The 111,729-nt window shown below is 42.7% G+C and overlaps 1 protein-coding gene across 1 annotated transcript; it reads left to right on the forward strand.

Annotated features, from left to right (window-relative positions):
- Positions 1-2,581: 2,581 nt before the first annotated feature.
- ntsr1 (neurotensin receptor 1 (high affinity)) lies at positions 2,582-45,225 on the forward strand. The gene is made up of 4 exons (XM_029664393.2): positions 2,582-3,427; positions 30,934-31,135; positions 42,912-42,993; positions 44,200-45,225. The coding sequence occupies exons 1-4, from the start codon at positions 2,735-2,737 to the stop codon at positions 44,447-44,449; spliced, it is 1,227 nt and encodes a 408-aa protein (XP_029520253.1). The 5' UTR covers positions 2,582-2,734; the 3' UTR covers positions 44,450-45,225.
- Positions 45,226-111,729: the final 66,504 nt, after the last annotated feature.

Genomic DNA, 111,729 nt, shown 5'->3' on the forward strand with positions numbered 1-111,729 from the left:
CTTTGTTTTCATCTTTTGTTACAGCTTTTGAGTTGTAATGTTTGGTAGGCCCAGTGTTAGTTGCCTTTGTTTGTTTGGTAAACTTGCCATTGTGGTGGATAGCTTGTTCTGTGCTGCATTGGAGAGAGTACATTGGTTAGTATCCAGGTCCCTGCCCAGGCTGGAAGCTCTTTCTCTACTCGCTGTTGGGACATTGGTCTGAGGTGAGTACAATCGTCTGTGTACCTCAGTGGGAGATTTGGGTAGGGTACTGACACTTGCTACCTGGAGCTATAGCCTTTCTTTTTCCCCTGTTAGGCTTAGCGACGTGTTTCATTTTGGAATACGTTGGACATGGTAATTTTGTTTGTTATTTTTGTGTGGTGTCCGTGGACTGAACAATTGTCTCGGGGGCACATCCATGGCTTTGGGGAATCTGCCAGCGTGCTGGGTGTTTTTTTCCTTGCCAGCGGGCTACAGTGCGTAATTACCCACCGCAAATCCGCACAAAGACTAGGGCTCCGCCCACTGACATCCTATTAAGGAAAACAAGAGCAAAGAGAAAGCTATATATATTTTGTTACCTTTATTTAACTGGGCAAGTCAGTTAAGAACAAATTCTTATTTTCAATGACGGCCTAGGAACAGTGGGTTAACTGCCTGTTCAGGGGTAGAACGACAGATTTGTACCTTGTCAGCTCAGGGATCATCGATGTACTTATTGTTGAATTCCAGTCTGTGCTAGCAAAACAGGCCTGTAGCTTAGCATCAGCTTCATCTGAACACTTTTTTATTGATCTAGTCACTGGTCCATCCTGCTTTAATTTTTGCTTGTAAGTAGGAATCAGGAGGATATAATTATGGTCAGATTTGCCAAAAGGAGTGAGAGGGAGAGCTTTGTACACATCTAGGTGTGGAGTAAATGTGGTCTAGAATTATTTTCCCTCTGGTTGCACATTTAACACACTGATAGAAATGAGGTAAAACTGATTTAAGTTCCCCTGCATTAAAGTCTCTGTCCACTAGGAGCATCGCCTCTGGATGAGCATTTTCCTGTTTGCTTATGGCGGAATACAGCTCATTCAATTCTGTCTTAGTGCCAGCCTCCGTCTGTGGTGGTATGTAAACAGCTACGAAAAATACAGAAACTCTCTAGGTAGATAGTGTGGTCTACAGCTTATCATGAGATACTCTACCTCAGGCGAGCAATAGCTTGAGACTTCCTTAGATATTGTGCACCAGCTGTTAGTTACAAAAATACATAGTCCGCCGCCCCTTGTCTTACCAGACGCCGCTGTTCTATCCTGCCGATACAGCGTAAAACCAGCCAGCTGTATGTTGATAGTGTCGTCGATCAGCCACGATGCTGTGAAGCATAAGATATTACAGTTTTGAATGTCCCATTGGTAGTTTAATCTTCCGCGAAGGTAATCTATTTTATTCTTGCACGTTTGATAGCAGAATGGAAGGGAGGTTTATTCGATCGCCTACGAATTCTCAGAAGGTAGCCCGCCCTCTGGCCCCTTTTTCTCCACCTCCTCTTCATGCAAATCACGGGGATCTGGGCCTGTTCCCGAGAAAGCAGTATATAAATCGCGTCGGGCTCGTTAAAGGAAAACAAGGATTCTGCCAGTCCGTGGGGAGTAATCGTAGTCCTGATGTCCAGAAGTTGTTTTCGGTCATAAGAGACAGTAGCGGCAACATTATGTACAAAATAAGTAAAGAAATATGTTGCAAATAAATGAACAGAAAACACAATCGGTTGGGGACACGTAAAACGTCAGCCTTCTTCTCCGGCGCCATTGTTACCATAGACACTAAATTGACATCTGTCCCCAGTGGAAAGCTTCTAAGGATGTGGTAGCTTAAATCTTCTCCATGGGGCCCTGTGTAGAAAGATGTAGGAGGAGAGGGAGTCGGCACCTTCTCCAACACAAAATCCATTCAAAAAGATTTAGGTGCTTCTATTATCCCATTAGCAATAAGGCTGTACAAAGAGCCCTCTATAAACTAATGCATGCAATCATTGTCTGCTTAGTTGATTACATTTTTGTTTACATTTTCTTTTTTTGCTGCTGTATATTTCACATTGATTAGGCATTATCCTCTGCTCTGCTGCTCTCCATACAGATGTGAGTTACAGTAACCATTCATCATGAATCTTTCTCTTGGGTGTGCAAACACACACACACACACACACACACACACACACACTCTGGCTGTCTCTGATACAAAGAGTGGTTATTAAGCACACCCAAGCACTCTAGTTTTCTAAAACTATTACATATCAAAATCCAGAGATCACTTGTCATTTTCATTCAGTCATTTCAATGTCAATTTTTCCCCCCAAATGTATTAGTCCAATAGCCAATGATATTTCAGTCAACATTTATAGACATAGATGAAGGCTATCTACTTTCTAAAGCCATTAATGGAAATAATCCGTTTATAATGATCAAGTCTACTTTAGGTATTCAAGGTGAAATATCAATGCATATATCAACAACAAAACATTTTTTTACTGAATGCCACTGCGTCATCGTACAAGGTTTCGAGTCAAAGCACGCCTCCTCCTGTGCCAGATATAAAATCATCACAACTTGCCTCCTGGGCTCTAATCCGTACTCTCGCTTTGCTGCTTTTACGCGCAAACTCACTTCCCTCACTAACGCTACATGTGTTTTCTCAACAGGATTTTTATATTTTGCAGTCTTTAACAAGTGATTCTAAGAGTCAATTATTTACATTACACAATATGGAGGGTAATTTTACACTGACAGGGCGCGACTTTATAGATTTACGCGCGTTGGCTCAGAAACTTCTGACTCGGGGAAACAACTACTCTCTGCGTCTGGTGAACTACTCTCTGTTTGACAACGGATCGGGGTTCTATGAGGAGGACTCATTGGACGTGAACACTAACATCTACTCGAAAGTCCTGGTCACTGTGATCTATATCGCGCTCTTTGCGGTCGGTTGCTTAGGAAACTCCGTTACGCTGTACACCCTGCTGACCAAGAAGTCACTACAAAATCTCCAAAGCACTGTCCACTACCACCTAGCGAGTCTCGCCGTCTCCGACCTGCTCATACTTGTCCTTAGTATGCCCGTTGAACTGTATAACTTCATATGGGTCCATCACCCTTGGGCGTTCGGAGGAGTCGTTTGTAAAGGTTACTATTTCATTCGGGATGCTTGCTCTTATGCCACAGCATTCAATATCGCCAGCCTCAGCGTGGAGCGTTATATGGCAATTTGCCACCCTTTCAAGGCGAAGAGCATCATGTCGCGCAGCCGCACCAAGAAGCTGATCAGCGGGATGTGGGTGGCTTCGTTCCTCCTGGCCTCTCCGATGCTCTTCACCATGGGCCAGAAGTACCATGGGCCCCAAAGGGAGAAGATATGCACCACAATCGTGTCACCTGTCTTATTGAAGATAGTGATTCAGGTGGGTTTGAAACGCCTCCTTATTTCACAACAATCAGTTGAGTAGTGCACAGGAGGTTGGCCCGTACCTTAATTGGGGAGGACAGGCTTGTGGTAATAGCTGGAGCAGAATGAGTGGAAAGGTATAAAATACATCAAAGACATGGAAACCATGTGTTTGATGCCATTCCATTTACTCCGTTCCAGCCATTATTATTATTATTATTATTATAATGAGCCATCCTCCCCTCAGCAGCCTCCACTGGAGTAGTGGTATTTCACGCACCTATTTAGTCACTGCACAGCACACACACACAGAGAGAGAGAGAGAGAGGGGGAGAAATGGTGCAGGAGAGTAGGATGAGAGAGATACAGAAACAGAGATGAAAACCCAATAATCAGAACATTTTCATTAATTTCCCCACTCATGAGAGACCTGGTGGTATATTTTGGAGATGCAATACGTAATACTGTTGAGGGGTCCTTGGGTGGAAGTATTCTGGTTGTCATGGTGATGGGCTGCTGCAGTTGTTTGTGGAAGTGTGTGACTGGTGATATTGTGGCATCAAGTAACCTAGTGACTAAAAAAAGCGGACCAGCAACTGGAGGGTTGCTGGTTAGAATCCTAGCTCAGAAGATTTATTGCAGAGGGTTGCTGGCATTATCCCAAATTCTATCGCCTGCTGTTGTGCATCTAAACTAGGCACTTAACCACCTATAATTGCTGCACTGTGATTGCTTCCCACCACTTGGCATATGTGTGTGTCTCAGGGGGTTGGGTTGTGCATAAAGATATGTTTCCGATCCCTGTACATTAATGCACTATAAAGTACATATAATCTTGTCCCTCCTTGCAATGTCCCCACACCCCCTACTTCCATCCTCACATATCATTGTCATATACAAAAACTGAGAGAACAGCAAGCAAATACAGGAAATTCTGTCTTCTAAGGGTGCTGTTGTTGCGCAACATATTTCTTCAGAATGAATGGTATAGCAAGGTCGAGCTCGGAGCTTGATGGAATGGCACCATAAATTGTATGAATTTTGCGCTTCCACAGAACTTACCATAATCTCCAAACTCATAAGAATTGCATTGCCAGAGCTGTCAGTTTTTTCTTTCCACTTCTCTTTTCCCTACATGACCATTTCTTACATCATGTAATTTCACTTCTTCTCCTCCTCCTACGCATAGGGATGTCATTACACATGCTGCAGGAACACACACTCTCCTCCGCAACAAACCATGTGTAGCCTAGGATACCTGGAGGGCAGCCACAAATGTCTTCGCTTATTTTATTTTGTTGGGCATAAATACTGACATCGTCAAGCATCAGGACACGGGAGGCAGTTTATCAACCTAAGGAATGGTGATAAAAGGGGGGTCTCCACTACTACACTAGTTGTGTGTGCATGTGTCAGAGATGGATTAGTGACTCCCATTTCAGAAGCAACTGAACTAATAAGTCTGTTGACCTTTCAGTTTAGCTTCCTGCTGTTTGGTAGTGCAGGGCCCTATACCACTTCATCCACCAGTTTGATCACTACAGAGAAAGAAAGAGAGTCAGATAGTTGCTCCACCAGCTGCCCACAGATGTTTTTGGGTGTGGAGGAAAAGTAGCCCTCTAAAATTGTTGATATTTGTTTGTCAGTGTATACGTGCATGTTTGTGTGTGTGTGTCAGTGTTTGTGTGTTTGTGTATGTGGGTGTGTGCAGTATTACTTAGTTTTTGGCATAGAGCACCACAGAATAATAGGGGAACTCCGGGATTAACATGAGTGGTGTCCCTCTGTGCAGGGAACTCTCTGGTTGTATTTCTGGAGAAGTCCATGCTGTGTGAAACACTTGGGATTGTGGCCTTTCTTATTCCAACCACCTCAGCCTGCTGTGACGCCACTGAGAAACAAACCAAACTCTAACACTCATGGCTGATGACAGAACCGTGGCACAGCTTTCTGTGCCTTCCAGGTAACACCTCACAAACTCAGCCAAGGCTCGACATGAGTCTTAAAGTGTCTTGCTGCTTTTAGGCAGCCCAATTCTGATCTTTTGCCCAAGTATTGGCCAAAGATCTGATCTGATTGCTCAAAAGTGCCTGCCTGTGCACTGCCTGTGCACTGTATAAAAGTTATTGAGATTCAGTCAAAATGTCTCATCTTATCAAGCCAAGTCAACAAAAATAGGAAAATGTTAAGTTGAATCACTGAGAAAAAATGTTTTATTTATTTGTTTATGAGTAAACAAAAACAATGTGTTTACTCAACTTAGAAGTACACAGCCATGAAGTCAAAGAAACTGAAGCAACATACATTTTGTTGACTAAAAATGTGACTGACTGGCTCAAATCGGTCTAATGTAGCAAAAATTGAAATTGTGTTTTTTACATTGGAAAAAAGTAGAGACTCAGAGGTACAAAATGGTATACCATACACTACAGTTAAGGAACAATGGGGAAGTAATTCTGCTTTGAAAATTGATAAACTTGTGAACTCACTTTTGAGGAAATGGATTTTAAAATATTTTGGTACTACTACTGGAGAGCTGTTCTTTATCTACACCAATTCAGCATCGTTCACACCCTCTTAAGCTTTAACCCCACCCATCTCTTTAAGGGTTGATCCCAGCATTCTGTACTAACAGCAGTCAAGCACCCAAGCTAACTTGCTAGCTACGTCCAAACACAAATGAGAGAACATCTCAATTGACATTACTCGCCCTAGCAGAGCTGGTTAGGTTGTCATATTATCTAGAGCGTTGGTGCCTGCAACTGTGCTGTCAGATTGTCCGTTTGTAAATTCAGAGCATTTCACTCTCGGAGCATTCAGAGCGCACACTGGACGCTCTGGTCGATGAGTAGGGTTGATCCGATCGGTCTGACCTCACAATCAATCAAATGTATTTCTGAAGCCCTTTTTACATCAGCCAATGTTACAAAGTGCTATACAGAAACCCAGCCTAAAACTCCAAACAGCAAGCAATGCAGATGAAGGAGCACGGTGGCTAGGAAAAACTCCCTAGAAAGTCAGAAATCTAGGAAGAAACCTAGAGATTGGCAGTCAAACAATGGCAGTCAAGCACCCAAGCTAACTGGTTAACATTGACTGACTAGCTTGCTAGCTACTTCCAGACACAAATGAGAAAACACCCCACTCTGACCATTTTACTCACCCTAGCAGAGCTGGTTAGGCTGTTTTCATGTTATCCAGAGTGTTGGTGACTAACTGTGCTGCTGGCAACAACTTCATGATGTTTTTTTGCCAATGTTTACTGACACCGGCCATATTAAACAGGTGTTGAGCGTTTGTAAATTCATCAGTTATTCTGGACTCTGGCACACTGACGAGTGCACTGAAATTGGAGTAGCGGGCCAGACTGAATTTATGAACACACCCGAAATGGTTACTTGCATAGTGGAGTCTTTTGTTAAGACATGTAGCTAGCCAGCTACATATTCCCAACTCATGACGTTACTACTGTGCATGAATCTGCAGGTAGCTAACCAACCAGGTTCAATGTTAGCTACCTAACAATAGGCTATAGCTAGCCAAGCATATGGCTCTGAGATACGAATAATAAGATCATACGCGAAACAAAATACACTAACTTGAAATGAAACCATTTTATTTCAAAATTAGTAATCTGTAATATCTGTAAATGTAGCTAGCTAGACTATCTTACCCATATACATCATTCATAGATTGATGTGTCTCCTGTCGGATGCCATGGTTGCCCTTAGTTTGAAGATGTAATCCCGAGACAGGATTTACTAGACATACTGACCAACTCAAATAGACATTTTGATATAAAAAAAGTTTTAAGTTCAAATGGCTCTCCTGTGAAGTAGTGACCCACGACATGTGCCTAGTTTCTTGAAAGGGGTCACAAATGTCAAGTTAAAGATGACTTAAACTTGTCTAATTGTCTAGACTTAGGAACTAATTTGAATCAATGAATACAACGTGTTTACTCAACTTAGAAATACACAACCAAAAATTTATTTGGGGGGGGTGTAGCTCATTAGAATAATGCCTAGCAATCTTTGAAACGGTTTAATTTGAACATTTACAAAATGGTCATTTAGCAGACGCTTTTATCCAGAATGACTACAGTTAGTGCATTAAAGTTAGAAAAATGTATTTAATGGTACTCCACAATGATGCAATAATACAATATATATATATTTTTTAAAGACCACATTGTGGACCACTCAAATTGAGTTGAGACACTAGCAACAATCAGTCAAACATCGTACAGGCATCATCTACAGTGCATTCAGAAAGTATTCAGACCCCTTGACTTTTTCCAAATCCTGTTACGTTACATGCTTATTCTAAAATTGATTAAATTGTTGTTTTCCCTCATCAATCTACACACAATATCCCATAATGAAAAAGAAAAAACAGGTTTTTAGAAATGTTTGCAAATGTGTGTATATATATATATATATATGAAATCACATTTACATACACTACCAGTCAAAAGTTTGGACAGACCTACTGATTCAAGGGTTTTTCTTTATTTTTACTATGTTCTATATTGTAGAATAATAGTGAAGTCATCACAACTATGAAATAACGCATCTGCACTTGAAGAAACTTTCAAAGTTCTTGACATTTTCCGGATTGAATAACCTCCATGTCTTACAGTAATGATGGACTGTCATTTCTCTTATTTGAGCTGTTCTTGCCACAATATGGACTTTGATTTGTTCGATAAAGTTAATAATTTATGTCCATATCCCTGCTTTTGTTGGGGCGTTTGGTAAACAAATCGAAACGCGGGTGCTTCCAGCGGAAAGGTCGGACGAAAATTCCAAACAGTTAGATTACTGGTTGTAGAAACATATCAAACGTTGTATGGAATCAATCTTTAGGATGTTTTTATCATGAATGTTCAATAATGTTCCAACCGGAGAATTCCATTGTCTGTAGAAAAGCCATGGAATGAGAGCTAACTCTGTGACACTCTGCCAGAGCACTGACTCAAAGAGCCCTCATTCCCCCCTCCTTTATAGTAGAAGACGGTTGACATCTATTGGAAGCCTTAGGAGGTGCAATTTGACCCCATAGACACTGTGTATTCGATAGGCCAAGCTTTGAAAAACTACAAACCTCAGATTTCCCACTTCCTGGTTGGATTTTTCTCTGGTTTTCGCCTGCCATTGTCACGTTCTTTCAAAATCGAACCCAGAAGCAGACCAGGACAAGGAGAGTAGGAAGAAGGTGAGTTTATTTACAAGTGAATGTGAATGGGTAGATATATCCAGGTGGCGTAGCGGGCAGCGGTGGTGAGTTGATGGGAGTAAATAGGTGGATCCAATGGGGTAGCGGAATCCTCCGACGACCAGGCGGGAATGGGGTAAATGATCCGGGTGAGTAACTGAAGACAGAACAAACGGAGGTAAGTTTAAGGCAAGCAATACGTAAAAAACAACAAAACAAATTCTATCCAACTTGAGGCTGATACTATGGCACAACATACTGTTCATGGCTAACGATCCGGCAGGGAATGGATGTCAGGTCAGAGTTTTTGAAGGGGAGAGGTGATAATCAGGACAGGTGTGCAGATTACTGATGGGATACAGGTGCGGGTGAACATCGATCTCCCAACAAGCTAATTCGCCCGGCAACCAGACAGGGTGCGTTCCAGGACACCGGAAACACACTCCAGGACAGAAACACAGGCAAACACAGACTCAGGAAGCGGGATTCGTGACAGCCATATGAGTTATGTTATACTCACCGACATCATTCAAACAGTTTCAGAAACTTTAGAGTGTTTTCTATCCAAATCTACTAATAATATGCATCTATTAGCATCTGGGACTGAGTAGGAGGCAGTTTATTCTGCAGTGGAAAGGGTCAAAAGCTTCAAGTTACTCGGCATGCACATCATTAACGACCTGAAATGGTCCCTTCACACGGACAGTGTGGTGAAGAAGGCGCAACAGCGCCTCTTCAACCTCAGGATTTGGCTTGGCCCCTAAGGCCCTCACAAACTTCTACAGATTGAGAGCAACCCGTCAGGTTGAGAGCAACCATTTAGAGCAACCTGTCAGGCTGTATCACCACCTGGTACAGCAATTGCACCGTCCGCAACCACAGGCCTCTTCAGAGGGTGGTGCCCTCCAGGTCATCTACAGCAGCTGGTGTCACAGGAAGGCCAAGAAGATCATCAAGGACCTAAGCCATGGCCTGTTGACCCCCACTACCATCTAGAAGATGGAGACAGTACAGGTGCATCAAAGCTGGGACAGAGTGACAAACAGCTTCTATCCCCAGGCCATCACACTGTTAAACAGCCACCACTAGACAGCCTCCGCCTATTACCCTGCCCTCTGCCCAGTACGCTGCTCCTCAGTCACTGTCACTAGCCGGCTACCATCGGGTACTCTACCCTGCACCTTAGGGACTGCTGTCCCACAGAATGTACATAGCCATTGAACACTAGTCATTTTAATATTGTTTACATACTATTGATATATCTGCTGCTGTACTAAACTTTTGATCATTTTTTTATTTTGTATTATTGTGTGCTTATTGACATTTACTTTTTCACTTTATTGATTGATAGGTACTAGGAGCATAAGCATTTCGCTGCAGCCACCACAACACCTGCTGTACTGTGTATGGGACCAATAAATACAATTATTTTATATTTTATTAGTACATTTTGTGTAAGCTAAGTTGATCGAGCTTGAAAGAGTCCATGCAACTTTACAACTGGAAATAACAAGTTGAAACAACAAATACTTTTTTAAAGTGGTCTAAACACAGCCTATTAGTGACTATTGCTGTGAATTGCAAACATACTCAATCTGCTTTATCACCAAAGCTTACATTCGGCAAACAAATCCCTTACAATTTGGGTAAGATTCAGGGGTAAATTACCACTTAATAACATTTTAAAGCTAGCTGTGTCTCTTCACCCACCGAACATATTAGACACAAAGGGACACACAAACATGTCCTGTCATTCCCACTACCATGCCAATCCATCTGCCATTCAGAACCTAGCATTAGGGTTGGCCAATGCCTCTGCGATATTGACATGTTGCACAGAAACACTCTCACAGAGAGAGTTGGGAGGATGGACACTAACACCCGTTTGGCTCTCTGGCCTGCTGGCATGTGCTCCTGGCACCACTCCCCTTGGAGAGAGAGCCTGTGCTGGGGTCTGGACACTGGTTTCCTGGCCCGTCTGGTCCACCTAGCTGCTGGCTAGCTGGTGATGTGATGACTCCTCTATCCCCACTCCTTCCCTCCTACATCCCCTCCCAACACTCAGGCTCAGAAAGAAGAAGAAATTTGGTTTGAGAATTTGAAAACCTACAATATGGCCAACAGGAACTAGTCCAAGCCTTGTGTAAAAAGTAGATCAACTTTCTCAATGCAACCTAATCAACTTTTATGTTTTGTGATTATTCAGACCAAAGCATATTTTCTCCCGTGTGTTTGTATTGTAGGCTTCTGGCCTCAAACTCAGATACAATAACACACGATAAAGAGTTAACAACACCTCAGGGAAGGCAGTACCCAGACTCCCGTTTCCACTGTTCCATCTCTGAGGCTGGAATTCAGCACAAACTTGGCTGACAGGCAAACATTGTTTTCAACCAAAGCAATTGAGAATAAACAAAATAAACTGAGAGTAGTTTGGGTCTCATGTTGGTGATGCCTGTGGTTTTGTTTTGTTCATGCCAGTTTGGCGGTGCCAACAAGTTTATTTGGGTGTCTTTTCCAAACTAGCCAAAGCAAAATATAAATGCCATTGTGGTGAGGTTGGCATGCTCATGTGTGAGGGGGAGGATATTTGGAAGGGTTGTGCTACCCGATGTATGGTCATCTCTGACTCTAGAATTACTTCGACAATGGATGATCAGTGAACTGCTGTTCCATGTGCCCTCATAGGAGAGGGAGAGGACACATTGTAAATGATAATATGGATTGAACCTTGGGGCTAATAGTTCATTTCTTTATTACAAAGGTATTAGATTTTTTGGAATCCCATACCCAGGGCATAGGTATCAAAAACATTAATCATTTGTAATTTTCTCTCCATCATCCAGAGAGCTTCTAGACACCAGGTGAATTGAATCTCATTTCAGCTCCAGACTAAAAGCTATATCAATAGCATGAGTTACACCATTCAGAGAACTGCTAAATCCTTGAATAAATATTCAATCTATCCTGGTGCCATTCTAGTGATTTAGTTTTAGATTCAAATAAGAAAATCTAACAGAATAGCAAATGACAGTTTTCTTGGCTCATCTATGTATATTGTTATGGCTCAGAGAGCTGTCCAGTTGATTCCCTTGCTCTGTCCATCCACCAGGAAGAGACAGAGATCGTGAGCAAAGTATGTGAGCGGAGCATGCCCAATTTGACTTGAGTGCGGAGCGAGTTTCCCAAAGGCTGGAGCGTCGCAATTTCACTCCAGTAGTGCTCACTTCACTTTATGAGTTCAGGGCATGCCCAGCATGTATTTGTAGGCTACTTGTGTGCTGCTATAACCCCTGTCATGGAGTTTGCTAAATATTTAAATAAATAAACTGATAAAAAACACAGGTGCAAAATCAAGGTGACTTACAAAGATGAAGTGGACCAAAAGCAAGAGAGGGAGTGCAGTGATGTAGTGCCCACAACTAAAGAATCATTGTGGAATCTAGACATGTATTCCTGAAAGCGTGATGCTATACTACATGTACATGCTAACCGAAAGGAACGAGATGGGTAGCCAACTAAGTGTGTCATTTGAGCAAAGTATTTTATAAGCAAACAATCAGATCTCTTAAAAGTTTTGTTAATTTTCGTTCTATTATCTATACAATAGGCTATCATTGATTTTGGCCCAATAGGCCTGACATATTACCTCTTTCAAGGAGCTTTCCGTTTCTATTGGGTTATTTTGCCTAAAAACCTTTAGGCCTACCTACAGAAAAAAACTCTGCATCCCTGCCCATTCTGGGAAGAGTGGCCTGAAGGGTGTTAAACATCTCCAGTGGCTCTGCAAGCGCAGAGAGGGTATTCTCTGCTGCTGGCCTGCTTTCCAGGCACCATCGCATGAGCCTGAAGCCACAGACTCTGGCCAAACTCCTCTTTCTAAAAGTTCATTCAAAGGAATGTTTTATTTAATTGAGCCTAATATGGCATTTCGTAAATGTTTTATTTAATTCTAAGTAAGTCACAGCCTATTTGCACGATTTATAGACTCTAATAATTTACTACAACTAAATGTTGTTTAAATGCTGTGCGCTTAATGTTCCTGCCAGCCTAGTGTGTTGCACTTTCAAATGCTTCACAATGTACAGTGCCTTGCGAAAGTATTCGGCCCCCTTGAACTTTGCGACCTTTTGCCACATTTCAGGCTTCAAACATAAAGATATAAAACTGTATTTTTTTGTGAAGAATCAACAACAAGTCGGACACAATCATGAAGTGGAACGACATTTATTGGATATTTCAAACTTTTTTAACAAATCAAAAACTGAAAAATTGGGCGTGCAAAATTATTCAGCCCCCTTAAGTTAATACTTTGTAGCGCCACCTTTTGCTGCGATTACAGCTGTAAGTCGCTTGGGGTATATCTCTATCAGTTTTGCACATCGAGAGACTGAAATGTTTTCCCATTCCTCCTTGCAAAACAGCTCGAGCTCAGTGAGGTTGGATGGAGAGCATTTGTGAACAGCAGTTTTAAGTTCTTTCCACAGATTCTCGATTGGATTCAGGTCTGGACTTTGACTTGGCCATTCTAACACCTGGATATGTTTATTTTTGAACCATTCCATTGTAGATTTTGCTTTATGTTTTGGATCATTGTCTTGTTGGAAGACAAATCTCCGTCCCAGTCTCAGGTCTTTTGCAGACTCCATCAGGTTTTCTTCCAGAATGGTCCTGTATTTGGCTCCATCCATCTTCCCATCAATTTTAACCATCTTCCCTGTCCCTGCTGAAGAAAAGCAGGCCCAAACCATGATGCTGCCACCACCATGTTTGACAGTGGGGATGGTGTGTTCAGGGTGATGAGCTGTGTTGCTTTTACGCCAAACATAACGTTTTGCATTGTTGCCAAAAAGTTCAATTTTGGTTTCATCTGACCAGAGCACCTTCTTCCACATGTTTGGTGTGTCTCCCAGGTGGCTTGTGGCAAACTTTAAACAACACTTTTTATGGATATCTTTAAGAAATGTCTTTCTTCTTGCCACTCTTCCATAAAGGCCAGATTTGTGCAATATACGACTGATTGTCTCCCACCTCAGCTGTAGATCTCTGCAGTTCATCCAGAGTGATCATGGGCCTCTTGGCTGCATCTCTGATCAGTCTTCTCCTTGTATGAGCTGAAAGTTTAGAGGGACGGCCAGGTCTTGGTAGATTTGCAGTGGTCTGATACTCCTTCCATTTCAATATTATCGCTTGCACAGTGCTCCTTGGGATGTTTAAAGCTTGGGAAATCTTTTTGTATCCAAATCCGGCTTTAAACTTCTTCACAACAGTATCTCGGACCTGCCTGGTGTGTTCCTTGTTCTTCATGATGCTCTCTGCGCTTTTAACGGACCTCTGAGACTATCACAGTGCAGGTGCATTTATACGGAGACTTGATTACACACAGGTGGATTGTATTTATCATCATTAGTCATTTAGGTCAACATTGGATCATTCAGAGATCCTCACTGAACTTCTGGAGAGAGTTTGCTGCACTGAAAGTAAAGGGGCTGAATAATTTTGCACGCCCAATTTTTCAGTTTTTGATTTGTTAAAAATGTTTGAAATATCCAATAAATGTCGTTCCACTTCATGATTGTGTCCCACTTGTTGTTGATTCTTCACAAAAAATACAGTTTTATATCTTTATGTTTGAAGCCTGAAATGTGGCAAAAGGTTGCAAAGGTTACTTTTGCAAGGCACTGTATTTGTCACGTTCTGACCTTAGTTCCTTTGTTTTGTCTTTGTTTTTAGTATGGTCAGGGCGTGAGTTGGGGTGGGCAGTCTGTTTTTCTATGTTGTATTTTGCGTTTGGCCTGGTATGGTTCTCAATCAGAGGCAGGTGTCGTTAGTTGTCTCTGATTGAGAATCATACTTAGGTAGCCTTTTCCCACCAGTGTTTCATGGGTGATTGTTTTCTGTGTCTGTGTGTTCCACACGGAACTGTTTCGGTTTTCGTTTCTGTCTTCCACTTTGTTATATTGTATTTGTATAGTGTTCAGTTTGTATTATTAAAATGGACATATACCACGCTGCAAATTGGTCCGACCTCTCTTACTCCTCATCAGCGGAAGATGAATCCTGTTACAGAATCACCCACCACCAAAGGACCAAGCAGCGTGGTAACGGGCAGCAGCAGCGACCTCAGGACTCCTGGACATGGGAGGAGATCCTGGACGGCAAAGGACCCTGGGCACAGGCTGGAGAATATCGCCGCCCCAAGGCAGAGCTGGAGGCAGCAAAAGCTGAGAGGTGGTGGTATGAGGAGGCAACACGGCAGCGCGGCTGGAAGCCCGAGAGGCAGCCCCAAAAATGTTGTGGGGGGGGTCACACGGGGAGTGTACACGGGGAGTGTGGCGAAGTCAGGTTGGAGACCTGCGCCAACTCCCCGTGCTCACCGTAGAGAGAGAGGGACCGTGTTATGCCGTGAGGCGCATAGTGTCCCCGGTGTGCAGGCATAGCCCGGTGCGGTACATAGCAGCGCCTCGTATCGGCCGGGCTAGGTTGGGCATCGAGCCAGGTGCCATGAAGCCGGCTCAGCGCATCTGGTCTCCAGTGCGTCTCCTCGGGCTGGGGTACATGGCACCAGCCCTACGCATGGTGTCCCCGGTTCCCCAACACAGCCCAGTGTGGGCTATTCCACCTCGGCGCACTGGCCTGGCTACGGGGAGCATTCAGCCAGGTAAGGTTGGGCAGGTTCGGTGCTCGAGACCTGCAGTGCGCCTCCACGGTCCGGTCTATCCGGTGCCGCCTCCACGCACCAGCCCTCCAGTGGCAGCCCCCCGCACTAGGCTGTCTCTCCATCTCCTTCCTTCAGGTGCTCCTGCCTGTCCAGTGCTGCCAGAGTCTTCGTCCTGCCCAGTGCTGCCAGAGTCTCCCGTCTGTCCTGAGCTGCCAGAGTCTCCCGTCTGTCCTGAGCTGCCAGAGTCTCCCGTCTGTCCTGAGCTGCCAGAGTCTCCCGTCTGTCCTGAGCTGCCAGAGTCTCCCGTCTGTCCTGAGCTGCCAGAGTCGCCCGTCTGTCCTGAGCTTTCAGAGTCGCCCGTCTGTCCTGAGCTTTCAGAGTCTCCCGTCTGTCCTGAGCTGCCAGAGTCTCCCGTCTGTCCTGAGCTTCCAGAGTCTCCCGTCTGTCCTGAGCTGCCAGAGTCGCCCGCCAGTCAGGAGCTGCCAGAGCCACCGGTCAGCCAGGAGATGCCAGAGACGTCAGTCAGGAGCTGCCAGAGACGTCAGTAAGGAGCTGCCAGAGTCGCAGGTCAGTCAGGAGCTGCCAGAGCCGCCGGTCAGTCAGGAGCTTCCAGAGCCGCCCGCCAGTCAGGAGCTGCCAGAGCCGCCGGTCAGCCAGGAGATGCCAGAGCCGTCGGTCAGCCAGGAGCTGCCAGAGCCGTCGGTCCGCCAGGAGCTGCCAGAGTCGCGGGTCAGCCAGGAGCTGCCAGGAGCTGCCAGAGCCGCCGGTCAGCCAGGAGCTGCCAGAGCAGTCGGTCAGCCAGGAGCTGCCAGAGCCGTCGGTCAGCCAGGAGCTGCCAGAGCCGTCGGTCAGCCAGAAGCTGCCAGAGCCTTCGGTCAGCCAGGAGCTGCCAGAGCTGTCGGTCAGCCAGGAGCTGCCAGAGCCGTCGGTCAGCCAGGAGCTGCCAGAGCCGTCGGTCAGCCAGGAGCTGCCAGAACCGTCGGTCAGCCAGGAGCTGCCAGAGCCGTCCATCACGCCGGCGCTGCCTGAATCGCCTTTCACTCCGGAGCTGTCGGAGTCCCGCGTCCGTCCGGTGCTGCCGGAATCTCCCGTCCATTCGGGACCCGGGGCTAGGGTCCCCAGTCAGAGGTCGGTGGTGAGGGTCACCGTTTTTAAGAGGCCACGGAGGCGGAGAAAAACTATGGTGAAGTGGGGTACGTGTCCCGCGCCATAGCCGCCACCGCGGACAGAAGCCCACCCAGACCCTCCCCTATAGGTTCAGGTTTTGCGGCCGGTGTCCGCACCTTTTTTTTGGGGGGTGCTGTCACGTTCTGACCTTAGTTCCTTTGTTTTGCCTTTGTTTTTAGTATGGTCAGGGCTTGAGTTGGGGTGGTATGGTTCTCAATCAGAGGCAGGTGTCGTTTGTTGTCTCTGATTGAGAATCGTACTTAGGTAGCCTTTTCCCACCAGTGTTTTGTGGGTGATTGTTTTCTGTGTCTGTGTGTTCCACACGGAACTGTTTCGGTTTTCGTTTCTGTCTTTCACTTTGTTATTTTGTATTTGTATAGTGTTCAGTTTGTATTATTAAAATGGACATATACCACGCTGCAAATTGATCCGACCTCTCTTACTCCTCATCAGAGGAAGACGAATCCCGTTACAGTATTTCTTTGTCGGCTATAGCCTTGAAATATTAATAATATAGCCTAAATAATATATTTTCGTTCCTTCTTCTGATCTATTTAGTGTTTATATACTGTTTTAATATATGACATGTAGCCTATGTAAGAAGCGCTCATAATTTCAGTCACCTTTTCATGTTGTTTATTGAAATGCTTTTTATTCAGATCATATGGTTTGGTTTCAGTACTTTAAAACCTAATGGTCGATCCAGGTAATCACAAAAATAGATAGGTGTTGGTTAAATTGTGATTTTAATGAATGAACGAATTTGGAGTAGCAATGATTTTTTCCTGTGAGCCAGGAGTGGTTGAAAAAGAAGTAGGGCGCTGGAACGGTGGAGGAGGTGTCACGATCGCTGTCTTGAAAATGACCGGACCAAAGTGCAGCGTGGTGAGCGTACATTTTATCTATATTTTTAAATGTCGCCAACAAAACAATAAAAAAACAAAAACGAACGTGAAGCTCCGTAAGGCTATACATGCATTAAATGAAGACAACTACCCACAAATAAAAAAAATAAAAAAGGCTGCCTAAGTATGATTCCCAATCAGAGACAGCGATAGACAGCTGTCCCTGATTGAGAACCATACCCAGCCAAAACATAGAAACAAAGAACATAGAGTTTCCCACCCGAGTCACACCCTGACCAACCAGACAGAGAATAAAAAGATCTCTACAGTCAGGGCGTGACAGTACCGGGTGGGCATCTAGTTCGGTGGCGGCTCCGGTGCGGGACGCAGACCCCGCTCCACCTCTGGCTCCCCCCACTTTAGTGGTGCCTCTGGTGCGGGAACCCTCTTTGCCGACCCCGGACTGGGGACCCTCGCTGCAGGCCCCGGACTGGGGACCCTCGCTGCAGGCCCCGGACAGGGAACCTCGCTACAGGCTCCGGACCGTGGATCAACGCTGGAGGCTTCATGCCATGGATCCTTACTGCAGGTTGCGGGCCATGGATCATCACTGGAGGCTTTGTGCCATGGATCATCACTGGAGGCTTCGTGCCATGGATCACCACTGGAGGCTTCAGGCCATGGATCATCACTGGAGGCTTCGAACTTGGAGCAGGAACAGGTCCCACCGGACTGGGGAGACGCACTGGATGCCTAACGTGTGGAGCTGCCACAGGGCTTACCAGGCTGGGGAGACATACTAGAGGCCTGGTACGTGGAGCAGGCACCGGATACACTGGGGCCGTGGAGGCGCAATGGAGTTCTCAAGTGTAGAGCCGGCACAACCTGTTCTGGCTGGATGGTTACATTCGCTACATTACATTCGCATTCGGTTTCGTTGGTTTTCTCTTTCTTGTTGTTCCTGGTTATCATTAAATTATGAGTAACCTACATCACGCTGCATCTTGGTCCACTTCTTCAGACGAGCGTTCCAGCGAGAGACAGCTTGGTGTACAAGTACGCCCCCTGGATAGAACGCTAGACAGGATGCTAGTATGTCACAGGGCTTTACCCCTAATTCATCTCCTTAATGCTGAGTGCCAATCAGAGAGGGATATGTCTTTGGTATGACTCGACCGAGGATCCAACTCCCAACCCGCCGATCGAACACCCAACCTTCCGATCACCTTACTTTCCACAACTTTTTTTTAACCTAAAAAGTCAGACCCCCACATACTGAGAACAGAATAATCACACATTTCATTAGGATCTTCAATAGACAAATCTGATTATTTAATGAGTCAATTTAATTTGTCAAGACATTGTCTAATGCAATGTACCTGGCTGTTATGGACACACATGTTTATAGAACACTGCTGAACTATAAATCAAATTTAATTTCACATACACATGGTTAGCAGATGTTAATGCGAGTGTAGCGAAATGCTATAGCTATATGGTTTAGTGGTATTCATATCATAATTACATTATAGTATAGAGTGAGGGTTTCAAGGGAATTCATAATTAATATTTTTTTATCATGAAGCCTTTATTCAGGTCTGTGGGCACAGAAACTCAAAATTGGCCTGGTCATAAAAGGGTGGTCAAAACAGCCAAACTAAGAAAGGTTCACACAACACCCACAATAAGGGAATGGATGGAGAACAAAAGGGTAAAGAACTGTGAAATTAATTGCTACAGAAATTACGAAAAGAGACTTACAAAAAACATCTGTTAATTAAAGAGAAACGTGGTTAACAGCGTTTGAGTTTGGATCAGGAGCAGGAGGGCTGACACAAAGGGACAGAATATGGCTACACCGTACCAGTCATCATCAGAGCAACAGCCAATACTGCTGTTGGTAATCATGCAATTTCCACACATTGTATTTCCAAACGGAGCCAAAGTGTGTTTGATTAGTCCTGCTGGGTCCCTGTATGCGTAACGCCACAGAGCCAATAGCCTGATGTCAGCTGTCCTCTGATCACAAACAAAATTATTTTTCATTGAACTTAATGAGAATGGAGAGGAAAGGAAACATGCCACTACACATCAAGACACTTTCATCTACTTCTAAAAAAACCAATATCCTCTCCCCATCTGTACCTGCATAATTTTATGTATATGAGAGAGAGAGAGCAAGAGAGAAAATTGAATGCATGGGCATTCCCGGGAGGAGTGTTTTCATGGTGCTGAGGTTTCTGGGCAGGTATTCTTTGTTTTGTGTGTGAGACTGGCCTTGAGCCCAGAGCAGACAGCTCTCCCTGGGACCCAGTCAGAGACAGCACCGGGGTTAAACCCAGGGGCAAACCCAGAGCCAGCCTGTCAGATGCTCAATGGACTCGCACATTCCACAGACTGCAAAACAAACAAAAAATGTGTGTGTGCGTATGAAAAGCTACAATCATCGCCCAGCATTGACAATGCAATCTAACTCAACTGTATACCCACAAATGACAACTGGACGGCCCACAGAGGAAGTTTCTGAAAGGTAGCGTTCATGACATTGCATTAAACAGTTAACATAGTACCAAAATAAAGCTGTTTTGGCTTTTCATCTTTTACTGGAGGCTAGGAGCTGCTGTGGCTGGAACATACTGTATTGATCTTGGGGACAGACAGACACAGTATGATTTAGAGATGTTTTATAGTCTAGACGGGTGTCCTCAGATTCATGATCCTTCCCTTAATCATGTCAGTTCCGCTGAACAAATGGGGAATGCTTAACGAGTGATACAGTATATGCTCTGAAGTTCAAAGGTCTGCTAAAGCTACAGAGTGCTAATAACATGGCATTCTCAAAGCATGCAACAGAGCATGCGAGCAAATTGTTTAAATCCTAATTTAGCCTATTTTTTTCTCACAAAGTACAAGTTCAGAGAAAAAAATATATAATTAGAAAGCTCTAATCATTGAAAGCTGTCATTGAAAGTGGCTCAGACTGGCTGCAGCTCGTTAGGGTCTTGTCTCCTCTAATTGCCTGCCCCAGCTTAGCCTCGTTAGGGCCATGCAATCAGACGGTTCATGTTTTCCCAAAGCATGTTCTGCCCTGCAGTTTCTGACCCTGTTCATTACGCACACTAAGTCCTCTCAGGTTTTCAGAAGGGGGAGCTTTTACACCAATTTCCCTGGCAGACAGACCAACCACCTAATTTCCAGTCATCTGTCTAAAAGCAGGAGGGCAGAACAGGGCAAAGGGAAACCCCAAACTCCTAGGGACCAGTGCCAAGACAACAGACTTAGGCCGTGTCTGAATACTTGCATTCTAAATAGTAGGCATTTTGGGTATGCGAAAAAATTGTTTTACGAGAAATGTAGAATTGTTTTTAGGTTTTAAATGCCAGGATATCATACTCATTTTGTCTTTTAATCTATCAGAATTCGCTGCACACTTGAGGAAGATAATCATCTTCAGAAACCCATGTGTGTCTGACAACATCTAATAATCAGCTGAGGAGACGCACTGTACCAAAATGAATGAATGTCGGGACACAACCTTTGGAGTGTAGGGGTATAAAAAAAACTATGTACTGGCTGATCCTACTTTCAGTCATGTTAAATAGAAGTCACAGGCTCTCTGATTTGAAAGGTCACAGGTGTTTTGAGGGTCCATACTGCTGTCGTGTCTTTGGCATCATTAAAACTGAAGACTTATTTATCAAATAAGTCTCTGTAATTATTATTACGCGATGTAACTGTAATTAACTAGGAAGTCGGGGCACCAAGGAAAATATTCAGATTAGAAAGTTATCTTCCTAATATCTGATCAATTAGTCTTCGAATAAATGAATGGGGAGTTGGACGTGAATGAATATGCAAAATTAAATTAATCGATAATGATTAATCATGCCTGGATAGGCTATCTGGGAAGTTGGTTCATCTAGGTTACTATTGCAAAGTTTAAGATGTCTCATTTAATTGGAAGAACCTAGAAAGGTATGTTCGACAATTTAAATAAATTCAATGAGATGATGATACCCAATGGAGATTGCTGGATTATCATAAAAGTAATGTTAGGTACATTCACCACTATGGTATAATTTCCCCTTAGGCCACAGCCATATGGGATTCCCGCTGGAGGCGGGACAGATTGATTGTGCTTTGCAAAAGCAGATTTTACTGATTGATCAAACCTGTATAGGATATCTGGGAATTAAACTTTAAATTAACCTGCGAGCTTCATCTAAGTTAAAACTTCTTAGGGCTACAATCCTGTTCACGGGATGATATGACAACAGCCAGTGAAAGTGCAGGGCGCCAAATTCAAAACAACAGAAATCTCATAATTAAAATTCCTCAAACATACATGTATCTTATACCGTTTTAAATGTAATCTTGTTGTTAATCCCACCACAGTGTCTGATTTCAAATACGCTTTACAGCGAAAGCACCACAAACGATTATGTTAGGTCACCACCAAGCCACAGAATAAACACAGCCATTTTCCAGCCAAAGATAGGAGTCACAAAAAGCACAAATAGAGATAAAATTAATCACTAACCTTTGATGATCTTCATCAGATGACACTCATAGGACTTCATGTTACACAATACATGTATGTTTTGTTTGTTAAAGTTCATATTTATATAAAAATAATCTGAGTTTACATTGGCGAGTTGTTCACTAGTTCCAAAAACATCCAGTGATTTTGCATAGCCACATCGATTCAACAGAAATACTAATAATGTAAATGATAATACAAGTTATACACATGGAATTATAGATATACCTCTCCTTAATGCAACCGCTGTGTCAGATTTTTTTTTTAAATACAATAATCTGAGACGGCGCTCAGAAATATAATACAATTAGCCGCCATGTTGGAGTCAACAAAAAACAGAAATTACATGATAAATATTCCTTTACCTTTGATGATCTTCATCAGAATGCACTCCCAGGAATCCCAGGTCCACAATAAATGCTTGATTTGTTCGATAATGTCCGTTATTTATGTCCAATTAGCTACTTTTGTTTGCGAGTTTGGTATACATATCCAAAACGCTCGTGCATTTCTTCGGACAAAAACTTCAAAAAGTTATATTACAGGTCGAAGAAGCATTTCAAACTAAGTACAGAATCAATCATTAGGATGTTTTAATCATAAATCTTCAATAAAGTTCCAACCGGAGAATTCCTTTGTGTCTTGAGGAGGAATGGAACGCAAGTCGATATCATGTGGAATACGCGTGACCAGGAAATGGCTCTCTGCCAGTAAGCTGACTCATTCAGCTCTAATTCAGTCCCACAACACAGTAGAATCCTCATTCAAGTTTCGAAAGACGGTTGACATCTAGTGGAATCCCTAGGAAGTGCAACTTCATTCATATCCCAATGTGAATTCAATTGGGCCTGGTTTGAAAATCCACCAACCTCAGATTTCTCACTTCCTGTTTGGATTTCTTCTCAGGTTTTTGCCTGCCATATGAGTTCTCTTATACTCACAGACATCATTCAAATAGTTTTAGAAACTTCAGAGTGTTTTCTATCCAATAATAATAATAATATGCATATATTAGCAACTGAGACTGAGGAGCAGGCCGTTTACTCTGGGCACCTTCCATCCAAGCTACTCAATAGTGCCCCTGCAGCCATAAGAAGTTAATGTGGAAAACGTTAATCTTGTCTCATTGTAGAAGCCCAATAAAATTTGATATTATTTAAAAGGTAAATCTGTCAATTTCACTTGTTAGTTAAATTGAATGAAACATCGATATCCAGTCAATTGCGATTGACGTGATGCACGTTTGGATTTACCCTACTTCTTTTAAGAGATGTACTTGCGATTCTTCACCACCAGTGATGCAGAATGCTGAAATCAAACGGAAGTACAAAGGGCTGGACTTCCGTCGCGCAAGGCGGAGGAATTTAAATGGACACAGGAAATAATGTTTCCATTTTGTTAGCTTAGCATCCCGTGCAAGCTAATCCTACGTTGTTCAGAAATATGACTTCCAAGCACAAAATAGGGTCCTCTCACCATGGAAAGGGTGGGTTTACTAGTGACGTCTCACATTAACCCATTCGGCATAGCGTTATGTTTATATGCCTGTGGTCTGCCCACACTTGCTTAGTGCGGTAGGAGGACAGAATACTTTGGCTCGGTCACGGAACAGATATCTTCTCATTTCTAACCTTACTGGCTCTATGTACTTGCTCTAGAAGTTAATATTGACCGACAGAAATAGTACCATTTGGCCTAACGGACTAAATCTGGAATGTTTCACTCATTGCTCTGACGCTAACGACACACGACCGGAGGCGCTCCGTAATAGCTTGTTCCAATGGGAATACACACAAAACCAATTTGTATAGAAAGCAGTCTGTTTGTACAATTCTGTTTGCACAATTGATATATAGAATTCCACAGCTGTCACGCCCTGACCTTAGAGATCCTTTTTAGGTCTCTATTTTGGTTTGGTCAGGCGTGAGTTGGGGTGGGCCTTCTATGTTTTGTGTTTCTATGATTTTCTATTTCTACGTTTTGGCCGGGTATGGTTCTCAATCAGGGACAGCTGTCTATCATTGTCTTTGATTGGGAACCATACTTAGGTACCCTTTTCCCACCTGTGTTTGTGGGAAGTTAACTTTGTTTGATGGCACATAGTCTGAAGCTTTATGGTTTGTTTTGTATTGTTTGTTTTGTCGGCGTCATTTCGAATAAAAGAGAAAATGTACGTTTACCACTCTGCACCTTGCTCCAGTTCCTTCAACAGCCGTGACAACAGCAAAGTCTAATTCTATCTTAGAATCCTCGCACGGGGGCATCAAATATGTTGTGTCTTTGGCATCATTAAAACTGAAGACTTATTTATCAAATAACTCTTTGTAATTATTATTATGCGATTAAACTGATTAATCATGTAACTGTAATTAACTAGGAAGTCATTACCTCATTCCAAACGTTGTAAATTGTTGGTTATCTGCACGAACCCAGTCTTCACTATGAGTCATCCATACATCAATTGTCTTAAAATTATTTATTTACTAACTAAGTACTCACAGAAATGCACAACAAACAGTAGATATGGTTACAAGGAAATTATAGGAGAATGTGCCCTAGTGGACTAAACCGGCATGGTGGCTTGTAAGACACAAAAGTGGAGTAGGGGGGGGGGGCAGCTGAGAAGGCACTACAGAGTTGATAATTATAACCATTGAAATGCTAATCCTTTGCACATGAACGCTCACTCATTCTGAAATAATTGCAATCAATATATACAGTGGGGCAAAAAAGTATTTAGTCAGCCACAAATTGTGCAAGTTCTTCCACTTAAAAATATGAGAGAGGCCTGTAATTTTCATCATAGGTACACTTCACTTCACTTCATTTTCCAACATAATTTGCAAATAAATTCATTTAAAATCCTACAATGTGATTTTTTTGAATTTTTTTTTCTCTCATTTTGTCTGTCATAGTTGAAGTGTACCTATGATGAAAATTACAGGCCTCATCTTTTTAAGTGGGAGAACTTGCACAATTGGTGGCTGACTAAATACTTTTTTGCCCCACTGTATGCTGAATGGGTGTGGACAAAGAAGAGCTATCCAGTAGGTTTACCAATTCATTCAAGGGCCATTTTCTCAAAAGTGGGGTTACAAGTTTATCAATTTTCAAAGCAGAATTACTTTCTCATTTCTTCTCAACTTTAGTGTATTACCATGTTCTAGCTCTGAGTCCCTACTTTTATCCAATGTAAAAAACATCATTTCAAACGTTGCTACTTAAATCCGAATTGAGCAGGTCGGTCACATCAGATTTTTTTTTTTTAAATGTGCAAACATTTATAAAATCCTGTTTTTTCTTTGTCATTATGGGGTATTGTGTGTAGCTTGATGAGGGGGAAAACAACGCTTTTAATACATTTTAGAATGAGGCAGTTGCATAACAAAATGTGGAAAAAGTGAAAGGGTCTAAATATATTATTATTTAACCTTTCTTTAACTAGGCAAGTCAGTTAAGAACAAATTCTTATTTACAATGATGGCCTAACCTGGCCAATCCCGGACGACGCAGGGCCAATTGTGCGCCGCCCAATCACAGCCTAATGTGACGCAGCCTGGATTCGAACCAGGTACTGCAGTGACGCGTCTTGCACTGAGATGCAGTGTCTTAGACCATTGCACCACTCAGGATTCCGAATGGCACAGTAGATACTTTCCGATGCACTGTAAATGAGAATATTTTGTATTTAATCTTCAAACAATTTGCAAAAATATCTGAAAACATGTTTTCCCTTTGTTATTATGTGTTATTGTGTGTAGATGGGTGAGCTGTTTTAATTATTTAATCAATTTGGAATTCAGGCTGTAACACAACAAACTGTAGAATTAGTCAAGGGGTATGAATACTTTCTGAAGGCACTGTAAGAGCGAGGAGTGTAATTCGAACAGATACAAATTTTCTCTGGGCCTGCTCTACCTAGCATTTTTCATTTCCTTTATAACTATTATTTTAATTGGCCTATTCGGCTGTAATTATTTAGCCTACCCCACCCTCATTAGCCAGTATCTAGTTTATATTCTACTTTATAACATTATGATATGTCGTTTCTATTTTAAAGGAATTCAAATCTATTAACGAATGTTTTAGGGTGGAAAGACATAGGCTACTGTAAAATGTAATTGAATTTCTCTTGGAATAGAAGCACCATAATATAAATTAAATCCTGTCTCGGTGCTCTGCAGACAATTGCTTCGACCTCATGGCTTGATTTTTGCTCTGACACGCACTGTAAACTGTGGGACCTTATATAGACAGGTGTGCGCCTTTCCAAATCATGTCCAATCATTTGAATTTACCACAGGTGGACTCCAAGTTGTTGAAACAACTCATGTATGATCAATGGAAACAGGATTCACCTGCGCTCAATTTTGAGTCTCATAGCAAAGGGTCTGAATACTTATCTAAATTATGTATTTCTGTAGTTATTTTTAAATTTTATAAATGTGGAAAATAAAACAATTTACAACCCTTTTCGCTTTGTCATTATGGGGAATTGTGTGTAGATTGATGCGGGGGATTAAAATAATTTAATACATTTTAGGATAAGGCTGTAATGTAACAAAATGTGGCAAAAGTCAAGGGGTCTGAATACACTTCGAATGTGTGGGCATGTGGACTCAGCAGACCAAAAACATAAAGCATTGCACGTCTTTGTACTTGAGCGGCTGTGCCTTTTTAGGTCTTCTTAGCTCAAACTCCTCTCCTAATGTGCATTATGTCATTATACATACATTGAAGAAAGACTGACAGTTAAGTACTGTGGTCAGTTTGTATTACCTTATAAATGAAAGTATAGTGGCTGTTGGGGTCTAATTTGGGAGAGAGGGTCCACCTAGAGACTGAAATGGGATCAGTGGAGGCACCACACACGCCTAAGAGAAATGTCTGATGCCCTCCCAGTCACCCCAACCCAATCCCCTGGCTAAAGCCCCTCTCTATTCTCACCAATAACCACCATTGAACCTTTGTTATTATGACAAGCAAGGTATAATAATGATTAAACATCCTTTCTTAACTGTCCAGAACTCTTATTCATTTTACAATGGGTTTGCAAGCTTGACCCTATCCCCTCCTCTCTTCTCCAGACCATTTCCGGAGACCTTCTCCCTTACCTCACCTCGCTCATCAACTCATCCCTGACCGCTGGCTACGTCCCTTCCGTCTTCAAGAGAGCGAGAGTTGCACCCCTTCTGAAAAAACCTACACTCGATCCCTCCGATGTCAACAACTACAGACCAGTATCCCTTCTTTCTTTTCTCTCCAAAACTCTTGAACGTGCCGTCCTTGGCCAGCTCTCCCGCTATCTCTCTCAGAATGACCTTCTTGATCCAAATAGGTCAGGTTTCAAGACTAGTCATTCAACTGAGACTGCTCTTCTCTGTATCACGGAGGCGCTCCGCACTGCTAAAGCTAACTCTCTCTCCTCTGCTCTCATCCTTCTAGACCTATCGGCTGCCTTCGATACTGTGAACCATCAGATCCTCCTCTCCACCCTCTCCGAGTTGGGCATCTCCGGCGCGGCCCACGCTTGGATTGCGTCCTACCTGACAGGTCGCTCCTACCAGGTGGCGTGGCGAGAATCCGTCTCCACACCACGTGCTCTCACCACTGGTGTCCCCCAGGACTCTGTTCTAGGCCCTCTCCTATTCTCGCTATACACCAAGTCACTTGGCTCTGTCATAACCTCACATGGTCTCTCCTATCATTGCTATGCAGACGACACACAATTAATCTTCTCCTTTCCCCCTTCTGATGACCAGGTGGCGAATCGCATCTCTGCATGTCTGGCAGACATATCAGTGTGGATGACGGATCACCACCTCAAGCTGAACCTCGGCAAGACGGAGCTGCTCTTCCTCCCGGGGAAGGACTGCCCGTTCCATGATCTCGCCATCACGGTTGACAACTCCACTGTGTCCTCCTCCCAGAGCGCTAAGAACCTTGGCGTGATCCTGGACAACACCCTGTCGTTCTCAACTAACATCAAGGCGGTGGCCCGTTCCTGTAGGTTCATGCTCTACAACATCCGCAGAGTACGACCCTGCCTCACACAGGAAGCGGCGCAGGTCCTAATCCAGGCACTTGTCATCTCCCGTCTGGATTACTGCAACTCGCTGTTGGCTGGGCTCCCTGCCTGTGCCATTAAACCCCTACAACTCATCCAGAACGCCGCAGCCCGTCTGGTGTTCAACCTTCCCAAGTTCTCTCACGTCACCCCGCTCCTCCGCTCTCTCCACTGGCTTCCAGTTGAAGCTCGCATCCGCTACAAGACCATGGTGCTTGCCTACGGAGCTGTGAGGGAACGGCACCTCAGTACCTCCAGGCTCTGATCAGGCCCTACACCCAAACAAGGGCACTGCGTTCATCCACCTCTGGCCTGCTCGCCTCCCTACCACTGAGGAAGTACAGTTCCCGCTCAGCCCAGTCAAAACTGTTCGCTGCTCTGGCCCCCCAATGGTGGAACAAACTCCCTCACGACGCCAGGACAGCGGAGTCAATCACCACCTTCCGGAGACACCTGAAACCCCACCTCTTTAAGGAATACCTAGGATAGGATAAAGTAATCCCTCTCACCCCTCCCCCTTAAAAGATTTAGATGCACTACTGTTCCACTGGATGTCATAAGGTGAATGCACCAATTTGTAAGTCGCTCTGGATAAGAGCGTCTGCTAAATGACTTAAATGTAAATGTAAATGCAAGTCACACAAAAAAAGCATTGTAGTATATAATGAAGTCCTTCCTTCTCACTTTCTCTCTCTATCCCAAACCAAATCCATCCCTCTCCACCACCCCTCCCAGTTCTCCTCCCCACCACCCCTCCCAGTTCTCCTCCCCACCCAAGTTTATTCCAACCTCACATTTGTACTTTTTACTCACCCTTTTTGCCAAACAAGCATAGCTTGTTCCACCCTCCCATCCATACCCATCCTTGCGCCCCCAAGCCAAGCTTATCACCACCTCCCATACATGGCCTCTCTTACCCACCTAGGGCAAGTTTATCCCAACATCCATCTTTTCCACCCTCCGTTCTTCTCAGACACGTCTACACCCCTCTCTACATCTACATACTCATCCATTCTCCTTCATTCACACACAACACACAGAGGGTGCAAACATTAAGGACACCTGCTCTTTGCATGACAGACTGACCAGGTGAAAGCTATTATCCCTTATTGATTTCACTTGTTAAATACACTTCAATCAGTGTAAATGAAGGGGTGAAGACAGGCTATAGAAGGATTTTTAAGCCTAGAGACAATTGAGACATGAATTGTGTCTTTGTGCCATCCAGAAGGTGAATGGGCAAGTTGAAATATTTAAGTTCCTTTGAACAGGGTTTGGTAGTAGGTGCCGGGTACACCGGTTTGTGTACAGAACTGCAACGCTGCTGGGTTTTTCATGTTCAACAGTTTCCCGTGTGTATCAAGAATGGTCCACCACCCAAATAACATCCAGCCAACTTGAAGCAACGGTGGAAGAATTGGAGTCAACATGGGAATGCTTTTGACACCTTGTAGAGTCCATGCCCTGATGAATTGAGGCTGTTCTGAGGGCAAAAGTGGGGGATGGGGGGAGACTCAATATTACTAATGTTTGGTATACTCAGTGTATACCTATTTGCACATACACCCACTCACACCCTCTCTCCCACACAAACAGGTCAATTATTGACAAATACTAACATACATGCTATATTTCCCATTTATATTGTGTTTCAGTGTCCATGTATCTCATTGGCATCAGCTAATTCCATCCCTACTTCCTAAAGAAGAACAGTTACTTGGGGACAATAGATTGAGTCTAGATTGTATTGGAGGAGGGGGAAAGAATATTGTCTGAACTGGTCTTGGGCATCACTGTATGTAGCCTAGTATGCTTATCACTTTTTTCAGCTGCTTCCTCTCCTTAGGGCATTGGGCTCTCAACTGGAAAGATTTCCTGCAACCTGTTCAGGGCTTCTGTTCAGGGCGAATGTGAACTCCATCCTCTGTGTTCCCTTCCATACCCACAGCACTGCCGGGAATCGGAATTGAGTCTTTATTCCTTTTTCCTCCAGTGACTGTTTGAACAGAAGGAATTGCTTACATTTTTCCCTCGGTTTAGCAGACAGATCCTAGATGAATCAAATGGACTGGCCATGGATTTTAATCTCCTTTCCCCCTTGTCTTCAGAATATTGACTTTGGTCGCATAGTTTCACAGCTTACAGATTACCATGCAAGGGTATTTAGCGTTCTTCTGTTTCATGCCGATCTGATGGCATCGCTCCAGATCCTCCGGTGATACATCCACGCCAAGCTCCTCCGATAGTTTGTGTTCCTTTTGGGTACTTTTGGGTTGTTCTGCGTATCTGTTTTGGGTTGTTTCGGGTGATTTAGTTGGACCCCCTATCTCCCCCCATGAGCACAACAAAGTGCATGACACAAATAATTATCCAAAGGTTTAGCTTGGGCACACATTACAGCACCAGCTTTGCAAAAGCACTTGCCCAAATTATTATTTTGACAGCATACCATGGCATTATCCGTTTTCTCCCATTTCAAGCCTAATCAGTATGTAATCTAGGCAAACTGAGAGCAGCAATCTGTTAAATAAGACGATTAACATCTTTCATCCTAAATTATCGTTGAGCTTGAAAAAGCAATGGAAGTGGTGCAAGGCAGGGACTGTGGGGGCACAGCAGGTAGGGCGGGGTGGGGATAGGGGTTCCCAGAATACTAATGATGAAACGCATATTGTTCAAGCACCACCACTGATATTAAAGGACAGCAGCTAATAAGAGAGGGGAACATGGCTGAAACTTCTGGTCTGTCTGGTGTAGCATTCAGATATCAGATAACATATAACTAATTATTTCCAGACACAGGTACAGGGCCATCTTCCACATTGTCCTCTCCTCTACTGTTTACTCTCTCCCTTTCAGACCAACTTTAAAACAGACTTAAAAGGAATCAATATGTCTTTTGATCGTTGATGATTGCATTTCCAAAACTGTTTGAGGCAAATACTATATTGGCTCATTGGCAGAATTCCAAAAAGTACACAGTCTTACTAACTTTATCTCACTGCCCCTCCCTTTCTCTGGACAGGTGAATGTGTTCCTGTCCTTTGTGGTTCCCATGGTAGCCATATCTGCTCTGAATGGGGTCATCGCCAGTCAGCTGCTGCGTATGTTCAGAGAGACGAAGCAGGACACCCGTATCTGCATCATTGAAGGCAACCCTACCATGCTGAGTATCGCTGTGGAGCCAAACCGCACACAGTCGCTGCGTCATGGAGTCATGGTTCTACGTAAGTATACAATGCTCACTTTTGTACACATACAAGCACGCACGCACACACACACACAGCTATGAAGAGTTAAACACAAGACTATGCCTTTTAACTGGCAGAAATGCTTAAACAGGTATGTGCAGTTGAAGTCGGAAGTTTACACACAGTTAGGTTGGAGTCATTAAAACTCGTTTTTCAACCACTCCACAAATTTATTGTTAAAGAACTACAGTTTTGGCAATTTCTAGAAAATGATGTCATGGCTTTAGAAGCTTCTGATAGGCTAATTGACATCATTTGAGTCAATTGGAGATGTACCTGTGGATATATTTCATGGCCTACCTTCAAACTCCGTGCCTCTTTGCTTGACATTGTGGGAAAATCAAAAGAAATCAGCCAAGATCTTAGAAAAAGAATATGTAGGCCTCCACAAGTCTGGTTCATCCTTGGGAGTAATTTCTAAACAGCTGAAGGTACCACGTTCATCTGTACAAACAATCATACGCAAGTATAAACACCATGGGACCATGCAGCCGTCATACCGCTCAGGAAGGAGACACGTTCTGTCTCCTAGAGATGAACGTACTTTGCTGCGAAAAGTGCAAATCAATCCACAGAACAACAGCAAAGGACCTTGTGAAGATGCTGGAGGAAACAGGTACAAAAGTATCGATATTCACAGTAAAATTAATCCTACATCAACATAACCTGAAAGGCCTCTCAGCAAGGAAGAAGCCACTGCTCCAAAACCCGCATAATAAAAACATACTACGGTTTGCATCTGCACATGGGGACCAAGATCGTACTTTTTGGAGAAATGTCCTCTAGTCTGATGAAACAAAAATAGAACTGTTTGGCAATAATGACCATCGTTATGTTTGGAGGGAAAAGGGGGATGCTTGCAAGTTGAAGAACACCATCCTAACTGTGAAGCACAGGGGTGGCAGCATCATGTTGTGTTGGTTCTTTGCTGCAGGAGGGACTGGTGCACTTCACATAATAGATGGCATCATGAGGGGGGAAAATTATGTGGATATATTGAAGCAACATCGCAAGACATCAGTCAGGAAGTTAAAGCTTGGTCGCAAATGGGTCTTCCAAATGGACAATGACCCCAAGCATACTTCTAAAGTTGTGGCAAAACGGCTTAAGGACAACAAAGTCAAGGTATTGGAGTGGCCATCACAAAGCCCTGACCTCAATCCTATAGAAAATCTGTGGGCAGAACTGAGGAAGTACAGTTCCCGCTCAGCCCAGTCAAAACTGTTCGCTGCTCTGGCCCCCCAATGGTGGAACAAACTCCCTCACGACGCCAGGACAGCGGAGTCAATCACCACCTTCCGGAGACACCTGAAACCCCACCTCTTTAAGGAATACCTAGGATAGGATAAAGTAATCCCTCTCACCCCCCCCCCCCCCCCCCCCCTTAAAATATTTAGATGCACTACTGTTCCACTGGATGTCATAAGGTGAATGCACCAATTTGTAAGTCGCTCTGGATAAGAGCGTCTGCTAAATGACTTAAATGTAAATGTAAATGTAAAACTGAAAAAGTGTGTGCGAGCAAGGAGGCCTACAAACCTGAATCGGTTACACCAGCTCTGTCAGGAGAAATGGGCCAAAATTCACCCAACTTGTTGTGGGAAGCTTGTGTAAGGCTTCCCAAAATGTTTGACCCAAGTTAAACAATTTAAAGGCAATGCTACCAAATACTAATTGAGTGTATGTAAACTTCTCACCCACTGGGAATGTGATGAAAGAAATAAAAGCTGAAATAAATCATTCTCTCTACTATTATTCTGACATTTCACATTCTTAAAATAAAGTGGTGATCCTAACTGAACTAAGACGGGCATTTTTACTAGGATTAAATGTCAGGAATTGTGATAAACTGAGTTTAAATGTATTTGGCTAAGGTGTATGTAAACTTCCGACTTCAACTGTATGTATGTATTATGTATGTATGTTTGTAAGAACTACTACATACCGAAGAATAGTCATAAACATTAGACGATGGGGTCTCAACTTTTGTGAGACCCCATCTCCAAGCCAATAAATAACATATTGGTAACAACTGAGATTAAGGTTGTTTATGTCCTGATAAAATTGTAAGTAGCCTTGCACGAGCAATAACAGCTCACAGGAACAGTAGTATGTCCTATTTCTGTAGTGTGAGCCGGCTTGATGTACAAGTAAAACCCCTGGACAGGACGCTATCCAAGGACGCCAAAGTAGTCCTCCCTCCCATGACAAATATGCGTAAAGATGTTTAAAAGAACAGACGCCGGCCCATCCAGCCTGAGCCTCACTCTTCATATCTCTAAGCACCACTGATTTCATTTGCAGTAAGGGACACACTATCTAAGAGAGAACCTGCAGCCAAATCTACTACCTGAATAAATCCTTTCCATTAGCTAGGTTTCCATCTAATTGGTGACAAATTTTCATGTGAATATCCCAAAATCTGCATACAGAAAATATGCAAATCTTCCCACAGTGGCGTTTCCAACAAATGGACTTGTTACAGAAAACAGTGTGTGAGGATGTAGTGCACACAAAATGTACTTTTTCGCTTAAATTTTCATGTACTAAATAAAAATCTGAAGTTCAATGTGTTTCCATCGCATTTTCAACTCTACTTAGAGATTTGTCACAAAAACTCTGGTCTTGGCACGTGCACTCTAGCCAACAGCTGGAGATACAGGTAGTCTACATAATTAAATTATTATAGATCAGAGCAAGAATATACAGTACCAATCAAATGTTTGGACACACCTACTCATTCAAGGGTTTTTCTTTATTTTTACAATTTTCTATATTGTAGAATAATAGTGAATACATAAAGTATAAAATAACACATGGAATCATGTATTAACAAAAAAAAAGTGTTAATTAAACAAATCAAAATATATGTTATAATTGAGATTCTTCAAAGTAGCCACCCTTTGCCTTGATGACAGCTTGGCATTCTCTCAACCATCTTCATGAGGAATGCTTTTCAAACAGTCTTTAAGGAGTTCCCACATATTGTTGGCTGCTTTTCCTTCACTCTGCGGTCCAACTCATCCCAAACCATCTCAATTGGGTTGAGGTTGGGTGATTGTAGAGGCCAGGTCATCTTCCTTTATTATTTTCCCCTAGCCCTACCACCCCTCCCCTAACAACAACACTTAGGCTTCTACTTCCAGCTTATACTGTACATACTATGTACATTTTATGGACAATGTATTTTACAATAGTTATATTTTGTTTGTTTTTAATTCCGTCCTTCAACTACGTACAGTGCCTTGCAAAAGTATTCATCCCCTATTGCCGTTTTTCCTATTTTGTTGCATTACTACCTGTATTTTAAATGGATTTTTATTTGGATTTCATATAATGAACATACACAAAATAGTCCAAATTTGTGAAGTGAAAATAAATAAATAACTTGTTTCAAAAAAAAAAAAAAAAAGTGGAAAGGTGGTGCGTGCATGTGTATTCACCCCCTTTGCTATGAAGACCCTAAATAAGATCTGGTGCAACCAATTACCTTTAGAAGTCACATAATTAGTTAAATAAAGTCCACTTGCATCCAATCTAAGTGTCACATGATCTGTCACATGATCTCAGTATATATACACCTGTTCTGAAAGACCCCAGTGTCTGCATCACCACTAAGCAAGAGGCACCACCTAGCAAGCGGCACCATAAAGACCACCATTAAATCTATTATTAAAAAATGGAAAGAATATGGCACCACAACAAACTGCTAAGAGAGGGCCACCCACCAAAACTCACAGACTAGGCAAGGACGGCATTAATCAGAGAGGCAGCAAAGAGACCAAAGATAACCCTGAGCTGCAAAGCTCCACAGCGGAGATTGGAGTATCTGTCCGTAGGAACACTTTAAGCCGTACACTGCACAGAGCTGGGCTTTACGAAAGAGTGGCAAGAATCTAGCCATTGCTTTAAAAAATAAATATGCAAACACGTTTGGTGTTTGCCAAAAGGCATGTGGGAGACTCCCCAAACATATGGAAGAAGTTACTCTGATCAGATGAGACTAAAATGTAGCTTTTTGGCCATCAAGGAAAATGTTATGTCTGGCGCAAACCCAACACCTCTCATCACCCCGAGAATCTCATCCCCACAGTGAAGCATTGTGGTGGCAGATGGGGATGTTTTTCATCAACAGGGACTGGGAAACTGGTTAGAATTGAAGGAGTGATGGATGGCGCTAAATATTTTTGTTAGTTGCATGTGTGACAACTCTACCAGTCTTATTTATGATATAATTGACAAAGATTATACCTTTTTATAAAAAAAATTATAGATATATATTTTTTTGTTGATCAATTAGTATATTTGAGTTTAACCATAATATTTGCTGTATTATTTGTTATGTCTTTTCTGGTGGATTAAACTGAAATTGCAACCAACTTTCTATCACTTGTTTTAAAAAATAGTGATATTTTGGAGATGATTTCAATAAAAAAAGAATGAAAGTGAGATATTGTAATCTGAATAAAGGGAAAAAGGCAATTCTTGAACATGGGGTGAGACATTCTTACTAATCTACCTGAGAACCAGTTTGGATTTAAGTATGACTGAAGCCTTTTGTGAGTGGTCTAATGCTTTAATATTTAATCATTTCTTCCCCCGGAATTCATATTCATTATATAAACAGGCCTGTTAAATTCTGTCTTGCTTGCCGTTCCAAATCAAATGTAATATTTTTAGCTCATATAATAAAATAACAGGTTGCTAGGTGTAGGCAAGGCCACAAGCAAATAGGTAAACTGGGATACGACTAAAGAGTGAATCAGGGTGATTCTTTTTCTTCACAAATAGACAGGTATTTTTCTTTCCATGGTAGCAAGATCTTATCTATTTTTTGTAACTTTCTATTAAAATGTATTGTAGTAATAATTTCTTTTGGGATATGAATACCGAGTATGTCCACATCACCGTCAGACCATTTTATTGGTAAACTACATGCTAATGCAAAAGTTGTCTTTTTTGTGATCCAATACGTAATATAGTACACTACAATACACTCTGAGGCTGTTCAGGGATCCAAATTGTGGATTTAAAATAAAACATGAACCATACGCGTACAATGACACCTTTGTTTTTAAGCCCTGGATTTCTAGCCCCTTGATATTATTGTAGGATCTGATTTTAATAGCTAAGATTTTGATGGCCATAATAAATAGATATGCCAATAGTGGACAACCTTGTTTTACTCCTCTTTGACAGTTTAATACTTTCGGAGAAAAAGCGATTATTTACTATTTTACAACTTGAGTTACTATAGATAACTTTAACCCATTGTATGTAGATTTTCTGCAAAATGTATATATTTCAGGCATTTATACTGTATAATAAATTCCAGTCGTACTTTATCAAAAGCCTTTTCCGCTAAGTTCGCTATGAACACCAGGCCTGGTTTCCCAAATTTCTCATTGTATTCTAATTGTTTCCAATACTTGTCTTATATTATCTCCAATGTAGAATAATATTTGGGCTGGAATTTTTTTGTTGTCAAACTGCAGTCAATTATGGATCATCATGTCACCAGAATCAGACCCTCGAGATTTATTGGAAAGGAGCATCAAGATCACCGTGCACTTTCACCGCAATGTGAAGTTCATAAGTTATTTAATCTGTAGCCTAATAAACTGCATGGTTTCCCTAGTCGTAGTGGGAGGACCACACAACATATCATTGCGTGACTCCAAGTTTGCTTCGATATGATGGTCATTATATCAATAGTTGCTCATAAATTACCAATCTATTACAAATCTCGCATAGTTAATTTTACCGACACAGAAAGATCCTACCATGTCGAACGAAGGAATTATCTTTCTGCATTTATAAAATTGTACCGAAGCGTCCTATTTCCATCCCAGCTGTCATTATTTATTTTTTCTAAGTTATGACTTTACTCACCTAAAAACTGTGGATGGAAATGTGGTTAATGAAGTACCAAAAAGGAGAATAGTATCTCACAGCTTTCTCCATCTGCTGTGGCTAGTTGGGTAGACACATGACCAAAGTCTTCAAAGGACAAGTTAACCTCCTTCAACTCCTGATTACCATAATAATAGGATGGAGTTGTTTCTTTATGCCTGGCGTCAGGCAGACAGCATTATTAGCTCAATGCCTCCTCCTCCTAGAGGGGAAGACGGACGGACGCCACTCAGTGATTACATGCACTTGAAACAGTAGTGGACCATAATCATCAGCCTCTGTCCTCTTAGTGAACTAGCTGCCCACTGATAAATACAGGCAAAGGGAATCTTTCTGAAAAACTCCCATATAGTAGTAGGACAAGGCCATTACTGTTGGCACTTAACCTCAGTGACAGCACTCAGAGTCCCACTCAAACTGATGCAACTGTCTTGTTTTGGTAACAGACATTAACCTCCCCTGAACAAACTAGCTCATGCCTGTCACTCCGGCCTCTGATCACAATCATGACAGGAAAAATGGAAAGGCCCCTTCTTAATTGATTGGCAATCACAAAGTGGAACTAAGTGGACTTAATGTGAGTTAATGTGTGTGTATGAGCACGTTCAGAAATGAACCAACCCTGGAGAAAATCAGAGGCTTTAATCACTGCGACAGTATTATCCAGTCTGTCCGAGCTGTGTCACTGAGAAATGACTGTTTTTACTCTTTCATGTTTATTTGCTCTGTGCTCATGTTTAAGTGTGTGTCTTTGCCCGCCTGCTGCTTCGTGTTGCTAACGGCTGGATGGTGGGGTTAAATAGACTTTGATCAGAGCCACAGTGGAGCTCCACATGGAGACAGACAGCGCTCTGACTCACAAAACTACAGCGAGATGCCCTTTCTTCCCGCTCTATCATCTCTTTCATGAGCTAATGAGCCAACATGATATCACATGCCATTTGTAAAGGTAAGACAATGAAACCTGCAGCTTTCATAGACTCAAAGCACTCTTAGCTGAACTCTGTATTGTAGACTTTCCAGGGAAATATGTGTCTCGCAAGGAATTCCACCACTGACCCAATGGATAAAATTCCATACAGTCCATCATAGTTCCTGTAGCAACTGATTGTCCATTGTGAAAGCATGTGTGCAGACATGCAAGTTTGCTAATTAGACACAGGTTTGTTACCTTGACCATAAGATAAAGACCCACATACACAGAAACAGACTGGGTTTACACATCCATATCTGTATACTACTGTATATTCTGTGAACTTGATAGCACTGCTAGCTGATAATCCTAACATTTATCACAATTTAATTCATCCTCTGAGATTCAAGTTTTGTAATTTTCCTCGCTATTAGATCATCAAGGACAATAAAACAAATATATGAATGAATTGGAAAGACATGTTAATTGTGATTTACAGATACAATAAGCTTGACCATAATAAGGCTCCAGCACCTCTAATCATCCTTTATGGTCCATGACTAAAGCCAGGGCTCTGATTCAACCAGGGTATGTCACTGACACTGCCTAATGGACACCCATCTGAGGTAACGTTTCAACCCTTGCAAATATCCAATTAAAATAGTTCCATTATTTTTTAATTTGGACCCCAGATCAGCGCTTGCTTAAACTAATCTTGGCACTGAGAACCAATTCTCATGTGTGACATCACATCTGTCACAAGAGACTAGTAAAAACAGCAAACTTGATTTTAAAATGTAAAGTAATTTCGTATAGGGACAAACTTTTCTGCTCTGTTTCACACAATTTTTTAACTGCTTCCACGGACCACAACAGGGTGGTCATTGTGTGGGTGTCCAGACTGAGGAAGAGAGATTGGCTTGGACTGAGAGCAGGAGTGAAACCGCCAGCCTGTAATGTACTCATCGTGACAAAATGTGACCGACAGAAACACAAATGTAAAGAAGAAACAAAGGATGTCTCCATGAAACGGATGTACTCCCACAGCGCAGAGACACATTGAAGACTATGGAAAAGGACAAATTCACACATCATGGTTGTCACGTCTACTCCCGCTCCTTCCCTCCGGCGTTTGATGTCGCCGGAATACTAACCCCCGGTCCTGGGATCCATCATTACGCACACCTGCACGTCCTCATCAGACACACCTGGACTCCATTACCTCACTTATTACCACCCCTATAGCTGGCACTCCTTCAGGTTCTTTCCACAGTCAGTATTGTTCCTGTGTTTATGCGTAGGCACTAGTGTTATGTTGTCTCGTTCCAAGTTTGTTGTTTTATTAAATGTTTCACCTGCTTCTCGACTCTTAGCATCTCCGTTACAACGGTGGTTGTCAATAAATATCATGGTTCACGGAATCTGTTCAATTTCGGAATTGACTGGCATCGATGTGGAATTGACTCAAATTCCAAGGGACAATGGTCTGATTATGAGAAAAAGTTGTGTTGAATTGCATTGAACATACTTGGTAATTTGTTACACCTTTGCTGGCTATCATCACATGATAAAGAATGTTCTGTTCAAAGAGACCATTACAAAGTACACAGACGCTCCCTTTTTAAAACCTCCCTCAATAAAATGTTGTCTTTGACCACACCACACACACCCACGTCAATGTCCCAGTTTAGGCCCATGTCCCACAGTACCTGGATAGGGAAGATGGGGCAGGTGATCCCTATATCCCTACAGTCCCTGACAAACTTGAGGAAGGGGTCGATACGGAAAAAGAGCTGGGTGATGATGAAGTCGGCCCCGGCGTCCACTTTCTCCTTCAGTCTCAGGTCCTCGTCGTAGCTCTCCGTGGCCAGTGGGGTAGCCTGCCCCAATGAAAGGGTTTTAATGCTCAATTCGTGTGTGTTTGAGTGTATATAGATCACATTTGTGACCCGTTTCAAGAAACTAGGCGTATGTCACACGTCACTACTTCACAGGAGAGGAATTCTAACGTTTTTATTTATTTTTTAATCTAGAAGATGCCTTCTTGAACATGTGAACTTTCATGTGCCTTAATAACAAACGTGTATGCCATTTGTAAATATGAATACAATTGTTAAATCATGGGCTGGACATGCCGAGAGATGAGTTCGGATTGGCCCATCATGTAGCTCGCTTCTTTCTATAACATGAGCTGCTCAGTATTTGTAGATAGTCCTTGCTACCGCAGCTTTTTGGAAAGATATAACATTAGCCATGGAAAACTGCAAAAGTGTTGCTACAGCTCTCAACATCGCTGCGCAGAATTTAGCTATCGACAAAGATCCGTGGGAAAATTTTACGATGGACCACTTTCTGCACACGGTCAGTGTGAACTGGAGCAACTTGACACAACAACGGGCAGGTAGCCTAGTGGAGCGGCAGGTAGCCTTGTGGAGTGGCAGGTAGCCTAGTGGAGCGGCAGGTAGCCTAGTGGAGCGGCAGGTAGCCTAGTGGAGCGGCAGGTAGCCTAGTGGAGCGGCAGGTAGCCTAGTGGAGCGGCAGGTAGCCTAGTGGTTAAAGCGTTGGGCCAGTAACCAAAAGGTTGCTGGATTGAATCCTCAAGCTGACAAGGTAAAAATCTGTCGTTCTTCCCCTGAACAAGGCAGTTGTTCCCTGGTAGGCCGTCATTGTAAATAAGAGTTTGTTCTTAACCGACTTGCCTAGAAAGTTTTTAAAAATTCAAACTAAAAAACAGGCTGTAGCTATCTACAAACCAAAACGGAAAAGACACGCTGCCGTGAAGCGTTCATCCATGTATACGGATAACAGTCTAGCTACATTTTCAGATATTGCACATTTCTAATTTTGTCAGAAAGTAATTTCATTCCAAGTTAAAGTGTACTGTTCGCTAGCTACATGTCTAAAGAAAAGACTTCACTTTTTCAGAGGATTACATGACCCATCAAGTTAGCCGGTGTGTCTAGGGGGGATTATGGCCATCTATTATATTTCATGAACATGTGTACAGTACCAATCTATTATATTTCATGAACATGTGTACAGTACCAATCTATTATATTTCATGAACGTGTACAGTACCAATCTATTATATTTCATGAACATGTGTACAGTACCAATCTATTATATTTCATGAACGTGTACAGTACCAATCTATTATATTTCATGAACATGTGTACAGTATCAGTCAATAGTTTGGACACACCTACTCATTCCAGGGTTTTTCTTTGTTTGTACTATTTTCTACATTGTAGAATAATAGTGAAGACCTCAAAACTATGAAATAACAGATGTGGAATCATATGGGGCGGTAGGCTCACGTCACTAGGCAGCTCACAGATGCGTTTCCCTTTTGTAATGCATTATCATTTTCAAGGCCTGCCACATACAACGAGCATCAGAGCCGGCGTACTAGCATTTGATCTTAGTCCTGTATTGACGCTTTGCCTGTTTGATTGGTCGTCGGAGATCCTAGCGTTATTTTACATAAGCGTCCAAATTAGTGTCCCGCTCCTTGAAAGCGGCAGCTCAAGCCTTTAGCTCAGTTGCCTGTAATCCAATGGCTCCTGTGTGGATATATATGTACGGTCACTGTGGGGACGACATCATAGATGCACTTATTAATGAAGCCGGTGACTGATGTGGTAAACTCCTCAATGTTTCCGGATGAATCCCGGAATATGTTCCTGTATTTTAGCATCTGCTTCATCGGACCACTTCCGTATTGAGCGCATCACTGGTACTTCCTGCTAGAGTTTTTGCTTGTAAGCAGGAATCAGGAGGATAGAGTTATGGTCGGATTTGCCAAAGGGAGGGCAAGGGAGAGCCTTGTATGTGTTTCAGTGCGTGAAGATCTAGCATGGTGTCATCTTTAGCAGCACAGGTGACATGCTGGTAAAAACAGAATATTTCAGGTCCCGTTGATGGAATAGTCTCGAACAGAGGTCATTCAGTTTATTCTCTAGTGACTGTATGATAGAACGGAGGGTAGAGGCAGTTTATTTGCTTGCCAACATAGTCCCGTCAGGATACCGTCTCCTCTGCCTCTCTTACGCCGTCGCTTCCTCTTTCAAGTCCTGGGATTAGGGCCTGGTCCGTAGTAAACACGTTGAAGTAGAAATTGTCATCCAAATCAAGGTTAGTGATCTCTTTTCGGATGTCCAGAAGCTGTTTTTGGTTGGCAGAGATATTGTGTACAAAAACAGTTAAGATCAGCGTCAGAAAATAGCAGAATTGGAGTCTGTAAAATGGCTGCTATCTACTGCAGCGCCATCTCACCCTGTAACAATTAAGCTAATTAGTCTTTGGTTTATTTAGTAGCATGTCAAATACCTACAGCGCGGTTCCCCAACTGGCGGTGCGCGGCCTGTGTGTGTCCCCCCCAAGTTTTTGAGCCTTTTTTAAATTATTTTTTATTTCAACCACTGGGAAATCTGCGATTTTTATTGAAGAAATCTGTATTCCCACGCATAATTTAAGAGAAGTGATCGTATACAAATGTGAGCAAGGTTCGAAATTATTTTGTTTTAGTTAAACATCTGTTTGGGCTTCTTGCAGTCAATTTGCAGTCTACAAACTATTTGTAATTATGTTGCGAGCTCCCGACCATCTGCTCAAGAGAAAATCGTCCCGCGGCTGAATCTATTTGATGATCCCTGACCTATAGTATACTGCTAATATGTACTGCTATTGTAACTGTGAAAGCAATGTTTGTCTTAGACCCACTGCACCTAATTCAACTGTGCAGGCTTTGATCATGTGTTACCCTGATTACAGAGATTCACACTCTGGTTTTCTCCCAAATGGCTTCATATCACTATAGTGCACTATATAAGGGATAGGGTACCATTTCAGATGGAGCGTCTGTCTCTGCCTGAATAGTATAACATGTCTTTACATCTCTCTCTCTCTCTCTCTCTCTCTCGGCAGGGGCTGTGGTTGTTGCCTTTGTGGTGTGCTATCTACCATATTATGTACGGCGCCTCATGTACTGTTACGCAGAGTTCACAGAGTGAGTAACATGCAGACATTTCAATGGGTACACATACCAGTAAATAAGTGTTTTGTATACTTTATTTCATACATAGTACACACACATTTGTTGACTGGTCAGAGAGTCATCCATCAGAGCAGGGTGACAGAGGGGAGCTCAGCCACCCATTCAGAGTAGATAGATCTCCCTGATTAAATTAGCTAAGTCTTTCTCTTGCCAATGTCCAAACGATCGCCTGACTACTATCAATATATGTTTTTTTAATTGAACCAAATGCACACCATTGAGTAAGTGATTGCAGAAGGGAGTTTAAAGCTAAGGAAGCACGTCCCATAAAGGATTCAAATAAAACTTCACAGATGGAGAAGGTGGTTGTGTATATATATATATATATATATACTGAGTGTACAAAACATTAGTCATGCCTTACTAATATTGAGTTGCACCCCCTTTTGCCCACAGAACAGCCTCAATTCGTCAGGCATGGACTCTGCAAGGTGTCGAAAACGTTCCACAGGGACGCTGGCCCATGTTGACTCCAATGCTTCCCACAGTTGTATCAAGTTGGCTGGATGTCCTTTGGGTAGTGGACCATTCTTGGTACACACGGGAAACTGTTGAGCGTGGAAAACCCAGCAGCATTGCAGTTCTTGACACACACAAACCAGTGCGCCTGGCACCTACTACCATGCCCAGTTCAAAGGCACTTAAATATTTTGTCTTGCCCGCTCACCCTCTGAACGGCACACATAAACAATCCATGTCTCAAGGCTTAAAAATCCTTCTTTAACCTGTCTTCTCTCCTTCACCTACACTGATTGGAGTGGATTTGACAGGTGACATCAATAAGGGATAATAGCTTTCACCTGGTCAGTTTGTCATGGGAAGAGCAGGTGTTCCTTATGTTTTGTACATTCGGCGTGTAATCCTTCTGTAAACAAGGTTTCCCATCTGACATTCTTCAATGGTTTACTTCACCCCTCTATCATCTGAGACCTAATGCTCAATTTAAACACATTTGTCTTGGAGAGAACAGTAGAAGTACATTTTGTTAACAGTTGTGGTTAATAAAGAGGAAAACTATGGGCAAACAATTTTTTAAATTTACGATGACACATGAATTGGCATACATGTTGGTGATATGAAGCTTTTCAGTATTGCATCAGTCAATGAAAACCACTGATTGTTCCTCCCTGTGCTCCCCTCCCTCCACCTCCCTGACAGGGAAGGGTATGATTACTACCACTACTTCTTCATGGTGACCAACGTCCTCTTCTATGTGAGCTCAGCCATCAACCCAGTCCTCTACAACCTGGTCTCAGCCAACTACCGGGAGATCTTCTTCAACACGCTCCGCTGCCTCTGCCTACCATGTCGTCGCAAGAAACAGAGACGCCCTCTGACCAGACACTCCATCAGCATCTGCAGTAACCACACCTTCTCCTCCAACATCATCAAGGAGACCGTCTACTGACCACGACAGAACCACACCCCTGATAACATTCCATTTCAGAACTGCAATGTATGTATTCTAGTACTCGGCAGGACTAAATATGGGCTTGATGGGGACTCTGGCACTTTGAATCACTGACACGTTGTGCTACATAGGCTACACACACAGAACATATCCAAAATGTGATATTGGTATGATTAATAGAAAGAAAGATTAAGTGTTGGATGTAATAGTCTTTAACGCTGTAAATAATGTAACATCTATGTACATTCAGATTTTTATAGAACTATCAATGCTACTCGGTTTTAACCACACAGTAGTTTATAAAATGATATGATGACGATCAGAACACGTATCTTTGAAGTAGGAGGCAAAAAACTTTACGCTGTGACAGTTACCAGGAAGTGACTTCCCCTCAGTTTTTGAACATTGTAAGCTTTTTAATTGGTCTTCAATGGGAAAAAACTAAGAGCAATGGTGTTTCAAGGGCAAAAACATAATAAAAGGCATCTGGCAGAAGTAAATTCATCCACATACACAAATATGTGTATGTATATTTATCTTTAATGCGTTTTCACGAATTTTATGTAATAATCGTAAAGCCAGTGCATAAGATTAGGGGACATGACGCGGCAGTAAAGTGGAAGGGGCGGTGTTTTCCAACTCTTTTTTTGGGATACAGACAATGGTGATCAAATGAACCACCATTTCTTATCTGCTGAGGAACTAATGCCTGGAAAGAGTATTGATAAAAACAAAATGTCTGGTCATTAAAAAATGTAAATGCTCTGCTTGAACTGTGAATGAAATGCTGAGAGAAGATGTGATATTGTGAAGAGGAGCAACAGATGGCAGTTACAGTTCATGGATGATCTGCTGTGGGGTTGAGCCCTATAGGCTGATCTAGTATGCCAACTCCTGACCAATTACAGCAACACAGTTGAAGTCAGAAGTTCCTTAGCCAAATACATTTCAACTCAGTTCTTCACAATTCCTGACATTTCATCCTAGTTAAAATTCCCCTTCTTAGGTCAGTTAGGATCACCACTTTATTATAAGAATGTGAAATGTCAGAATAATAGTAGAGAGATCTATTTAATCTTTTATTTCTTTTATCACATTCCCAATGGGTCAGAAGTTTACATACACTCAATTAGTATTTAGTAGCATTGCCTTTAAATTGTTTAACTTGGGTCAAATATTTCGGGTAGCCTTCCACAAGCTTCCCACAACAAGTTGGATGAATTTTGGCCCATTCCTACTGACAGAGCTGGTGTAACTGAGTTAGGTTTGTAGGCCTCCTTGCTCGCACATGCTTTTTCAGTTCTGCCCACACATTTTCTATAGGATTGAGGTCAGGGCTTTGTGATGGCCACTCCAATACCTTGACTTTGTTGTCCTTAAGCCGTTTTGCCACAACTTTGGAAGTATGCTTGGGGTCATTGTCTATTTGGAAGACCCATTTGCGACCAAGCTTAAACTTCCTGACTGATGTCTTGAGATGTTGCTTCAATATATCCACATAATTTCCCTCCTAATGATGACAATATTTTGTGAAGTGCACCAGTCCCTCCTGCAGCAAAGCGCCAACACAACATGATGCTGCCACCCCTGTGTTTCACGGTTGGGATGATGTTCTTCAGCTTGCAAGCGTCCCCCTTTTTCCTCCAAACATAACGATGGTCATTATGGCCAAATAGTTATATTTTTGTTAATTCAGACCAGAGGACATTTCTCCAAAAAGTACGATCTTTGTCCCCATGTGCAGTTGTAAACCGTAGTCTGGTTTTTTTATGGCAGTTTTGGAGCAGCGACTTCTTCCTTGCTGAGCGGCCTTTCAGCTCATGATGATATAGGACTCGTTTTACTGTGGATATAGATACTTTTGTACCCGTTTCCTCCAGCATCTTCACAAGGTCCTTTGCTGTTGTTCTGGGATTGATTTGCAATTTCGGCACCGAATTTCATTCATCTCTAGGAGACAGAACGCGTCTCCTTCCTGAGCGGTATGACGGCTGCGTGGTCCCATGGTGTTTGTACAGATGAACGTGAACGTGGTACCTTCAGGCTTTTGGACATTGCTCCCAAGTATGAACCAGACTTGTGGAGGTCTACAATTTGTTTTGGGCTGACTTGGCTGATTTCTTTTAAAAAGAGGCACTGAGTTTGGAAATAGGCCTTGAAATACATCCACAAGTATACCTCCAATTGACTCAAATCAGAAGCTTCTAAAGCCATGACATCCTTTTTGGGAACTTTCGAAGTTGTTTAAAGGCACAGTCAACTTAGGTTATGTAAACTTCTGACCCACTGGAATTGTGATACGGTGAATTATAAGTATGTCCTAACAAAGTAGATGTCCTAACCGACTTGCCAAAGTATAGTTTGTTAACAAGAAATTTGTGGAGTGGTTGAAAAACGAATTTTAATGACTCCAACCTAAGTGTATGTAAACTTCTGACTTCAACTGTATTTTGTAGGACTGGTTTTGGAATCATTTGGATGTATCACATCACTACACACATGGCGTCAATTGGTCAAGTAACCAATATCTTTCCTACTGAGGCTTTTATCTAACTGTGATTTAACTTACCTTTAACAGTGTTTTATTTGAAATAATAATGTTTAAGAGGCTTGTATGAAATGAATGCTGTATTACAAAACGGAGAACTATGGACACAATATGGACTCTGGTCTTTGAAGCATGGAGAGAGCACTGTAGCTAACCTGGGTGTAGTTTACACCACACTGTCATGACCACTGAGTGTCTTTACAATATGTTGTGTACCATGGAGAATGGCGAACATTTCAGAAATGGAGACAGTGAGTCAGAAACTGATCACGCGGTTCCAATTAATCAAACACATTGAAAGAAGAAAAGTCGATTTAAAGTGGATGCAGGAAATCGACCAGATTATTTTTTAGGACAAAGGAGGGGAAATAAGTGTATTCTCCTGGACAGAGGGAAGGTCCACTCAAATCAAAATCAAATGTATTTGTCAGAGACTTGTCCCGATCCACAACCTGCGTTGTCTTGGCTTTGTGCTTAGGGTCGTTGTAATTTTTGTCCTCATCAATCTACACCCAATAACACATAACGACAAAGTGAAAACAGATTTTGACATTTTTGCAAATGTATTAAAAATAAATAGAAAACATACCTTATTTACATAAGTATTCAGAACATTTGATATCAGACTCAAAATTAAACTTCCATTGATCATCCTTGATATGTTTCTACGACATGATTGGAGTCCACCTGTGGTAAATTCAATTGATTGCACATGATTTGGAAAGGCACACACCTGTCTATGTAAGGTCTCACAGTTGACAGTGCATGTCATAGCGAAAACCAAGCCATGATGTCGAAGGAACTGTCCGCAGAGCTCCGAGACAGGATTATGTCGAGGCACAGATTTGGAGAAGGATACCAAAACATTTCTGCACCATTGAAGGTCCCCCAAGAACACATCATTCTTAAATGGAAGAAGTTTGGAACCAGCAAGACTCTTCCTAGAGCTGGCGGCCTGGCCAAACTGAGCAATCGGAGGATGGTCACTTTGACAGAGCTCTAGAGTTCCTCTGTGGAGATGGGAGAACCTTCCAGTAAGACAACCATCTCTGGAGGAAGCCTGGCACCATCCCTACAGTGTATCACAGTGGTGGCAGCATCATGGTGTGGGATGTTTTTTAGCAGCATGGACTGGAAGACTAGCCAGGATCAAGGGAAAGGTGCTTAAACAAAGTACAGAGTAAAGGGTCTGAATACTTATGTAAATGTGATATTTCAGTTGTTTTTTGTATACATTTGCAAAAATGTCTGACAAACAGTTTTTAATTTGTCATTATGGAGTATTGTGTGTAGATTGAGGGGGGGAAAAAACAATTTAATCAATTTTAGAATAAGGCTGTAACCTAACAAAATGTGGAAAAAGTCAGGGGGTCTGAATACTTTCCAATGGCACTGTTTTAAGTGCATTAATGACAGAGTAACCGTTTGTTGTACAAGGCTATGCTCAGGATATCTAGGCACAAATCTATTACCACTTTCCCAGCCATTGCCATGGTGATGGTTTGAATGTGATCCTAATTAGAACACGAAAGTTGTGTTTTTCTCCCCAAAGATAGCTTGGATATGAGGTGAATGTAGTCAACAGTAGCACAGCGTAGCCTAAATGTTTAAGTCTGGAATCCTAAATCAAAATAATGAGTAATGCTTTAATTCTTTGAATAACGATAATCAAACTCCTGAACTGAAAGTGGGTGCAGTATGAACAAGCATGCCCCTCTTCAACGCTGCCGGTTAGTAACACTCAGGTGTGCAGGTTCCACAGCTTAGTATGCACCAACAAACGCCTTGTAGCCTTCAATATAGTTTGGAGTTTCAAAGTTTATTCCCCACATGCAACAGGTGTAAATAGTACAGTGAAATTCTTCGTGGCTAAGGAGGGTGTGTCACGCACCTCAATATGCCACAGTACATCGAAAGAGATCCAAACCCTGAACCATGGTACTTACCTACTGGGCAAAAACTGGTTAAATCAATTGTTTTCACGTCATTTCAACCCCAAAAAAATCAATGTGATGTTGTTAAATCAACGCGGAAAACTCATTGCATTTGCAAAAAGTCATCAACGTAAGGGCATTTAAAATATTTTTCATGTAGCTTTTAACCTAAATCTAATGACATGGTGACATGTTTTGTTCATGTCACATTGAATTCACAATAGTTGACATTTCAACCAAATGTATATCAAAACTAGATGTTGAAATGACATCTGTGTCCAGTGTGTAGCTTCTGACAGGTGCTGTTGTACGTATTCATACCGTTTATCTAAGTATTTGCTCATGATGTACCCCTGCAGCTTACTGTAACTACTGTGCTCTATGCCAATGGTGATGTCTGAGTTCTGTTATGGAAAATGGAGGCTTATTTCTGCTTTATCTAAGAGTTATATACTGTATAGATGGCTCTGCTTTATAAATGTTTTGAAAATAAATAGTTCCATCTCATTTTGCTATATATGAATAAAAGAGTGAATATAGTGATATCAGTTTTCTTGCTCTGTTGTTCATGATCTTCCACACACACAGGCACACCAAGTACACACACACACAGGCACACCGTGCATTCATACTGCCACACAGACAGGCACACACTCGCACACCAAGTACACACACTCCCAGATGGATACACCAAGCACACACACAGAGGCAGGCACATGCACAATTTAGCACAGATGTGTCTGACCTTCTCTAAAGTGTACCCTGGTGGCTTATCAGCTCTGCCTTTACAATGGAGCTGTCAATCACGGGGGTCATGGGACAAGCTGAGAGAGTGTGTTCTTCATCCACCTAGCCCATTGAGTGTTTTGTGGTGGTGAAAGTCCTCAGCCATAACTACAGTTGAAGTCGGAAGTTTACATACACCTTAGCCAAATACATTTAAACTCAGTTTTTCACAATTCCTCACATTTAATCTTAGCAAAAATTCCCTGGTCAGTTAGAACCACCACTTTATTTTAAGAATGTTAAATGTCAGAATAATAGTAGAGAGAATGATTTAGTTCAGGTTTATTTCTTTCATCACATTCCCAGTGGGTCAGAAGTTTACATACACTCAATTAGTATTGTGTAGCTCAATTAACATTGCCGTTCAATTGTTTAACTTGGATCAAATGTTTTGGGTAGCCTTCCACAAGCTTCCCACAATAAGTTGGGTGAATTTTGGCCCATTCCTCCTGACACAGCCAGATTTCTAGGCCTCCTTGCTCAAACACGCTTTTTCAGTTCTGTCCACAAATTTTCTATGTGATTGAGGTCAGGGCTTTGTGATTGTCAGCCCAATACCTTCACTTTGTTGTCCTTAAGCCTTTTTGCCATAACTTTGGAAGTATACTTGGGGTCATTGTCCATTTGGAAGACCCATTTGCGACAAAGCTTTTTAACTTCCTGACTGATGTCTTGAGATGTTGCTTCAATATATCCACATCCTTTTCAATACTCATGATGCCATCTATTTTGTGAAGTGCACCAGTCCCTCCTGCAGCAAAGCACCCCCACGACATGATGCTGCCACCCTCATGCTTCACAGTTGGGAGGTTGTTCTTCGGCTTGCAAGCCTCCCCCTTTTTCATCCAAACATAACAATGGTCATTATGGCCAAACAGTTCTACTTTTCTTTCATCAGACCAGAGGACATTTCTCTAAAAAGTACGATGTCGTCCCCATGTGCAGTTGCAAACCGTAGTCTGGCTTTTTTATGGCAGTTTTGGAGCACTGGCTTCTTCCTTGCTTAGCAGCCTTTCAAGTTATGTCGATATAGGACTCGTTTTACTGTGAATATAGATACTTTGTACCTGTTTCCTCCAGCATCTTCACAAGGTCCTTTGCCGTTGTTCTGGAATTGATTTGCACTTTTTGCACCAAAATACGTTAATCTCTAGGAGACAGAACGCATCTCCTTCCTGAGCGGTATAACGGCTGCATGGTCCCATGGTGTTTATACTTGCGTACAATTGTTTGTACAGATTAACGTGGTAACTTCAGGTGTTTGGAAAGTGCTCCCAAGGATGAACCAGACTGGTGGAAGTCTACAATTTTTTTCTGAGGTCTTGGCTGATTTCTTTGGATTTCCCCATGATGTCAAGCAAAGAGGCACTGAGTTTGAAAGTAGGCCTTGAAATACATCCACAAGTACACATCCAATTGACTCAAATGATGTCAATTATCCTATCAGAATTTTCTAAAGCCATGACATCATTTTCGGGAATTTTCCAAGTTGTTTAAAGGCACAGTCAACTTAGTGTATGTAAACTTCTGACCCACTGGAATTGTGATACACAAGAAACAAGAAATTTGTGGAGTGGTTGAAAAACGAGTTTTAATCACTCCAACCTAAGTGTATGTAAACTTCCGACTTCAAATGTACCTCTATGTGATGAACAAAGAAGGCAGTACATCACTTATGAAGATTTGTTTAGCAAGTGATAAAGCTGTTTTAAGGCATTGAACATGCAGGCAGCTGCCTTGAGTTTATTTTCAAGTGCTTTCCCTGTTTCACTAGTCTACACTATACCGTACTGTCTCAGAGATACAGATGCAGTACACTCTCACTCAAGATAACTTCCCCTTCATTTGAATACCAAATTAACAGTGCAGAAGTTTACAGTTTGTAAAGCCTTTTTCTGAGAGCAATAGCTTTCTGAAAGTCCAACCCTGATGCAGCTTAATGTTCATGCCATTTCACCCATCTGTGCTGTTCGTCCTCACCCAATTCCATATTCCCCTCTGCCTCTCTCTCTCACTCCATTTTCACTATATCTCTCTCTCTGCCTGTCCTGTCTCTGCTCTCTCCAGCAGGTCCTAGTTAGGGTTCAAGGAAACAGTTACCCTATTGGGCAAAAACTGGTTGAATCAACATTTTTCCACGTTATTTCAACCAAAAAATGTATGTGATGGTGTTGAATCACTGTGGAAAACTGATTTGATTGGCAAAAAGTAAAGGCATTTACTCTTTTCACCAAACTTATATCCTAAATCCAATGACATGGTGACATTTGTTGTTGATTTCACGTTGAATTCACGGTTAGTTTTGACAACTCAACTAAATGTAAATCAAATCCAGAAGTTGAACTGATGGCTGTGCCCAGTGGGATGGCTCTGCCTTTCTCTCTCTGTCCAGAGGGCTGAGTCACCCCCCTCATGATTGTGTCACGAAGGCAGGACTTGATTTACAGCAGGTGTTGGGGGATTGCACAAAATAGGAACATGTGGATTAAAACAACCGGCATGGCACACCGGGTAGAGTTCACCTCAGTGACCAGCCTTCTCTTCTCAGGAAATCATGCAACATAAATCATAATCTCCTCTCATTTCTGCTCTGTCACCCGCTTGGCTACTCCCGTTCAGGGAGGGAGAGGAGCTTACAAGATTCCTGCCTGGCAGAGTGGAGAGAGAATAACTTGCAGACTGAATCATTCACTACAGCCAGGTTATGTTCGTTTTGTTTTCAAGCTGGAACCCAAGGGATTGTCTATTCCTGTAAACTCAATCTCCTTACTCTCACTAACGATAAATGCAGTGATCAGATGACAGCCTGAGTTAAGGAATGCATATAAGATAGAAAATCATCTAAGACTTGCTTCATCTAAGACAGGTGCAGAAGATCTTCGATATTACCAGTGGCGTCATTCCCATAGGGAACACAAGGGCATGTGCCCCCTCAGATATTGTTTTGTTTTTTGTGTTCAACTAACTACTAAACTTAATTTTTAAGCCCACGGTTAATCAGAATTATTTATAAAAAGATCTCTCAACAGTATTTTAGGTAGGGGGCAAACTGACTGGAACCCCCCCTCTATTCTCCCTAGTATGTGGTTCCTTCCCAGGTGCACAAAGGAGCATAGGCTGGACGCTAGCATATCTGAGAGAGAGAGTATCGTCAGTGGAGGAGGAGAGAGAGTGTAGCGTTTGACTGTGTTTTAGCTGCCAGTGATGGGAAGGACTCGCAAGATGGATGTTTTTAAATGAATTTGATCAAGCTATGTAGCCTATTAATTCATTTTTGATTAATAAAAATAAAACAATGTTTTGTTATTTCTCTGTAATACTAGCCACCTACTGTAAATTTTTTATGAAGTTGGCTTTAGCTAGCCAGCTATATAAGTTCCCAATCTCCCAACTTCATATCTAGCAACCAATCCAATTCAGGCTATCAATCAAGTAGAGAACCTTGCCTAACTATCTTAGCCGGCATGCCTGTTGGCAAGGTTGCTACATTAGAAAGGTAATCCACTACTAAATGTACTGAATAAGACTCACATTCCTTTCAATCTATTACCCAGATTTTAGCAGAGATGCAGGGAAGCATATTTACAGTGCCTTGCAAAAGTATTCACCCATTCACATTTTTCTATTTTGTTGCATTACAAACTGTAACTTAAATGGATTTTTATTTGGATTTCATGTAATGAACATACACAAAATAGTCCAAATTGGTGAAGTGAAATGAAACAAATAACTTTTAAAAAATTCTACAATTTTTTTCTCTACAAACGGAAGTGGTGCATGCATATGTATTCACCCCCTTGCTATGAAGGCCCTAAATAAGATCTGGTGCAACCAATTACCTTCAGAAGTCACATAATTAGTTAAATAAAGTCCACCTGTGTGCAATCTAAGTGTCACATGATCTGTCACATGATCTCAGAATATATACACCTGTTCTGAAAGTCCCCAGAGTCTGCAACACCACTAAGCAAGGGGCACCACCAAGCAAGCGGCACCATGAAGACAAAGGAGCTCTCCAGGTCAGAGACAAAGTTGTGGAGAAGTATAGATCAGGTTTGGGTTGTAAAAAAATATCCAAAACTTTGAACATCCCACAGAGCACCATTAAATCCATTAGTAAAAAAATGGAAAGAATATGGCACTACAACAAACCTGCCAAGAGAGGGCCGCCCACTAAAACTCACGGACCAGGCAAGGAGTGCATTAATCAGAGAAGCAACAAATAGACCAAAGATAACCCTGAAGGAGCTGCAAAGCTCCACAGTGGAGATTGGAGTATCTGTCCATAAGACCACTTTAAGTTGTACACACCACAGAGCTGGGCTTTACAGAAGAGTGGCCAGAAAAAAATAAGCAAAGATTGTTGTTCGCCAAAAGGCATGTGGGAGACTCCCCAAACATATGGAACAGGTACTCTGGTCAGATGAGACTGAAATTGAGCTTTTTGCCCATCAAGGAAAACGCTATGTCTGGCACAAACCCAACACCTCTCATCACCCCAAGAATACCATCCCTACAGTGAAGCATGGTGATGGCAGCATCATGCTGTGGGGATGTTTTCATCGGCAGGGACTGGGAAACTGGTCAGAATTGAAGGAATGATGGATTGCGCTAAATACAGGGAAATTATTGAGAGAAACCTGTTTCAGTCTTCCAGAGATTTGAGACTGGGATGGAGGTTCACCTTCCAGCAGGACAATGACCCTAAGCATACTGCTAAAGCAACACTTGAGTGGTTTAAGGGGAAACATTTAGATGTCTTGGAATGGCCTAGTCAAAACCCAGTCCTCAGTCCAATTGAGAATATGTGGTATGATTTGCTGTACACCAGTGGAACTCATTCAACTTGAAGGAGCTGGGGCAGTTTTGCCTTGAAGAATGGACAAAAATCCCAGTGGCTAAATGTGCCAAGCTTATAGAGACATACCCCAAGAGACTTGCAGCTGTAATTGCTGCAAAAGGTGGCTCTACAAAGTATTGAATTTGGGGGATTGGGGGGGTGAATAGTTATGCATGCTTTTTTTGTCTTATTTCTTGTTTGTTTCACAATAAAAAAATATATTTTGCATCTTCAAAGTGTGTAAATGTTGTGTAAATCAAATGATACAAACCGCCCCAAAAATACATTTTAATTTCAGGTTGTAAGGCAGCAAAATAGGAAAAATGTGAATACTTTCGCAAGCCATTGTAGTTTCTTAAGAAAAAGAACCACCAGTCAGAAGGATACAGTTATGCTTCGATATGCAGAAAAATACTTGGTTTATATGTACAGTAGCCTGGCACCTTAATTAAGATATTATCATGATATTTGTGCATTTATTATGATGCCATGACATGTGCCTGTATTGACGATGTGTGTTATGATATCATGTATGGTGTTGTCATTTGGATGGAATATTCTAGGCATGTTAGTGCAGTATATTGAGTGATTTAGGAATGGGCAGAATGACAATTGAACAGGTAAAGAGGTATGATTAGATAGCCTATGTAGAAAATTTTACATTTTTTTACACAAAATTAGGCATAATGATTATGGTTCTGGATTGCAGGTGCTTGAAAAAAATAATATTCACCAACTTCTTCATACTCAAGTACTTCATGGCCCCTCTAAAATAATGGATGCATGACACCCCTGGATATCCCGCATAGAAGAGTAGGTGAAAGGTTGTGCTATTCATGTTTATGGCAATGTTCACTAGTCACGGTTGGGAACACAATGTACTGATATGTATATTGCATTTCCCTTTTCACCGTGCAGTGAGCATATAAGGGAATTCATGTGTAAAACTAAAACGATACATCAACACATTATTGGATGCAAACCAATCTGTTTGAAATGCAAGGTCATCTGGTCATAATGTGAAGTGTGGCTCTCATCTTGTCCCAGTCCATTGATGAAAGGTCATAGCCAGGTCATGTTTGTTTCCCCAATGACAGTCCTTACTCTAGAAATGGCACCATTGGTTTCTTTCTGTGCTTTTCTCTCCCCATTGCTCTTTCACATTTCTTTTTCTGTCCTCAGTGTTGTCTGAAATTGGACTGGATTCATGGTTGTTTTTCGTACACTGTGGGATGTGCCTCCTCTGAGCCCGTCTTTCTCTGGAGCCGGGAACACGGGGGAACACGGACCAGCCAGGCAGAAAATGCTCTCAATACACACCCAGAAGGAAAGGAGAAATAAAATACTGAGTGATATGAAGCGTATGAACCCCATGTTATTATCCAACCACATGGGGCTGTCAAACTAATACAGGTGCAAATAGTCTCAGGTCTGGGAACCTGCTCTGCAAATTATTTTGAAGGAAAACATTGGAGCACGAACCACACTGTAAACAATACATTTTTGGATCAACCAAGTACATTTGTTATCTCAATTGGAAAAAAAATGTTTTTTGTTAAAACCCAATATATGATTCTGCCACCCCGAAATTGCCCCCACTGCTATTCAAATAGCAAGTGCTGAAAGCAGTTTAGAAACACATTGATCTGACAAATTCGTTATTGGATTTCAGACAGTTTGAATAAAATAGGTTGAACGAACCAAAGCGTAATTTTTAATCATTCCAGTCAGTAAAAGCACTTCAGATGAAAACCAGCGCTTTCCCACTTTTTACAGTGCAGCTTCCCACAGACTTTGGCAAAGCAACAGAGGCATGCCCAGGCAGTGGACTGGAAGAGTCAAGTTGGCAAGCCAAAGAGGGCATTCCTCACTTTCTTCCCTTTCTTTTACAGAATGATCCCTTTCTTCTACAGGAGTTTAAATGAAAGGGGCTAAACAGGGGCTTATTGGAATACCACCTGGAGGGGCTCAGATATCTCTGGACGTGTCTGAAGATAGGTGACACAAGCAGCGCATCCATCAGGACCAATTGATGCCACTGCTCATTAGTGTCACAGCATCGTAGATACCACTTTCATTAATGTAGACGAATAATTGGTCCCATCAATCAAGCAGGCGACAATGTCCATACAACACACACAGACAGTTACAGTGTGTGTGTGTCTGTGTCTGTGTGCTGAATAAACAGTATTAACAGGATGTGATTCAATTTATCTAGAGGAATGAGAAATATTAAAAGTGTGGAAAGTAGGTATGAAAGGAGAAGGAAGTGAAAGGAGAAGAGAATTTGGCTTCAAGATTTGAAAACAACTGTAAAAAAAAAAAAAGATTAAAAAAAAGCTTATGCTTGCTTTGTTCATCACTTATTTGATGTCTTATCTCAGTGTCACACAAAGCCGCTGAGCAAGCCAAAATCAATACATTCAAGACAGTTGAGATAAATTGAACAAATTTGGTGTTCGATAGGGAGGCTGTTTTTGAGTGTGGAGAAAAATGCAAAAAGCTATCGTAAATAAACGTAACATTTACAAAAACGTGATGAGATATTTCTTTCTCCTCTTTCTCACTGGATCTTTCTGAAATGTGATAATCAATACTAGGCAATCCTTGACTAAACTTTAGGCCTCTGTGGGAATATCATTATTCAGATACGAGTCTTCATGTTGCTTGTGTTGTGACAGGGACAGTTAAACTGAATAACGCGTAATCATCTCGCATGGCCGCTCGTAATATTAATTCATTCTCTATAGCCATTATTATTATCTCTCACACTGCTGTTCATAAATCATCTTCTCATTCCATATTCCCCCCCTTGTTAGACATTTTGGCTCTTCTCACCCATTTCTCCATTCCTTCCCTCAAAACGATTTCCTCTCCTAGTTGTTGCTGCCATGATTTCTGCTATGTAAATAATTAGCTCATTATCTTTTCTTTCTGAATATGTCTTTCTGCCTGCATGTACAGTGCATTCGGAAAGTTTAGACCCCTTGACTTTTCCCACATGTTTGTTACGTTACAGCCTTATTTAAAATGTAATAAATATTTTTTTCCCTCATCAGTCGACACACAATATCCCAAAATGAAAATAATCTTGTTTCTCATGGTCTGAGAGTCCTTAAGGTGCCATTTGGCAAAAGCCAAGTGGGCTGTCATGTGCCTTTTACTGAGGAGTGGCTTCCATCTGTTCACTCTACCATAAAGGCCTGATTGGTGGTGTGCTGCAAAGTTGATTGTCCTTCTGGAAGGTTCTCCCATCTCCACAGAGGAACTCTGGAGCTCCATCAGGTTCTTGGTCACCTCCCTGATTTATTTTTTTATTTTTTTATTAGAATAAGACTGTAACATAAGAAAATGTGGAAAAGGGTCTGAATATTTCCGAATGCACTGTAATTGCTTACAGTGTTTACAACCAAAGTTTCAGTGATGTAAAAGTATAATTTAGATTTTCAAAACAGGTGAAAAATATAATTTTTTACAAAGCAGACCTCCTATGCCTGTGTAAAAAAAAAGGTGGCGGGGTGAAAACGTATAAACACCTCCTTGCAGATAATACACTTATACAGCAAGGCCATTATGGCCAAGGCAGCTACCATGGTGACAAGACTGACAGCAGAGGGATTACATGTGTCAAATAATAGGTTAGAAGGTCCTATTATAAAAAAACTATGTTTTTGTTTTAATTGATTGGCATTTCCATCTAAATTACCTTTAGGGAAGCACTAAGATGCCATGATGGGGCGGCAGGGTAGCCTAGTGGTTATAGCATTGGACTAGTAACCAGCACTCAGCAACCATCACTCCTGTGTTCCAATGGCACGTTGTGTTAGCTAATCCAAGTTTACCATTTTAATAGGCCAATTGATCATTAGAAAACCATTTTACAATTATGTTAGCACAGCTGAAAACTGTTGTCCTGATTAAAGAAGCAGTAAAACTGTCCTTCTTTAGACTAGTTGAGCATCAGCATCTGTGGGTTCGATTACAGACTCTAAATGGCCAGAAACAAAGAACTTTCTTCTGAAACTTGTCAGTCTATTCTTGTTCTGAGAAATGAAGGCTCTTCTATGCAAGAAGATCTCGTACAATGCTGTGTACTACTCCCTTCACAGAACAGCGCAAACTGGCCCTAACCAGAATAGAAAGAGGAGTGGGAGGCCCCGGCCTGGCACAACTGAGCAAGACAATAAGTACATTAGAGTGTCTAGTTTGAGAAACAGACGCCTCGCAAGTCCTCAACTGGCAGCTTCATTAAATAATACCCGCAAAACACCAGTCTCAACATGAACAGTGAAGAGGCAACTCCGGGATGCTGGCCTTCTAGGCAGTGTTCCTCTGTCCAGTGGCTGTGTTCTTTTGCCCATCTTAATCTTTTCTTTTTATCGGCAACTCTGCCTAGAAGGCAGGCATCCCGGAGTCACCTCTTCACTGTTGACATTGAGACTAAAGCCATGACATCATTTTCTGGCATTTTCAAAGTTGTTTAAAGGCACAGTCAACTTAGTGTATGTAAACTTCTGACCCACTGGAATTGTGACAAAGTAGATGTCCTAACCGACTTGCCAAAACTATAGTTTGTTGACAAGAAATTTGTGGAGTGGTTGAAAAATGAGTTTTAAGTGTATGTAAACTTCCAACTTCATCTGTATATTATCACAGAGTTTCTAAACCAAGAGGCACAACATCGTGACGCTTCTGAGAATGCTTACCAAACAGACCAGGCCGGGGTTTGAGTAGTCAATTAGAGAAGTTAAAGATTCTTCCTTAGTTGTTCATTTCCTCTAAATCTAAAGCCACAACCTAGATTCGAGACAATGTCTTTTCATATTTTTTTTAGATCAGCTTTAATATTGCAGATAGATTGTAATCTAATTGTATATGTTTGTTAATATATGTTCCTTTATTATTTTCACCTAACCCTACCACCTCTCCCCTAATTGGGGTAAACTAATGGACAACAACACTTATGCTTCTAGTTACAGTTTATGCATACTATATACATTTTACGGACAATGTATATTTTTCAATAGTTATCGATTGTTTGTTTTTTGTCCCATCCTTCAGCTACCCTCAACCCATCCCATCTATCTCTGAACAACATCCAGTTCCATCCTTCAGCTACCCTCAACCCATCCCATCTATCTCTGAAGGCCATCCAGTTCCATCCTTCAGCTACCCTCAACCCATCCCATCTATCTCTGAAGACCATCCAGTTCCATCCTTCAGCTACCCTCAACCCATCCCATCTATCTCTGAAGACCATCCAGTTCCATCCTTCAGCTACCCTCAACCCATCCCATCTATCTCTGAAGACCATCCAGTCCCATCCTTCAGCTACCCTCAACCCATCCCATCTATCTCTGAAGACCATCCAGTTCCATCCTTCAGCTACCCTCAACCCATCTCATCTATCTCTGAAGACCATCCAGTTCCATCCTTCAGCTACCCTCAACCCATCCCATCTATCTCTGAAGACCATCCAGTCCCATCCTTCAGCTACCCTCAACCCATCCCATCTATCTCTGAAGACCATCCAGTCCCATCCTTCAGCTACCCTCAACCCCTCCCCTCTATCTCTGAAGACCATCCAGTCCCATCCTTCAGCTACCCTCAACCCATCCCATCTATCTCTGAAGACCATCCAGTCCCATCCTTCAGCTACCCTCAACCCATCCCATCTATCTCTGAAGACCATCCAGTTCCATCCTTCAGCTACCCTCAACCCATCCCATATATCTCTGAACACCATCCAGTCCCAGCCTTCAGCTACCCTCAACCCATCCCATCTATCTCTGAAGACCATCCAGTCCCATCCTTCAGCTACCCTCAACCCATCTCATCTATCTCTGAAGACCATCCAGTTCCATCCTTCAGCTACCCTCAACCCATCCCATCTATCTCTGAAGACCATCCAGTCCCATCCTTCAGCTACCCTCAACCCATCCCATCTATCTCTGAAGACCATCCAGTCCCATCCTTCAGCTACCCTCAACCCCTCCCCTCTATCTCTGAAGACCATCCAGTCCCATCCTTCAGCTACCCTCAACCCATCCCATCTATCTCTGAAGACCATCCAGTCCCATCCTTCAGCTACCCTCAACCCATCCCATCTATCTCTGAAGACCATCCAGTTCCATCCTTCAGCTACCCTCAACCCATCCCATCTATCTCTGAACACCATCCAGTCCCAGCCTTCAGCTACCCTCAACCCATCCCATCTATCTCTGAAGACCATCCAGTTTTGATTTCTATTTGCCATATTATTTTCTTCACACTGGACACAGAGACATAAAATGGAATCCACAAATTAATCTGACTCTGGTGAGGTAGATTAAGTGCCTCATTGCCAAAATCTCAAAGTATCCCTTTAAGAAGCATTTTTTCCCCTCTGTATCTCATGTCTGATTTATGATCTAAATTCAGAGGTGAATTATGGGTATGCTGCCCAGGGGATGGGGGGATAGGAGAACTCAGGCTGGTGAGCCAGAGATCATTAATCAGGTTGGTACTAACCTATATCACCGCCATGAACTAGCATTCCCCATTTACCCACTCCCCTCACAGCTCCCACTCACCTGTTCATTCACTCACCTCTCTCTCTCTCTCTAACTCACATGCTCTTACTCAACTCACAACTCAAATTCCAAGAGTCTAAATCATAACATAACATATACTGACGACACTGGGAGACTGGGGATTCTTGACGAGAAAAAGAAAGACAAATACAGACCATGACCCAGAACGAAATACAAAATAGAGAGGGACAGGAAGAAGATTAGAAAATGTAAAGCTATAAGTTAAAATAATTGGGAGGAAAGATATTGAGGCTGAAATATAGAAATAACAACGGAGAAGATACTGAAGGCAGTATGTCCTATATTAGGAAGCGGAGACAGAGGGTAGATCACTGTCTCTGCTATGCTCCTTTTCCCTGAGGCAGGACAGGGCAGAGCAGAGCGTTGGGGGAATTACTTATGAGAGCGTGTAGACTGATCGCTGACACAACACACTTCGTTATCTCCCATCCCCATCACCATCATCCCCCGCATACTCCCTCTAAAATGTAACTTAACTCAGACAAAAAAAAGTAAGATAAATACAGTCGATATGGAGTTACAATTAGAAGCCTCAACTAGGGAGGCGCTGCTAACAACTGTTTTTCTCCGCTCGTACAGGAGTAATTATGGCCTAGTGCACTAATTTGGTGGAAATAAAAAATAAAACATCTCAGCTCATACTGGAGTCATAAAGGCTCAGTGCACTAATTTGGTGGGAGGAAAAAGCACCCCTACTTCCCGCAACTAATGAATACACATGTGACACAAACGCAGATGTATATTGGAACACACAGATGCATAAGAACACACGTACACACCAGCAAACCCAAGGACTCATCAATCAATTATAGAGCCAATTCATAACGCAGCTTGCCCTCAAGCATATAGACCTTCAATGAGGCAATCTGTTACAGATTCATAAGACATGAAATAGACAACAATTGAATCTGAGAGAACGAGAAGGATGGGGTACAATGATCCCATTGTGGCTTGAGCTCGAAGGGGCTGACCACTGTGCAGCTTAACAAAAGATGTGCAATAAAATAAGCATTGTCCTTTACGAAGAGAACAGTACAACTGAGAAAGAGTGTGTTGCAATGGAATCAATGGAAAATATAAAAGTTCTGTCGGTAAAAAAAATAATTAATATGGCTACAACAACACACTATAGAGGAGTTCATTCTGATGATGAGTAGCATGACTCCTAAACTTACTCCATATTTGAAGGTTTAAAAAAAAAAAAAAAACGTAAAATAATATTATCATCAATATTATCATCAAACTTGAGACCAAGAATGCTGCCATCCTCAATAGAGAGGAAATACTCATTAGAAATCAATGTCTGATTTTAAGTACAGACTTGATGAGAGAAAATGCTAATTAAATAGATCAACCCTGAGGAAATCAATTATAGTTAAATCATTTTCAATATAGGAGTTTTGGAGACCACTTTCATAATTACTCCAATATGAAAGGAGTAACCACTTAGCCTTACGAGGTTGTTGTTAATTGTCTATTAATCCTCAGTTGTCCTGGACACGAAGCAGTCATCTAAGACCAAATGGGATTGGAATGAGAGACTGCGCACCACACCGCTACACCGAATCTCAAGATAGCAATTAAACATTCAAGACCCAATGAGGTATACATTTATGGGGAAAGAGTTCTCTGGAATAGCATCCACTCTTGTATCAATTTTATAGCACTAACACTGCAGTCAGAGTTTCAATTTCAATTTCAATTTGACCTAGTCTCATCAAGTAGAGGTCTTCACGGATCCACCTGTACCCGAGTGGGTGTCACGACTTCCGCCGAAGTCGGCTCCTCTCCTTGTTCGGGCGGCGTTTGGCGGTCGACGTCACCGGGCTTCTAGCCATCGCCGCTCCACTTGTCATTGTTCCATTTGTTTTGTCTTGTTTCCCCTAACCCTGCTCCCCTTGTCACTGTTCCAGAGGAGAGGTGCTGGGTTCTGGTGGAGGACGTGTTGGACCCCTCAATGCTGCGGGAGTTCCACCGTCTCTGGCCGGATCACCCTGCGCCTCGCCCTCCGGGTCGTCCCTGAGGCCGGGGTCGGCGCGCTGCTGTAGCCGTGCGTCAAGGGGGGGTACTGTCACGACTTCCGCCGATGTTGGCTCCTCTCTTTGTTCAGGCGGCATTCAGTGGTCGACGTCACCAGTCTTCTAGCCATCGCTGCTCCCCTTGTCACTGTTCCATTTGTTTTGTCTTATTTCCCCGCACACCTGGTTTTCATTCCCTAATCACACTACATATATATTCCCTCTGTTTCCCCCATGTCTTTGTGTGGAATTGTTTTGTTACATGTTTCGTGTTACTGGCCAGCAACCACCCGAGCCACTGCCGGCTGCACCGGCTGCACGCGTCCCATCGTGCATAAATGTATTTTGTCCCCCCACACCAAACGGGATCATGACACGCAGGTTAAAATATCAAAACAAATTCTAAACCAAGTACATTAATTTGGGGACAGGTCGAAAAGCATTAAACATTTATGGAACTTGCTGTTGCTAGCTAATTTGTCCTGGGATATAAACATTGAGTTGTTATTTTACCTGAAATGCACAAGGTCTTCTATTCCACCAATTAATCCACACATAAAACTGTCAACAGAATCGTTTCTAGTCATCTCTCCTCCTTCAAGGCTTATTCTTCTCTTGACTTTATATTGCGATTGGCAACTTTCATAAATTAGGTGCATTACCGCCACTGGCCTCGTTCGCCTTTCAGTCACCCACGTGGGTATAACCAATGAGGAGATGGCACCTGCTTCTATAAACCAATGCGTCAGAAATAGAACTGACTTCTATTTTAGCCCTTGGCAATGTACAAGCTCGTTGGCGTGCGCGAGCAGTGTGGGTGCAATAATTGAATAATATAGATAGCTAAATTGAATTTGTGACGCGAGCAGTGTAGTCAGCCTGTTATGGCCTTGAGATAGGAGCTGTTTTTCAGTCTCTCGTTCCCAGCTTTGATGCACCTGTACTGACCTCACCTTCTGGATGATAGCGGGGTGAACAGGCAGTGGCTCGGGTGGTTGTTGTCTTTGGTGATCTTTTTGGCCTTCCTGTGACATCGGGTGCTGTAGGTTTCCTGGAGGGCAGATAGTTTTCCCCCAGTGATGCATTGTGCAGACCTCCTTACCCTCTGGAGAGCCTTACGGTTATGGGCAGAGCAGTTGCTGTACCAGGCGGTGATACAGCCCGACAGGATGCTCTCAATTGTGCATCTGTAAAAGCTTATGAGGGTTTTAGGTGACAAGCCAAATTTCTTCAGCCTACTGAGGATGAAGAGGCGCTGTTGCACCTTCTTCACCATGCTGTCTGTGTGGGTGGACCATTTCAGTTTGTCTGTGATGTGTACGCCGAGGAACTTTCCACCTTTTCCACTACTGTACCATAGATGTGGATGGGGGGGTGTTCCCTCTGCTGTTTCCTGAAGTCCACAATCATCTCCTTTGTTTTGTTGACGTTGAGTGTGAGGTTATTTTCCTGACACCACACTCCGAGGGCCCTTACCTCCTCCCTGTAGGCTGTCTCGTCGTTGTTGGTAATCGAGGCCACGACTGTACTGTTGTCTGCAAACTTGATGATTGAGTTGGAGGCGTGCATGGCCACGCAGTCATGGGTAAACAGGGAGTACAGGAGAGAGGTGATTACTGTCAATAGTTTTGTGCCATCATCAATACGGCTTATAAATGAATAGGCCTAATGATCTCTGGGCCTAGTGTTATATTCTATGTTGTATAGGCCTATGTGTTGTATATTACATTGTCATGTATTTATTTTCTGCCTCTTGTCTAGACAATACATACTGGTTTCCTACAGGATCACTTTCGAGTGGATGCTGAGGGAAGAATGTCTCGGTCGAGGCATTCCCAGCCTGTGTGGTGGCAGCAATTCGATCTAAATACCATGTGAGAGAAGTTGGAGCTCAGGTTGATAGATGAGTGCAGGAGGTCTACATAGCAGTCACACACTACATGTAACAGGTGTGAAAAGGTGATGGGTAACAACGCTTCCTGTGTGACTGATGAGTTCAGAAGGTCCCTGGTTCCAGCAGAGGCCTTGGCAAAGAGAAGGACGGAAGCAATGCGGGCAGTATAGCAGCTTAAAATGAAGTGTAACAACTTGTAAATTACATTGTAATTATGCAGACATTACATGCGTTCTGTGGGGAACTAGTGTGTTTATCCTCCAACTTGGATGGCGCTTCCAGAAGTCTTAAAATAAAGGACAGGATGAGTAATGTACTATAGAAGTACATATTAATTACAAGTAATTATGCCTCAAGAACAAACACTTAATTTTAACTAGCAAAATCCTGTGTAACACCTAGTAATTACATATGCACCGATGCAGATATTATATTTACACACTATACTTATGGGTTTATCCTCTCACTTGGATGACAAGGAGGTTCAGGTTGTCCTAATGGGTAACGTGCACATTAAAGATGTTATTTTGTGTCATAACTTTACATTTTAGTCATTTAGCAGACGCTCTTATCCAAAGCAATTAGGGTTAAGTGCCTTACTCAAAGGCACGTCGACAGATTTAACTTTTTTATTTTATTTTTACCTTTATTTTACTAGGCAAGTCAGTTAAGAACAAATTCTTATTTTCAATGACGGCCTAGGAACAGTGGGTTAACTGCCTGTTCAGGGGCAGAACGACAGATTTGTACCTTGTCAGCTCGGGGATTCGAACTTGCAACCTTTCGGTTACTAGTCCAACGCTCTAACCACTAGGCTACCCTGCCGCCCCACTTAGTCTGCTTGGGGATTTGAACCAGTGATATTTTGGTTACTGGCCCAACACTCTTAACCGCTAGGCTACTTGCCGCCACCTGGGATGACAATTATATGATAGATCCCAGTCAGTGAGGTTGACCTATATCTGATCTGTTTTTGTAAACTCAACCAAGTTAACCCAGATGGTACAATCTTGAGGGGCAAGTGCCAACAACAACATTGAGTGGAGATTTTTACGAGTGTGCATTCACGGGTGGGTAATTAGAGCCTAATGAGCCTCCAACCTTTGTAATCTCTGACACCCAGCACATCTGTCCACAAGAGATTACAACCTTGTGACAGTTATTATTGAATTGGATGCAACTGAGAAGAAAATAAACACTAAATGGGTGAATTTAGTGGAAACTTTCCCATTTGGAACAAGCATGACAACAAGCATTTGTTGTTACCACTATGTAATTACATACTGCATTTACCACCATTTATATTTTGATATTACAGTATAACTATGAGTTAATACAATTAACTACAATACTTGGAGTGTAATTACACTGTAATAAGGACCCTTAAAATGAAGTGTTACCAAATGTTTATGTAAAATTGGTATAGGGATCAGTGGCGGCCACTGATTGGCTGAATACCCAGGGCACAAGGTGGTTGGAGATGTCAACAAAGCAGCATGACAGAAATATGATGCCAAGTTTTTTGAACTACTCCTCCTACTGTTTGAGCAGATTAGCTTATACTATTTACAATGAACAGTCAGCTCACGAATGAATGAGTGCCCCAGGAAGAACGCAACAAGCATGCAGATGCAATAGGTGAAAACACATTATCTAACTGGGAACAGCAAGCTAACAATGTCACAAAGCATGATGCGCTAGCCAGTTAACTATCATTCTGAAATAACTTCATATTTTCAATTTAGTCAGATATTAGTTTAGAAAGACTTGAAATTAGCATGGAAGCTAGCAAGCTACTTATCAAAGGTAGATAACTGGTTCATTTGACCCAAAAATCGCACAAATTATTTCTCAATATTTTAAAACATTACTGTAGCAGGCTAATTCCTTTGATCATGCTTTGTGATTCTTACGAATCCCTTTTGGCCCGACAATCTAGGGGGGATGGTAACGAGACCTGCAACATGACTCATGCAAATTACAATAATGAAAAAGTAAGAGTGAGAACGAAATAACCACAGACAATTAAATTACTGTCAAACACTCATGGTTTATTTGAAAACCCATGGTAATGGGGGGAGCAGGAAAAGGGGCTGAGCCAAAAACACCCCTAAACTAGACTAGCCTACTTCACCAACAGCTAACTAACTAACCAAAAATACAGTGGGTGGTCCGCCCAGTTCTAACTAGTGTTTTTATACAAAGTATTCCTACGGGTAATGTATGCCCATGGGTGACTTATCTTGGTACCCCCTTTGTCCTCACAGGACAAAGTGACATGTAGTTGCAAAAACCAAACAAGAGATCTACAGACAGATGGCATTGACAGAGAGATTGTGCTCCAGAGGAAACATGGGACAGGGTTTTAAAACCAAGGGAAAGGGGATGTGATAGGGTAATGGAAATGTGTGTGTCTTCTGATTGATGATTGATTGGGGAGTATTGATTGCCACCTGTGAGGAGAGAAGGAGAGAAAATAACTATACACACACAGAATACCTGTATCCGTAAGTGATACACCTGTTTTTATGCTGTTTTAGTCCACACAACATGTCACACTGTCACCTAAAGTAGAACCTGATTATAAACAGCAGTGGAGGCTCCTCAAAGGAGGAATTAATTTCATTAAAACAATGTTTTTAAATTAGCCCTTTTAGATAAAACTATACTCACCAAATAATTGATTAAAACACACAGTTTGCAATTATGGCCTACAGTAGCCTCAGCAGCACTCTGTAGGGTAACACTATAGTGTAGCTGGAGGACAGCTATCTTCTGTCCTCCTCTGGATACATTGACTTCAATACAAAACCTAGGAGGCTCATGGTTTTCACCCCCTTCCATAGACTTACACAGTAATTATGACAACTTCCAGAGGACGTCCTCCAACCTATTCGAGCTCTTGCAGCATGAACTGACATGTTGTCCACCCAATCAAAAGATCAGATAATTAATCTAGTACTGGAAGCATAAGCTACAGCTAGCTACCACTGCAGTGCATAACATGTGGTGAGCAGTTGACTCAAAGAGAAAGACAATAGTTGAACAGCCATGAACAAATTAATTTCTTCCAAAATTAAGGAGAATCGAGAGAGAGAGAGAGAAAGCTAGCTATATTTAAGCAATAAAGCCTGAGGGAGTGTGACATATGGCTGCGGAGTGCCTGGATACAGCCCTTAGCCGTGGTATATTGGCCATATACCACAAACTCCCGAGTTGCCTTATTGCTATTATAAACTGGTTACAACGTAATTAGCAGTAAAAATACATGTTTTGTCATACCCGTGGTATATGGTCTGATATGCCACAGCTTTCAGCCAATCAGCATTCAGGGCTCGAACCACCCAGTTTATAATTGGTTGTATTTTTTAAACTTTCACTTTCCCTTAGCTAGTGACTGCAGCTAGCTAGTTTAGCCTACTCAAACACCTGGCTCAAACAAAGTGTGATTCTATGTTAGCTAGCTGGCTATGGCTGTCCAACACTGGCACTCTTCCAAGACAAGGTAAGGTTTTGGTTTTATGAATTTATTGCCCATCGGTGTAACTGCTAAACTGCTTTCTGACTGAACACTGTACAGCATTATTGTAGTAGGTTTACTAATGCATTAGTTTTAGTATGTTGACTATGAAGTGACAACAATGTAGGCTGTGTTTAGCGGTCATGCTATAAAGGTTTGGCTTGGAAAGGTTTTTTCGCCTGGTCACAGACAGCTGATGTGTTGTGCACTGAATTCCACAAGCTAAGGGAAAAGGTGAGAGGAGAAAAGTGCGTATATTTTTGTGAGAAGGAATTATATATTCAACAAGCAAAGTGATAATGCTGGTCTTATGTGGCTGCTATGAAAGTGAACTGTGTTTGCATGTGTTCATGGGTGTATTCATTCTGCTGATTCTGTTAAAAGTTTATATAATCTAAGGATTGCACAGTATGTCTATGTTGCTATATTTTAAATTGTATATACAGTAACTGCCGTAATTTAGCTGGATCCCAGGAAGCTAATGGGGATACTTAATAAATACAAATACAATTGGCCACAACGCAACAAGCTGTATATTTAGCGTGCATGCTGTCCAAATTGGAGCGTTCCCACTGTAGGCAACCAGTAACTGCCAAAATAAAGTAAATACTTAAGTAAATGAGGGCTACAAAGTTTCTGTTATTGTGTGGGGTGCATTTTCCTGGCATGGTTTAGGTCCACTTGTAGAATCTATTCTGGAATTCTGGCTGTTTGTTGTGGCTCAACACCCTTTCAAGACACATTATGCTGTTTCCTTTATTTTGGCAGTTACTGTTACGTTCCTCATAATGATTGGACCAAGGCGCACAGCGTGTGTAGAATTCCATTTTTAATAATAAATAATAAACTCGCCAAACAAAACAGAAGAAAAATGAAATGTGACGCTAACAATAGTTCTTACAGGCAACTATACATAGTCAAGATCCCACAAAGCACAATGGGAAAATGGCTACCTAGATATCCCCAATCAGAAACAACGATAAACAGCTGCCTCTGATTGGGAACCATACTATTCCAACATTTAAATATAATTCACCTAGATAACCCCCACCCTTAAATCACACCCCGACCTAACCAACATAGAGAATAAAAGCTCTCTATGGTCAGGGCGTGACAGTACCCCCCCACCCCCAAAGGTGCGAACTCCAACCGCAAAACCTGACTCAATAGGGGAGGGTCCGGGTGGGCATCTACCGGCGGCGGCGGCTCCGGTGCGGGGCGAAGTACCCACTCTGCTCGTGGACACGTCATCGGAGGAACCAGACCGTGGCTCGTTGCCGGAAGAACAGGACTGTGGGTCATCGCCAGAGGAACCGGACCTTGAATCATCGCCGGATGCTCCGGACCGTGAATCGGCGCCAGATGCTCTGGACCGCGGATCGTCGCTGGAGGAACCGGACCGAGGACCGTCTCAGGAGGTTCCGGACCGCGGACCGTCTCGGAAGCTCTGGACTGGGAACTGTCGCCAGAAGCTCTGGACTGTGGAGGCGCACTAGAGGCCTGGTGCGTGGGACCGGTACAGGTGGCACTGGGCTGATGACATGCACCTCAGGGCGAGTGCGGGGAGGAGGCACAGGACGTACCGGACTGTGGAGGTGCACTGGAGGCCTGATGCGTGGGACTGGTACAGGTGGCACCGGGCTGATGACACAAACCTCAGGGCGAGTGTGGGGAGGAAGCACAGGACGTACTGTACTGTGGAGGGGCACTGGAGACACAGTACGTATGGCCGGCGCAGGATATACTAGGCCGTGGAGGCGCACTGGAAGTCTGGAGCGTAGAGCTGGCCCAACGCGTCCTGGCTGGATGCTCACTTTAGCCCGGCAAGTGCGGTGCGCTGGCACAGTGCGTAGAACCGGTGCAGGATATCATGGACCGAGGAGGTGTACTGGAGACCAGGATCGCTGAGCCGGAACAACCCGTCCTGGCTGGATGCTCACTTTTGCACGGCAGGTGCGAAGAACGGGCACAGAACGCAACGGGCTGTGGATGCGCACTGGAGACAAATTGCGTATCTCCGCAAAACATGGTGCCTGACTGGTGTCACGCTCCTCATGGCGACGGTCTTGCTCCAGACACCAAGCCATCCACTCTACCTCATCACTCCCCTAAACTATCTCATAATTCTCCTTGCTCAGTCTCCACTCCTTTTTCTTCCGGGCCCAGGATGTCCGCTCCTCTTGACCACGCTGCTTGGTCCGTTTGTGGTGGGATCTTCGTCATAATGATTGGGCCAAGGCGCAGCGTGTGTAGAATTCCACATGTTTAATAAATAATAAACTCAAACAAAACAGAAAAAAAACTAACCGTGATACCAACAGTAGTTCTAACAGGCAACTATCCATAGTCAAGATACCACAAAGCACAATGGGAAAATGGCAACGATAAACAGCTGCCTCTGATTGGGAACCATACTAGGCCAACATAGAAATATAATTCACCTAGATAACCCACCCTTAAATCACACCCCAACCTAACCAACATAAAGAATAAAACCTCTCTATGGTCAGGGCGTGACAGTTACCTGTATGCACTTGTGATTTTTTTTTTAAAAATACTGTGTATAAAATGTTAACTACTGATCCTCCTGTTGTCGGATATTTTTAAAAAAGTAATATTTTGGGGGTTTTTGTTTTGCCTCTTGGGCCGCCTATGGGCTTGGGCCCAGCCTCAGACGACTCACACAATTGACCAGTCACATTTATTTATTATGCAGTTGATTTTATTTGATTAAATCAGTTACCACATCAAGAAAGGACCCCACACGTATCCATATGGGCCCCCTACCTCCTCTCCTCCCCCCATCTGATGATTAGCAGAGTGGCAGTAGGCAGAGCACGCTGTCTACACTCCTGTAGTTGGTGGTTGCAGTAAAAAAATATATACAAAAGCTCAGCAAAAAAAGAAACGTCCCTTTTTCAGGACACTGTTTTTCAAAGATAATTGGTAAAAATCTAAACTTCACAGATCTTCATTGTAAAGGGTTTAAACCCATGCTTGTTCAATTAACCATAAACAATTAATGAACACGCATCTGTGGAACGGTTGTTAAGACACTAACAGCTTACAGACGGTACACAATTAAGGTCACAGTTATGAAAACTTAGGACACTAAAGAGGCCTTTCTACTGACTCTGAAAAACACAACAAGAAAGATGCCCAGGGTCCCTGCTAATCTGTGTGAACGTGCCTTAGGCATGCTGCAAGGAGGCTTGAGGACTGCAGATGTGGCCGGGGCAATAAATTGCAATGTCCATACTGTGTGACGCCCAAGACAGCACTACAGGGAGACAGGACGGACAGCTGATTGTCCTTGCAGTGGCAGACCACGTGTAACAACACCTGCACAGGATCGGTACATCAGAACATCACACCTGCGGAACAAGTACAGGACGGCAACAACAACTGCCCGAGTTACACCAGGAACGCACAATCTCTCCATCAGTGCTCAGACTGTCCGCAATAGGCTGAGAGAGGCTGGACTGAGGACTTGTAGGCCTGTTGTAAGGCAGGTCCTCACCAGACATTACCTGTAACAACGTCGCCTATGGGCACAAACCCACCGTCGCTGGACCAGACAGGACTGGAAAAAAGTGCTCTTCACTGACGAGTCGCGGTTTTGTCTCACCAGGGGTGATGGTCGGATTCGCGTTTATAGTCGAAGGAATGAGCGGTACACCGAGGCCTGTACTCTGGAGCGGGATCGATTTGGAGGAGGAGGGTCCGTCATGGTCTGGGGTGGTATGTCACAGTATCATCAGACTGAGCTTGTTGTCATTGCAGGCAATCTCAACACTGTGGGTTATAGGGAAGACATCCTCCTCCCTCATGTGGTACCCTTCCTGCAGGCTCCTCCTGACATGACCCTCCTGCATGACAATGCCACCAGCCATACTGCTCGTTCTGTGCATGATTTCCTGCAAGACAGGAATGTCAATGTTCTGCCATGGCGAGCGAAGAGACCGGATATCAATCCCATTGAGCACGTCTTGGACCTTTTGGATCGGAGGGTGAGGGCTAGGGCCATTCCCCCCAGAAATGTCCGGGATCTCGCAGGTGCCTTGGTGGAAGAGTGGAATAACATCTCACAGCAAGAACTGGCAAATCTGGTGCAGCCCATGAGGAAGAGATGCACTGCAATACTTAATGCAGCTGGAGGCCACAGCAGGTACTGACTGTTACTATTGATTTTGACCATCCCCCCTTTGTTCAGGGACACATTATTCAATTTCTGTTAGTCACATGTCTGTGGAACTTCTTCAGTTTATGTCTCCGTTGTTGAATGTTGTTATGTTCATACAAATATTTACACATGTTAAGTTTGCTGAAAATAAACTCAGTTGACAGTGAGAGGACTTTTGTTTTTTTAATGAGTTTATATACTACTTACATATCTAATATATAATGTATAATATACATTGCATTTTGTAGCTTATTTTTGCTGCCTCTTGGGGCCCCCCATGGGCCCTGTTAAGCCCCTGCATTAATCTGGTTCTGCACATACAGATAATTCAGTTACATTAGTTTGAAGGACAGCGGTTGCCAAGTCTGTGTAAAGCCAGCATTGAGTGGTTTCCATCCAAAAACATTCCAATCCTAGAAACGTTCGATCTCAATCTTTTTGTATCAGAGAAAACTATCAAACCCGAAGCTCAAACTTCTGTCAAGGTTATTAAGAGGCTGATATTACTGAGAAATATCAGGGATTGGACAGTGTGCCCTTTATCAGTGTCCAGAATCTCTTCCAAGTTACCAAAGAGTACTAAGCAGGTTTGGTGGTGTACACACACACATACTTTACAGTGCAGGGATCAGTGTGTTCATGTAAAGCATGAATCGTTGAAATAAAACCTGATTTGTGGGTAGTTAAATTGCTTCGCTAACCCCTTTGGCATTAGATCCACAAGTCGGCTGTGCTAAGTATTTGGCCATTTAGCTACCTACTCACCCTGCCTGCCTAGCGTTCCATCTCAAGCAAAATGATTGTCAAGAGAGGCTGACTGTCTGACAAGTGGAGCATTTTATCAATGAAATTGCTTGATCAGCAATGCATCAGCTTTTCTGTATAAACCCTCAGCTCACTTTCTCAAACATGCCTCAAGCCATCACAATTAGAGGCAATAGGACTGTCAGGGTGTCTGCAAAATGCATCTATACTCCATGACACCACCTGAGAAACACGGAAGAACAACCTGATGCAGAAACAAGCTGGGGGTGGCACAGAGTGAGTGGCCTGAAGACATGTGCACGGGCTGCCTCCAGGTATTTATCCTTTCTATGTGATGAATGAAAATGTAATATCCCTGAATGAGGGAATCAGATTAGCCTGGTAGGGAAAGGGCAGGGGCATACAGGCTAATGGATCTTTGTTTGGCATCAATTTATCAAATCAAATATCAAATACCGTGTTCTGGGAGAGAGCTGGGCGATGTAAGATTGTGACTCCTTTGTGTGTTGTTGTTTGTAGGAAAATCCTATTAAAAGGGTGACTCAGCAATTTGACGTCACCACAATTCCATGTCAAGAGAAATTGCGAAATGTAATTTTTCGATGCATATCTCTTCAAGGAATGCAAGTGTTCCTGTGATTTGTAGCGTGCCCATCCTACAACACTTGCATAGTGGAGAGAGTTAATTCCACTCAGGCACTCTCTGCTCCTGTTCCATAGACCCTAATCAATCATTTTCTTAAAAGTTTTTTTCACCTTTGTTTATCTAGGCAAGTCAGTTAAGAACAAATTCTTATTTTCAATGACGGCCTAGGAACAGTGGGTTAACTGCCTGTACAGTACAATAACCAAACGGCTGAAATAATAACCAAACGGCTGTAATAATCCTGATCCCTTTTCAGGTTCAGAGAGAGAGAGTGGAAAGAAGTGAGAAAAGGACAGAGGAAGTGCTTGAAAGGTAAGAAGATACAGAGGGAACAAAAGAGAGGGATGGAGATGATGGTGGCAGATGAGGTGATGGAACTTAACTGGTTGTGATGGAGAGGCAAAAGTGTTGAGGCAGACGCTATCTTTTCAACCGACAGACGTAAACAACTTGCAAATGACCCACTCATCTGAAGCCTTCAATCTGTGAGACTACAAACACAATGTTTCTGATCCTCCAGAATTGGAGTCTTTTTGGCTCACAAATGTAAGAGGTGTTCTCCATTCCTTTCTGACACACAGTGACCTTTTGTACATTTCACGTTGGCTGTGGAAGCAAACGTGTGTGTAAGATGGAAGGGAGGAAAGTCTGGCAAAGAAATGTGTATTGATGAGGGTGAAAAAATACACTTATAAATGGTTCGGAGACAAGAGAGCTGAAAGGTGTCAAATCCCAAATGATAGCTGAATTACAACAGTTGCAACACCGCTGAAATTTAATGAAGGTGTAGAATGTTTTCAATCAGACAGTACATAAACACATGGCTGCGGGAAGATGGGGGTTACGTTTCTTAGGAGTTTTTTACTCCACTCATGCAGGAGTAATAAAGGCCTAGTTCACTAACTTCGGGAAAATGTTATTTTAATTTCAATCTATCAGGGAGTGCTGCACCCTCAGAATTCATACTTAAAAAGCATTCTCTGTGCTTTGTGCAATGTTTTTCAAATTGAGTAGAAGTCAGAAACAAACACTGCACTAATATCACTAAGGCACTTGTGTAAAACTGTGTCTCTGCCCTTATGTTTCCGTTCACTTTGGGGTGGGTAAGTCTACAATAAGCTCCTTATGGATCACTTCCCTGTCTAAAGTATGATCTCCTTTCAAATCATTACCTCTCTCACATTGCACAAACCTAACAATCATACTCTACCCCACATCAGCTACCTCAGGCACAACTGGACCATATTAGCTGTTGGAGACCATGATGGACTATATCAGGGGAACAAACAATAGACAGAAGGGGACACAGCTACACACACTCATCACAGAAGGGATGGTGTAGCATCCAGCCCAGTAATAAGAAACCAAGCCTGGCGTGATCCACAGGACTAACACAGGATTAGGCCTGTAGCCTGCGCTGGCCTTCTGCTCATGTGTGTGCTTCTGTCTTGAAAGGTTGTTGGGTCACAACGAGCTGCCAAAACAGCTTCCAATGCGCCTTGGCATAGATTCTACAAGCAGAGCTAAACCATTCCATGAAAATGCACCCCACACCATAACATAAACTTTGTATCCCTCATTTACTCAAGTTGTTATTTTATTTAGTCTGTTACCAGTTGCCTACAGTGGGGAAGGCTGTAACTCTCTGAGAGAAGCTGGAGTCAAATACACTAGCACACAGAGTCCCGAGGAACAGGAGTGTACTTCCCTGGTTCTATAGGGGGAAGCAGTAAGTGCCACAGAGAGACAGGCAGAGTGGTGCCCAGACAAGAGATGACAGGACTGAACCAGGGGCCAGCTGTATATTTCAGTTCCGTCTGATGAGGTGAGGCCAGGAAGAGGCAGCGGAAGAAAGTGCCCACACAGGCATGTCACTCCTGTTACGACTACTGCTGTTAACGCCTCAGTTACTTGAGTGTGAACACCTAAGCAAACAAACACTGTCTTCAAACCCTCAGGCTCCAGGCTGACTCACTGCATGCTATCTCCTCATCGGAAACATCTGTGAAGGGGGGTTAGTATATTTTCTTTAGAACTTCTTAGCATATACCATTATGGGAAAGTATTTTGTGCAATCCTCTGTTGGCATTTGCTCTGACTTTTTTTATAGCTGGATAGATGGCTAAGGGAGTAATGTTCTGATGTATGTGACATCACATCCCAGTACCATAAAATAACTGTCCCATTACCTCATCTACCATTCAAAAAAAATATTCATAAGTGAATTGTGATGGGGAGCCCTTTCATGCTACACTGTAGTGTCTCTGATTGATTTGTTTCTATATGAAGACATAGGGGTGCTGTTCCTCTGAGAGTATTCTGACCTTCTCAAACAGAATGGAAAGATTAGGAGTGGCGATGAGGGCTCCTAGATACCTGACAAGAATATCTGACGAGATAGCAGAGCTAGAGGGGACAGAGAGGATAGAAACAGAGCGGAGGGGGACGAGGAGTGAGAGAGGGACGAGGAGCGAGGAGCGAGAGAAAGAGGTGGGGAGGTGGGCGGGCGCATCCACTCAGGCATACCATCCCAAACTGGCTTCCTTTTTGACAGGAGAGAGGTAAACGTGAGAGGAAATGAGAAGAAAATAGGAATTATAAGACAGATCAAAAGAAAGCACAGGCCGAGATGAAGAAGAGAGAGGGAAACTGCCAAAATAAAAAGAAACACCAACATAAAGTGTCAACAGGGCTTGGGGCCACCACGAACCGCCAAAACAGCTTCAATGCGTAGGCCATCGGTGACATAGAAGTCACGTTCCACAAACTGTCTGACATCAGGATTGTACTCTGGTTCTCCTTGTTGAACAGACTGTCTGAGGCCGTAGATGGCCACTGCTGGAGTGGGAAGACATGGACCTTCATCCGGTAGTCGATGATGTCTTTGGACAAGTCATTGTCCTGGAACCACAGAAATCTCAGGAAGTTGCGGTCTTCTTCTTTCACCAGGAAACAGTGGAACATTTGGTGAATATCCACAAAATCTTCTCCATGAAAGAGACAAAGTGGTCTTTCATCTCGGGCTTCCTAAGGAAGTTCCATCTGAGGGAGGAGAAACGTTTCAGCGCTAGAGGTCTATTGTTGGGGAGACAACGTCTTGGTGACTTGAATGGTAATGGTGCCACCCAGCTGTTGCTGTCGTCCTTCCTGATCCCTTCCTTCATAATTTTCAGAACAGAACTGTCTTCAATGGAGGCCACTTTATTGTCATCTCTAGTTTTCTGGAACACATTTCAGCCCATGTGAACTTCCTCTTTGTCACAAGGAAGACTTTTGGTAGCAGCATAATGCAGGTTGATTGGGAGCTTGGACATTCCAGAATCTTTCTTTCACCAAGAAGAGATTGGGACATGGCTGAAAGATGGCGTCCTTTCTCTAAAGTGTTTGTGTAAAAGGGAACTCACTGAGACAGGCTTGTGAACGCTCCCCAGGCAGACATTGCCTATTATGACCCATCCGAGATCAAGCTTCTGGGTGTATGTTGAGACATGGGGCCCATTAACTTATGGATTCTGATAATGTCTCTTCCAAGAAGGAGCATGATGGGAACCTTGGGTTCGAGTTCTGGGATGAGGTGAGCAAGGGGTTTCAGGTGAGCATGGTGGAGCGCTGTGTCTACAGTCAGGATCTCAGATCGGTTGTTCGGGATCTCATTATACTCGATGAGAGTTGGCAGTGGAAGATTGACTTGCCCATCCATAGATTCTACCTAGTACCCGTTGGCTCTTCATCCTACTGTCTCCATCACTCTGGCACAGGTCTTAAAGGAGCAGGGAGAGCTGAGGCCTTGTACCCTGAAGATGTCGAAGAACTCAGAATGAACCAATGATCTGTTGCTTTACTCGTCGAGGATGGCATAGATTTCACTGCTCTATCTCGGTAGCCTGTTGGGTAGATTTTGACGAGGCAGATCTTAGAGCAAGACCTGTCTCGGTGAGGTTCCCACCGCAGACTTGCGTACACTGAGACATTGCGTCAGAAGTAGATGTGAGCTCTTCCTCCCCACCGTACTCTGTAGGAAGGTCTTCTTTTTTGACCCAGGGGGGTGTTCCTGGATGAAGAGCGGTGTTATGACTCTCACTCTCACATTCTGCGCAGCTAACGCTTGACTTGCAGTTCTTGGCAATGTGAAAAGAGGATGAACAACATCTAAAGCATATGCCCTTCTCTTTCAGGAAAGCCATGCGTTGGTATAGTAGTTTCTCGCAGAAGGCGCAGCACTTCCTTAACCTCTTAAGTCGACCCTCTACTTTTTTGAACATTCTGTTAAAAATCGCGCAACATTTCAGCGCCCTGCTACTCATGCCAGGAATATAGTATATGCATTTGCTTAGTCTGTGTGGATAGAAAACACTCAGACGTTTAAAAAACTGGTTAAATCACTGCTGTGGCTTTACCAGAACGGCATTTACATCGAAAAGCACAGGAAAAACTGATCACTGAAAATGGGAAAATATATCCATGCGCTACTTGAACCCATTGATAAACGTGAACCACAATTAATTGACTGAGGTTGCAGTACCTACAGCTTCCACACGGTGTCTAGTGTCTTGTCATTTCCCTTCGAGTTTTTTCTTGGTCAAACACATACAGGACACCGTATCTCCTCCGGTCTAGGACCGGATATTTTCGTTGAGTTTCTAGCCGGACATTTTTCCAGACGGACAGCTAATGATCTTTACATCGCCTCCTGATGAATTTTATCGCTTATTAACGTTTACTAATACCTAAAGTTGCATTACAAACGTATTTCGAAGTGTTTTGTGAAAGTTTATCGTCGACTTTTTGAATTTTAAAAAATGACGTTACGTTTTGAAACTATGTTTTTTTCGTTTATCACACAGTCTACATATAACGATATCTAGGCTTTATATGGACCGATTTAATCGAAATAAAGACCCAAATAGTGTTTATGGGACATCTAGGAGTGCCAACAAAGAAGATGGTGAAAGGTAATGAATGTTTTCTATTTTATTGTGCGGTTTGTGTAACGCCGAAATGCTAATTATTTTGTTTACGTCCCCTGTGGGTCTTTTGGGGTGTTGCATGCTATCAGATAATAGCTTCTCATGCTTTCGCCGAAAAGCATTTTAAAAATCTGACTTGTTGCCTGGATTCACAACGAGTGTAGCTTTAATTCGATACCCTGCATGTGTATTTTAATGAACTTTTGAGTTTTAACTAATACTATTAGCATTTAGCGTAGCGCATTTGCATTTCCAGAGCTCTAGTTGGGACGCAAGCGTCCCGAGTAGAAGCAACAGGTTAAGGGGTGAGGCTTCTTGTGGATAGGGCACTGCCGTTTGGAGTTCTTGGCTTTCTTGATAGGCTTGTCTGAGTCGGAGGAGGTAGTGGGGGATTCTCTGTTTTGTGAACTGAGACTTCTGTATGCTTTGCCTCCAGGGAACTTTGTCTGCTTTAGCAGGAACATTGGCAACGAGGTTGAAACTGGGGTCGGTCCTGATTCTGGCTTGCTGGATGACGAAGTAAACAAAGAAGGCAAAAGGAGGGAACAGAACATGATATTGTTTCCTGTAGTTGGTACCAATGGAGATCCATTTCGCTTGTAACCCGAAGAGCAGTTTCTGGACTGTAGGGTTAACACCTCGAGCTGTATCGAGAAAAGCTAGGCCAGGGAGGTCTCCTTCGACCTTGGCGGACCGAAGCTCCATAAGCAGCTCCATAAGCAACTCCCTCAGCTTTGGGTAAACCTTGTTGGAGATATTGGGGAAACTGTCGATTTGTTTGGTGAGGGCACTCTCTATCACCTCTGGCGAACCGTAGCATTCCTCAAGTCTATCCCAAACCATTCTCAGACCTTGTTCTGGATGGTTTACATGAACGGCTCAGATTAGTTTTTATATGTTTAGCAGCCTCTCTTTCAAGCCACTTAACTAGAAGATCCATTTCTTCACTGTAGGTTAAGTCTAGGCCTCTGAGGGCGTTGTGAAAGGAGCGCCACCAAGCCCTGTAGCTCTCCGGTTGGTCATCAAATTGGAGTAGACCCGTGGTGATGAGCTTGCGACGAGCGAAGTACCTCACAAAGTCGGTAACGTTTGGGTTCTCACTTTGGGTGTCTTCCCATGTCCGCTTGTAATGTGGAGCAGGTATCTACCTGTCTTCTGTCATTGTGCATACCTCTTTGGGTCCAGCTGCTGTTCTGGCCTTCTTGAAGGGAACCCTGTACGCATGGAGTGAGGTGAAACTGCTGGGCTGGCATCGACTCCGGATTAGGGAAGCGCCGGCCTACAGTGCTAGTGGTATCAAAGAAAGGAGAACTGATCTCAGGCTTGAGACGTTGTAATAGGGTGTTACGTGTGGGCTCTGACCTGGTATATCCCTGTCTTGTCTCATGATCAGAGAACGGCTCTACTCCTGTCATTGGCTTGGGAGTGTCGTAGGATTTAGCTTGCTCCATGAGATACTACTTAGTTCGCTGGGGTCGAGTTGGGTGGAGTCGAGCTTGAGTCTGCAGCTACTTTTCTGACTGCCGAAATCAGCAGCGTGCTCTAGAGCCTGCAAAATAAATCTATAAAATAGGATTCCTCCTGAATCCTCCTCACGATGGCTACAGAAGCTGGGGTCCTTGGGATATGTTGCCTCCTCTGGATTTGAGGTCTCACCCATGCCTTACCCTGCTCCTCACAAAAAAAGCTTTCTCCTCTGGAGCTACCCTCTGTTCCAATCTGGCTTTCAACGCCATCCAGATGACAAGATGTTTAATAATATCACAAGTGGCCAGCGTAGGGTTCAACTTCTGCAGATATAGCCAGTCACCAGCTTGTCTAAATTGTCCACCCCCCTTTTGTGGCATTGTAATCCATTATGATTTCAGTTTTTTATGTTCCTGGCCACAGATTCTCCCATCCCTATGCAGCGTACTCATGAGTACCACATTTTTGCCTTTCTTTGGCACGTAGGACACTAGGGACATGTCGGCCGTGAACACAAACTTAGAGAAATTGATAGGCCTGTTCCATGTATTCAACGTATTCAATGTGTCACGTCCAGGACAACCCGCATCCCTTGGTTCTTCTCAGGGGCTCCTCCATCTGGCTTCCCCGTATACACTTGCAAGGTCACACATATGATGAAGCAGCATCACAGGCAGCCCAGATCTTGATTCCATAATTTGTGGCATGTACTGCCTGAAGGGGCAGCGTCTCCTAAACGGCATAAACTGCTCATCATCGATAACGTTTGGCCCAGGATTGTAAAACAGGGGAAGGCGGTTCACCCACTTGTCGCACACTGACCTGATTGCAGCTAGCTTGTCTCTCTGCCACCAAGCTGGTCTGGTGTCTCAATTATCGAAGCAGATAATCCTGGAAATAATGTGGAAGTTTTCCAGAGACATTGTTGCCCAGAACGGTTCTCTGCCAGTTTCTGCATCCCACAGGGATTCTGTGGATTCCCCATTGGATGTGAAAACACCATCAAGGATAAGAACCCAAAAGTATGCATGTAAATGAGTTTGGTCCATCTCTCTCCAAAAGCATGCCTTCCCTCCAAATTAGTGCAGTCCTGAATGATTTTCTCAATGGTGTCTGGGATGAACAATTCAAAAGAAGACATTATGTCCTGCACATGAGTAATCACCATCCTGGGGTAGCATGTAGCCTAGTGGTTAGAGCGTTGGACTAGTAACCGAAAGGTTGCTGGATCGAGTCCCTGAGCTGACAAGGTAAAAATGTGTTGCATTTTGTCTCAGCCTCCAGTATTTATGCTGCAGTAGTTTATGTGTCGGGGGGCTAGGGTCAGTTTGTTATATCTGGAGTACTTCTCCTGTCCTATTCGGTGTCCTGTGTGAATCTAAGTGTGCGTTCTCTAATTCTCTCCTTCTCTCTTTCTTTCTCTCTCTCGGAGGACCTGAGCCCTAGGACCATGCCCCAGGACTACCTGACATGATGACTCCTTGCTGTCCCCAGTCCACCTGGCCATGCTGCTGCTCCAGTTTCAACTGACCTGAGCCCTAGGACCATGCCCCAGGACTACCTGACATGATGACTCCTTGCTGTCCCCAGTCCACCTGGCCATGCTACTGCTCCAGTTTCAACTGTTCTGCCTTACTATTATTCGACCATGCTGGTCATTTATGAACATTTGAACATCTTGGCCATGTTCTGTTATAATCTCCACCCGGCACAGCCAGAAGATGACTGGCCACCCCACATATGCTCTCTCTAATTCTCTCTTTCTTTCTCTGAGGACCTGAGCCCTAGGACCGTGCCCCAGGACTACCTGACATGATGACTCCTTGCTGTCCCCAGTCCACCTGACTGTGCTGCTGCTCCAGTTTCAACTGTTCTGCCTTATTATTATTCGACCATGCTGGTCATTTATGAACATTTGAACATCTTGGCCATGTTCTGTTATAATCTCCACCCGGCACAGCCAGAAGAGGACTGGCCACCCCACATAGCCTGGTTCCTCTCTAGGTTTCTTCCTAGGTTTTGGCCTTTCTAGGGAGTTTTTCCTAGCCACCGTGCTTCTACACCTGCATTGCTTGCTGTTTGGGGTTTTAGGCTGGGTTTCTGTACAGCACTTTGAGATATCAGCTGATGTACGAAGGGCTATATAAATACATTTGATTTGATTTGATTTGTTGTTCTGAACCAAGGCAGTTAACTCACTCTTCCCTGATAGGCTGTCATTGTAAATAAGAATTTGTTCTTAACTGACTTGCCTAGTAAAATGTTTAAATCTGCATCGGACCTGGTTGAATCCTTATCACACTGGCAGCCATGCGAGGTGGCTCATTCCTTTGGCAAGAAGACAATTTTTGACATCCATATTTCTCCTCCTGCAGGCTGCTGATGAGCTGATTGCTCATGGGCTGGTCCTGGGTCAATCTCATCCTCTTCTTCCAACTCACTGTCAGACTCTGAATTGACGGAGACATGATCCTCATATTCTGAAAATTCTTCATCTTCCAAAGTGAGAGACGCTCCTTCCACACTAGCTTCTCTCTCTGCAAAAATGATTTCTAAGGCCCCCTGAGCAGAGATTATTTTTGCCCTACTGATTGATTGTGGTAAGGGGCCACACATGCAAAGCTATTTATTTGTTGTGTCCCTCCCCCAATTTGCACCTGACTGGGGTAGAGTGTGGGGAAATACTGCATTTTTGACAATGTATCGAAATAATGTATCGAAATACTGTATTGTAATATCACTGTGCAGGTTCCCGCAAGACATTGTGTAGTTTCACACACTACAAAGGGTAAAGAGTGTGAGAAAAGCAGGAGACAGGCATGTTCTTGGTGCTATGTTGAAACAGCAGGCCCAGGGAGGAGGAAGACAGAGTGAAGGCACACAGCAAACCATTTTGTTTCATTTTTACTTGTTTTCACCTACACACACACTTCTCCACACTTTTATTACCCAACAGCCCAGGGGACCGAACACCGCATATGTAATATAAATGTGTAGGGGGGTGCACAGTGTGAACTCAATGAAAATGTGTTCTTTTACATGTTCTTCACAGAAAATTAGTAAAGGCCAATGAGTCTCAGGTTGAAAAAAATATTAATTGTATAATTTTTCTTTGAGTAAACATTGAAAATGGGTCCCACAGACCCGAAATCAACACAAGGGTTGAACCAGTACTGGTTTCCTTCAGACGGGGGTCATAGAGCAAAATGGAGAACACCATCGTGTTCATGAGAATCTCCCCTTTCCACTGTGCGGTCACATTAGTTTGTAGCCTAAACAGTTCAGACGCTACAAACAGAAGTTTCCACATCAAGGCTTGTGGGGGTTGTAGAGCAAAACAGAGACCAACATTGTGTTAGGGAGAATCTCCCCATTCCATTGAGTGGTAATAATTCAGAGGCTACAACTGTTTTCGTGAGAAGACCAATTTTCAGGATGTCTCATGGTCTGACAAACCCGGCTGTAGCTCGGCCACATTCCACCGCAGATGCAGAAGGCCACCGTAGGAGGATGTGATGGATTGAGATGCAGCCCATGCAAAAAATATATCTAGCTTAAACTGAAGCATTTTTATGGAGATGTTTTTATTATGTTACTAACATTGATGCACCTGTGTGTCAATAGACTAGAGGGTTCTAGCTTGCTAACAACCTGGTAACTTTATTAGTAGGCTATATACAAACATTTGGGGGCACAGAAAGAAAGCAAAAGGGATAGGTTCTTCAGGAGATCAATTATCATAACAGTGAATGAATTAATGATCTCTTGCATGTAGTCACTCACAAACTTCATGTTCCTGTTAAACTTTGTCGCCCTCAGGTGATATTTTTTATGCGACACATATTGTATACTACTTTCATGAACTACATTTCGATTTAAAAAATGTACGTCCTATAAACAAATGCCTAGTATTGTTAGAAAGTTGAGAACTGTGGGGTTCTGACTCAGATGTAGGCAACAATGTAACTATTACAGGGCTAGAGCAACAGCAGGCAATGAAAATATACAATGTACGTTTATTTGTATTGTTATTATTATTTTGGGGTGGGGGGGGGGGTTGGTTCTCCAATTGTCCCCATGTTGGGAAATAAGAGATTTGAAAGTCTAGATTTGAAATAAAATGTAAAAAATTACTGTTCCAAAAGGATAATATATATACAGTACCAGTCAAAAGTTTGGACACACCTACTCATTCAAGGGTTTTTCTTTATTTGTACTATTTCTACATTGTAGAATAATAGTGAAGACATCCAAACTATGAAATATGGAATTATGTAAATGCCCAATTTGGCCCTCATACCATCACAAGTCACCTAATCATCCCCAGTTTACAATTGGCTCATTGATCCCCCCTCCTCTCCCCTGTAACTATTCCCCAGGTTGTTGCTGTAAATGAGAATCTCAGTCAACTTACCTGGTAAAATACAATTGTAAAACTGTAGTAACTAAAAAAGTGTTCTACAAATCAAAATATATTTTATATTTGAGATTCTTCAAAGTAGCCACCCTTTGCCTCGATGACATCTTGGCACACTCTAGGAATTCTCTCAACCAGCTTCATGAGGTAGTCACTGCATGATGTCTTTGATGTCTTCACTATTATTGTACAATGTAGAAAATAGTAAAAATAAAGAAAAACCCTTGAATGAGTAGGTGTGTACACACTTTTGACTGGGTCTTTGAATCAAAATGCAGTAAAGAGCAATAACAAACGGGGCCTTTGAGAACCCTCAAAACTGTCAGTGCCGATAGCAGACAAACATGAGCTGATTGGAAGATGAAAGCAGAGACTAACACACACCATAACACCTGAGACGAATGAACTTACACGGGGCTTAAGCAATTTACATCAAATGAAAGATGAGAAGAGTTGGGGATAGGGAAAAGAGAGAGAGGTGGAAGCACTTCTCTAAGCGATTTGGAAAGCCATAGTCAATCAATAATATAATAATTCTCGTAGGAAAGTGTTTAATCTTTAGCTCACAATCTACAGATACTATGTGATTTGAAAGGTTCAGAATTCATGTAAAACATCACAGCACAATTGAAAAATATATGGCACATGGAAACCAAACGAGGGTGGTCTACGGTGATAGGTGGGATGTGCTGAGAGTGGCTGAGGGTTGGGATTAAAGAGCTGAGGTCTACGGTGATAGGTGGGATGGGCTGAGAGTGGCTGAGGGGCGGGATTAAAGAGCTGAGGTCTATGGTGACAGGTGGGATGGGCTGAGAGTGGCTGAGGGCTGGGATTAAAGAGCTGAGGTCTATGGTGACAGGTGGGAGGGGCTGAGGGGCGGGATTAAAGAGCTGAGGTCTACGGTGACAGGTGGGATGTGCTGAGAGTGGCTGTGGGGCGGGATTAAAGAGCTGAGGTCTACGGTGACAGGTGGGAGGGGCTGAGAGTGGCTGAGGGGCGGGATTAAAGAGCTGAGGTCTACGGTGACAGGTGGGATGTGCTGAGAGTGGCTGAGGGGCGGGATTAAAGAGCTGAGGTCTACGGTGACAGGTGGGATGTGCTGAGAGTGGCTGAGGGGCAGGATTAAAGAGCTGAGGTCTACGGTGACAGGTGGGATGTGCTGAGAGTGGCTGAGGGGCGGGATTAAAGAGCTTGTGTTCGGTAATGTATTATTGTTATGTGATTGCTGTATATGAAAGTACCATGTATGTAAAAATGTATGTACAGTATATGTTGCAAAAAAACTGTAAAAACTAAAATAATATATGTTTCCTCCGAAGTGGGTAGATGGGTTAATATTTTTGGGTATTATTTTAAAAAGAAAAGAGAGTCAGTGATTATCACCCTCTCTGGGATTTTGGACATGTACACGTCACAAACTCTTTAATCCACCATAGTAGCATCAACACACACTTCTCTTGCCTCTCTTCTTGACATCCTCCCATGTTCCTACCCAACCCTTCATTAGTTCCCACCTGTCACTCTGTCATATCACTTCATTTGCACATCAGAGCAGTTCTCAAAGACACAGCAGCAGAACTCTTCAAGGCGATAAGGTTACACATATAAGACTGATGGCAGTCATGTCCCGAGACACTATCCAGACCTAGACTTTGTTTGAGAAATCAACTAGAGTTGTTGTTCATAGTACATCTCTTTGAATTTCCCGCAACTATAATGAAGTGTCACATTAGAAATGCTCTCACATTAGGATGTTAGGAGGACTCAAGAAACAGACAGGGACTTATCTGGTTAATTTCTCAAGCATGTTCCACAAGTACATTTTGGCAGTCAACATGATATGTCAAAAATGAATTGTAGTGTGGTTGAATACATTCTAGCACAAATCAAAAACAAAGAGTATTGTGGAACATCACGTAGTACAGTGTAAATCCATGTTTATTTTCCTCCATTACTTTTACAGTGACACCATTCATCTAATGGTCCCGACAGTGTTTTGAAATGTTATTTCCTGCTTTCCTCCTTCACACACACACACTCATTCTGTAGTGGAAAATATTAACTGTGGTTTTGATTAGAGGCATTGCTGAAGGTCGTGCAGTGCTGGGAATCACGTTGTTCGCTTTGCTAGCACTACAATACAAGTTCACATTCAGCTGCCATGATAAATGACCTCTGTTTGGCTTCTGAGTATTCTGATTGCGTCGAAAGCTACTGCTACTGCACTTAGGTCTAGCATAGCAATCACTGTCCCTCTCTTGCAAAACACTGACACAATATACTCTCACTCACTAAGAATAATTAGTTCAATACAGTACTTTAAGGGGCACACACATCCAAGCACACACACCAGTTGAACCCATTCAAAGACAAACACTTCACAAACCCAAATTATAACGTTTGTATCACTCTCCTTCTCCTTTCTCCCCTTGTACTAATATCTAATAGGTGCCTATTTATGTATCTTCTTGTTGTTTTGTTCTCACAGCCAAATCAAGCTGTAAAGGTGCCCGCAGACTAGGTTCTTACTGCTCCTAGCAGAACTCGTCTAGGCGAAAGCGAACGTCTGTGCTTGCATACTCCCTTAAAAAACCTTTGCTTAAAAAACAATAAAAAAGTGGCAATATTACTGTTGTTTATCCCTCGAGTCACCATAGCAACAACATACCCAGTAACACTTCCTCAAAATCGGCAGAATTCATCAGTAAAACATTTTGACGTTACTGACGATGAGGTCTTAGTCGTGCAATTTTACAACTAGCAAATGGTGCAGTAACTCTGAACTGAAAAAATGTGCATGAAAACGAGTAGTCCCAATGACAAGAAACAATTCATGTTCCCACTCCTACTAGCCCGTTGGTACTTAAAGAATATGACGTCAGATCAGTTGTTGTCTGGGACATTATATCTGATGATAGGAAGACAAATTGTATCTTGGAAAGTCAGATTCACATGGAATTGTTGTGCAATTTAAATGTTTAAATATGAATCTATTTGTGAAAAGATTAAATGTGATTTTAGCTTCTAAATGAGAGAATTGTTTTCATAAGTAAACTTATGCTCACTCAGTGGCCACGCCCAAGTGAACAGACATTGGTTGAGAACTATGAAACATGCCCTTCTCTCCCTCAGTACAAAAGCACATTGAGGAAGTCTGAGTTCGAGTTCATTTTTACAGGGACAGTGCACATTAATCAACGTTTCAGTGGAACGCCAATTTTAGCCAGCAGGCTAATTCTCAACCTCAGTCCCTGGTCAGGTTATTAAAAACAATTACAATACAGACAATCAATGAGCAGTGAGCAACACGCAGAGCAATATAGGACAAGCAAGACATAGCATACAGACAGAGCAACATAGAACAAGCAAGACGTAGCATACAGACAGAGCAACATAGGACAAGCAAGACGTAGCATACAGACAGAGCAACATAGGACAAGCGAGATGTAGCATACAGACAGAGCAACATAGGACAAGCAAGACGTAGCATACAGACAGAGCAACATAGGACAAGCAAGACGTAGCATACAGACAGAGCAACATAGGACAAGCGAGATGTAGCATACAGACAGAGCAACATAGGACAAGCAATACGTAGCATACAGACAGAGCAACATAGGACAAGCAAGACGTAGCATACAGACAGAGCAACATAGGACAAGCAAGACGTAGCATACAGACAGAGCAACATGGCACAAAAAGCAACAAGACAAAATCCATAAAAGCAAAAAAGTGTTTCCACACCTCACAAGCAACAGACAACTGACAATATTGAAAGCGGCAATACACAGCTAGGGATTATGTTCACAAATCTGATTGACCTTGTCTTCATGTTTTTTGTGAAAGTGTGAGAGGTGGTACAGTTATATATGTCTGATGGCAGTGTATTCCAGACATGGGAAGCTCTCACAGAGAAAGCAGATTTACTAAAGGTGCTTTTCCTTAAGGGAACTATACAGTCACCTCTCATGGCAGACCTTGTGGATCTGCTGCCACATGTTTGGGTTTTCTGTTTAACAAAAATATTGAGTGGAGGGGGAGCCAGGCCATTTAGGATCTTGAATACAAGACATGCGCCGGTGTATTGTACAAGATTTTCCCAACTCAGGAGCTCATGCTTTCTGAGGATGTAACAGTGATGATGGCTATTGGGCTTCCTATCAAGCACTTTGAGAGCCTGTTTGTAGACAGACTGAATGGGTTTTAATGTTGTACAGCAAGCTTGGGCCAAACTAGTGAAGCAGTATGTTAAGTGGGGGAGTATCATAGATTTGAAGTACAGTTTTGCTACCTCTGTAGTCAAACAATTTCATATAAATCGGAAATTAGTTTGTTTGAATTTGGTTATTTGACTTACCTTTTTCACCTGCTTTTTAAAAGAGAGGTTGGAATCAAGTATGATGCAAAGGTACTTAAAATCAGATACCATCTGGAGCTTCTCACATGATACATAGACATCTGACTCAGTAGCATCTGTTGCCCTCTTTGTGAAGAACATGCAGACAGTTTTTTTCCCATTGAGATGCAAACACGAGTCACTGAGCCACTTTGTAACCTGGACCATTACAGTAGTGAGTTCTTGTGCAGCTTGTTGTTTGCTCTTTGCATGCACATATATCACTGTATCATCTGCATACATTTGAACTTTAGACCCAGTACAGACAGAAGGCAGATTATTAATGTACAGGCTGAACAGGAGGGGCCCCAGTATTGACCCTTGGGGCACACTCACATCATAGCTAAGAGTGGGCGACAGTTCATTGCTTACTCTGACACTGAATTCTGCCTTCAAGGTATGATTTCATCCATCTCAAGGCATCGGGGCAAAAGTTGAACTTGGACAATTTTGTGATGAGAATCTCATGGTTAACAGTATCAAAAGCCTTCCTTAGGTCCAGAAACACAGCCCCAACAATGCCTCCTTTGTCTATCTTGGACTTCACATTTTCCAGAAGAAAGCAGTTGGCCGTTTCTGTGGAGTGTTTTGCTCTGAAGCCAAATTGCATGGAGTGTAATGTGAAGGGGCTGTTGTTGAGCTGTTCACAATCAGTTGTTATGCTACACACTTTAACAACCTTCAACACCACAGGTAGTATACTAATGGGCCTGTAGTTACTCACGTCAACAGGGTCACCCGATTTAAAGATGGCCGTTATTATGGCCAACTTCCATACCCTTGGAAACACCCCCAGACCAATAGATGTGTTTGTGACCTTAGTAATGGGGCCAATGAATGACTCTTTGTAGTTTTTAAGAAAGGTAGAGTCCAGCCCAAACCCATATTTGGCTTTAGAGTTATTTAGTGAGCTAATCACCTTGTTCACCTTTGACTCAGAAACCTCCCTTTTTTAATTATGATGAAGACAGGTTGAGCGTCATTTACTAGCACTGGGCCCAAGAAACCAGTAGAGGGGTTCTGTGTCAGTACCCTGACAGAGTCAATAAAGTAGGAATTGAAGGCTATTGCTTATTTCGACTGCATCCTGTGTTAGATTGTTATTCACCATGATTGCTAGTCTTTTTGCAGTGTTACTATGGTCTTTCCCTGTTAACTTTTTTAGATTCTCCCAGATCAATTTAGAATTTCCCTTTGCTTCACCAATTATGTTAATAAAAAAGTTTACCTTGGCCTGTCTGATTTCTTTCATCACCTTATTTCTCAACGTGGTAAACCTACGTCTGTCATGCTCTAATTTGGATTTTAGGGCTGTTTTTAGAGCATAATCTCATTCTTTCATCAATTTCCAGATTTCTCCATTTAGCCAAGGAAGAGGGCTCTTTAGGCCAGGTTTGGATTTGCTTTTCTTTAGGAAGCCATTTATTGTAGTCTGGATTGTGAATAGAAAAACCTGACTATCAGCTTCCACGTCTGTATAGGACAAGTGACCATTCTAGTTAGTTCCCTTAATTGCGTTTTCAAAATAATTTAATTCACTCTTAGGTATTCTTACTTGATCCGGCTTTCTAACAGTGGAGAGGTTAAACCTGCTCTTAGACAGCTTTCTGGCTATAAGTGTCAGATTATGATCAGATAGCCCAGTAACCATTTTGAATGATTTAGTCACTCTCTCTGGTTTATTACTGAACACCAAATCAATCTGTGTTTTAGAGCAACAAGTCACCCTGGTTGGCCCTTTAACTAGCTGTGTAAGGTCAAAGGTATTAGTGATCTGTTTGAGGGTTTTCCTACAAGACTTTTCTTCATAATTAATATTAAAATCTCCCATTAAGATGACCTCTTTCCCAAATCACCTTCCCTAAGCATGTTATTAAACTGATCAAAAAACATACTTTTGGTGGAAGGTGGTCTATACATTCCATTAAGGGTAAAAGACACTTGGGGAGACAATGTAACGTTCAGGCCAATACATTCTAGTTCATGACCACTCAATTTGTTTACATCCGATATGTTCTTTAATGTAAATCATCACACCCCCTCCTGTCTCTCCTGAAAACATTGTAGCCAGGCACAATCAAAGCAGCATATGGAGAGTTTTTATGGAGCCATGTCTCTGAGAGGCAGAGGAAGTCAAGGTTGGAGTCTGTGAGTAGATGTTGAATTTGATCACTTTTTGGAATGACACTGCGAATGTTCAAGTGCCCCCCTAGTAGTCCCTTGGGCTTAGCTCGTGGGTCCCAGATGACTCGAGAATGATTGACATTTTCTGTGTTTTCTGACGACTGGTTTTAGGCCGTTTTGTTTCGTTTTGATTAGGGGAGGTTCGGTAGCACAATTAACAATCCCTCCCGCCTGCACTGGATGCAGAGAACTACTTAAAACAGCTTGCGTACCAGAAACAGAGTCAGGGATCGCATATAGCGACGTGGGTATGTTTGAAGAGTCAAAGTCCATCCTGGAGCTGGGTGAGTCGAGAGAAACCATGGGACCATAGCACTCACCCACTTCCACAGCAGCGACGAACAGTGGACGAGGAGGCCATCCACTGCTTTCCACTCCGGTGAGTATCGCTGGCTCGGTGATGTTAGGCCCAGGGTTGAGTTGCACATCCCCGGAGAGCAGGAGGGGGGTGAACAGGTAGTTTAGCAGTTTCCGATAAATGTTGGACTTGTGTTTGTTACGCCTAAGCGGTTCAGTGGAATAGCGAGGTAGACTTGGTCATTACTCAGAACATTATGGTACGCTGTGTACTGTCCGCTCCCGTGGAACAGTGAACCAATGTGTTTGGTGTTGATATTCTCCGGCAGTAGATTGATTGTGTCATCCCAGTAATGACGCACTGAGATTATTAGTAGAGTCAACCTCAGTTCCCGATGACGTGAGGACTGGTGTCCCTACGTTTAAAAGGGCTAATTTCAACTACAACCTAACGAAATTAACATTTAGTTCCAGAAATGTTAGGACTGCTGTCCTAACGTTTAAAAGGGCGGATTTCAATGTGTAGGTGACGATCACCACGCTGGAATGGTGAATTTCGACTAGACCAGCCAGAATACAGCACGAGCACATTATGGCAACTTGGTATGAACATTGAACGATTATTCACTAAAGAAGAAGTGATACCTCCTAGACGTCGAGTTATCAGCTGAAGCTGTAAATGTACGTGGCCTAGGAAAGGACAGACAATCTCAGAAGAACGACAGGGTACTTTAACGTATCTGCTCCACAATACTATGACCAGAAAGATTATTCAAAGGACAATGGCGATCTCTGCTGGGCAAACCAGTCTTCCATCTTTGACCAATCTATCGACACGCAGCTCAGAGTAAATATATACAGTATATATACAGTATAGGGAAGATAATCAAGGAGGTGATGGAGTCCCGGTGAGAGTCATGAGGCGCTGGTGCGCTTGACGATGGTGACAGGTGTGCGGGATAAGCAGCCTGATAACCTAGAGGCCAGAGAGGGAGTATATGTGACAAACATGCTGATAGAAATTTGATCAAATGGATTTAAGTTTCCCTGCATTAAAGTCCCCGGCTACTAGAAGTTTGCTTATGGCGGAATACAGATAATTCAATGCTGTCTTAGTACCAGCCTCTGACTGTGGTGGTATGTAAACAGCTACAATACATACAGATGAAAACTCTTTAGGTAGATACTGTGGTCTACAGCTTATCTTTCCATGCTCGTGAAAGTGGTAAATGACCATTTCATGGCTTTAGACCAAGGCGATTGTTCTCACTATATATGCTACCTCCTGGTGATGTCATTAGGAAACGCAATGTCAACATCCACTGTTATGCAGACGACACAGAGCTGTACATTTCAATGAAACATAGGGAAGCCCCAAAATTGTCTGCCATGGAAGCCTATGTTTTAGCCATAAGGAAGTGGATGGCGGCAAATGTTTTACATTTTAAACACCGACGAAACAGACATGTGAGTTCTAGATCCCAAGAAACAAAGATCTGCTGTCGGATCTGACAATTAATCTTGATGATTGTACAGTCGTCAAATAAAACTGTGAAGGATCAGCATTACTCTGGACCCTGATCTCTTTATTGACGAACATATATAAAAAAGAATGCAGCTTTTTTCCATCTTCGTAACATTGCAAAAATGTGAAACTTTTTGTCAAAAAATAATGCAGAAAAGTTCATCCATGCTTTTTCACTTCAAGATTAGACAACTGAAATGCTGTACACTCCGGTTACCCGGATAAGGCACTAAATAAACTTCAGCTAGTGCTAAATACAGCTTCTAGAATCTTGACTTGAACCCCAAAATTATGTTATACTATTCCAGTACTCGCATTCCTGTTAAGGCTCAGGGTGATTTCAAGTTTTACTGTAATCCTATAAAGCATTACATGGACTTGATCCTACTTATCTCTCTGATTTGGTACTGCCTTTACGTACCTACACATACATTACGGTCACTAGAATTTCTAAAAACAGCTGTAGGCTTTCTCATATAGAACTACATTTTTATGGCATGGTCTGCCGATCCATTCTAGAGACGCAGACTATGTCTTTGCTGAAGACTCATCTCTTCAGTAGGACCTTTGATTGGGTGTAGTCTAGGCCCAGGGGTGCGAAGGTAAACGGAAAGGCACTGCTGTGATGAACCACACTTGATGTCTCTGCCTGGTCGGCTCCCCTCTCTCCACTGGGATTCTCTGCCTCTGACCCTATTATGGGGGCTGCGTCATTGGCTTGTTCGCGCTCTCCCATGCCGTCCCTGGGACGGATGCATTACATCATGCCAGGCTTTTTCACTAGACTCGACTTGAGTGGGTTGAGTCACTGACATGATCTTCCTGTTCGGTTTTTGGCCCCCTTCGGCTTGCACAGTGGGGGAGATCTTTGTGGGGCCCCCTGTCTCAGTCCTCAGTATCTAAGCTGCAATAGTCTATGTGCTGTGGGGCTAGGGTCAATTTGTCTATCTGGTATCCTATGCGATCTTAGCTATGCTCTCTCTCTCTCCCTCTCTCCCTCTCCCAAAGGACCTGAGCCCTAGGACCATGCATGAGGACTACCTGGCCTGATGACTCTTGGCTGTCCCCAGTCCACCTGGTTGTGCTGCTGATCCAGTTTCTGCTGTTCTGCCTGCGGCTATGGAACCCTGACCTGTTCACCGGACATGGTACCTTGTCCCGGACCTGCTTTTTCAATTCTCTCTTTCTCTCTCTCTCTCTCCTGCACCTGCTGCATCGACCTCTGAATGCTTGGCTAGAAAAAGCCAACTGACATTCACTCCTCAGGTTTTTGCTTCCTAGGTTCCTGCCTTTCTAGGGAGTTTTTCCTAGCCACTGTTCTTCTACATTGCATTGCTTGCTCTTTGGGGTTTTAGACTGGGTTTCTGTATAAGCACTTTGTGACAACAGCTGATGTAAAAAGGGCTTTATAAATACATTTGATTGGTTGAAATTTGATAGTACTGTTGACCAATCACCGACGAAGGGACGTAGATTTCGTCTACTGGTGAAAAGATTTTGTGTGCACGAACAGTCAAAAAAACACTACCGAAGACTAAAACATCTCAAACTTTCGCCATAATATCTGCTCAAACTGCTTTGACTGGGAAGCATGCGGTAAGCTTAACACTCTCAACACCTTATGACGTGATGTTTTATCTATCTACCCAGTATGTGCTGAGAAAAAGGCCACCACTGAGCTATTTCTGCTCACAGAGGGCAGAGACAAACAGGACTGCTGATGGAGTACTCATCCAGGTGGATAGGATATATGCTAGACTGGTATCCATTTAACCATCTGAATGTTAATCAGGAGTCTTTAAGCGCAGGTCACGTAGCCACTTTTAAAAAGATAATCACATTTCTTTTATATCAATTAAAGTTGTATAACAAAGTAGTACTGAAAGATTTTTAAAGAGTTTGAAGTTCAAAGAGATGAAAGTTGTGAGTTATTTTATGTCCTTTTAGAATCTTTGTAAGGAGAAGACAGCGATAGAAAAAGTGGAAGAGGGTAGAGAATTGAGAGATAACAGAAAAACATGAGCAAGAGAGACAGAAAGGGGGAGAAACAAAGAGAGTAACAATGGATCAGAATGTTGTAGTGGGATAAGAGAGTCAAGGAGACAGGCAGAGAGGAACAGAGACTGGGATATGCCTTCCAAAGCCAAGAGAATGTTTCCCATCGTTCTGAACATCTCCCACAGAGTAGGGGGAAATTACTAGCACACACACACACCGGATGACCTATCAAACACGTCATCTCACCACAGGCCTAGCAGCATTGTCACTACAAGGTCTTTCCTCCTAAACCATTATAATTAGTCCACACCAAACTCCTGCAGTTGACCCCTATGGTGGTACGGGAAATCCCCGGAAAATTACTGCAACATAATTGGAAAAATTCTCTTCAAAACAACAATCTCATTTGATATATCTGGCAAATTAAAATAGTTTAAGGACAGAAACTTGGACTAGAAATAAGACCTAATAATTATGTGCTTTGAAAAACAACTTGTTTTTTTTTAAGTGAATGATTTCCCTTGAATTTCTCCAAGATCTTTTTCCATGGGACAAATAGATTGACTCATTTGTGATGCACATCTACCAACATAACTGTAATTTTGTCATTCAATTTGTCTTTGAAAGTGCACTGTACATACCACAAAATGATCCATATCATCTCTAGATGCCATCTCTGATCGTTTCCTTTCTTTCAAAAATGTTAATATTAATCTTCTGCTTGTTTTAGCTGATAGGCTCAATCTAATTGCTATGCTCAGCCATCGAGTGTCTGAGTTTTTAAAAGCAAAGTTATAACTTCCAGCTCATAAAATATTATAATAGGAGGTGGCACTGCGATGCCTAAGGCAGTAATCATGTCATCATGACTGGAACTCAGATCAACAGGGGTGCCAGAGAGTCATACATAACTCCTGGTATACTCATTCCACCCAAACACCCTCTGTTTATGTCGGGGAAATTAAGTGGGAATATCATTGCATTTGATATAAACCCGGGGCTAATCGTCCTGGTTTTGATTACTATGACACTGAGGAGAATAGAGGCTTCATCAGCCCTGACATCTCAAGTCCCTGTAGTGCCTATCAAGCGCCGCATTTCCCAAACTCGGTCCCGGGGACCCAAAGGGTCCAGGACTGAGTTTTGGAAATGTTAATGTCGTGAAAGCAAGAGAAATAAACAGAGCGAGGACTCCAGATGCCTGTGGTTCTGCCCATTAGCTGTGTAGAGACAAGGTATCGTAGAGTATCCAGGGTGAAGTGTAATAGCCACTCCTAAGATGACAACATGTGTCCCTCTGCATTATTGGTTCTCCCATTTCCATTAGGGTTGAGATGAGCCTCTCTACCCCTGCCTGTCCACATCCAAGGAATGCACAGGGGGATGGGCACAACACTGGTGCCAAGACCCACACATTTATGCAACACACATCAGCCATGAAATTGAATTCATTCAAATGCTGCCAGTGGCCAGGCAATGGGATATGAATCCAGGCTGTAATAACATTCGCACTAGTTTTTTTCTACTAGCACTAACTTTGCTGATCACTACTTTATTGAGGAAAATAAAATTATTATGACTGTAACAGGTGGTTTCTCTGGAGAAGAGCATCTACTAAATGACTAAAATGTACACTGAACAAAAATATAAACTCAACATGTAAAGTGTCTGTAAATAAGCCCAATTGTGGGGAAAAACGGATTCTGTTTGGCTGGGCCTGGCTCACCAGTGGGTGGGCATGGCTCCCCAGTGGCTGGGCCTGGCTCCCAAGTGGCTGGGCCTGGCTCCCCAGTGGGTGGGCATGGCTCCCAAGTGGCTGGGCCTGGCTCCCAAGTGGGTGGGCATGGCTCCCAAGTGGCTGGGCATGGCTCCCCAGTGGGTGGGCATGGCTCCCAAGTGGCTAGGCCTGGCTCCCCAGTGGGTGGGCATGGCTCCCAAGTGGGTGGGCATGGCTCCCAAGTGGCTGGGCATGGCTCCCCAGTGGGTGGGCATGGCTCCGCAGTGGGTGGGCCTGGCTCCCCATTGGCTGGGCCTGGCTCCCCAGTGGGTGGGCATGGCTCCCCAGTGGGTGGGCCTGGCTCCCAAGTGGCTGGGCCTGGCTCCCAAGTGGGTGGGGCCTAATTTATAGATTAGGGCCTAATTTATTTATTTCAATTGACTGATTTCCTTATATGAAGTGTAACTTTGTAAAATCTTTGAAATTGTTGCATGTTGCGTTTATATTTTTGTTCAGTATAAAATTTATTTGTTAAATGCATGTGTTGAATATAGGGAGTAGACCTATAAGCGATCTCTTTTCACACAGATACACACACATGAATACAAATGTATGTAGACTCCGGGTTCAGAACGCTGATTATACAGACTTAATTAAAGTTTTAGATTATACACGTAGTCAATTATCTTGGGCTCACATAATGATAATCGTATTTTGCTTGGAAAAGGTCACATGTCTGTCAAGGACGGCTTCCCAGAACGACAGTATTCAGTAGACCTACAGACTTACAGCAGGCCTACAATACCTACCTCTCTGATGGCTCTGTTTCAACCATTTCTCAGAACATGTGCCCTCACATTCACCAATAGTAGCATGTGGCTGAAGAGTTCATCTGAACCATAAACAGGAAGAAAGCCAATCCATTTGCTTCTTTCTCAACCTTTTTCCCTCGACTACTGTACCAACGACATCCAATCCTCTAATATGTATGAAAAGGCCTGCTGCGGAGGTTAGTACAAGGCGAGTGGCCAAGAGTACGTCCACCATTTTCACGGGTTCACAACAGAGAGCAGTGGAAAGTTGTAGCGGTAGATTGAGTCATTTAGATTCATTAAGTATGCAAAAATGAACACTCAGTGCTACAGGTATCGTAGCCTAAAGGATGATCGTAATGATATATGGGCAACATTTTTCAATTGTTCTCTTCCACTCATATAAAAATAGGATGATGAGAAGGACTGGTAAGAGGATGGATTCTGCTGGTCATGTGGTCTTATCTTGGCTTTTTTCTCAACTCACCCATTATCTGTCATGTGATGTAATGAAAGTGGCTTGGCTTGTCTGTTATGGTTGGTGGGTTAGCTTGATTGGATTGTTGCTCCCAGGTGCCATAGAAAGAAAATAAAGGTCAAATAATTGTCAAGAAAACATAGATGAAAAACTAAAGACAATGTTAAAGGGCAATTCCACCACTTTCCGACCTCCTTTTAATTATCACCAGCACAATACCAGTGTCTACATATGTGAAAACTCAATTCTACCCGATGACATCCTCAAAAGTTAAAACATTTTAAGAAACTATGATTTTCAAACACTATGAGATTCGCGGTGACGTGGGGAGCAAAATAATACTCTCCCTCTGGCCAGAAACACGTTGGGGGGTTTAGAAAATCACTTTTAATCCTACCCTGTGATGATAAAACATTTTGAAAACATTTCTTCTTATCTTTTTAACCACAGATCATAGAAACATGCCATTTTCACAAATGTAGACACTGGTATGGTGATGTAGATAATGAATATGAGGTTGAAAAGTGGTGGAATTGCACCTTTTTTTTCCATAGATAGCATTAATGATAGAGGACAACATGGGTTGGGAGAAATATTGTCAAATTGCTCATACTTGTTTGCCCATTAGTGCAGACAGCCTATGTAGGCCTATTGCACATAGTCCAAGTGCATGACATTAAAGATTTTAGCTGAAATAAAAAATTGTAATCCAGGACAGGTCACCTTTAACTCCAGTGCAAAGGAAACTAACACCTGGGGTGTAATCATTAGTCCAAACAGTTCCAGAGGTTCTGTTGGAAAAATTCCAGCAAGTCACTCCGTTTAAATAATGTTTTGCAACAGAATCGGTGGAATGAATACACCCCTGTGTCTGTCAACAGGTATGTTCAGGGCAGGCGCCTTGGCTGTGAATGGAGAAGTGAGTGTGAGAATGATCATATAGTGACATCTACTGGTAGTTGAGCAGTTGGTACTTAGAACTTTAGGTTATAAACCGGGGGTTTGTTCAGGACCACAACATTTTACATCTGTTTGCAATTAATCAATACATCGGAATAACCACTACTCCCTGCTCCAGACTCTTTGTTCCCTGCAATACTCCCAGCACCAAAGAAAAATAGAACTATCTGTAACGACAGGCTTTCACAGTCTTGTGGCATGCAGGAGACTGGGGTTCAAAGCCTGGCCGTTGACATAAAGCAACCCCCACCCCACCCACCCCAAAACACTATACCGGCAATAGCAATACCAGCACTACTCTTTAGCCCAGGGGTTCCCAAACTTTTTCACTCAGGCCCCCCTTCCAGCATTGAGGAACATCCCGCGCCACATCTACAGTATTTCTATGGGCACAAGCGCTGTTCATGACACAAACTGTTCACACCCGTCTTGTTGGTGGAGAGAACATTTAGTGGGTTTAAAGCTTATTTCCTGCAATTCTACACATTTTGTCATGGGTACAGATAACATTTAGTGGGTTTAAAGCTTATTTCCTGCAATTCTACACATTTTGTCATGGGTACAGAGAACATTTTTTCAGTTTCAAAGCTAATTTTCATGCAATTCTAAACCTTTTGCCATGTCTAATATTTGACCCTCGCCCTCCGTAGGCGCTCCCCACAGTTCGGGAACCACTGCTTTTGGAATTTCAATGTTGCTGAAAGTTTATTGCTACCTCCACTAGATGAGAGCATTGTCAAGAAAAAAAAGAAGTTCCAGGGGAAGGCCTTTACAGTTTTTTCCAACTGCTTACACACAATCTTTTCATGTCACACAATTTTTGAAACCTCTCACTCAAAGTGCAAAACTACACACCAAATACCCAAAACCATAAGCTATTTATCAGCCTTTGACTCAGTTGTCAATTGCATAAAACACTTTTTTCAAAACACTATACACAATTCTCTACCTAAAACACAAAAATCTAACAGGAAGTGACTTGCTTTCCTTTTCCAAACACGACCAATCAAAATGCTACACTTATTCACCAGGTCACACACACACTCCTCACATGTGCAAACACTAATAGCTTAACTGATCACTAACCAATCACTGCTTTACTGTAGTATAGGTCTATAAATAGGTCAAAGGTCAGATTACCTGTTTTGAACAATGGATGCCAACAATGGACAGAGAGCAAGAGGAGTAGGAGGGAGAGGAAGAGGAAGAAGAGGACGAGGGCAAAGAAGAGAAGGAAGGAGAGCCATCTCTGATGGGATTAGGGCAACACACGGTTTGACCATGAGAGAGGCTGGACTGAGAGTCCAGTCCAATTTGAGTCGATTTACAGTGGCGTCCATAATTCGAACCTTCAGAAATGAGAACAGGTATGCTACTATCTAATGACTATTTTAGCATTACAGTAATGTACTGTAAAATAATTATGACTGCATAGTATTGCATAAACATTTGTAACTCTAAGCCATCCATTTACTGCACTGCATTGAATGAATGAGGTTGGTTATCATGTTGTACTACATTTTTTTGTACATTGTTTACAGTTCCTATGCTGAACACATACTGTGTTTGAATTCTGTACAGAGTGGAAAGGCAAAGACATCATGGAGGACGAGGACGCTTGTTTACTGTCATTATAAATATGGTTTTGGCCAACAATGCAATTAGGATTCGAGAGATAAGAGAGCATATCTTGAATAATGACACCATATTTAACAACATCAATGCTGTAAGCCTGTCGACCATACAACGCATCCTCCAACGGCAACGAGTGACGATGAAACAACTTTACAAGGTGCCATTTGAGAGAAACTCTGACAGAGTCAAGAATATGCGACATGACTTTTTTAGAGGTATGTATGTAACAGTACTTCAGACATACCATATTTACTTATCTGTATATCATTTTGTCTGTTACAGAGAGTATTGGAGCTGGATGCCCATGTAATTCGCCATAAATTTATTTATGTGGATGAGGTTGGCTCACCAAAGCCAGGTGCCGCGGAAGAAATGTAACAGGACAGAGGGTAATTACCAATGTCCCTGGACAGCGTGGGGGTAATATAACTATGTGTGCTGCCATCACTCAAAACAGGGTCCTCCATCACAATGCCACACTGGGTCTGTACAAAACCGGCCATATGTTCACTTTTCTTGATGCAATTTACAAATGCTTGTCCCTGATCCAGATCAGGAGCCTGCTAGATTTGTGGTTTTATGGGACAATGTTAGTTTTCACCGGGCTGTTCTGGTCCAAAACTGGTTTTCCACCCATCCACAATTTGTAGTTTTGTACCTACCCCCATATTCACCTTTTCTAAATCCCATAGAGGAATTCTTCTCATTCTGGCGCTGGAAAGTGTATGATCGCCAACCCTATGCCCGCATGCCGCTTCTCCAGGCAATGGATGACGCATGTGGGGACATAGAGGTTGCCTCTGTCCAAGGTTAGATACTTCCCTCGATGTTTGGCAAGAGAAAACGTATCTTGTGATGTGGACGAAGTATGGTGGCCCAATCAATCCTGATTATATGATTTTACAGAACATAAATAGAGCCTACATGAAAGCTTGATAAATTATAATTAAAATATATATATATTTAACTTGTATTTATAGATACAACACAGTATACTGTGTTGTATCTAAATGTGACATTCTGGGGGTCAAAGATGAGGGTTGAGAGCATTTAGTGCACATGTCTTTTTTATAGGATACTTGGATCACAAATGAAATATTTTATTTGAATCCACCAATCAAATGTAGAAAAAAAGGATCCAAGCACATTTCAAAGGTCCCTGTGTGAATGGCACTCAAAGGGTACAGAAAGCATCTCCATCTCCAAACAGCTAGGCTGCCCATGACAGCTGAAACAGAGCAGTACCTAGACAACTGCTTTGCCATAGTTTATGTCAGGCCTGTAATCTGGAGGCCACACACTGCAAGCCTGTGTACAGGCCGAGACTGCTAAATATCACGCACACACACACACACACACACACACTGTAACAGAAGTGCTCCCAGGGGAGACAGTAAGGCAATGCAACATTTTCAGACTTCTGTAGTAAAATATTATAGTTTATTGAATTCACTACTTGAATTCACTACTAGAAAATAAGGTGGTCTCAGTTTCTCTGTGTGTGGGGGGGTGAAAAGACATGCAGGCTCGTGAACAGATTGTTCATTCGAATCCAGACCATAACTAATCACAAGAACTGCATCAAGTGCAGACACATGAATCCACGAATGATTCACTATTTGTCTTTTTGAAGATTGGTGTTTCCCTTTAAGAACCAAAGTAGCACCACGCATCAGCTTTCATCAATGTGCTTGTCTTTCCTCACGCCGCTGCTCTCAAACGGATCTCAGACCAGCCCCGTGCACGCGAGCAAAGGCACACCGCTCTGGCGGAGTCCTAACCAGTGACTGGAATCGCGGTGTAATCAAGAAAGGAGGCGGTATCTCCGGTGTATCGATGGAACTGTAAAATAAATACGGAAGGGGGAAACAGGTAAACCTCAATCTTTTTAGATTCAAGATGTTGTAGCCTAATGTCATTTGGCTTAACTGTAATTTTGCAAAGGATGCTCAACATGAGACAATAAGTAAGAATGGAGTATTCTAGAAATTGAGACATGCAGGGGGAGCTGCAAGATGTAGCGAAACCTAAAATATGATTTTGTTTATAAAGAGTTACGCACGCACATATAGCACATATCAGATGTCATGATGATGGTTGTTGTTGATGTTTGTGTGTCGCTGTCCAGCAGGAGCCTGCTGTTCCAAGGGTGCACCGCAGATGTTTGTGTACAATGTCATCTTTCGGTATACGGTAGCGGTAGGCTATTCTTTGGCCAGGTGATCACAACCATTACAAATTACACGTCGATTTTTTTGAGAATTGGCTTGATACATTATTAGGCTATTGCCGCAATGTATTTGGTAAGCTTTTGATAGAGATGACGCATATGGAGGGCGGGTTCATTAAGCGTTGGGAAAATGCACAATAATCTCAAGCCAAAAAAACACCTGCCATGTTGGTACCCTATATCGTGACTGGTCTTCTGGCATGCAATTCGACCTTGCAGCAGTTTGCTATTTTCAGTAAAACAGTCAATCTGACGGCATATGTCAGAAATATAACCATCTCTCTTGTAAAAGAGCTCTTGACTTTGTGTTTGTTGGTCTGGGGATTTTAGATTGTAGGTAGCATACCCTACTCACACTCTCTCCAAATGTCCTCTAGAAATAGATGTTGTTTTTCCAGGAATCTGCAGTGGTTCAGCTTTGCATTATAGATATAGGCCTAAGTGTGTATCTACGGTCTTTGCCTATGGGTTTCAAAGGCCCGGTTCTGCCTAATTGAGAGCACATGCACCCCACATTGCCTGGTCCCACAACAACACCTAGATCAGCCTTTTTCTCTAGCCGCCTCCTCTTTAGTGTTTGCAGATTGTAGAGGACTGTCACCAGACTGATGTCAGCAAACTGGTCATTGCTCCACCTAAATCAGGCATGTCTAATTTTCGGTCTTCAACTAGATTCAGGGGGCCGCACTGAAAATTGGTTGATACAACCTATTTTGCGGTTAAGTCATTTTAAAGTATACTGAGTTTGTTTCCACCCCAAATGAATTTTTTGTTTGACACCCTTGACCTATAGCCTTCAGTTGGATAAAGCTTCTGCCTTATTGAAAAATGAATGCTTTCCATTCAGACATGCAAATACAAAAGGGGTAGGGGCTAGAGGTTGTTAGGCCTACTGGACCAGGTACAGCTGTATGGTCAGCATTTTGGTCAGCAATGACCATTTTGCTGACCATCCAAGTGAAAGAATGACCAAGCCAGTATTATATTCGCTAGCTACACACATTCTAATATTCAAATCCCACCCCTGATCCAGCCTGTTACACATATCAGCAGCTCACGTTCTGGAAAATTGGCAGATTGACCATCTCCATGGTGATCACTGTCATAGCATGCTGTTTCCTCTCAGTCCCCATTGTGCAGATCTTTCTCTTCAATTCCTCCTTTCATCTCCTCAGTGGTAAAGTGCTCTTTTTATGTTTAAAAAAAGTTGAGTTAAGAACACATTCTTATTTACAATGACAGGCTGCCCCGACCAAACCCTAACCCGGGCGACGCTGGGCCAATTATGCGCCGCCGTATGGGACTCGCCATCACGGACGGTCGTTATACAGCCTAGAATCGAACCAGGGTCTGTAGTGATGCCTCTAGCACTGAGATGCAGTGCCTTAGAGCCCTATAGGTGAGATAGAGCTAAACAAATAATGTTAATGACGTTGTCATATCCTCAATCTCGGTTTGTACCGACAGATGTGGCCTATTGAATAGCATATCAATATAGAATATGCATAAAAACGTCTGCCTATGCCCACACATATTGTCTCAATATATTTATTTTTATTTTTAATACCCTCAAACATCAAGTTGGGCATACCTAATTTCAAAATAGGCTGTCATCACTGTCAATCTTATTGAATTAGTGTTTTGTGAGCAGATGATGGTAACAAGCTATTATCTTATCTTGTATTTTGAATCAATGCATATATCCTGCCTCGTGGGGTGCTATATTGAGTTTTGGCGCATGAGAAAAAGACTACTCAGCTTCAGCTAACCATCTTAAAATCTCATTAGAAATTAGGTGTTTTTGGTGTAACGTTATAGGCCTGCTATGCTGTGCTATTCTATTCGGTTCTGTTATGTCAAATGCAAATGAATCATTATGTGAAATTCGAGACATTGATTCAGCTTTGATCTAATTTTACTAAACGAGCACCATTGTGAGAAGTGATATACTTCTGTTCGTAATAAAGTGATGAGTAGGACTATTGAGCGTAGGCAACAGATTTAGATGAGTGTTATTTTAAGCGATTAGAACACCCTTCATGGTTCTAAAAGGACAGTGCTCGATAAAATGAGATGTGGTTCACTTGAATACATATTACAGCATGCCTATTACAGAATAACCAGGATCGCACAGTGATGTTAAAGGGACATTTAAAAAAATCTAACTTCATATTCCTCATCTCCAGCACCATCCCAACATCAACATATGTGAAAATGGCATGTTTCTATGTCTAGTAGTAAAAAAGATAGAGGAAGATGATGTTTCCAATGACATAATCAACCAGTTAGTAGGCAATGCCTACTCATGATTGGTTCAAATCACATGATGCACAACGATGACATTGGAAACACTTCCTTTATCGTTTTTTCCATTAGACATAGAAACGCACCATTTTCACATATGTTGGGGTGGTGCTGGAGATGATGAATATGAAGTTGACATTTTTTAATGTTCTTTTAAAGAAGTTGAACCAACTTTGGTTGCTGACGGATAACTGAAGGATAGCTCTGTCATTCGGCCAGTTTAGGAAAAACAAAAACTATAATTTGCGGTATAGCTTAATAGTCCTACGAATACATGTTATAGCTATTTGTAGGCTATTGCCTAATGTAGACACATATAGCTTAATATCAGTGCACTGTTTGTGAGGAGAGCTTTAGTTGTGAATAGGCATTTCATTGTGTTGTGTAGCTTACACTACACTGTATCATAAATAAACTTTGATTTGATTAGCTTGAACACATGGTTTCAATATAGGCCTTCCCTATTACAGAATACAATAAAACAGAGGTGAACTATCAATTCATATAATTGATTTACATAGATTAAACATGCTATCAAATCAATTGACCAAGTAGTGAACATAAATCATTACTAAGCTAAGTAGAATTGCAGGAAATTTGTTTTAAAACAGCCAAATAATCAAGCTTTTATGGTGGTTTATTCATGCATCTCAATAAACACATTATTACCTCCAACTTGTCCCAATTCGTATTTCCAATTGCCCACCCTGACATACCAAACTAGAATAGGCCCTATGTCTCAACCAATATCCAGTGTAGGCTAAATATTCCAAACAGGGCTACATCAACGTCCAGAGAGGGTCAGGCTCCTTGGACTTTGCGGTGGCCACTCTGGTTTAGGTGTCTGTGGTAGAATGGTGTCGTAACCAAGTGGTCATGTATTGCTCTGGTTCCATTGCGCAAGAGAACGTCCGTGGAGTTTTATGAACATCAAGGCAGACGCACAGTGAATTTCTTTCCTCGATCTCGTTGGTGTGATGATAATGTCGCTGAACTCCCTCACACTCTGCTGAGCAGTAGATTTTTTTTAATCAACGTTCGGATTTGGCCAAAGTAGTCAAGCCTCCAACGGGCCTCCGCAGTTCACACACGCAGCCTATAGTTCTTCATCATTCCCACCACCACCAGAGAGAAGACAGGGAAGAAACCACCATTCACCTACCTCTAGGCTGCTATACATATTTATTTGGGTTGTCATTCTATCGCTCGTAATGGAATTTTTGTGGTAACTAAATATCATTTATTTAGAATTCATCAGAATAAATTTTCCGGAAATAGTTTTACCAGCTCTGCGTATACTCAAATTTAAAAAGTGAGGGAGCGCCGCTGCACAGCCCTCCGGCAGCACTACAACCCTGCTCCTTCTAGACCCATAAGCCCCTTTGCTAGTCCACATGCAGTTTTCTTTTCCACAGGTCTTATTTTCACAATGTGCTCCTAGCATTCGCCTGGAAACTGCTGACTATAACAACAGCATTTAGCACAAATACTGCAGTGACTCACCAAGACAGTTGTGAAGAGGGCACAACAACACTTTTTTCCCCCTCCTGAGACTGAAAAGATTTGGCATGGGTCCCCAGATCCTCAAAAAGTTCTACAGGTGCACCATCGAGAGCATCCTGACCAGTTGCATCACCACCTGGTATGGAAACTGCTCGGCATCTGACCGTAAGGCGCTACAGAGGGTAGTGCGTACGCCCCCGTACATCACTGGGGTCAAGCTTCCTACCATCCAGGGCCTATTTACTAGGCGGTGTCAGAGGAAGACCAAACAAGTAATAGACTATTCTCTCGGCTAATGCCTGGCAAGCGGTACCGGAGCGCCATGTCTAGGTCCAAAAGGCTCTTTAACAGCTTCTACCCCCAAGCCATAAGACTGTTGAACAATTAATCAAATGGCCACCTGGACTATTTACATTGACCCCTCCCTACCCCCTTTGTTTTTACACTGCTGCTATTCGCTGTTTTTATCTATGCATAGACACTTTACCCCTACCTACATGTACAAATTACCTCGACTAACCTAACCTGCACATTCATCGGTACCGGTACCCCCTGTGTATAGCCTTGTTATTGTTATTTTGTTACTTTTTATTTTATTTTTTACTTTTTACTTTAGTTTATTTAGTAAATATTTTCTTAACTCTATTTCTTGAACTACATTGTTGGGCTTGTAAGTAAGCATTTCATGATAAGGTCTACACCTGCATGTGACAAATAAAATGTGATTTGATTCGACTCCAGGAAAGGGGATGACATTTCATGCTAAATTCTACAGTCCAAATTACTGACAGATGGTTGACTTCATAATCATTATATGATGGATTCTTTGGTCTTTGTTTCAGTGGGGATTTGCATGCAATGATATCCAACTATAATGCAAACATGCTGAAGGGCAAAATGATGTCATCTGCGCCGGTGACCCTCTGTCATATACTGTACTACTTTAACCACTAAACCACACTTATAGTATCTGGATGTTCTGCATTTGTGGATCCAGATTCCAAATAAATAATGAAGAAGTCTATTTTTCTCTAATATTTACAATTCTAAATTCTAAAGTTAGGCTTATCCCTCCTGGATAAGCCTACTTTGTCATTACTCCTGTGAGTCAGTCGCTGTCCACAGTCCATGTGCTGAACTCCGGAATTCCGATCCTATAGCTGTCCATGGTGCTGAACCGCTGATCGCTACTATTGTCACTTATTTGGTTTGTTTCAACATTGGATCTTTTACACTTTTTCACAGTATTCCAGATTTGTTCATTTTCCTGTGAACCTGTCTTTTTGGATCAGCAGGGTTTCTAGAGGTCCTGATAAGATCACAGCTAGACTCCTCATGGAAAAGTATCTCTGGTCAGTCATGACCTTTCTTGAGAGCACTCAAATTGAAAGACTAAGCCTGGACCCTATAGATTAGAGCAAATCATGGTTTGCAATACAAATGTTGGCTGTGACTCATCTGCTTAGGATCTTCTCCTGTGTCCAATTGTTGGAATTTCCTTCTCCAAACCAAAGTCTTTTGGGTGATTTCAAAACACAACCTACGTAAAGAAAAGAAATAAACACATATGGATGTTTAATGTAATTACAGTGTAGGTATACATTGTTACATAGCCTGCTTACTAAAACCATAATTCAAGGGGGAGGTATATTTGAAGTATATTTATACATTTTGAAATAGAACAATGTAAACTAAGAACATGCTAATTCCTGAATATCTTTACAAAGATGGCAACACAGTTAAATATTGCATGTGGCTGCATTTGTTATTATGATCTTTGTCAAATCAAAATGAATGTTTATTGGTTGAGTACACCGATTTGCAGATGTTATTGCAGTTGCAGCCAAATGCTTGTGTTTACAGCTCCAACAGTGCAGTAATAATCCAGAAAATGTTTTAAAAAATAAGTTATATTGGATGAGCCATTACTGGAAGACAGTGCATTCGAAAAGTATTCAGACCCCTTGAAGTTTTACACATTTTGGTACGCTTTTCCCCTCATCAATGTACACACAATATCCCATAATGACATAGCAATAACAGGTTTTTAGAAATGTTATCCAAAACTGAAATATCACATTTACATAAGTATTCAGACCCCTTACTCAGTACTTTGTTGAAGCACCTTTGGCAGCGATTACAGCCTCGATTCTTATTGGGTATGACGCTACAAGCTTGGCACACCTGTATTTGGGGAGTTTCTCCCATTCTTCTCTGCAGATCCTCTCAAGCTCTGTCAGGTTGGATGGGGAGCGTCGCTGCACATTTTCAGGTTTCTCCAAAGATGTTCAATCGGGTTCAAGTCCGGGCTCTGGCTGGGCCACTCAAGGACATTCTGAGACTTGTCCCGAAGCCACTTTTGCATTGTCTTTGGCTGTGTGCTTAGGGTCGTTGTCCGGTGGGAAGGAGAAACATCTCTCCACACAGTTGCAGAAACATCTCAAGGATAATCAATGGAAACAGGATACACCTGGGCTCCATTTCGAGTCTCAATTTGAAGGGTCTGAATAGTTATGTAAATACGTTTTTTGTTGTTGACATTCCTAAAAACCTGGGGTATCTGATGAGGGGATAAAAAAAATATTACATTTTAGAATAAGGCTGTAATGTAACAAAAAGTGAAGGAGTCTGTATATTCCAAATGCACTGTCTACATATAAAATGGGTGAAACAGTATGCAAACACTTGACCAGTGTTCAATGACCAGTGTTCAATGACTCTATGTACTTAGGGAAGCAGTCTCTAAGTTGCAGGGTAGAGTACCGAGTGGTAGCTGGCTAGTAACAGTGACTAAGGTTCAGAGCAGGGTACTGGGCAGAGGCCGGTTAGTGTTGACTGTTTACCAGTCTGATGGTCTGGAGATAGAAGCTGTTTCTCAGCTTTGATGTCTCCGCCTTCAAGATGGTAGCGGGGTGAACAGACCGTGGCTTGGGTGGATGAGGTTCTTGATGATCTTCTTGGCCTTCCTGTGACACCGGGTGCTGTAGAAGTCCTGGAGTGCGGGCAGTGTGCCCCTGTTGATGTGTTCGACTGACCACACCACCCTCTGGAGAGCCCTGCGGTTGCGGACGATGCAATTGCCGCACCAACAGGATGCGCTCGATATTGCATCTGTAGACGTTTGTGAGGTTCTTAGGAGCCGAGACAAATTTCTTGAGCCTCCGGCGGTCTAAGAGGCGCTGTGGGACTATTTCAGGTTGTCAGGGATGTACATGCCAAAAAGCTTGAAGCTTTTGACCCTCTCCACCGCAGCCCCGTCAACGTGGATGGGGGCATGCTCCCTCTGCTGTCTCCTGTAGTCCACAATCAGCTTCTTCTTTTGGTTGATGTTAAGGGAGAGGCTATTTTCCTGGCACCAGTCCACCACGGCTCTCAATGCACACTCACAGGACTCCACACACTGACACTCCAACACACACACACACTCACACACTCACAGGACTCCACACACTTACACACACAGACACTCCAACACACACACACACATACACACACACCCTCACTCACTCACTTTATTTGTTCATACACACTTAACATGCACACACATTTATACTGACTCTACACACACGCACACTCTCATACAATCATCATATACACTACTGCTACTCTATGTCTCAGTCATGGGTGAACAGGGAGTACTGGACAGGGCTGAGCACGCAACCTTGTTGAGGATCAGTGTGGCGGAGGTGTTGTTGCCTACATTCACCACTTGAGGTCAGCCCGTTAGGAAGTCCAGGATCTCGTTGCACAGGTGAGGGGTTCAGACCCAGGGCCCTGAGCTTAGTGATGAACTTGAAGGGCACTATGGTGTTGAAGGCTGAGCTGTAGTTGATGAACAGCATTCTTACGTAGGTGGGATAGGGCAGTGTGCAGTGCAATTGCGATGGCGTCATCCTAGAATCTGTTGGGGCGATATGTGAATAGGCTGTCAGGTAAGGTAGAGGTGATATGGTCTTTAACTAGCCTCTTAAAGCTTTTCATGATGACAGAAGTAGGTGCTATGGGGCGATAGTCATTTAGTTCAGTTCCCTTCGCTTTCTTGGGTCCAGGAAGAGTGGTGGACATCTTGAAGCAAGTGGGGACAACAGACTGGGATATGGAGAGATTGAATATGTCCCTAAACACTCCAGCCAGCTGGTCTGCACATGCTCTGAGGACACAGCTTGGGATGCCATCCGGCAGCCAGGGAGGGTTAATACTCTTTCTTAGGTTGGCTACGGAGAACGAGAGTGCACAGTTCTCATGAGCCTCGGGCGCCCATGTCAGCGGCTCTGTTTTCCACAAAGACGACAAAGAAGGTCTTTAGCTCGTCGGGTAGCTAAAGTGGAGGTGCTCTTGCTACATCTCAGGAGGGGAGTGGGACGGGTGCTGGCTCCTGACCTGTGATATCCAGATGTCAGTCCAGCAACCTCTCCTCCCCTCACACTCCCGGGTAAAGGCCCTCTGTTAAGAACACCTCCACTGCCTGGGACGGTGTAGATGATGCTGCAGTTTTCTAACATGAAAGGTCATAATGACGGTAATGATTTTGATGACGGTGATGTTGTCGCAGTTGTGGTTGTCCCGAAACTAGGCCTTTGGCCTGGTTATGAATGGTTAATGGCAATGATAATGGTACTGCTGATATTATCATTAGTGAAGTAATTATAGATGCCTCTGT

The sequence above is a fragment of the Oncorhynchus nerka genome, linkage group LG7 (assembly GCF_034236695.1).
Source record: "Oncorhynchus nerka isolate Pitt River linkage group LG7, Oner_Uvic_2.0, whole genome shotgun sequence".
NCBI classification, from domain to species: Eukaryota; Metazoa; Chordata; class Actinopteri; order Salmoniformes; family Salmonidae; genus Oncorhynchus; species Oncorhynchus nerka.

What these genes read in the sequence shown, in the direction of transcription:
- ntsr1 (XM_029664393.2), top strand. Translation starts at nt 2,735, where the DNA reads ATGGAGGGTAATTTTACACTGACAGGGCGCGACTTTATAGATTTACGC. An exon ending in TATTGAAGATAGTGATTCAG is followed by an intron (nt 3,428 to 30,933) that starts GTGGGTTTGAAA and finishes TTCTCTGGACAG; the next exon opens with GTGAATGTGTTCCTGTCCTT. An exon ending in TGTTACGCAGAGTTCACAGA is followed by an intron (nt 42,994 to 44,199) that starts GTGAGTAACATG and finishes CCTCCCTGACAG; the next exon opens with GGAAGGGTATGATTACTACC.